Source organism: Labrus bergylta, chromosome 14, assembly GCF_963930695.1.
Source record: "Labrus bergylta chromosome 14, fLabBer1.1, whole genome shotgun sequence".
Classification (NCBI taxonomy): domain Eukaryota; kingdom Metazoa; phylum Chordata; class Actinopteri; order Labriformes; family Labridae; genus Labrus; species Labrus bergylta.
Window position 1 is genome coordinate 14,408,340 of NC_089208.1, and position 136,032 is coordinate 14,544,371.

Consider the following 136,032-nt stretch of genomic DNA (forward strand, 5'->3'; position numbering starts at 1 on the left):
CCCAGAGAGCTGCAGAGACAGAGGAAGAAACCTGAGCCTCAACAACATCTGCATTTGTTGGTTCTTCTGGGGTGGACTTCAGTTGCTTCTCTTCAACAGCTGGCTGTGAGGGAGGTCTCCCCCCCCCCGATGGTCTGAGTGATGTCACCTACAAGCTGAGAGCTGGAGCTGAGGCGGGTTTTAAGCCTCTTGACAAACCGTTACACCGCACCCGCCTTATTGTGAATAACTCTTATTCTTCATCAAATCAAAACTGATGAGTCATCAAAACATTCACCCCCCCCCCCCCCCCCCCCCCCGTACAGTGTGTGTCCATCAAGACATGAACTAATCACACCTATTTGTTTGTTTTGTACCAAGCTGTAAACATGTTAATCTTTGCTGTAAAAACAGACTTTTTTTAATGTTGTTTTTCAGATTAAATAAATATTTCTGTATAAATGCACTCCTTTATGTCTACTTATGAGTATACATTTCAGATTTGAAATGACAAGACTAAAATGTGCATTAATGCTCAACTCAATATCTTAGGGAAGGAAGTCTACTTTTACACAACTTTTTATTCTTTCGACATTTTTTTTTACCAAATACTAATGTAGTTCATTTCTGAAAGTGGGATGGAACAGAGTCATTGCAAAAATATGCCCTTAAACACAGCCCCATTCTTAAATCAAGATACATGGAGAGTAAATAAGATCAATAACTTGTAAGTAAAAACACAGTTAAAAATGATTTAGAAATGTAGTCTTCCCTGATCAATATCACATAATATCAACTTCTCCCATCTAAACTGGACAAAGGGTTTTAAAATGGGAAGAAAATGGTGTGATTGCAAGTTGTTTGGAGGAGATCTATTTTTATTTGAACAGCATGAATACAGTCTTCCAAGGTGCAAACCCTCCTCCTCCTCCTGAAGCCTGTGCAGCTCCTTGATGTACTGCTGTCTTATCTGCTGGCCATCTTCTCTCAGCAAAACTTTGACTGTTGAAAAGTCATTCTGAAGAAGCTTGAGCATGTGACATGGATCCAGGAGAACATGGACTTTTAGTGAGAGGTCTTCAGGATGGAAAAGAAAGAGAGAAAATATCAGTTATTCATTAAATCATTTTTTTTGTTCTCATCTATTTTTCTGTATTCATCTGTGTGTAAGAGCACATTTATAAATTCAACAGTGTACTACCCAGACAACAAAGGTACAGTATTCAGGTAATCAACATCTATTCAAAGTTAATAAGATAAACCTTATTGTAATTATGCTATTTTCAGCTCTCTCACTCACACAATGATATTCCACATCAAATTGTCTCAGATTTTGTGAGGAAAAATTAAGCAATTTATTGTGGATAGTACTTCATCTTAACATGAAACAAATACAACCTGAATTATTTAAATCATTAACAGTCTCTGTGCTTTAGTACAGAACATACAGTAACTCATTTATTATTAACATGAGCTCAGTACATGGCTGTATTCTTCAAACTATTTCTTATACTTTATATCTATGTGCTTTATATCTTATTTTCATTCCATATGTTATTTATATTTCTACTGCTATATTCTGTGTATGAGTTCAGTGAAAATTAATATGGTTATTAATATAGTTCTTAATGGTTACAGATGCTCTTACAAAGTGCATTTTTTTTATTTGTTAACAGTTTGTACAAATCTTAAGACACTACGTCAACCATGTAACTTTAATGTCATCTTCTATAACCTACACAGCACATTAGGTTCAGTTAAATTTATGTTACTGACGGATAATTACTACACAAAGTCTGTTTTTTAATGTCCACATTTACGTGGAGTATAACATTCATCATAACATCAGATAACCATATTTACAGTCTGTGGTTAACCACCGAGATGAACCTTTAGCTTCTAACATCACACAAACTCATTTTCAACATCTTAACAACAAACATTTCTAAACCATTGACAGTAAATAATGTAAATAATGAGCTACACAGTTAGCCGACTGGTTTACAAGCTAATGCTAAACAAGCTAGGTCCGTAAATATAAATACCGACACATGAGTAAGCAGTAAATATAACACTACTATATCACTTCCCGAAAAAAACTGAAGCATCAACTTGTTGAATGGTCTGTTAACCGCACAGCAAGCCATGTATGTTGTCAGATATGTGTTAAACAAACTCTCCAAACGAAGTAAGAAAGAGGAGAAATCAGAGGATCAAGCTGTTAGCCTCCTGACCTGCTGACCTCCTGACCTGACAGACAGATGCAGCGCGCAGAGCTGTCAATCAAATCTGACACAACCAAATATGGGCATAGCCGTTTTCCTTAATAGAATAAAATCCAATGAGTTATAAAAAAATTCACCCCCCTCACAGTGTGAGGAGAAGGGGCCGTCAACTTCTCAGATATATCTCGTTTTTTGAACCAGGCTGTAAACATGTTGATTCCTGTGGTAAAAACGGGCTTTTTTGGCTGTGGGCTTATGGCACTTCCGGCGCTTCTGCAGCCAGCCTCAAGCGGAACCTCGAGGAACTGCAGTTTTTTGTACTTCCGCATAGGCTTCATTTTTCGAGACCGGAGGTTGCCCCTTGGTTGGGAGTTGATGTGGGCCAATTGGTATGGTAACAGGAGGAGTGCCAGTTCACTTCCTGAGCACCAAACACCCAACTGCTCCATCGCTCTTTCATGTACAGCCCCTCACTCATACCTGCTTCATCGGTACATATCCATAGGATCCTGCTTTTGCATATGTGTGTATTTCAGCCTTTGTGCGTAGCATGTCTCAACAACAGAGTGTAAAAGTTCCCCTCGTGAAATTAATAAAGCACATGTTCTTCTTCTGCTTCTTTGGTGGGTACAGTGTCAACGCAACAGGTTGTTTACAGACTATTTATTTGACATTCTTCCATCACATAGCCTGACCTTGAAGCATGCTTGGGCTAATTGTGACTGGACAAGAGGACACCTGCCTGTGTTGCACTTGTTTCTGTGCACTGACTTTCACAGCCTTTGTTGTATTCCAGCTGGTTGAAGGCAGCTCTATCAGAAATAAATCTATGATATCTTGAATAGATTAAGGCAGAGTCTATTTTTAGAGAGCTGAGCATAGGGAGATATTCTCTGTGCGGCATGGTGCATTAGTCTCTAACAAAAGTTGAAAGGAGTAGAATTGCTGGAGCAGAAAGATTGGAACTTCCTTTTGTGGTGGCTTGAATGGAGGCAAAACTGTGACAATGATGTCACGGCAGAGACCGAGGCATTCAAATGGAGATCAGTGTGGGATTGGCCTTGTTAGAATATTTTCCACCTAAAAATGAAGCCCTGTCAACATAAATGCTCACGCCATCGGTTCCTGTCTCTTTAGGGCACAGACCTAATCAGTGAATACATTAAATGTGATTGGCTGGCTTTCGTGCAGATGCATCCAACCTCTAGTAGATCTTATTCCTGTAATGACCGAGCCGATTTAATTGGATGGATGAAAGGGAGAGCTCTGCCACAGTATTCTAATAGTTGGAGTTATTGCGTCTGATTTGTCACCCAGTGGCAGCAAGAAAGCATCTCACATTAGAGGCGCCTGCGGTTGCCGCACTAAAATAAAAAGCTTCCTTCCTTTGCTGCCAGCTTTCTCCAATCACTTGACGGGGAAAAAATCATAATTGGTATGATGACTGAGCTGTGTAGCAATATGGAAGTCCAGTCTAATCTGTCAAAATAGACTGCCATGTTGAATATCAACAGAAATAAGGCTGCATATGGGTCTGAAATCGTCAAAAACAGACGTTGCAATCACACTTTGACTGTTTTATTCCATTTAGGATGAATATTGTAAAACAACTCAACACAATTTCAATTTTCCAACAACAAGCAATTTTCTTTCAAACCAAATCCACCCGTTTTAATTTTCAGTTCCAGTTTTTCTGACTCTGTGTTTCATGGGACGTACAGTCAGATTATTAGTAGTATAATGCCTTTTTGAGGTTCTATTTCTTTGTTAGCTGCATGGTTATCTCAACAAAGTGCTGAATAGATTTGACTGCCATCAACAAGTTATGCTGCCCTCAATCATGTGTCAATATCGGGAACACAGCAGGGTCAACAAATGAAGAGATTTGTTTCTTTGTTGTCATTTAGGTTATTTTACTTTACTATACAGTAATAAAACAAGCTCTTTAATTTATTTATACTAGCAGATCTACCGGGAAACAGCCTTTTTTGCATGGCAATAATGCTCATTCTTCATCAAGCCATGCAAGCTCTGACTGTGTTTCTGTTTATAGATCTATATTATATATTTGTCATTGTAAGACTTAACTTCTCTGTACTCATTTCTGTCCTTGCCCTGCTTTAACACCTGCATTTCTCCTTTGGGGATCAATAAAGTCTTATCTTATCTTATCATTAGAGCCTGGAGCACTGCAAGAGTTCTATTCTGTTTATTGGGTTAATATTGACTTTCAATATAATAAAAATCCGCCCTAAATCAAAAGCAATTCCCAAATCTATCTCCTGTAAGGAGATACAAAAGATCCCTTAACAGCTTGCAGACATATTGATGGTATAAATAGATGCTTGGATGAATGCATGGCTGGCTTAGCTATCCATAGCTCATTTCTTGTGAACATTTAGTATACATTTATTTATATATATTTTTTTCAATGCAGTGTGTGATGTGGTTTGGTAGTTGCTATGCTATGAGGAAAAAAGAAAGCATTTCTATTTTGAAATCAATTAAGAAAGCGGTGCCAGCAGTATAAGCACTCAAACTATTTCAAAAGCATCGCTCTTAAAGCTTTAAAGTAAAAGAGTTTGTGTGTCCACTGTTACGGCCGGCCCTCTTCTCTCTCTCTCCCCCCTGACTCTACTCTCTCTCTCTACCTGCTGCACACCTTCAGTTTGCACACTGAGAGGAGGAAGGGAAGAGTAGAGGAGAACAGGTAGGTGAGTAGCTTTCGGTCCCCATTTTTACTTTTGATACTTTTTCCCCGATTTAGGTTTTTGTCGTCCCATTCATGTCTATATTGCTCGGCATTGTTGTTTTACTTTGAGATACCTGGTAGTCCTATTTTTAATCTTTTTGTTTTCATCAGGTTAGACTATTCTTCTTAGGTAGTTTTGGTTGAAGGTGTCGAGAGCGACGACCCATTATGTGGTTGGTTCAACACCTTCCTGACTTTTGTTCTTTTTCGCCGGGTCTCCAGCCACTTTTGTTTCTTTAGTTTGTATTTATCCTTGATTACTGTGGGTTGGATATTTACATTGAATAAAGCCCAGGTTTTAAAACCTTATACCTGTTTGTCTTCCTTTATGTCCTGGTCTCCATTATTTTGAGCCTTGATTTTATTATATTTGTTAAGGAGGCCCTAACGTCCATGAAGTGAGGCAATAAACATCTGGGGTTCATAGTCCATAAGAGGAGCAATGCAGAAAAAATCTGTTCTGTTTGTCACTCAAAGACTTGGACAATTCTTTGAGTTAAAATCAGCATTTATGTAATTACTGTGAATACAATTTTCAGGAATAAAAATAATAATTAACTGTATTACAGATAATGGAACCATCTTTCCTAATGAGCTCTGAGTGCATGAAGAAGTAAGTCATTTGTTAGCCTGCTCCTGTCGGCCCTGAGCGGCTGACCCTGGGTTGATGCTTTGGGAGTTGGGTGTCCCTTTAATCTCAACAGCATTCACCTTACCAACCTAACACAGAGCCACACTCAGCTTCCAGGCTTCATATAATGATAATTATATGATAATAACTGGACTGCAATATTGGCAGACTGCAGTCTTTTCCACCTTTAAAATCCCAAGATGACTCCTTGGCGGTTGTTAACAGGTGTCCACATAAAGGACGAGCTGTTTCCAGGGCAGTCCAGTCAGCCTTTTACAACTGCTTCTTTGTTGCTTTAACATGGTGGCTGTCAGATTTCACACTTTGTAATCATTGGCCAGGCTTAAATTTAATGTTGCTGTCGCTCTGCCCATTAAAGGGAAGGGTTTATTTTAGAGTTTAAGGGCTTTTTAAGTATTTTCTATAAACAGAAGCTGCAGAATGTGACTTTCCTGGTTATGCAGCATTCTGCAGCTTATCGATCAGGCAATGTTAATCAGGAATAAGGCAAAATATTCATAAAACAGAGCCCAAAAAATTGTGTAGGCTTTTCAAATTACCTGAACTTTGAAATGAAACTCAACAGAATTAATAGTAAGTTGGTTCTTTAGACTTTATAATCACCTGAGCTTCTATTTTTTTAGGTTGTCTGGTCAGATTATTTTCTACTTTATAAATTTAAATTGAAATGGATGTACTCTTTGCTTTGAAACAAACTGAACACCTCCATCTTTAAGCGGAGGCCGAAGTTCTAAAAATAACAAATCTTTTTTTTTCTCCCACGCATAATTAGGGATGTAATGAGTCTCAAGGAGCTGCTTCTTTTGCTTGTTTTTACCATTGTGCATCCTTTTTTTTGATGCATCGAAATATATCCTGTTTTTTCCCCTTATGTGAACTACTTTGTTTTTCCTTCCTGCACTTTCTATATAATTTGTCTTACTGCCCAAAAGTAGCCTGTGTGTGCTTGAACTCAAATCAGTATTTCAGTACATTCCTATCAATCATTGTAATCAATGCTTTTCTATGTGGTCGTTTCATTTTTCCCCTGGTATTTTGAGTCCTTTAATGAAGTTAGTTACTCTTGTGAAATTAAGGATCACAGCTAACACACTGTAACACAACCACAAGGTGTAAGGGCACTGAATAATAAATGAATAATGAATAATAACATATTATATACTCTGACGATACTGGGGAGAGAGACAGAGGCAGCAAGCATTTGATTATGGACTTAAATGTGGAGGCAAAACGAGACATTATCTTCATGATCATCTGCCTTTGTCATATGAACGATCACTAGGTCATTCGTCACAGAGTTCCACATAGTATTTTTTTTGACAAAATGATTTGTGGAGACAAATCAGCAGTAATATGGGTATTAGTCCAGATGTCCACTGTAATGTAATGTCCACTGAAAACCTTTCACTTTTTCTTTTCCTGTCACTTTTGTCCACTTTGGCAGTTTTTGGCACATTTTCTGGTGCAATGGACTGGTTACTATATAGCATTGCCACCACATCAGTGCAATGCTGTAATTGCAGTAAGAAATGACAAATTCAGGAAGTGTTGTCCTTGGAAGACAGTGTTCTTCTTGAAAACACTGACCAGACTTCTGCAGTGTAACAAAGTAAAGACTGGATGAGATGCAGCAAGCAATCAACATAATTAACTTCATATAGCCTTTACAGTTAACTAGCATCAAAATAAACTACAGCAATAAACTAAATCAAATGCACATTCTACCACTTGCCTTCAAGTGGTTACTGGAGGAGATTACGTAGCTAAGTATAGTAAGTAACATGGACAGCACCTGGAAAGCATAGCAGAAAGACTATAATGGCTACAAGGAAAAATATCAGGCCAAAATCTGAGGATTATACAGCAGACAGTAAGATACAAGAATATTATTTTATGGAAAAATTCAAATTAAATGTATTTTAAAGAAAACATACAGCATGGACTAAAGGTGAAATCAAGAAGAGGGTTGACTTTACAAACCCCCATGACAAAAAGGATTTTGCATTTGCAAGACAAGACTTATGCGTCAGTATGCCACTGTATTTGTTTCCCAGCCATGCTATGCATAGTACAGTTAATTACAGTGCTTGTATTAGTGAGCATCCTATAATAATTTGACAAGAGTGTTACATCAATAGTCACAGTCTTGCAGCGTAACTAACAGGGTCTGTTCACTCCGTGTAAAACAGACACTAAATTTACCACACAATAACACACGCACACACACACACACACACACACACACACACACACACACACACACACACACACACACACACACACACACACACACACACACACACACACACACACAGTAATGGTTACACACATAAACAACAGTTTGCACAGACCCTGCTGACTAAAAAGATTTAAAGGTGGTTTTGCACCAAATTGATGAAGCATGTTAGATTCTATCACCAAAGGGCACATTAATTAACACATTAAATAATACAACATGGTGCAATATTAATATCTCACAAAGTGCTACCCCTACCCCCAACCCCATAAGATATGCATGCAGTGTGTGTATTTGCAAGCGTGTACATAAAAGAAGATGCTTTGCATGTGTTTTACAAAATAATTTCTTCTTTCTTCTATTTTGGGGTAATTCAAAACTGCAACCTGACCTCATCTAAACTGGATAAGCTGAACAACATGAGATGGGTACATCAAAGTAGAAGAATAAGGGTCGCTTTGACTATAGGTAAATAATCATATGTAATTATATTCAGGGGAGGTTGTTATCATACTTGTGAAAGTTAGAGAACTTGGGAAAAAAATCTAAGTTTAACTCCCAGCCTGCCCACACCCTTTGACTATAACTACGACTATATTCGTTGCAGAGAAAATAACAGTTATTATGATTTCTTGCATTGCAAAAGATTCCTAGAACAACTTTCAGTGCTCAGGTCGTCACTAATGGGGGTTGAAAACATTTCTGCTGCAGTAACGATCAAGAGCCAACAACACAATGGAAGCTGACAAAAAAAAAAAAAAGATATTTTTTTGGCATTTGTAAAATTTGGCATTCTGTATTGAGTCATTAAAGATGCTTTGAAATCATTTTGTGGAATAACATTAGGGTCCAATATTCAAGGACTTCACACAACACTAATGATTGAGCTGTCTTGAGCGGAATGGCTTCGTTGATCCACAGCAAAGACACACAAGCTGTCAACAGCAGAGCAGCCAAATATTATGAGTCAACTCATCTAAAAATAAACCAGGTCAAAAAAAGACTGTAGATGGAGTGCTAGGGAAGAATCGACTTTTAGAAGCATATCTTTTTGTCTTAGCCTTGTGTCTGAGTTTACAGAGATATAACTCCTCCAAGATCCCACTTGTAAGCTTCAACTTCTTGATCTTGATCTTCATAACTATCAACAGAGCATTCAAACAATACAATAAAGCTAAATGTCAATATTTAATAGATGACAAAGCTTTTCATAGATGCAGAAAAAATAAGTCAGAGAAACGTATGGAGTACTGTTTGTAACACATGTTCTATAATGTTCTCAAAGTATGTAAACTCGTGTCAACTACATACATCACTCATGGCACTCAAATGACTTCACAACAAGCGACAGAGCCAAGGTTTTCATTTTCCATTAGAGTAAATTTATGTACTTACTGGTCCTATTTTTCTATTGATTTCTGAATAAGATTGAATTTCATGTGAGGTCAAGGATGTATAGATTTTTTTTCACTAAATACAATATCACTTCATAGATTGTGAGAAGAATCAAACCTGGAGCACCCTCCAGAAAACATCATCTGTCTCTAAGCAAACTAAAGAGAAACATGTTTAGTTCATTTAAACAACACCCACTTCTCAAGTACATTTAGCATGCATACGTACTGACCCTTTTATTATTCTTCAGTCTGAACAACAGAGGACTTATGGAGTTAATTGTGAGCCCTCTAACTTGAAATGGTGTTTCTTCTAATTTTAACAACACACTCTATAAACAAGTATTAGTTTGATGAATGATCCTGTAATTGTTTTTTGGTTGTGAGGAACACCGGATCTAAAACTTTTAAGCCAATGCAGATCATCCACCAAATCAGAAAGTATGAAACTGGACCATTTCATCCAATGATCAATACATCTTGCAATCTGAAATGTTTGATAAGAATCAATTTATTAATTCATAAAAAAAAGTTTATCAATTTATGAATTGCATAATGTGTTGGAGACTATATGAAGAAATATCTCTGAAAAACTCAGATCTTGTTCAGTTGTAAAGTCCCATGCCGGTCTGTCCCGACAAAAAATGTACATGGCTATTCTGTATTGACTGATTTTCAACATCTCCTTTTCCCCTTTATCAATCTTTAAATGCTAAATTTCCTTTGTGTATAATGTGCAACTCAAATAAATGTGTTTTTTCTATCAAAATAATGAACAGTTTAACAATTTACAGAGAAAATACACAGTCATTTACTCTCATAAATAACTAGAAAGTGAAATATCATCAGCAGTTAGCAGCAGATCCACAGATTTATTCCGGCATCAGGTATTCTGATTTAGAGAATAAACATTGCATCATACAAGACTACAGCACTTCCCTAATATGACATAAAAAAAGCAAGAAATGTATTAAAAATTATGTTTTAAAATGATTTCCCTCTTTTAAAAATGTCCAATATCTGTTTCATCACTGCTCTAAGCTAGTAAGAGATACTGTATGTAAGTAGTCTCAACAAAAAAATATTTTATATGCGAGTCACAAACAGGAGCTCCATTCAGCGTAATATCATATTACACTGCAATTTGTGTTCTGTGATTTGTCCTTATAGGAAAATAAGTCAGAAATTGAAAGGAAACTAAATGTAAAATAGGTACACACAATTAGAAATGTTTCTTTAAATTATCCCTGTCTGCAGTTATAAATGTACACAATCATTTATTTTCACCTGAACTCAAAATATCATGAATAAATATTTATCAAATAAAATTTTCTTTTACTGTTCTTCTTCATTGGGTCTCATGTCAGCAACAAAAAGTGTAGAGGCCATGTGGACTACCAGAGATGATTAATGCACACTCTAACTTCAATCACACATACCGACGGCACATTAAAGGTTCCCTGTGAAGTTTTCTTCTAACAAACACTGCACCATTTACTCTCAGAAAATGAAGTGTGTGAATTATTTAGGACTTACAGAGATTTGCTGCCTAGTCAAAAATATTGCAATGCTGCATTTATTCAGTATTTAGAAACAGTGTTTATTTTTTATTTATATTTTTTTGCATCCACTCCTCACAGCAATAAAGTGTTATGAACTCTAACAAGCAGTAGAGCAAACAGGAGTCATAATGCACATATTACATACTGTAGGTAAAATGCAGAGTCCTTTATCTTAATATTTTTAATGGTCAAAAAGACCAATAGTTTTACAGTTGCTCTTTTTTTGCACTTCAAAATGATATACAGTGATTTTCATGAACAGAAGTATTTTTTGAAGAAAAGCAAATGGGTCTTAAGTAATATATCTATATTTTATATTGTATAAAATAATATTGGGGGTACATTGAGAAGAAGCTTTTGCTGGCTCAATAAGCTAAAAGTTTGTCGCTATTGTATTGGAGTGGTTAGGAGAACAGAAGCCTTGAAGCTGACCGAAATAGTATGTTTTTCAACCCTTCTTATCTGCTGCAGCTAACTTACTAGCCTTGATAGCTATAGCTATTAAGCTATCAAGGCTCGAAGTTGACAGAAGGACACCTTTCTCTAGTGGGTGTTTGGTTCCTACCTCCAAAAAGCAAGGTGAGCAGGGAAGTTAATGTGCTAGTAGGTTGTTTCTCAAAATTCTGCACCTCTTGTGATTTCCAACTTTTGTAAATCTATATATTTTGTTAGGCTACTGTCTGACATTCATTTACTGTGACCTTTAGCTCATGAGTTGATGGGGCATGAATTATCCAATTAGGATTCTGCTTAAAGCAATTTTTTTTTTTCAAATTATTTTGTTTTAGGACAAGCCTCTTGGTTTCGTATATCATAATCTAGTTATAGTTGGACTTTAGTGTTATTAAATTACATAAACAGGCTTGAAGTATTGGCTAACTGAGGAAGCCTGGCAGATGTGATGTTTGGTTTGCTCTGACGTCAAACACAGGGAAGCAAGATTAATAACTCAGCTGCTCTCAAATCTTGCAAAGCTCCCTGATGTCATTGTCTTAGTTAACCCTAAACTGACATGTCTGTTGTATGGCTGTTAACAAGACTCCTGTATTGTGTGACTTTTATTGCACAGCAAGACCTCAAGTGATTTTGGGCTTGCTTCAATTCACAAAGAAAAAGAGATAACACATTAAACGTCCTTTTTACTAATCTTGTCAATGCGATAGTGGCTCCAGGACACTACTGAAGCAGGATCAGCCTTTTGTGCAGGAAGGCTTGTACCATTGTTTGCTCCACAATGCCTGGCTGTGTGCAGCATTCAGCTGTTTTGCTGAGAAAGTCGTCCCCAGCTCGTGGTAACAATGGCGATACACATGGTTGATCTGATTGCGGCGCAGGAGCAGCTCGCTTTCATCTGTGATGCTGGGAAACTGATCATGTAGCTGGAGCTCTTATCTCTGAGATGGATTCTGACGGCTAACATAGGCTCCCTGCAGTTCCTCCCGTTCCTTTTTTTCCATAGCTCTTAATCTTTTATTTCCTTTTCCGGACCTTTCTCCCCTTGTCATTGCTCTGTTGCTCCTTACTTGTCTCCTTCCCTCCTCCACCTGTCTCTGCATCTGCTTCTTGTTTGGTTTATGCTCCATCTCCGCCTACAAAGTGCCTTATTTTATCCACATTTCTGTGACTTATCTTTTTATCCATTCATATTCCCTTCCTCCCTTCAGTCTTTATTTCTTCCATCTACCAAGCCTGCTTTAGAGCCCTAAACCACTCCCTCCTTCTGCTGCAGACAGATGTATTTGCCTCCCCTTTACTGCACCCTCCATCCTATTCCTAACCCCACCTATCCCTTTTTTTCAAACTCTTCATCACCTCCCTTTAACACTTCCATCCACACCCCTCATCCACCCATTTCTTATCAGTCCCTTCATCACTTGGCCAGCTCTGAGAGCCACATGTGGCCTCCATCACCTGATCTTAAGAAGATAGCTGATCCCACTGATGCTATTTTAAGCTTGTCGTGCATCCTCTCCCTCTTCTTTCCTTCCATAGAGAGCTGGCAGCCACAGAAAGGGGACATGGGACATGCATTCTTCCCTCACAATGAGACTTTCTCTTACTGATTGTGACTTTGAAATCAGTATAATTAACTGTATTGTCAGGGGAACAGCCAGTCTGACAGAAATAGCATGTTTCTCTCCATATGCCATTGCTTAAAAAGATGATTTATTGCTTGAAGTCTTGTCAGAGGACATGGAATTGGTAGAGGACCCATTTTAACACTGAAACTGGATTCTTTTAAAGTGTTTATGGCCATATTATTCACTAAGAAGAAATATCACAGCATGATTCTTACTCTGTATTATTGTATGGTGTCTGGTTAGCAGGGGCGTGTCCAGACATTTTGCCTGCGGTTGTCAACAGAGCTGTCACGTTTCAGCACGGTAAGAACTGACTATAATGACACTAACCATGTTTAAGAAAAAGTATAATGACATAGGCCTACAGTATTTTAATTTTCTAGTTTGACCTATATCCCATCTGTTAACATGAATGTTGCAGAGATGTAATGGGGAAAAGAAGCGATCCCCACTCTGAATTAGATGATCTGTAGGAGACAGGCTTTATAACCAATACTGGAGCCAGTCAGTAGGGGGAGCTCCAAATGTTTGTTTTTTTTTTCACTTTTGAGGCGCTGTTCCATTTTCCATCTGTTTATTATACAGTCTATGATATTGACTAATGATGTTTGGTAAGGGGACAATTCTAATGCAAGTGTACCCCATAGGCCAAGCATATACTCCTGGAAGTCTGCCTTATTTTTCAGCTCAATTCCTTGAAGTACATTTAACACTAGAGCTTATTTACTGTGGCAGCTTGTGTTGAAAACCTTACCTGGTCTGTGTAGTCTTTCTGTATGCCTTAGCCTGAGTCATTAGTGTTTTTTAAACATTAGGAAGTTTTGGCTTCCCCAAAAATGGTACAGAGTGGGGATCCCTTCTTCACCCCATAACACCTCCATATTGAGGATGAAATGTATGACATAAATATCATGCCTTGAAACAGCAGCCTGAATATGGCCACAGACGACTGGACTGGCTTCCTCAGCCACAGACTGGAACACCAATATTACACCGGATCTATATGAATGTCTGAAGGCATAATGACAGCAGAGCTTGTTTTTTGGCGCTGTAGCTGAACTGCAGTCTGAAACAGACTTGTGAAGGATTAAACATGCAGTATCACATTTGTAAGGTAATGTAATCTTTCTGGTAATGTGTTGACCACGGACGTTGTTTTTTTTTTACATCCACAACAAAAGCTGATGAGAACTGAGAAAGGAAAAAAAGTCTTAGTCACTATACAGAATGTCTTGTTTATTGGTTGTTGTCATACAATTTCAAAATGACCATATGCTTTGTATCTAAAGACTTTCAGATGAATCGTATTGTCTCTAAAGGCAGACAAAATAACACCTGCAATACAGGGCAGCTCTCACCATGGAGGTTTTGACTGTTCATGAATAATATTCATTTAGTATCTAGAAGTAAATGTGTATTCAATTTCGAGATCAAAAAACTTTAAGACATCTTTTAATACTTTATTATTTATCAAAATAGCAGTTATTATGTTGTGACTAATTCATAGTGAAACAAATATTTCCATAAACTTTAATGTCCCCGGTGAGAGTCGTTCTGTTTTGCAGGAGCTCGGTCACTCTGCAGAGTTGACTTTTTATTTGATAATGTTATACACCTGTGAGGGAACAGCAGACACTATCAACACATTTGTGCTTATCTTTTTTCTTTTTTTTTCTTCTTTTTTTTTTTTTGCAGCTTTTCATTTTTCTGTTAAATATCATTTTTGACATAATCTTTTCCACAAGAACAGACTAAGTTAAAAATCTGTTATAGGTTTCTTATACCAACATGCTCACAATGTTTCTGAACCATTTTTTCTTTTTTACTTTTTAGTGTCAGAACAACAACAATCAAAACAGACGCCCTTTGTTTTTGAACAGCATGTGCCTGATCTACCACTGTGGTGTCAGAATAACGTGATTTCCTTTGTTGATCGCAGGCTTGTCGGGGGGGGGGGGAGAAAAAAAACAGGCCTGCAAACAGTCATTTGAACAGGCTTCACTTGCAGGGCGTGACTATATCTGCAGGAAAGAAAATCACAGTCCGGCACTCCGAAATGATATAAACCAATGAACTCAACATTATTTCACAATCTCTCTTTTTTTCATACATCACAATTGACAAAAAAGCATTATCAATAAAATGTACTTCATCTGCTGTTCTTTTCAGACACAAAGAACTGAATATTGTCTCAAGTGCTCTAAAGGTGAAAACTGGTCAACTTGACATACAATCATTCACGCTCAAGAGTTGTGCATGTAAGGTGATTATTAACATATATATTTTTTTCAAATACTTTCTTGTTTTGTGTTTCTTTATTAACTTTATACATTGTGCAAAAACAGCTGTAGTCTACTCTAGAAGGCCACCGGGTGTCTTGGTATTAATTTTCCCTCTGTGTATGTTCAACGGCACATTTTTTTTTTCTGACTTATCTTTGTTTAAAATTCCACCAGATATTTTTCTGACTGATAAATCTCTAAGTTCAACCATGTCTTAGAAAACAAACCCAACACATTTTTTGAAATTGCAGGCAGAGTCAAGCAAACACGATCCTTCATTTATACTTCTTTTTCCCTTAAATTGGGCTGAATATAAACAGCACACGACTAACGACTGCAGATGTTGAAGAAAACACAAAAAGCTACGCAAAACTTCTCTTTCACCTTTACCATAATTCAAGAATCAACTGTTTACTTTACTTTGATAGTTGAAAGACCATTATTGTACCAGCAACTTGAAACACTTTGATTATGGGTAATATGAGACCAAACTTTTCTATGCTCTTATGCTGAAAGGGAGCTATTTCCTCCTGTTATCCAAAGAAAGAAGCATTTTCTTTGGGTTCAGGCCAGAAAAATCCAGTGGGATGGATATACATTTGGATATATTGCAGTCAGTGTTGGTGTTTGTTGGCTTTAACTCCGGCATATGTCATTTAATCTGAAACAGGCTGTGAATTTTTAGTCCATAATAGCAGCTTTATCTTGAAGGGCGACTGTATGCCTGCAAGATAACTGGTTGGGAAACCAACAATTGCAAAATAAAGATTCTTCATTTAATATTTGTTTGCTAATAGATTGCATTAAATTCATTTTTAAGACGTCTCTATAGTCTTGCCTGTCAGTTCATACTGTCTCTCTTCATTTTTTTTTATAATTGAGGGAAAATGTCTTTGAATCCTGCACTTTTCCCCCAGTGTGGATGTAAACACCCTTAAACAGTGTAAGACGCTGTAAGTCAGCACATTGGCCACAAAGTCGGAGTTTCATTACAAATCCAATGTTCTGGAGAGCACAGCCTGAAGAACAAAAAAAAAAAAAAACATATCACCATCCAAACACTCTCTGTCTGCACTGTAAAGGAACAAAAGTGTCACTGTGTTTGTGTGGAACAGTTTGTACTTTGGGGGCAATAAACTTTTCCTTTTGTTGTTTGGTTGTCTCTAAGGCCTGAACGTAATCCTTCAGATGTATTGATGGCAGTACAGCATCAAATGTGCTTGAGCGGCTGTTTGTGACACTGTTGTCTTGAAAAAAAAGCAACACGCTGATCATTTGCAATAGTGTACATATGTCATATGTTATAGATGTGTTTTGTATTATCCCTCATGCCTGATGTCCCAACACTACATGAAAGAAACAAAACAAGATTGGCTGTATTACATTAGCGTCAGTCTACTGCATCACTAAGAACAGAGAGCAGCCACACCTCATGGATTTGCATGTTATATACAGAGTATAATACGTTATTCTGGTTAGCTATGATTTATGGTGTTTATTTACATACGATGTGTAGTCTGGATTAACATATCTCAACTACAACTGATAAGATAAATGGCTTTAAAATGAAAATGTAATATTCCAGCAGTGTAGAAAAATAAGTCATATTCATTGTATTGACATAAGCAAAACGGTTGGTTTGTACCTAGCACCTATTGCAACCATTTTACTGCTTCCTTGAATAAGCCACAGCTGACATAACTGAATATAATTAGAATTTTCTTATTTCTCACTATGAACCACTTCTCTCAGGGAACACATTTCTTGGGCGACATAAAGGAAATGATTCATTAAAGGGCCTCTAAGTAGAAAAATAACTATCTTAGAACATATTTAAATTGTCTTTTTATATTAACATGAGGGATATTTCCAGATAAAATGATCTTTGAATATACTTCTGCATATTTTATTCTTGTTTTTGTGTGCTATTGAGTCAACGTTGTGCTTTTTAAATGATTGTTTATAAAGCCCACTCCCCTGCCCTTTAAAAGACTGCAAGTACAGATAGCTGACGAGAAATTTCAGTCTAGGTTTTCTGTGAACTTTCCATTGTCTTCTCCCTTTTTATTCTCATATTTATTTATAATCATTATTAACTTTAAGCTATAAACCAATTCAGCGATATTTGAGCCTACTGACACAGATTCTCTTATCACAGCTGTTAATCATCTTTTTCAGATTTTTCCTGATTTGTACCTGATGCTGTGATAACCTAAAGCTTATTTCTTTAATAGAAGCTTTAAGTCTGAATAAATGAGTCTCCATTTAGAACAAAAAGAGGGCGTGAAAGCATCCTTGTGCTTTGATTGGAGAGCATTTGCTTTAATTTGCCCCCTCACAGATGTGTTGTCACAGCTGCTCAATCCTCCTTACAATATGCTCAATCCTTTCATATAATTCTTCATTTTTAAACGCCTCCCCTAAACCAGAAATTGTGATGACAATATCACTGCCTGTTAAAACTAATTATAAATGTTATCTGATAGTGTTTAAGAGCTTTACTCATCTTTCAAGTCTACCATCACAACTAAACAAAAAGGAAGGTTTATGTTTACAACACCACCGATTGACTGTGTGCTTGTGAAATTTACACTTGTTAATAACTGAATCTGCATCCTGGCAAAGTGTCAAAGTCACTCAACAAGAGCTTCAAAAAAACAAAAAAATTCCACCCTACTGTTTAAGTTAAATCATCTTTTAAAATAAATATCTGCTGATTTTTTTAAGCACATCAGAACAATCTGACAGAGTGAGGAGCACTTAATGAATGCATTAATATTATCTCATTTTCACACAATACATGAACAACTTGACTCTGTCATTAACCCATGGGCTTCATTAATATCTGTAAACAAGAGCCACATCGATCAACTCTGTCAGTGGACCCTATCATCAATAACTATTGATTACCATGTCAACAGTCGAGAGTCGAACGCATCCATCTGCATTGACTGGGTTAGCCTGTATTAGCTTGGTTAAAATGGCCACATGACTAACTGCTTTGTGAATCATGTGTTAATGAATGGGTGTTCTGCTGGTTTTGGTGTGAGTGTGGTAAATCAGCACTTTTCTTAATTGACCCTTTGCAAGTCCCTATGGTTTTACAATAAAATTAAAAAAAATTCACTCTTTCACTTATCCTTCACACATTAACCTGGGTGTTGCTCTGCATCTTGCCAACTCAGCTTAAATCAGTGCAATGCAGGGGCAGTTGTATCCATATGGAGTACGTTTGCAATACACGTGATACTACAAGAAGAAAATAAACTGTAGCGCTGATGAAATTGTACCTCCTCCCACGTAAGAAGTCCCCCAAAAGTAATCGACCTAGCAGTTTTTACGCCATCCTGGCAGCAAAGAGCTAGGGGTGTATTTATAGTGAGAGCACTGTCGGGACAGCATGAATTATTAATGGATCCTGATGCAGATTTATCGATGACCTCTAGGCCACCTGAGTGCAAACACACATACGTTAACACACACATTCATGTACTTAATCAGTGTATGTCTTTGTGGTTTTCCAGTAAAATGATGACGGATGACATTGTGCACAGTCCAGTAACCCGTCAGTGTAGCCAATAGCAAGCCTTCGGTTGGTTGATGGGTTCATAGAGGATGTCTTTTGCCAACTTTGATTGGTCCTCAGGGATGAATTATTCAAAGCTCCGAGCATCCAGCAAGGTACAGCACATACTTACAATACATACAGTAGGTCTAAACTACACACACATACATACTACATAAGTCAATAAAGGAACAGTCTGTTTTATTAGCTCATGTGTTTACTTCCAACGCACTTGCACAAAGAGGAAGTTTCCCAAAGAAACTGGATGCAAATAAGTTTGGTGTTAGCTCCCTTTTGTTGCAAAAGTCGTGATCAAAAACATGTAAACTGATCCTTGGCCTCTTGTGTCCATTCCCCTTGCCCTGTTTCCTGATTCAGAGGCGGTACTTTCGCAGCAGGTCAGCCTGCCAGTTGTATTTCCTCTCAGGAAACCTCTCTGGGATCTTGATCTTGCGGAAGTCTTGAATGCACTTTTCCAGCTCCTCCTCCACGGTTAGCTTCTCTTTCGCAGGCCTTTTCTTGCAGGTGCTGGTGTCCCGGGAGCTTGCAGTGAGAGTGCGCAGCAAGTCACTCTTCCTCCTCTGCTCTGACTGTTGGATCATGGTGACGGGGCCTTTTTTCGGGGGCCTGTCCAAGGTTTGGACGTTGGCGCGGGGATGCGACTGGCGGCTGACTGGGCCGCAGATGACTGTTCCCTGGGGAGAGCTGGCTTCCGATTGGCTCTCGGAGCTCGAAGTAGAGAGGTCATTGAAAGAGGTGCCACTCTCGCCCTCACCGTCGCCCTTGTGGTTCTTGCAGCAGCAGTCACAAGGAGGGGATGACCAACGTGATGGACCACCTGGAGTAACGAAAAACAGAGAGGGAGCTCATATTAAAAGTCTATTCAGAAGTCAGTTATTCCACCTTTCCCTTCTTTCAGGGCTTGTCTTCATAAAGAGAAAATAACAGTAACAGAAAAAGAGTAACAAATGAGTCAGACAGCAGGAGAAAGGAAAAATACAATGCAATGAAGGCAGTCAACGATGAATAGTCAGCTTATTGCCAAATGGCAAATCAACTTAAAGCGTTATGGCGTCAGTGACAACTGGCTTGTTTCCAGGCTAATCAGGAAATGGAGCTGGCTGATGGAGTGACAAGTTGGTATTGTTCAGAAAACCAGCCTTGCAGGTCCATGCTGTCATATAAAACAAATGGAAGAGCTTAAAAAATGTTTTGAAGTATTAACATGATCTTATTATACCAGCTGTAAATTAGTCACATGTCATGGCAATGGTCTTCATGTACAATGAAAGAAGACCTTGTGCAGTACAAATGAAAGGGTCCCTAATTTTTCATTTTTCATATTTTCAAAGAAAATAGTAGCAAACTAGAGTCAGTCAATTTCAAGAGGACTATTCAGACAAGACAAATGTGGAGCGTGTGTTCAGGGACTTTATCTTCAGTTTTTGGACTGAACACAGCGCTCTTTAATGGAGTATGTTTGTCTAAGTTCACAACTACTGATGAATATAGGATGAAACGTTACTAACGCTAAGTTTCTGATTGTTGTTATACGCAGCAACCAGCTGATACCGGTACGATAAACGCTGAGAAAAACAGTGAGATGAAACACAGAAAAGTCTAAACAATGTAACTATACACAATGTAATATCACTTTACATCTCGTTTCTGTGCAGCTTTTTCATTTCTGTGAACCTTTCAGACTAGTTCTTGTCACCCTCCAAAACATTTGGAATTCCTCAATAATTATTACATTTAAATTCTCTGAAAGGCAAGAGAAGAGACCTGCTCTAAACAATTGAGACAGTAGACACCAATCCCAGAGCTCACACTCACTATTTTTCAGTATTTTAGTGTGAATGTAGCTACCCAGATGTTGTGGTCTGAACCATATCAAAGGAATCAATGGGCCAGACAAACCTCTGTGTGAGCACATGCACTAAGGCTGACAGACTCAGAGGAACCAGCACAGCACCACACCTCTCACCACAGGAAGCAGTCATTTATTTTTCATGCTAACCTCCTGAATTATTAAATGGATATCTGTTCCTGATGGACTCCTCTCTGTTCCGAGATCAAACCCCTGGAGTCCAACACGCAAATGCAAAAACACCCACCTCTCTTGTTCTGATTTAAGCCCCACCCTTAACATTTAACATTACACACAAAACACTTGCACACAGGCTATTGCATTAAATACGATAAGATTAAAAATATATATATGAAATGGCACTTTCATTTTTTCACATGTAGCATGTCACTTCAAACGATCCTATTAATACCACTGCTTAAAATAAATACCCTCAGCATGTCCTCAGCAGCATGTTTATGTTGAGCAAGGAGAACAGAAATCAATTCATGCGGCCAATCTTCTTTTGAGTCCCACTCATAAACAGCGATCACATATCGTAACTGCATTTATCCGTGCATAAAAAGAGGTCATATTTCTTGCACAGCTTTAACCCTGACTCTGACTATAAAACTGTGTATACAAACACGCAGCCCCACTGCACGTGAAATCAACATGACCCATCAAAAGCAGTGACAGAAATGTAACGCAACAACATTTATATCAGCTCTAGGCCTCACTCAAAGGCAAATACTACGCTATCATCATAATAGTATAATCTTATGGCACACATAAAGATAATTAGAAATGTATTAGGGAAAGATTAAAAAGGCATATTTGATACACACTTTCAGGTTAAAGAAAGTAACCCAATGTAAGTTTTAAGTACACATGAGTTAATTTATGTCACTGGGTGAATAGTAGCTGTCTGATTGATGAGAGGCAGAGTCCTAATTGGTGTGTTGAAAAATGGCCCCAGACTCTGGTGAATTGTTTAATCTGCCAGTGGCCAATCTGCCTGTCCAAATAAAATTAACACGATGAGACAGCTAGAGCTGCTGTAACGAATGTCTTAAACGGTCTTGTCAGGTGTGAGTGTGTGTGTGTAATGTATGTGTGTGTACTGGATGTTATCTGTACTGTTAATGTGACACTTTGATTAAACTTTGGATTTTGGTAATGTAATGCACCTCCATATCATAGCTCTTTTGCAGTATAAGTCTTGACAGTGACTTGCTGCTTTAATTTACAGGTATTGTGAATAGCCTCAGTAACACTAAAGAACCAGGAAGGGATCTGATTTATAATTTGACCAGATGGATTCCCTGTCAAACCTTTAACTTCATGACACATTGGTGGGCAAATATTTCAATTGAGGGCACTTCTTACATGGACAGTAAAATCCAAGCACTGATCACTGAGATTTGTGGAATTAGACATTGGTGTCTCACTACACAGATACACTGTAATTATGTTCCCAAAAGGATACATCAGTGCGCAGTGTTGATGTGTTGTAGCACATGGAGGCATAATACTAATTTCCTCTGCTAATTGAAGTGAAGAAGTGTAAATGTGTTGAGTCACATTTTCTCATTGGTATTTAAACTCCATGGTTTAAATTGTCTTCCTAACTAAGTGAGAAGTTAATACAGTGTTTGTGTTATGTTCATTCAGGCTTTTTATTTCATGTAGTTTGTATTCTGTTTAAACACATGTCTGTATTTCTGTCTTTATTGCTCCTGCCAGCTTAGTCACTTGACTTACTTTGAGGGTGATTCAGGTATTTTTTAAACCTGGGGTTTATTTTCACATTTGGATATACTGGACCTTTTCTACTTTTGTATTTATTAGTCATTTAAAAAGTACTGACACTGTTCATGAATTTATCATTGTCCAGTGCAAGGGCCCCATTGTCCAACGTGTTACATACACTCATTTATTTTAATCGATTAAAAAATGAAATCTTTTGCCCAGCTGGTCACATTTCCAATTAAGGGTCAAAACTTTTTTCTCATACTTGAAGTCCGTGACAGAACCCAAATCCATTTTGCTACATGAATGATGTATTTTGGCAGTGCGCTCCAGAGCTTTCAAATTTACACTGATGGAGGTGCCAAAATTAAAGGTCAGAGTTAGAGAGTCCAAAGGCTAGAGCTGCCACACAAACTGTTTGATTCTAATTATACAGGGGAGGAACGATGCATCCTGTAAAGGATGTAGTCCAAAGGACACCTGCATCCCTCACTGTAGATGGCCATTTAAATTGAAGTTTGCTTTTTCTTCTGCACCTGAGGCCATTTCAAATCCCCTGGAACATGCCTTAGAAATAAATTTTCGTATCACATACTCAGTTGTCACTGATCTTACTTAACTAAATTCTCCATAAAATTCAGTTTACATTTTTCATTTCATTTTCCATATTTCATTTTATAGTACAATTATTGTGTCTGGTCATAGATGAGTAGGTTAGTTGTCTATTAACCAATACTTTCTTACTTTCATACTTCTCTCTATGATAGGTATAGGTGACTTTCATGAATAGTGGAAGCACCCAAAAAAAAAAAAAAAAAAAAACTTGAAATGTATTGTTCAGACCAGTCAGATGCTGTCTTGGAGAGAGGGCGTCCCCACTTACCGTCAATCACGCCCACATGCATGTCAGCTATGTTTGGAAAGGGGTTGAATAAATCAAAGGGTGGTGAGGAGTAGATGTGCTGGAGTATTAATGTCTGTATTTTAACTGCATGCTCAAAATTATTCATTTCTCATGTCACCTTTAACTTTTAAGTGCTTTAAGTTTTGAAAAAACTCATCATCAACTTAGTTATTTGTTTGATGAATCAACAGGAGCTTTAAAATGGAGTAACCGTTTTCATACAAGTCTCTACAGTTAGGACCTGTGAAAAACTCACTCTGCCTACCCTGGCTCTTACAAATATAACCACGATGTAAGGGTTAATAGCAACAAGCCATCAACCTTTCAAACTTGCAACTAAATAGAGTGTTAAAGTTGAAGTGGAGTCCAATTAATCTCGTGAATTTATGAAGCAAAACAACAGCCTATAAAGTAGGTTAAGGGTTGGAAGGCACTTGTTTCACACCTTAACTGTCACAACAAAATTAGGCAAGAAAATGCGGAAGTGCTTGCCTTGAGTCTTCTTGAGAAAGACACTTAATCCCTTAACTCCTTCAGAAATATCTACCCATAACACTTTGAAGCACCTTCTAGGAAAGATTGTGTGTAATTAAGTCCAGATGGGGAAACAGGGCATTTTTGTTTAGCAGACCTATGATGCCTTCGATAATGAATAAATATGTTTTTCATTGCATTGGCAACGACCTCACCATACGTATCATGAAACATGGGTCACAATACCATACATATCGAGACACTTCGAGGACTGTGTCAGTGATTGTGCAGTGTGTGGAGCTCACAGCAAACACTGGTCACGCAGATCGAGCCAAATGCGCCTCACAAACATCGGTATTTGCCGACCTTTGAATTGAACGGTCAGTCTGTGTGTTGTAGCTGTGTAGGTGCAGGTCTGACAGAGGGCAGTGTACAGACACAGCGTGCAAATATAGAACAGCTGTTTGCAAACAGTGCTTATTGGCTGAGCAGCGACATCTACAGGGGGGGAGGTCATTGTGATCACAGGAATCTAAGGGAAATAAAAGGACATTTTTTATCCTTTGAATGTATCAATGTGAGTGGCAGGAAAATCAATGCAGTATCTGAAAACAGATATCGCAATACTTTTTTCTTTTTTTTATGTGAGACTGCCCTAATTTAAATTCAGCTATTGAATTATGTTACTTATATAACGTTCTGTTCTGATGACACATTTTCCTTATTGATACCAATTCGTTAAGATGGTATTTGTTGGTTCTAAAGTGTACCTCTGATACCAGTAGGTTAAAAGGAAATAGTTATTGGAAAACACAGTTGGAAGACATTTTGCTAGTCTTGGCAAACACACTTTCTATGAACGCTACACTGTTGTTGATTGATACAAGTGATAAATAACTACATTGGACAAACAATTTTCTCAACTGTTTTTGCCTTCTTCTTCTACCTTTTACTGTTGTTACACGCAATCAGGACCAGGGACACTGTTAAGTTGATTAGATATTAACTGGGAGATGTATTCTCCTTTTACTCAGAAGAAAAAACAATACATTGTGATTCGATTTGACCTGAAACAATGTTTGTGGCTAAAAGGTTATTGTTTGGGATTGCTGGCTTGGCAATATGTGTAATACAACATTAGAATCTGTATTGGAACAACTGTACTTTAACACCAACAAACATAGATTAAAAAAAATCAATGACTCAAGGAATGCACACATGCACCCCATGAAAGTGGGTGCATGTGGGTGTTTCTGGGTAAATATCGTATGTGTGTAATGTCTTTTACATGTGCAGGTCTGGTATACAGATTGTGGCCCCTTGTGCTCTCATTTGAGAGTTAGGTCATACTTACCTTCAGGCCTGAGTGCATGTTGTGTGTGTATGTGCACATGCGTGTGCGTGTGGGTGTGCGCACGTGTGTGTGCGTGTGTTTGTTAGTGTGTGTGTGTGTGTGTGTGTGTGTGTATTCCATGTGTACACAACGTGTGAGATGCTGCACCTTTAAATAAGAGCCTGATGTAGGTCAGTTTGTGTGCTTCACTGCAGCTTATTTTCTTCCACATATAGCATGCATGTTGAAGTGTGACATGTGTGTGTCTGAAGTGTGTGTGTGTGTGTGTGTGTGTGTGTGTGTGTGTGTGTGCATGCGTGTGTGTGTGTGTGTGTGTGTGTGTGTGTGCGTGTACACAGGCATTTGGTCATCCCTCAGTGTGACATTGGCCTTGGATCTATTATCTGTATGCCGCTGGGCTGCGAAAGGGAGGCTGATGTCAGGTGTGGTTCCCATTCATGTCATCAGAGGTGTCAGACTGTCGGCCATGCCTCTGGCCAGCGTCACTCGGCACACACACTATTTATATGCGTGCATGTGCCTGCTTGTGCGTGTGTTTGTGCCTTTTCTGTGTTATACTGTATGTGCAGCGGTCGATTCATGTGGACTTGTATTGTTTCTCTTTCAGGGGAGGAGGGCAGGAGGTCTGACTGAAGTCTAATGACTGTCACATGGTATTAAAGGGCATACACACACACAAACACAGCTTCCTGACAGGTGCTTGAGGCTCTGATGTATTGATCTCAGCAGGGACCTCCGAAACTTGTGTTAGCTCTGGCCAGTAAAAAAGAGGCGACTGACTCACACTGAACTCACGATGAAAAGAGGAATTAAGGAACACACAGAAACACACATCCTATACAAATCTAATTTTCTATCTGTATCTGTCATCCATCTACAGTTTCATTAATCATTTCAGCTTCTTTACCGAGCTCCATTCATTTTCTAGAAATGTTCCAAAGATATTACACATGGAGACTCTCATACTTTCCTCTCTAGGTTGGATAATTCTACACAAAATAAATAAGTATGTTTGTTGTGTTAAAAAAGAAGGAAACAGTTGCTGGATTTGGATGTCATTGAAAACAGCAAAGGCTGATTGTTAAATGAGCAGATGCACAGTAGTTAGTTTGTGTGTAAGACTTCCCCTCTTTTCTCTCCTCTATCCTGCTTGTCTTTATTTTTATTTATTCTCTGTATACCTTTTTAAGATGTCGTCTGCACTTTCCCCCTTTCTTGCTTCCTCTCCCATGTGCTTCTCTCTCTCTCTCTCTCTCTCTCCCTCTCTCTCTCTTACATTTTCTCCCCTAATGTGTGTATCGATGGGTTGTTGCATCAGTGAAAGAGTATGGACGATTGCCCTCTGATTGATTTCTGTCATACAGCCTCTTCGCAGTGGGAGGCTGTTCACCGGAGATAAATGATGTTGGCACAACAACAGCAAATAAACCTCTTCTATCCATCACACTCTCTGTTCGTTTTTTTTTTTTTTCCCCACCTGAACTCGGCTGTTGGTGCCTCTCTTCCACCATGCCTCTCTCTTTACCTTCTTTCTGCCTTTCTGTCTCTTTATCAGTCTTTACAGTCTTCTTCTGTATTTCCCTTTCGAATTAAATGTTCTTCCTTTTCTCCTTTGGGTATTTTTTTTCTTGTGTCGTTAAAGCTATTCTTCTTTGCTTAATGTCAGAGGTATCCTTGACTTTGGATCAGCTTTCTTTACTTTTATTCTCTGCTTTTACCAAATGTGCAGTGTTTTAGCTGAATTTGCTTAAAACATACAACAATGTCTATCAATCATTTCTGGTAATATTGCTTCTTAGTTTGGAGATCTAACAATTTTACATTATAAGAACACACAAGAATAATCATTATGATAAAATTGGAATCAAGTAATTCTCCCTTTTTGACTTACATCATCTGATTGAAGGAATCGAACAATACTGAAACGTTTCACTTTCAGACATGTTGCATGTATTATAATTATTTTACAATGTTTCAATGAACTTTTTAATGCATATCCCCCTAATACATCACCCTTTCTCTTCTCAACCACTTATATCGAATTATTTAATTCCAGCATTTTGCATATACCCTAAAGAAAGGACCGGAGACTTTGTCTAGACTCATTATATCACATTTTACAGCTGAAAAATTCAGTCAAACTCAAAATGCCTCATGGCTGAATTCATTACTCGTTGGTGATGGATGTCTTCCTGTATGACAGCTGAACACTGATACAAAATTGAAGAGGCAATGAGATGACAAAAAATCCCTGGACTCTAACATCACCGTGCATGAATTTATTCACTTTTCAACCATTTTCCACCCGCAACTTATACCACTTATTACCAGTAGTTCAATCACTTTAAATTACCTGGGTAAATGCATGATTCTTATTGGTTGAGCGGTCAATTAATTACAGAGAAAGGACACCTATAAAGAGGTTTCTTTATAATTATAATCTTTAAGATTAAAGCACAATAGCTACAGACCAGCCTGTAATATTAGTTATAACCATAGCAACAGGGTCTCAATCTAAGTCTTTAAGCAGTTCATTAATAAGCTAATATTTAATCACAACAATGAGGGTTTTCAACATTCTTACTGGCCATTTGGATAATATTATAACTTTGATGAAGTGGATGCAACTTAGGAACAAAACAGTGAAAAGAGTGAGGTCTGTTCCTCTCCCTCCAAACACATTCTCTTCACACTACCCCTTTGAACTCACCAAAACTGAAGAATCACAGAAGGGACCTTCAGTCTGTGGCCATCAGTAAACATCACTCTTGATGTTCAGTCGGGGACAATGACATTTTCTTTCACAACTGGACTACAAGTGATTTCAAGTTTACCTATGTCTGAAGACAATTCATGTATTGACTGGGCCTTGATTGAATAATGAATAACTCTTTATTGTGCATGCACATAAATGACAAGTTTAGTTTCTTGTGTGTTCTTTAGTTTCTGTAGAAAAGCTGCCATAACATCATATCAGTATCACCACACGGATCAGATTCAGAGACGAGCAGCTTTGATGGATTATCACTACATTTCAAAAGTGAGACACCAAAAGAACTCCACCCTTACATACTGCTGCTACAATCCCAAGGAAAGTTGAGATCATACCACTGAGTCTTCATTCAACACCAATAAAAAAACATAGTTAGAGACAGAGAGAGAGCGTTTGTTCCTTCTTTGAGCATCAGACGGATGAGCAGCACCGTAGAGAATCAATCAGAAGAGAAAGAAAAACGAGACGCTGGCTGTACCCTGTGTGATTTTCTGGGCACATGAGTCTATTTTCTGGTTCAGAACTGATATCGTTGCACTGAAATGGATTTTATTTTAGTTCAAAAGCTCACACAAACATTTTTAGGGCCTCACAAAACTGTCTTCTTTTCATTGTTAGTGGAGCAGCTGCCGGTGCTTTAAGGCAAAACCTCTTCTAATCGCAAGTTAAATGGGATAATTTTTTTATCCCTGTAAGGAGATTCTGCAGTTGCTCTTTTTCCATTGAGATGTCAGAAAAGCAATAGCTGAAGTTGGCATTGATTCATTGCCAGGACTCTTCAGAATGAGAGATACAGGTCAAGTCAGCAGTTTGAACCTGGAGGAGGCTGCTTTGCATATCATCCATCTGAGAAGGAGCTTGGTTGGTCAGATATTGATTTAACAGTCCCTTTCCCCAGGAATGAGTTCTGGACAAATATGTCAGCTGTCTTATCAAAAGGAATCAGCGTATTTTGAATGAAAAGAGATGTTTAGTTCCTTGCAGATTGTTTGCTTGAGTTATATTTGCAAGGTTGGCATAATTGGTGCTCTGGTAAGTCTCTAAAGACTCTTCAACTAGTCCAGAACGCTGCAGCTTGTGTACTGACTGGAACTAGGAAAAGGGACCACATTACTCCTGTGTTGGCTTCTCTGCACTGGCTCCCTATAAAATCTAGAATAGAATTCAAGATCCTTCTTCTCACTTACAAAGCTCTAAATGGCCAGGCACCATCTTACCTTAAGGAGCTACTAGTGCCGTACTACCCTTCGAGAACATTACGGTCCCAGAATGCCGGCCTACTAGTGGTACCTACAGTCTCTAAATGTACTATGGGAGGTAAAGCCTTCAGTTATCAGGTTCCTCTCCTCTGGAATCGTCTTCCAGCCGGGGTCCGGGAGGCAGACATAGTCTGTAGTTTTAAGAATAGACTTAAAACTTAACTTAACTTATAGTTAGGGCTGGTGCTGGTGTAGACCAGCTCCTAGTTATGCTGCTATAGGCTTAGACTACCGGGGGAACTGCCACCTTGAGATCCTCTCTCTCTCTCTCTCTGTGCATATACAGTACATCATATTACTGCATGTATCTATCTGTAAATCTCAGTCACTAACCACCTACTTTCCTGGGAGCTCTCAAGCTCTCTTTTCTTCCCCTTCCCCTTTTCACACATATGGAAATCTCCTGAAAAACTCCGGAGATTTCCAGGAGGAGCTGTATGTGTGAACACAACAGCCAATTTTTTTACTCCAATATTACCCGGACATATTCCCCTCTGACAGGGAAATTCCCCCGCTGTGAGGAGCATATGCGAACGGCTAGTTCGGGAGAATCTCCGGAGAAGTCCTCCTGTAAATATCTAGATATTATCCAGAGTGCATATGTGAAAACGGCTTTAGGCTCCTCGAGATCGAGTTGCCAGAACAACCTAACATTTGCTGCTTTGCTAAAGTGCTCATGATGGATAGGCCGGGTCTTTGTAATATAGCAATAAATAAGGTCTTTAACCTGCTTTTTGTAACATAACAATGAGTAAGGTCTTTTTACCTGCTCTTTTGTAATGTTAAAAGACAAAGAGTAAGGTATTTTACCTGCTTTTTGTAAAGTGTCTCGAGATAACACTTGTTATGAGTTGACGCTATACAAATAAAAATTGATTGATTGATTGATAATTAAAGACCAGAACATAGCATTTCTTATCCCTCACTCATTTCCTCTCCCTGTCTTTCTCTTTATACTGTATAATTAGTCCCTCGCATGGCAGACTGAAATGCTGTGTTTGACTGTTCAGTGTCTTCAACCAGCCACTTCTTTATGCCTGTATTTCCTCTTTCCAGAGAGACCATATGCCTTAGTGAGTGTATTTCTGTACTTTGTGTTTTCTCTGAGGGAAAGTGCCTCTCTTCTCTGCAGCCAGGTGTTACATTTAGCCTCAAAGATTGACACCACATGGTGACAGGATTTTCCATTTCTCGAAGCACATTTCCTTTCCTCGCACCATCTTGATTTCCTCCACTCTTCTCTTCTTCCCCTGCAGTCCTTACGGCAAATGTTAATACACTTTTTTTTTTTAAACATGAAAACAGTATGTCTAAATTTATACACGTACACATACGCCAATGCATAAGTAATGAGTTATGTTACAGAAGCACACTGGTAGGCTTCTTTCCCTGAGATTGTAAGAGGTACTCTGGCCAATTGGCAAAACTTCTGAGAAGAATTTCCACTTGTGTTTGCTTTTTGTATGTGTTCATGAAGCCCTTAGTAGTAGCAGGTATGCACAGATTTCTATGGCCGGTTTGTGGGCGCTGCCATCTCGCGGTGGCCGCCATTACTGTGGTGGCACCTAAGGGTCTTTTGCAGCCTGCTTACTGCGACATCATAAGTCATAGTTGGTATAAAAACATTCAACAGCTGCTAATGAAGATACCTTAATCAGGCGACTTTAACATTATTTATATTTTACATATAAGACATATTTTACAACAACATCCTGATTACATAATGGAGAAATAAAGAAGAACTCAACCATCCGTCGCATAATAATGTTATGAAATGCTTTGTAATATAACATTATTCTACAAGCTACCTGCTGCATTTAATTATCACAGACTAGTTACATTGTGAGATACATTTCTATAGATATTAGTTTAGCATGTTTTTAGATTTTTGCTAAGGCAACTCCTCTGTAATGATAACATGCAGCTCTTATATCAAAGAGTAAGATAGTAGATGGTTTTTGGACAATCAAAAAACACCTACAGATCACTCAGAGAGGACAGAAATGACTTATAATCATTATATCCTTGTCTCACTCCTACTCTGAAGAATATCTTAGTCCTCTGCACGGCCAGTTTATGTATATAAAGTGTCAACTCTCATACGGTGTGTGTGTAGTGCCCTCACCATTTTTCTCAAAGTTAAAATTTGTCAGGACTGTTAGAGCAGCTGAGAACTCCACAGGTTCTTCCTCCTTTACATACTTGTAAAAGGTAAAGATATGTAGAAAGTAGCTTTAAAAAGTATGGAAATGTTCAGCTTGCATTGAAATCTGCAGCTGTTGAACGGAGTTGCCATCACGGTTGGTCAACTTCGTCTATAGGTGGGGAACTGTGGAATGTTAAGAGTCAGAAAACCAAATAGAAAGATACAAAGAAATATCCTGAAAATGGCAGAAAGGGTCCAGATAGCCTAATCATAAAGGAAAATTACCATTGAAGTTATGTAAAAACGAACCTCACATGCGCTCACACTGATTGAAACAAAGGGAATCTGTGGAGTAGCTGCGCTGATGCAGGAGAAGCTTTACGCTTCAAGACCAATCCTACTGATTACTAATCAAGCCTCCTCTGCATCACATTTTACAGCTTTTCTTTGCAGGACAAAGCCTCTGCTAACTCTCATTAATAATACTTGTACACATTATCCATTTCAGAATCACCAGATCTAGACGGATTCATCAAGATTTGAATTACAGATGATTCTCTGAGAAAGAAAAAAAACATTCTTTTCAGTTGTCGCTCACAGTTCACTCTGTTGCACTATCAGTGTTCACACTGATACTTTCTACATCTACAACTTTATTTTAATAAGCCCTCTTATATCAGAAAGTATTAAAGAAGAAACATTTAATGGAGAAAAATAGCAGCATTTTGTCAATTAAATGTGGGGATTTGTCATTAACTTTTGCTTTGTGGTCATACTGAATACATCTGTACTTCATTGTTAGTTTTAAGGGGATTTAGATGTCTGTTATATTATCTTTGTCACATTTACTTCAGAGCCATGGATCAATCCACATCTATTATTTATTACTTGTTATTACTTTACCTCTTACCCATCCATTGATTTATCATCAATGTGTTTTCTTTTCTCTGTTGACCTTCTATACATAGACAGTGCAATGGTTTTTCTTGTAAATTTGGACAGCAAACAAGAAAGCAGCATCAAAAAAATTAACAAAGCAATGGTTTAATCTGAGACTGTAAAACATATGAGTGGTATGTCAGTGAAGCCAAAGCTTTTGGAGCTCCCGCCTCCTTGATGTTAACATACGTGACATGGGTCAAACTACAAAATTGAAAACCACATTAAAATTATTTTTTCTCTAACATGGTTTATATCATGTTGATTTATGTCCAGGTATAATTTTTTTCTAAGAAGTGCAATAAGTTGTTTGAGGCAATAAAGTGGGGTAAAATGCCATGATTGACAGCTCTTTTTATCAAATTCTGGTGCTGCTGTGCTTTGTGCACCAGCTTAACAAAGTAGAGGAGGAATGATGATAGAAACCGTAACAAACACTAACAACAGTTATTAGACTTAACATAACAGTGAGTGTCTAATTTAAACGCGCAAGAATCTGTTCTGTTGTGGACTGACCTGAGGGATACTTAATGTTTTATTGGTAACTTAAATGTGTGTTTTACTTGGTAGATGTAGTAGCTCCATCAGATCCTTGCTATACAGAATCTGGCTCTGAATGTGAATTATTTCACTGCCCGTTGTGGGGGGTATAATGGCTTCACTTTTGTCCAATAGGGAGATTGTTGAGATTATTGATAGGCTAAAACTAGTTAATTATTTACACTGAGAAAAACTGAGTGCAATTTCATCCGAAATCAACAGAGCAAGCAGCCTGAAGTAGCAGAAATTGTTGCCATTATGCAGCCAGAAGATGAAGGTATTTCCAACCCAACATACATCAGTGTGGGACAGGAATGATAAATAAAACAGTCGGGCTCTGCAGTCCAGGTGCTGAAGGTGTATAAGTTGTAAGGCCTATTCACAACACATCAGATGAAGTATTTCTATTTTTAAACCTGAAAAAGGCCAAATTATGTTGTTTGTTGTGAACGCAACAGCATATATGTATATATTGTGTTTGAGGTAGTAAAGGGGTACACTGCATTGCTCCTTACAAACAGAAATGCTCTGGCACTGTGTTCATCAGTGACTAATGGATCGTCTGCCGCACCAACAAATGGGCTACAATTGGCAAAAAACAAGAATTGCACAAGAACTATCACTGCTCAACAGAGTTAAATCCAGCCTCTATCTCTTTCCATCGGTCTCACACATTTACTCATAATCCATTTGTTGTCGCCACACAGGCACAGACACGCACACACGCAATATCTGGAAGGTTTATTTCCGATTGTAACTGCTTACCAATTATTGAATGTTTCCTCATGACTACAGTAATCCTGACACTGTGTGGACTCTGTGATGGGCTCACTTTAATCTGCATGACTGTTTGCAAACTCTCCAAATCTGAGGTTAAATGGTGCTTCTTTTCTAATGATACTTTTATCAACATCAGTAAGAAAGATGATCCATTTTACATATTTTAGAAGACAATTATATCAATTTCTTGGGTAATTATATGCAAAATCATGAGGAGATAAGATAGAACTTTATTAATCCCAGTGGAAATTCAAGCATTACTTTCATTTTCTCTTTCTGTTCCCCGCTGGTTACCATCAGTCTAATTTTTGCTCAGTTTCATTCCCCTTGTTACATTCATTCTCATCAATCTCAACTCTTTGTCTTCCCTATCTGTCATCCGACCCCTCTCACCCCTCCTGCCGACATAATGGAGTGGCATTAAAGACTTTCTCTCTCCGTCACTTATTCTGTCTTAGCATCATTCTCACGTTTCAGCTCTTTTTGTAGGCAACCTTCCCTTTTTCCTAAATAGTACCGTTCTTTCTTTCACCAATCTACCCAGGCCTCTCCACTCAATGGAAACTAATGAAGGCTTTTTTTTTTACTGTGATAAGGACACAGCATGTACTGTAAGGATCAGACAGCTGTTTTTGATGTCTAAAATAGTGACTGTCAGCTTTGGACTGCCCCCTAGACCCATGAAAAAGTATCAAATACATAATTAAAATGCAAGACTACACAGTCCTAACCCACCTCAACTTATGAATCATTTAACCCTCCTCCTTTACCCTGTGGCTCAGGTATCAGTTACACTTACTTAGTTATGGATAGAGTCATTTTTTGCCTGCTTGCATTCCAGAGTTTTTTAGAGTAGCAAATGTACAATTTAAAACAAGAACCATGTATCGTATTCCATTTCTGAAATTTCAATATTTTTGACATTTTCATTAACAAGACTGCTTCTGACTGCTGATGTGTTTGTTTATGATTATTCTCAGGAGGTTAAAAACACAATGGTGCAATAAAAAAATCCCCAGATGAAGGCTGTTTCTTACCATTTTCACTTAATTAAGAGAAACTGCCTGTCAAGTACTTTTCATTCATCCCTTAAGGCATTTACTGAGCTGGAGCGCTTACATGATGTGATCAGTTATATAGCCGAAAAGTATGTAGGTGCCAATGACTGTGTAAATGATGGACGCAACCAATGGGGGACGTTACCCATTTGTTTGTCACCCATTGGTTTCTTGAACCCCCCTTGGAAGCCTTGAGTTTTACATTATGCATTTTCCAATTTGGATTTTTAGAGCAAGAAATGACCATGTTCAGATGTGAGGCATGAGCTTGAGAGGAGTGAGGCATTGGCAAAGGCCAATTTATCACAACTATGCAATCTCTGCCTGTTGCTAATTCATTAGCTGGTGAAATAGCTAGTTAGATTAAGACTCTGCTCATTGTCATAGCTTCCTGGAGTTATTTATTCATCAAAGGCCAGGAGGGCTTGTTGAACAAAGCAAACTTGTTGCGCACTCATCCACTAAAGGAGGGCTGATTGAGTTACTTAAAATAACTGGCCCTCTCATCACTATGGACCACCATCATCTTAGTGTGGCAGAGCTAACAACAATACTGATTTATGCACTGCCCCTCAAATAAATCAATGTATGACAAACACTGAACATGCCTACAAGCCAGGTATAGTATGTCTTGGGGCCCGAATTAGCTGAGGTGACACCTTGCAGACATACATTGGTATCCATATGTTACCTTATTTGGCATAACTGTAATGCTATTGTGAGATTTTCAAAAATATATCCCATGTACAATTGTCAGAAATAAAAACATGAGCTTAAAAGACAAAAAAAAAATTGTTATAGACAATGCCTTAGTTAAATTCTGCTATAAAAGTTGCCCTACCTAATATGGGGCATAATAGGGATTGACTCACTTTTGAAGCCAGCCCCAACTGGCCACCAGTGGAATTGCAGTTTTTTTTGGCTCTTTTGAATTGACTTAATTTCTTCACCACAGAAGTTGCTGCTTGGTATCGTATAATTGTTCAAAAGAAATGAGGCATAAGCATGACATGGAGCCTTATGGTGGATATAAATCTATGTACTAACAAGTCTCACAAGACAGTCACAGCCCAACGTGAACTCTTGAATTCAATAATTCTTGGGACTGGTGCTGATTTACCATGAAGATTCTACACGCAGACATATCAAGAGCCTGGGCAATGAATTTTCTGTTCATTTGCTGTCTGGATGTCTGCGTAGGCATGACTGAGGCGTGAGGAGTGGTGGACTGTCAGGGACAATCAAGGCTGACACAGTGAAGAAATCCCTGAAATATTGCAGACACCAAATATAATCAGTTTTGTGGGGAAAGAAACTAAGATACTTTGAGCACACTATTCTGAATCACAAGAGTCAAAGGGTTTCAAATAAACATGAGTAATTTCAGACTGAATCAATGCGGATGTCCGTGGTGGATGTCTGGTGCAATGGAAGGATTGACTGAAAAGTAGAGGATTCAAAAGATTAAGAAAGGCTGCTGTTGGCTCTGAAAGGTATACAGACGGAAGGCATCTGATCAATACAACCTTATCATGGTGTTAAATCCTCTCATGTCCTGGCAGGACTCTCTGTACTTGGTCTATTTTTCCCTGTGATTCCATCACGCTTTCTTTTTTACTCGACCTGTTAAGTATATTTTAGCAGAATAGTTTAATTATTGAAAGTAAGGGCTGAGTAGAGAAATGGATGCAATAAGCTTTAGGGGAGATTTGGTCCAAGGTTAGCAAAGATAATGTTCAATTAAGGTAAGGTTTAACATCTACATTACCTTTTTTATGACATGAAACTCCCCTTTTTTTAAATGTTTTCTCTATGCAGGTGGCTGTGAGAGTGCATGCTTAGCAGCGTTTACCATCTCATTCCATAATGCCTGCAAAAAACAAAACAGTATGGGAACTTGAGAACCACTTTTCTTCTTTTACTCTCCACCTTAAGCATCTACTCTGGTTTAAGTGCCTCACTCTGGAGCATCATGTGTAAATGGCTCATCGCAGCTGTCCCATTTTTACCTGGAGTATTCCCAGCAGGGAAGATTTTAAAGAAAATAGCATAGGACAGGATGTGTATAAGCATGGTCAGTGACCCAAGAGGAATATGAAAATCCCCTGAGGGCCAGTAGCATTCTGTAACTTGACCTACTGTAAATCTCTACATGTTGATGCTCACTCTCTTTCCCTTTCTCTATCTACAGCTAGCACTATTGCTGTACTTTGTTTTCTCATGCATTCTGTAGATTCTACTTTCTGCCTCACTGTTAGTCGTCTATTATGTTGCCCATTTGCAGGCATTTTGTTGAAAATAAGGGACATTATTTTCTCTCTGTGTGGTCGATCAACACTTATCCTCTTGTGCTGCTCATAATGACGGACAAACTGGAGAGAAAAGCGGGGGAAATGAAAAAGAAACAGCATGAGCAAACAAAATCTAAATCATGCAGGTAGCTGAATGTTCATGTGTGTAAGTTTGAGTCCGCCTGTATGGGCAGTCGCTCAGTCGGTATAAATAGTGTACAAATAGATCAGGCTATATAGGCCAAATCTGATGGTTCTAATGTTGATAGGGACATGACAAAGCTGGACTGTCTGTTAGCAAGTGTGGCAGTTCAAACGCTGCACAGCCTTCAAGCCAACAGCTTTGAAATAGAGTTGGACCAGGAGCCAGTTTGGAGATCTGGACAGCTTCCCAGGGGCCTCATTAGGGACTCTGCATGATGGGTAGATGGAGGAAGTGGGGCACAGATTCCAAACACACAGACACAATATGTTCCACACACTTAACTCGCAACTGTTTCTCTCTCTTTTGCCCACACAGACACACATACGTTCAGTACATGCAGACCTATTGCAGAGGGCAAGAGAAATAGGCTCGGAGCATGACAGAGTGCAAAAGTAATTGGCAGTTAAGTGATGTGTCAGGACTGTTGTGTGCACCAACAACCACAAAGACAGCAGAAACAAGTTGAGACAGATGAAAAGTGGGAAAAAAATTATAGTGTCACTTGCAATCTCTGCACTGCAGAAGCCAAAGGAAACTAATTGGAATCGCAGTGTTTGTTTGATGCAATCTTGTTATTTAGTCAGTTTAGTTAATTAATTTCATGTGATTTTGTGAATGTGTTTACATGTGTGTCTGTGTTTTTGTGTGTATGTGCATGTGTGTTTTGGATCATTAGCTTCAACAGCTTTGGCTCATTGTGACTTTTTGAGCGTCTCCAGAGTTGAGCTCACACAAAGTGTCATTAAGTCGCTCGTCTTTTCACGCAGCTGGTGAGAACGATGCGTGTGCCTGCTTGCGTGTGTGTCTGCGTGTGTGCGTTTATTTGAAGCAGGCTGTCTTCCGACACCCTACATTTAGCTCCTCTACAGCTCACTGACGGAGCTCCATATGGCGTCCCTCAGTTTCTACCTCATGCTTCCCACCTCACTGTGTGATTTATACTTTTTTAATCGGCATGCTCCCATACATACACACACACACACACACACACACACTGACAGAATGCACAACGTATTAATGATGCACTAAAAACACCTAACGTTCCTTCTTAAAGCAGCCATTGTCTCAGCAGGTGTGTGGGATTGTGACTCAAAAAAAAAGGGGGTGGGGGGAGATAGAAACGATGCATATCCAAGACTGTCACAACTGGTTAAAGTCAAGTAAACACATACTGTCTTCCCTATAGACTGTGAAAGAAAATGTTTATGTATCTATGTTCTGAGGTTAAGTTATTTTGGCCAAGCATGAATGTACAGGACAGTGCTCACTTTGTTAAAGATCAAATCAAACCCACATGTATTTCTCTCCCTGGCATAATGTATAATCCACATTTAGATAATATTTTTTTTTTCTAAATCCTTATTTTGTCTTTTGTGTATTTTTTTGTTAACTTAACAGTTAACCAAAACCAATCCCCTTGAAAGCGTGTCGGCTTTCGTTTTTGTTTCTTTCTTTTTTTAAGGCGCCACATATGAGATTCGACGCCGGGCCGCCCGCCTGGAGGAACACAGCCTCCATACAGGGGGAGGCACGCACCAACCACTGCGTCACCACCACCCCAAGCGTGTCGGCTTTTGATTCCAGTTTGACACGATGATAGACAATGTGTGCTTGCTCCGTGGGCCTTAAAATAGTTAGGATATCTTCTAGATCGACTTCATGCACCACAGCTCATAGACAATTAACTCTGTGGCCCAAACTCTTTACAATTTTCTTCCTATATGGATCAACCTCTCAAACATTATTTAAGATTAAATCATAAAGTCCACTGATGATCGTCCTACACATCTCGAGTGCTTCTCAAGTTGTATTATTCACTATTATAGTCAGTCAACTATTTTATTTGATAGACTGCTGAGTCTTTAAGAAAGGCAGACATATTTTCCAAATCTCCAAAAGACAATTAAAAAAAAAAAAACATGTACAAATAAACTTCAGGATTCCTCTCAGAACTGCAGCGGAGAAAGATATTTATACACCGTCAATGCAAATGTGTGCTAATTAATAAACACATATATTGTTTATTTCTGGCTTCCAGATACAGTATAAACTCACTTAGAGGCTTGTTTGTCAGTTTCCAACAGGTAAACTCCAACTGTTCGTACAGAAATGGTCCTCTAATGAGCCCAGATGGCACAGCAGGAGAGGTTTTATTCCACCAGGAGTAAAAGCACTCATAGTATATAATTCTACCTCTGGCAGCAAAGCAAACTCTTAGTGAAGCAATTTAGCTGCATTTATCCACCCATGTTACATTGGCTAAATTATAAGCTTCTTCTTTTATTTTTTTAATAGAGAACATTTTGACACATCTCAGTGGGGAAAAATACAGATCTACATAACATTAACAATGGCTGAATTCAATTTAAATTCAAAAACATGCTTTTAAAAAAGTACAGTAGGACAGAAGGTACTGATGTGAAAGGGGCATTTAGGGTGTTTTTATCTTTATTGGTTTTATCTATGTGTCTGATTATTTATTTTTCTTCTACAAGTGGATTTCTGCATGATAAACGGTCACACTATATGCCCTGTTTGAGCTTTCCATACATGTCAGAGAGACAGTTCAAGCTTATGCACATCACAAACTTGCAGCATGAATGTGGTTTGGGTTCGCAGGAAGCAGGAATTGTTTCTGTGTTTGCTCTTTCGCTTGAAGGATTCCATGTGCCAGATGTCAGCACCCCTTTAGTAATACTTGTGACTCAGCAGGACATCACAGGGAAAGAAAATCTCTCTCAATCGCTTTCATTTTTCTCTTCCAACGTAACGCACTGTTAACCATATGTTGCTTTTTCGTGTTGGTTTGGATTGGATTCTGAGGTCTTACCAGGGCCTTTCATACCCCCCCCCCCCTCCCAATACACACACACATGGACCAAATACACACACAGGCTGCCCAGCTGTCCTTGTGAGATATCCCACACCCCTAATCTTCTAATTGGTACGTATTTTCGGCCATTACCTGAGCAATGACGGGTTGGATCAATAAGAAGCACAATGCTAAACGATGTGCCCTGTTGTTTCTCTTTTTATCTATTTCTTTCTGCCGTTTTCTCTCTCTCGCCTATTTTTACTCTAACACCCTCCCTGTTTGAATTCTTGTTTCCAAGGCAACAGCCATTTAATTTCAACACAGCAGTGAAATAAACAGCCCCTTAATTTGTCTTTATTACTGGCCCCATTGTTCTATTCTTCATTTTTTTTTCCTCTCCACATATTTCATACACTCTCCTTATGTCACTGTAAAACGACGATCTATGGTTTCCAAAGCCTCTCTGCATGCTCCGCCAGCTTAAAGGTAATCAATGGAAACTTGGTTCTCAATCCATGCCACTCATTTTCAACCCACACGAGCCCTCGCCGGTTTTAAATGATGCATTATTCAAGGTGTCACTGCACGACATGGAGTGGCTTCTATGATGAACCGTCCTTTTAGTGGACTTTGATTACAGATGTAATTGGAAGGGACATCAGGCAGGAGAAACAGAAGGAAAAACAGGGCTCATAGAACTCGTATGTAAAAACTTGTGTATGTAAAAAAAATGTTTGGGGCACAAGAAATGGAGAGAGAGATAAACTGGCAAAAGCAAAACAAAGATAAGATGGATGTCTATATTTTATCAGAGCCAATCATCATATCCGCTCATATTTTCCAGTTTATTACAAGCAAATTAGTATCATCATCGTCGTCGTTGTTGTGAGACCTCGCCTCGCTGTGGGTAAACATTTGTCTCTCTTTCTTAACCATGCACGCTTCACAAACACCATCTGACTAAAAGCGTCTTCAATTTCAAGATGTGAGAATACGCTGCCCTTTTTGGAACATCGTCACGTCTGCGCTTTTTTTTTTTTTTTTTTCTTTTTCACAAATATATGCACATATATGGAGCAGAAAATGAATAAATTCCCCAGACAGAATTATGGAGGCTTGAGAGTCTTATTTGAAGCCTGCAGCGAACGGTCCCACCAGATTATTCTCCTTCTAAGCGGAGGCAGAAAATGGTGACAATCAGTGATTTCTCGAATGGGACAGAACTTCATGAAGCTCTGTCATGGTTGAACAAATGCCAGTAAGCAAGAGAAAGAAAATAGCTGATGGATGTGAGTGAGAGTGAGGGAGAAAATCATGAAGTTTTTTAATAATGCCTTGAGTTTATGGTCAATATCTGTCAATTTAAACAAATTGTACAACTTCGGGAAAATCTTTGATGCCTGTAACAGAGAGAATATATTGTATTATATCATTTGGATTTACAGCAACAATTAAATAGACAGACAGACCTTGACCGAACATAACCAGGACTGTTAAATAAGCAGATAATTATCCTCTGTCTTGTATCTTGTCCTTTTCCTAACCGCACATTTCCATTTGAACTCTGTGTAACTTCCCGGGGAGCTAAAATTAGAACTTTCCTTATTTGGAAGAGGCTGCTAAAACTGCAGTCTGCGTGTTGTCTTTTAATTAGGACATTTTCTGAATTTCAGCCTCGTAATCTGTGAATATTCCTGAAAAGCTCTTACTGTTCTGCAATTAAAACACAGCATACACGAACGGCCTTGAAGAGCCCCTCAGGTAGTCTGGCCTTGTGCTCGTCACGCTCTCTGTCAAAACTTGTCTGGCAGAGAGGAAGTTATTTACATACTGAGCAGTTATCATTGTCCTGACACTAAGGCAGGACTCCTGTATTAAGGAGGGGATTTCAGGGGGGGTAATCACAGCAGCAAGATCAGCTCAGACTCACTCTGTAAAACTTGTAACCTACAGAAGCCCTTACTCTGTTTTCAAAGCAATGTCACTTTTCGACAGCGGTACATGAGGGATTTCTGCAGCACAAGCCCTCCAGGTTTTATTTTTTTTCAACATCAGAGTTTGAAACATGCTGACAGAATGTGATGTTGAGTCATTAAAGCTCGTGATAATTGAGCTCTAATCGCCTTGTCAAAACTTAGCAGCGGATAAATGTTAAGCCAGTTGATGTTAAATATACACTCAGCATTCTGATTTAAACAATGAAGTTGCAACAAAATGTAATGGTGACAGATATCACGTTTTGCATACATAACTAATCTTAAGAGAAAAATAGTCTTGAATAAATCATTTTTTTTCCAACATGTTCCCAACCCCAAAAAGCAAATATGGCAGCTTGGTATAAGGTTTTTACGTTTCAAATTATGAAGATGTGCGGCCTTGCGGTTATGTTGTGCACTCCATATACAGAGGCTATAGTCCTTATTGACAGTGGGTTCAAATCCAACTTCAGCCCTTAGCTACATGTCATCCCCCACTCTTTCCTCCCAACATATCCCTGTCTCTCTTCAGCTGTCCTATCCTTGAACCTCAGCATGGATAAATATGCAACGTCCAGTTAGATTTAAAAATATACAGGAGTCTAGTAAGACACGGTAAATAAGTCACACTTGGCTTGCCTACAATTGCTAAACATTGTTTGACTTTTGGATATGCAACAATAATTATTAAGGGGTTAACTTTGAAGAACAGTTGTAGAAATGTGAAGGCACCAAATCTACTGATTTGGATTATGGACAATGATTATGGTTTGGGTTTCAATAGTTACTCATGTCTGCCTATACTAGATACTGTATGTAAGGGAAGTAGCTTACATCTATAAAGTTGTGTATGACATGCAGCCTTAGTGACATAACATATACGTCCAAACTATTTGTTTCAGGGGGAATTGAGTCCCTTTTCTCCTGCCTAAACTGGAGGTACTTTGTTTGTTTGACGCATTCATCATCGCTGACTGCCAACTTGATTTGATTTTTCACTCTTCATACTTTGTGGCCTGACTCCCAAAGGACATCAGAACAATAAGCTGGAGGACACATGTCTGATATTACACTACAAGTGGGCCACGCTGGGCTACTGAACAAGCTGCCTTAATTGACCAAAATGGTAGCAAAAGTAGGCTCAAAATATGTCCCCCAAATATAGACAAATGCACTTCTAAACCTCTAAAGTGGCTGGTTTATGTTTTTAAATATTTGTAAAAATTTTTAGTTAAAGGGAAATAACATGTTGTTTGTTTCTGTCATTTCTTGGCAACAGCCAGGGGCTTCTCAAGTCTTGTTGTAAAGGGGATGTTGCCAAGTCTGATGCCAGCACAGAAAACAAACCAACCCCACTATCCCCATCTTAACCTGTGTTATAACTTGATAAGCTGCACAGATATACTGGGTGTATAAATAAACTGTCAGGAAACAGCCTCAAGCTGTTGTCTTCCTACAACAAGCTACATAATAATTTTCAGTGTTACAAAATAAGTTGAATTTGAGGAGTTTATTTCCGATAGTGTGTTTGTAACAGCATCGGCAGCTTCATTCCATAATGCTCTATCATCGAGTATTAGAGGAAAGGATTTGAGCATTAAGATGTAAAATAGGTAAACAAGCTTGGACTACCATCTAGACACAGCCAGACCTTCCAGGCTGAGGGATGAAATGGCTTACAGAGGACATGAGCGCTGTGACATTGATGGACAGACTGATATTGCCTCCCTAACCTTGCCTCCACTCAGTCACACACACACACACACACACACACACACACACACACACACACACACACACAAACAAAAAAAACCTTCACACACTCTTTTCTCTGTGCTCCCCTCACTTCTCCATCTTTCTCTCTTGATTTCTGACTCATACTTTTTGTCTGCACTCTCCCTCACTTCTCTTTTCTTCATTTTATTATCTCTCACTCGCTCATCTCTCGTCAATTCCTGCTGGAGTCTCAGGGTGTCTCGTCTCTTTGTTTTCTGACTGTTCTGCACCGCCATCATATTCTCTTGCTTTTCCTCTCCCCTCGACTCTGCTGCTGCCTTGTTTATAAGCACACCATCATGCCCACAAGAAAAACATCTTCTGAACTAAAAATCAATGCAAACCACGAAAAGTCCAAAGCAGTTTCCTGTTTCTATACATTATCTGTATTATCTGTATTATTATCATTATCTGTATATCTGTATATGTGCATCTGAAAGAACTTGATTGTATTTATGTTTTTATTTTATTATGATGTACCACTGGAACTCAAGGATTATGCTGAGATATTTATTTTGCAATTTTAGAATTTTTACTCAAAAAACAAATGTACTGTACCTTTTTTACATTTTGGCAAAACTGGCTTTATTACCGTAACAATTTCCATTTATAATGATTCACCAATTAGTCCTTATAAGCAAATGATTTCAATAATGGTTTATGGTGCATTTTAGCCAACTCAAAGTCAATATGAAATTCGAAACTATACCAATATTCCAGTAAATTTGTATTTGTGTGCTTCTGCGTGCGCAACAGTGCATCACCAGATGTTAGCGTGGGATTACTTAACTTAAAAGCATCTATCAATGTTTGTTTCATTACTTTTATAGATCATTGTTTGTCAATGGTGATCCTACTCTGTTAACTTTTCATTACTGCTGTCAGTGTCTCTTTGTCTGTTTGGATGGCAGCTGTAGCTATTTTCTGTCTTTACCTTACTTTCAATGAGACACCAACTTCAAGCTACATTACAGTGCAAAAGCTTGTCTTTCTTTTTTTTGGCCTCTTTTTCTATATATTTTTATTCCAGATCTTACATGAAGTTTAGGTTTTTAGGGAGGAGTCTATGAATGGCAAGTGGACTTGAGCTTGTATAGCGCTGACAGATATGAAAATGATTGAAGGCACACATAATTGAGAAGTGGGCAACAACTAATAACAGTGTTTCCCCGACTATTCATTTCATTCAACACGAGTGGGAGATGAGCGTGACTTGTGCAGGGGAGGCATGAAGTTTACATGCATACACAAAAAGGATCATCGTTTATTTACCCTTATGTCCCTACTAATCAAATCTACTTCTAACACTGAATCTAAGATTAATGTTACGTATGTTGTGATGTAATTTTTAACTTTAAAAAGTACATTTACTGTTAAAGTTAATCTGCTCCAGCCTCCAGGCCAACTCACTAAAGAGATTAATTTAGGGGGAAACACTGGGTGTGTTAAGTTTTGTTTTTCAGAGCTGAACAGCAAGAGCCATGTTTGTGAGTCTAACATAAACTTGAAGGTCTGAGGGCTGGTTTCTGCCTTTGCCTGTCCCTGCTGTGAAGCATCTTGCCTGCTCTGAGTTACTACCTGCTGTTTCTCTTTTCGGAAGATCAGCCTGAGCACACTGTCTGAACTGTTTCATCTCTTTCAAAGAATAAAAACCAAAAATGTAACAGGATAAAAAACATATAAACACTGTAGCAAGGTCTAATTGTGTATACAGTTTACTCGTTCTTTCCTCTCTGTGTTATTTTTTTTTCTCCCACCCACATCATTTCTATCACAACGTATCCTGTATGACTCTTCTACAACAGGGTATGATGTACTTTCTGGTGGTGAGGTTTTTGAGTTAGCCTTTTGTTTCCTCTTTTTACCTGTGACCTCATTCACTCTTCGACCTGGTTGTGCAGAAACTGAGAGTTTTCCGCCCAGCATGAAGCTGAAGAAGTGGAAAATAGCATGGCACTCTTGTGTGACCTGGCTACAGCCTGCTGCTTGATTACAGCAATCAATCGAGAGGAAGATAGAGAGAGAGAAAGAAGAGAGCGAGTGTGTATGTGTGTGTGTGTGTGTGTGTGTGTGTGTCCATGGGTACTTGTGGGTTGTGGGTCAGACAAAGCAGAACAGACAATCACAGAGGGCTCTCGAACACTCTCCACATCGCTCTTGTGCTCAGATGAAGAACATGTGGGACGAATATCAAAGAGAACACTGAATTCTCCTGCAGGAGAGATAAAAGAAGAACAGGAACACGTTCTATCCCTCCTGGACCACAGTTTGTTTCCCTCACTTCTCGGTCAGTGTGGGTGGTTCGACGTTGACACACTCCAGTGCTCTTTGTTGACATATCATTGGTTCCCAGTGATGCATTGCTGCCCAGCTCCAATATCAGCTTGAATGTTGAACACAGGTCAGATAAAGCATTCGGGAATTGAAATAGCATCCAGTATTGGTGGGCTGTTCTAGTGTACTTTGTGTTTGTTTGTTTTTTTCTGGAGACATCATGAATAAATGAATGACTGATGTACAATGATGAACGCTTTCGGAATAATAAATTCACAAGTCATAATCAGCCTCTCATATCTCTGCAAAAAGTCTTGCCTAAGTCCAGCTAACAGGCCTGCATATTAAAAGGGAGATTACACAGCGCCTTTCGACAAAGACCATTCTTATATATCTACACAATTAGACTCATTTGAAATGCACCGATCCGACCAAATTACTTTGCGGAGCGTAATGATGCAACGAAAGTTTCAGAGGTGAGATGAGTTACACACGTCTGTTAGCAACAGTCAGTCTGGAGGCAGCAGCAGAATTCAAATGACTGGATAATGATCTCAGGGACAGGAGGATTGATCCACTGTTCCATCACTGTAATGAGAAGCTATAAGACACCCAAAACGCTCTGATTGGGCTCCCTGAAGAACTGGCAGAAAATGTTGGACCACTTCTCCTCCTGACAATAAAAAAAAGAGATTATTAAAGTCCCTCTAGAGACTAAAAACAAACGGAGGGCCTGTCACATTAAATGACAAGGCCTTCCATAATGTCTGCACCGTCTATCAAGAAGGAGCAATCAGCAGCTGATGAGGCAAGTGACAGAGTTCTTACATCAAACAGCTGGATCCACAGGGACACAGATTAGGCCTCTGAGCACAAGTGTTATAACAAGGTGACCATAAATAGACATAGATTTTTTTTTGTATGGCTGGTTATAGAAGGAAGAATTTGGCAAGAATAAATTAGGAATCTTTCATATCAGGACCTTTTTTTGTAACTTGAAAAGCAAACGACTAATAACTAAATAGTTCCAAGCTGGAGAATATTGGAATAAATCAGCAACTATCTTTGTTTTTTTTGTTTTTTTTAACTCTTCTCTAAAGTATAGCTTAATCTCTGGACCCAGAAAAGTTCTGTTTCCCCGTTCATGTTAAATGCCAAGCAATCGTGTTTGGATTGTGTAAAAGTTTCAGCATTCTTTGGGACAAACCCTGGGTAAGGAGTGAATGACAAGGTTGACATTTTGGGAAATATGCTTACAATGCAGAGAGATGATACAATCGATATTGCTCCTCATGTTTGTGAAGTAAATGTAAAAGCTACAACTAACAGCTTTTTAACTTGTCTTTTCACCAAAACTGGAAACAGGAGGAAACGGTTTGCCTGGCTCTATGGTTCAAGATTTGCCGACCAGTGCCCCAAAGGCTCACTATGACTACCATGCTATATCTTCTTTGTTCAGTCAAAAAGCCACGACTAACTGTTCCCGGCCAAGAAAATGCTTTCAACATTTAAAAACAGTCATAAGATCCTGTGTTACAGGAACATGGTGCACTTTAAAAACTAAGTAGTTGTCTTGCAATTATCTTCTGGGACCTGCTAAGTGAAGTAAAGTGAAGATGTCTTTTTAATATGAGCAATGAATAATAAATCAAGCATAAAACTTAAATATCTCCTTCAACATAATCGATTTGGAATTTTGGGTTGTACTTTTCATCTCTTGGAAAAAAACTGAATCATATCTTGTGTCAGAAAAAAAGAAAAGAAAACAAGCATACAGAGGATTGGCACCAAAATAATCTGGCTCAGTCAGTACAGATGTCAACACTACGATTGACCAAAGATATTCTTGATGCAGTCATACTTCTGAAACTGCACTGCAAGCTCTACTTTTCTGTGCCTTGTTTGGTCATGATGATGTGTTTCCTATGCCCTATGTAGCACAATGGTAATCGTATCTGCAATGCAAATTGATGGCAAGTTCAAGGGCTCAATTTGACATCAAAGACTTGTCCAAAGTGCTCACTTCACAGAGAAAGATGAAGGTGCATCTGGCAGCTCTCCATTTTATTCCTTATAATCACTACCCATTCATCAGGTACTTTGTATCAACAACAACAACAAAAAAGGCCTTCATCTCCATCACTGAAAACATCCTGCATTCACTGCTCTAGCTTCTGCCACCCTACCATCACCTCAGCTACCTTTGAACTAGCCAGATGCTCTCCAGGCTTGATTTGCATAAAAGCTTTGCAAACACCATTGGAATATATATTATTGATGCACAAAGCACAAACAACTGTAGCCTACCAATGAAAGTGCAAACACCAGATGTATCTTTTAATGAAATAGCAGACATATACTATTATGTTAAGCATTCCATTTCTGCCCTAAAGTGCTTATTGACATCATTAAGAGTGTCTGTGAGTTGTTTGTGACTTCATCTCTAACATTATTCTGCTAAATACCACCAACTTCTTTTCTATTTAAAAAAAATGTCTTCAGACGGCTACTTTTCTACAGCTCTACAATTCACTTAGCTGACGCTTTTATCCAAAGCGACGTACATCTGAGAGTAAGGACAACACAAGCAAGGATCTAGACAAGAGGAGACAATGTCAGTAAGTGCAGCTTGAAGTCTGATAGGACACATGTGCTGAGAGGCAGTGCACAGAGGCCAAGCACAACATCACAGCTGTTCTTGAGAGTTCCTAACCCTAACCCTAACACTAAGCATCAAAACCATCCTCAGTATTGCCATCGTCATTCAAGAAAACCATCATCATCAAAATCATCCTCAGTCATCAACACCATTAAGCGTGTAGGTGTTCATGAAGACTTGGGTCTTTCAATTTTTCTTAAAGGTGCAAAAGGACTCTGCAGATTGAATTGAATTTTGTAGTTTGTTGCACCTTCGGGGGGGCGACAGAGGAGAAGAGTCTAGCTAGTGAATTAGGGCCCTGTTGTGAAGGTTGGATCAGAAGCCTTTCATTGGAAGAGTGTAGTGGGCGGGAGGGAGTGTAGACCTGGATGATAAAGCTTAGGTAAGTAGGAGCCGTTTTTTGTCGCTGTTTTGTAAGCGAGCAGCAGGGTTTCAAATTTGCTGTGAGCAGTAACTGGGAGCCAGTGGAGGGAGATGAACAGCCGAGTGGCTTTTCTCAACTTTTTCCTGTGTTTTCCTTATTAGCTTTGTGTGATACAGTCAGATTTTGGACCCTCACAACATCCCAGCATTAGTTTAAAAAATTGCAGGAGCTTGGCATTAAATACATTTAAGTAAAAGCTTTTCAATTTAATATTAAAAGCATGTTGAACAGCTTCTTCGGGTGTTTCCCATCATTTGTGCATTTAAACTTAATATTATATGGCTTGTAAAGGAAACACGATATAAATGCCACCATGAGAACAAAAAAAAATGAAGATTTTGTAGATTCACAAGATTGCTAATTTAATAGATTTACAATTTGCTTTTCTCTACAAAACAAACTTGGGAAGACTACCTCTTCTTTTGTCATCTTAACCTTAATCTATCCTTAACTACTCTCCATCATCTTCTACTGTCCCTTCTCCGCTCTCTTCCTTCACTTTGGTAAGCTTATGCATCAAATATTACTGATATCCCCGTGCTGCAAAGGATTATTTATTCAGAGAAAGCTCTATAAATCATGTCAACCTGACCAGCGTGTGCTGCTTACCGTAGGACAGAGAAATATGAAGATGTTTGTGTGTGGCTGTGTGTGGAGAGAAAATCTGCTTCCTTTGGAACTTTGTGACACTCATCTACGAGATAACAACGTACTCCGGAGAAAAACCTGAATGTTGAAATCATAAAGGCCAAAAATTAAAGTTTCATAGATTTCACTGCAGATGCAGCGGATGTACAGAGCCAATGCAGATTTATAACACAGTAATGATTGCAGAGGTGCATAGGAATGTATATGCCAGTGTGAATTATTCAGATCTTGTATTAATAATTACTAAAATGAAGAGGAAGCATGAAAGGATAGGTGAAGAAGGGGGAAAAAGAGTTGAAAACCCATTTTCTCACGGCGGTTAAGACCCTCTACTTCCTGACTGAACATCTTAAATCATGACTATTTATTTTTCCACACAAAAACTGTGAGGTTTTAGGCCAACTCCTGTAAAAGATAGAAAACTTTTCTCAGGATTTATGTGACACTTTTAAAAAAAAAGGTTTACGTCTCCAGAGAGTGCTTTTTAAAAAAAAACGTTTGGCACAAACTCACTTAAGATGTCAAAGACTGTGACTGCATGTTGCTGACGGTTGATGACAGTGCAGCTGTGTCTGATTGGTGTGATGCACTCTGGGATTTGTGTCTTGACTGTGGCTATAGATAGGTTAGAGAAACTGAGATATGACTCTGAACCCTCTCCTCACCTGTCTGCACAATCACACACACACACACACACACACACACACGGTAAAACAGACAAAGAGGGAGAAAGAGAAAAATGCGCAGAGAGGGAGATCTGGTAGCTGTTTTTTCAAATCGAGTCAAAGATAAAGAGAGATAGGCAGGGAGAGAGATGGGACAGGCAGTGACATTGGGAGCCAAATGAGAACACGGCCATATATATAATTGCCGCCATTACCATCATTAGTCTTGTACTCAGATTCTCTTGGCTCACACTGCGCCTGCACCCTTGCCAGCCTGCACAATGCCCCTAAAATAGCCGTGTGTTTTAAATTATGCATGGTGATAGAAATAGACAATTTGCAGCACGACAATTCCCCTCCCTCTCGCTGACACATTGCTGAAGTTGGAAACATTAAAAAGAGCAGTCCTTTTTCTGGGCAGCTATATCGTTTGATCAAAACATGAAGAACAATGTTACTTCATATTTCATGCCATTAGGTTCCTCATTAGAATACATGAAATGTTTGAGTGGATACACTCCACAGTACCTACTCTTGATTTATTACAGGTAGAGGAGGTCAAGGCTTACTTCCTGGTTGAATGAGCGTTGGGAAATGAAGTGAAAAATTAATTTGTGCAGGAGAGTGCTTACATTTGTCAAATAAAATCATAAAACGTAGGCCCCTTTCATAAAACATATCTTACCTATTCATGATTGGGCGTTTCTTGCCGAAAACAATTCTCAAGTGTTGTTATCACGCAAGAATATTCTTTCATATTTCATCTGCTTTATTTTTTTTTTTCCTTTTGTTGCCATTCATTATTTGGCAAGGACATAAAAAAGTCATGTTATAGGCAACATAAAGGAGATGTCTTTAAAACTTTGAATATCTCTGTTATTAAGGCCTGAAAAATATATATTTTTTTCGATTCTATATTCACCAGATGCAAATTCAAGCCCTCCTCCCACTGTTAATGAGAATAGTGTTCTCATCCCATGAATTTGTGGCATTGAATTTAATCTGCATTAAAATTTTCTTGGCCACTGGGGGGCAGAACAATATTGACATATTGTAAAGGCATTTCTGTTAATTCCCAATTTGTTGCTCATCTTGTTTGTATGTTGTGGTGTTGGGTTCTTAATGCATGATGGGTTTTTAATCTTTCTAATTGCGACAGCATCATGCTGCTTCTGAAAACAATGTTGAGGAAAGCTATAAGAATGAAAACAGTCAAACTGAAGGCTGGAAAACTAAAACAAGGACATGAAAGATGATTTTAAATCAATATAGATATATTCTGTATTGAGCTGGATTGAGGTGTCTTAAAACATCTATATAAAATATTGATGAAATAACTTGAATTCTTTATTCTATTTCGAGTAAATCTTTTGAATTTGTTTTGGAAAAAGGTTAAAGCGAGTTTATGATGTTTTGTTTGCCTTTATTTTACCTTAAATCTAATGTCATATATCAAGCGGTTAACATGTGTGAACATTTTCAAATAAACGGCCTCACTGATAAATAATAAACCACACTGTTGCTTAATTTATTTATTAGAATATAGGACTATAGGGTTATACTATAGGCGTCAAACTGGGTCATGCTAGGTGTCATACTTTGACATTTAAAGCATAATGTAAAAATTGACTGTTGTTATAAAATCACTTTGGCATTTAACCCTCTCTTTCACTGCTACATTAATGAAAATCATTACAGAGAATGTAGGGCATCTCTTAAAGTGTTCCAGCTAGAGTTTACCAGAAAATATACATGAATTTCATAAAAAAGACCGGGATTAACATTCAGCATGTCTGGAATAATCCTGTAAAAATAAACTCAGTAGGGAGCTGGCATTACTAAACTGTAATCTTAGAATGTTGTTTACCACACAGTGTGGTGAATGTTGTTTTCTGCTGCAGCTGACTCATACTGTTTCCTTTGCTCGTCTGAAATCGGAGTTTCCCCCGGGATGATGTGAACATTTTGCATCTTGCATCTTGTAGTTGTGTAAATATTTTCAGCCTTTGCAGCTCTGCTTTTGATCGGGATATAGGGAAAGGAAGCTGTAGGTCAGGGACATTATTAAGCAAGATGGACTGAGATTATACTCTATAGATTATCACAATAATAAACTGGAAAAGATTATCATCAACACTTCTCCTCCCCATTTGACTCAACACAGAATCATGTATATTTTTGTTTAGATTGTAATTATGTATTGATCCAGTTTGTGTCGTTAGAGCTGATGGATTTTAAACAACACTCATGATGAATGCATATATTGTTAAGTTCACTCTGTAAAGCAGCTATACACTGTGGTCTGAGAGCAGGAAGGAAAGAGACGTTTTGTGAAGTCTGGAAAAGAGAGACGAAGGGAAAGGGATTGGAAATGAGAACTTGAGTAAACAGAAGTAAAGAAATGCTTAAACAAATGAAAGGAAGTAAAAAAAAGAAGGTAAATGAGTGGGGGGGCTGCACAAACCATTGGAACTGATTATTTGGAGAGGAAGCTGCTTGGAGGGCAAAGCATAGATATTTCGCTTGTGGAGACTCAGCAGCTCTACTGAAAATTGCTCAAGGTTTGTTTCTCTGTTTAGATGTGCTGTATATTCATGTGCTTCCTCCCGACTGTCAGTTCTGTGATTTAAGCCACAGTTGACTCTGTTCTGTGGAGCAGAGCAGAGGGCCCGAACAGTGAACACTTTTTAATAGACACACACACACAAACACACACACAAAAATTTCACACAAACATACTTTTTCTGTCTTTTTAATATTCATCTTCAAACCAAAATGTTTACTATAGTCAATCATCTCCTTTTTGACTTTGTTACAGAATGAACCATGGGAGATACATTTTATCATTCTTAGTCAACAAACATGTACAATAGGATATAACATCTGTTTCATACTTTCATTTTGATAGTTATTTTATATATGATAAGTCGTACAGAAAAAGTGTGGAAAGAAAATGCTAGTCAGACATGTGGGTGCTTGGACATATATTTAATGCCACCCCTGCGTAAACCAGTAGCCCAGTTGGTCACCCTATTCCAAAAAGTCTGGACCCGCCTCTCATGTTAGGGTCTTTAAAGTCTACAAATTCAATAGCCAGTCCTAATTGTGAGAACGGAGCTCCTAATGGAAGTTGAAGCAGGAATGGGATTGTTGTTTTCTCATCTCAATGCTCTCTGCCTCTCATTAACTTAGTGTTATCACTGGGTAATGAGCAGATGAGCATTTTCTGTGTATCTAAAGTTAACCTGGTTATTTGCTTAGGTATCTTGTTAAGCATTTCGACCAAAGAGCAATTTGTATTTCACATCAGCACTTTTAGAGCAGTCAATGTTTCAATTGACTACTTTCTCCAGAAAGTAAGATGGCCCGCGAATATTTGTGAAGTCTAATCTAAAATACCACTCGCAGCGTGTTTTTTCAAACCAGCTGGAACACTTGGGATCATAAATCATCTTTGCCAAAAGTCTAAAGGGTGTTTTTTGTCTTAACTCAAGCCAATCTAACTTTATGTTGCGTCGTCTCTTGTGTTTTTCATGTTTTTTCACAAAAATATTGAGAAAATGTTTCCTTACTAAAAGAAAAGGGCTTTTGATGCATTAATAGAGGGTGAACTGGACCTCAACCTGTGTGAGTGTGTGTATTTGTATGTACACAGCACAGGTTTAGGCCATTCATCAGAAAGTAGACAAGACCAGGATCAATGCTGAGATCATTTAGAAAATGGAATGAGTCATTCCTTCACCTTTCTTTTGGCTGAAAATTGATCCTGGTAAGGAAACAACTGCTTGTAATAATGATGTTTTCTTTAAAGTAAGGAATAACAGAGTAAGTGTGTGCTTGTGTGTGTGCCTGGATAAATCGGTGCAAGAAGGGCCATCGACTGACAGCATAGGACTGAGTAAACCTGTCACTGTGATCCTGTTACCCTTGGGGCACTTCTTGCTCACCTCTCTGTACAACCCCTACCGAAGGCTAGGCCCTGAGCTCATCTCTTGTCTAGAACACCTGGGGTACACCACCACCCCCCCCCCACCCACCCATCCACACCCAATACTGGTACTTCATCCTCCTTGACCCCAATATGTTGCCTTCAAGAGGCTATCATCGGACCTGGGGAGAGGAGGTTGCAGGGATAATGGTAGGTGTTCGGATGTCACACCTGCAGGTTTGCCTCTGGGAACTTAATGAGCCATGCTGCTCTTTTGTATGATTTGTGCCTCCCTCTATCTTCCTGTTTCTCTCACTTTTTGAGTAGTTGTAAGTCAGGTAAAAGCTGGTATCCTTCCCAACGCCCTCTCCTCATTTTGCTTCATAAGTCTCCTTCATTTATCACTCCTTATGTATGAGAGAGGCAGAATCTAAAGGGGTTCTTTTGGAGGAACTTGACCCTATTAATTCAGGGTTTTCTTGGGATGCTGTTAGTGAAGAGAGGACTGAAACAACAGCAAAGCATAACACGAATACAATTCAACCAGCTGCCATTGTAGAGCTTGATAGCAGTGTTTATGTAATTTGAACATGGCTTCTTTGTAATTGCTTTGCCTCTCTCAGAGAATTGTGGGGAAAATGGAAAAACTGACTAAACTACAAAGAGAGAGTAATAGGGCTGTTCAGTGTAATTATGTTTATGCGTGTTAAGAGGCAAACAAAGACTTGCAATCAGATGCTTCTACATGAAGGTTTCTGTGGAGGGAAAATAAAAACAGCACTCCATGATTTAGGTGCTCATTAAAGATGCTCTGATACTGAGAACAGAATTGCTGTTTGCCCGTATTATTGCCTGATATGCAGTAACGAGTATCGCAAGTGTGCTAATCAATGCACTGCATGATACCATAACCATTAAGCCCCTCCAAAAATCAATTGGTTTAGGATAAAGTGTTGTGAGACAATAGCAAGCAATTGTCTAGATGAGCTACATGTGTAAACGCAATATGAGAAAAACTTTTCTCCTGGACTTTATCTGAACTTTTCCTGTCAGCCCCCAAGGCAAGGCAAGGCAAGTTTATTTCTACACTACATTTCAGCAACAAGGCAATTCAAAGGGCTTCACACAAGACATTGAAAGCATCATGAAAGAGACAATCAAAGAAGAATATAATTTAAACCTGTACATAGTAAATGACTAAAACTATAAATATGTGATAATTAAGAACAGTGATGAACAACTGCAGGTACCGCTACACATCTACACACTCACACCTGCACACTTATACACACATACATACACACACACCTGACAGCTTAGGTGGTGTTGAGGGCTTTAATATTTCTTTTCATTTCAAACCGTAATTTATTCTCAAAAGGACACTGAGGTTTCCCTTATTTCCAATGCCGTCGACATTACAAGCACAAAGACATAATAGACAAGGGGACAAAGGAATTTTTAAAACGGTTGTTGCTGCCTGGGGGTGCCCTGTATGGTTTGCCTGAGGGGAGGAGCTGGTACTCAGGGTGGAGAACATGAGATGGGTCTGAAATTATTTTTTTGTGCCTGTCTGAATATGGTTTTAAATAGTGAACAATTACTATAACTAATCAGCTCTGCAGGTACACAAGAATCCAGTTCTCTGAAGTCACTGACGCGAGTCTTACCGTCCCAGCCGGACACAGATTCACAGGCTGGGCCCTAGTAAAAAAATTCCACACTGTTGTGTGAATGCATTATTCACCAATTACAACTTTAGGAATTGAGTCAAGCAAAAGCCCAGAGAGCTCTTCTGCTGTACACACTCCCACCTTGACTGCGGTACTTCTTTTTTTCTTTCTTTTTTTTCAAGATTTATTTTTTAGCTTTCTGTTACCAGGGAGAGAGAGTGGGGAACGACATGCGGGAAAGGAGCCACGGGTCAGATCTGAACCCGGGCCGCCCGCTTTGAGGACTACAGCCTCCATATATGGGTCGCGTGCACTTACCACTGCGCCACCAGCGCCCCAACTGCAGTACTTCTTAACACAGACAATTGTGATAAATTACTTGATACTTAAACAATATTGTTCCACCAATCCTAACTATCAGTAACCTTACAGGCAGAGGGCACTATGCAAATAGTACTCCTTCAGAATTATGAAAGAATAAAGTTTCATGATGCAATAATACAAGTTCTCAATTGCCAAAGAAAAGTAAGATAATCCGTAAATTAAATAGTAAAAAAACCTCATTATAGCAAAATGTCAACTTTCTGTTTTATTTTCAACAAGTGTATGCATGTGTTCTATAACTCCACTGGTATCAAAGGGCCACTCTGTTTCAACAAATATGTAGGTATCAGAACATCTGTGGTGGTCATAGTGATAAAAAATATAGCATACAGTGTACCAACATAAATGAATCGAAGACAGCTGGAAAATGTGTATAAATAAACAAGCAGAGCGTCTTGCCCTGTACTGTACCAGACACTACAGCTCGACTCCTGTGCTTCAGCCTGCTCCTCGGAGATGAAAGGAGCTGCTGACTCCTTTGGCTTGCATTAGCATTCCAACACCCACCTTCCACCTTATCTGCTGTCAAAACAGCCACCTCTAACTTCCACAGAGAAAGTCTTTGACCACACATCAATGACAAGCTGCCTTATCAATGGCCCAAACAAGCTTTGTGCATGTCAAAATCGTGGGCAGCGAAAGAAGCGGGAGCTGGTGGAAAAAAAGAAGGAGTGGGGGATGTGTCTCTGCAGAAGAGCCAGACAAACACACAGCGAAAGAGAGAGCGAGAGAGCAGTGAGTGTGTCTGACATTTCTAGCGCTGGTATTTTGCTATATGAGGAGACCTCGAGGGAATGGAATTGAAGAAGCCTCCTCCGTGCACCCACGCATCCCTCTTTAACATTTGTTTGAGGCATCTTTGCAAAGGCTTGCCTGGACCAATAAAGAGTACAGAGAGTTGAGCACTTGTCATACAGTGGCCCCAAAACAAAGAGCAAGTAAGTGAGACAGAGAAACAGAGCGTGACACAAAGAAGAGAGAGCGGTTGAGACAAAAGGGGAAGCTCAAGTGATGGCAGAACAATTGTGAGGGTCTGAGCGTTTGCCATGATGGTGCTCACATCTTGTGTCGCTGCAGGGGGCAGTACAAAGGCTGTAATATTTGCATGCTTGCTGTTGATAGACACTACATAAGGGAACTTAGAGTAATTTGGACAAAAGTTTAGGAATTTGTCCTTCAGTCACGGATTTAAAACCCTACCACGATGTAGCACAAGAAGGACATCTAGCCTCATATGATATAAATGTGCAGCCAATCCTTAATGCAGCTTTCCAAACTAGAAGCCAACCCAAATAGGAGAGGCGATTCCCTTGCTTTGCAACAGCTCAAATTGCTACCAAAGACCTTGCCTGAATTCTAGATGATTCAAATTTTCACCTTAGACGCTTTTGTAACCAATGACGAAACATCTGTATGCAATGTATGGGATGATAGTGACACATTTTAAGCTGACCTTTACCTCTGCGAGTTTGTGGATGCAAAAGCAACTTTCACTTACAAAGTTGAAGCAACATCTTTCAAAAAGTTTCTATCAATGTTTATGTTTTAAATGTGTAGACTTTAAGCCCAGGCTCAGAAAACACTGGTGTTAGTCGTACCTGACTTTGATACATCTCCCTCCATAGCCACAAATGATATCCTTTAAGAGTGTTCAAACGCTCACTAGCACTTACCATGATGAGAAAGCATTTTTTGTCGTGTAATATTTGTTTGAGTTCTTGATGCATAGACTAGGCAGCACGTTATTAAGAGAAACTGTCCATGACACCATCACAACTGGACATTAATGGTAGAAAATCAGGACTGAGTGGCTTGAGTTGAAGGATCACAGTTCCTAAAATAGTTCAGCTTTTGTTTTAAAATAAATCTCCTGTAGGAGTTTTTTGAATGATTATGAACTCGAACAAAATGTATACTGATATCTCAATGAAACTATCAAAAGCTAACAAAACCATAATAAATAAGAGTATCAATTATTATGTTGAACTGTTGTCACGGGCTAGGTGGCAGTCGAATTGAGTTGCTGCTGAAACAGCCTTTATTTAAATTTTTCATGACATTGAAGGATTTGTTTGACTGTTAAAAGACAGCAGGAGATGTTTTTCTTTTTCTAAAAAAGTACGTTGTCATTTAGTTACTTCAACATGTACAGAGCAAAGTCATTAAAGTCATAAGAGGCACTGCTTTGTCCACAGGGGTTGCCAAAATCAACACAAAGTGAAAGTTCCTCCCAGGAGCTTGACAAAAATGTTATATTGCTTTTGAAGTCAGTCATATGAAGTCATGGTAGTTCCCTGAGATAGATCAATATACAGCAAGCTGATATTTGGTCAACAAAGGATTTTTTTTTTCTATTGCCTGCCTTGTTTTTAATTCACTTGATTCCCAGCTGTCTGATTCTATCATCTCAGCAAGCTTCTGGCAGTGATCAATGGGTATGGCATGAACTTGACCTAGCTTATCAACCTTTGGCTCTTAAGCTACCACCCGCTCTTCTCTTCATCTCTATTCTCCCTCCTTCTCCGCCTATGTTTGTGTTGTATCAGCAGAGTAATATGCCGGCAGTGATTGGAAGTTGAAAGGTCATCCTCAGTCCTTGAACAGTTGTGGTGGGGGGTGGGAGGGCTGAGGGCTAAATGTCATTCACAGTCAGTGCAGCTAGTGCATGGCCAGAGGGGAGGTCACAAGGTCTGATGAAAACAAATCCATCACTTTGCTGCCAGGGTAACAGGCCACAAGGCTGGAGGGATACAGGGGTGCAAAGAGCTTGAAGTGATGGAGACAGAAGGAGGGAGGGAGGGATGGGGGTGAAAGGAAGTTGTGTGTGTATGTTTGTGTTTGTTGGTGGTGGATCCTGCTAAGGAGGACTCAGCTGGCCATAGACAGACGCAAGATGGGGATGCTTTAAGTCAGACCTGAACCATACGTTGAACTTGAGCAGTGTGTGTCTGTGTGTGTGCAGATCTCTTGCTTTCATTCTGACACTAATGTTAAGAAGTATTGTGGTAATCTCATTAAAACTAATGGGAGACTTAAAACAAACCACACCAGACTGGCCTTTCTTGGTTTTATTACAGTTTACACTTGCAAGTGGTCACACCAACCAGGTACAAGAAGTGCTTTGGATTAATATGCACCATAGCTTTCTTGGGTTTGACTTTTATTTACAGTCACCAAACTTACACCGACACCTGTTAAGTTGTTTATCACTTTTACGCTGACATGTTTCCTTCTGACTTGTCAAAAATAGATCTATTTACCCAGCCCAAATAGGAAACTAAGACAAGTGTCTCTGAGACTCAAATTGTAATCAAGAATGTCAAGATTATATATGACATGTACCGGTCAGCATGGCAACGTTGCTGTGAGTTGAGCAGTATGGCTAACATACATCTCAAAAAAAGCATTAGCTAGTGATTCTTAACTGTTCAAGCCTCATGACAGAACATCAACACCTTCATGACAAATCCCGACCTAAATTTCTGATAGTTTTCAACCAATCAAATTTGTTCAATGAAAAATGGTGCAGTTCGGACCTCAGACTGAACAAAACTTGACAGATTTAAGACAATGGGCTAAACAAACATGTTTAAAAGGTGCTTCAAATACTTTTTGACAGGCAAACATCTGGACCTCTTGGGTCCCAACCCACCAGTTGAGAACCACTAATCTATAGAATAGGTTTCTTGCCTTTGTGCACAGTTCTTAGCAAAGCAGACTGTGAAAGCGATACTGTAAGTGGCCAATCAAATTGCATATAAGCAATATTGCACCTTTCACTGCAGCTTCACGATCTACTGTATTTGCTACAGATACATCTATCTATGTTACATTAACAAAATATCATTCTATCCCAACACTTCTATTATCAATTTCAGATTTTTTCTAAACTAAGTATTAATTAATAAAATTGTGATCAAATGGAATTAAATGTCACTAAAAGATTGCTTGTATGGACATGACAGGCATACAAGAGATGTAGGCAGTGTGGCCCATTGTAAGAGCTAAAGAGAACTGGAGATTATCACAGCTGGACCACCGTCTCTGCCTGTGATCAACACTTTTACAATCCACAATCTGAGATTAAAGGGGGAAAATACCATAAATCCTTCATCTCATTATAGAAACACAAATCACACAGTGTCATGGTTTGAATAATGTATGTCACAGATCAAAGAGAATTATGGCACACATTCACACCTACTCTACTTTAACACATCAATGCTTGAAGCCTCGGCTGAACAGTTTGCTACATAGATTCACACTGACAATATGTTTGGCAACATGGGAGACAATGAATCAAGCCCGTGCAGTGACTGTACACATCAGGACTGTTTCAATGTTCTTGTTCACCAAACTGGGTAAGGGTTGACACTAAATGATGACTCCTAATCTCCCACATCTGGCATGTTTCATCCACCAAAAAAGGAGAAAATACACAAGTAGACCAGCATTATTATATAAGCTGCATCCCTGCATCTACATTACTACTACTCAATAGGGACATCAGCTTTTCAGCTTATCATTGTTAAATCAATGTAACTGACTCAGTAAATAATACTGACTGGTCTAGAACCAATTCAGAAACCCAATGCATTAATCCATCAATATTTATCAAGAAAATGAATGTGTATAATTTATTTTTTACTCTTTTTACTCATTTACTTTTTTAACATTGCAACACCCACCATTCAATGCTAAAGCACTCTGGGTAAGGGGCACAGTCTTCTTCTGATATCTGATTGGAGAAGAATGCTGACTCCATCAAGTTCCAAGAAGTTGAGCCAGACAGTGTAATTGCTAATCGTTCAAGCTTGAGACACACCTAACAAGGCGTGCCCGGCCTCTTGCCTCGAGAACATGCCATTCTTTTTTGCTCTCTGGCTTTAGTGAAACTGATAGGCGGGCCCCAGAGACCAGTATAATGCACATCTAGCTGCAGTTTCTAATGGGCTGATGGGGTGAGAGTGGAAAAGATTGGAGCATATCCTCCTCTCGTGCTGGTTAGGACGAAGACAAACCCAGAAAAATGTGAAAAAGTTCAGGGCAATGTATTGTAAAGTCAAAAAAAATGTGACGGTAAAGAAAGACAATTAAAATGAGATGAAGTGACAAGACCAAGACAGTGAAAGATAAAGAAGGAAAAATGATGTGAGATGTGCTGCAGTTTTCCAGGCAGAATAGTAGAAGTAGGGGGTTTAGGGGGTTAAGGAAGGGGAGGAGACAGAAAGGCAGACAGTAATTATAAAGATAGAAGGCAAAAAGAGGGAAAAAAAGGGGGACAGTGAAATGAACTGAGATAAGGTGTTGGGGGAGCGAGAAACTGTAAAAGCGCTAAGAGGTTGAGCGGAAAAAGCCATTTAGTGCTCTAATCAGATTGCTATTGAATGTGCAGGAATTAGACTCTGGCCCCTGAAGCCTTCTTGGCTACTGTACAACCAGACACACTCGGCATCTTACAAGCAAGATGGATCTCTAGACTGACTGACGAAATGATGGCTCAGAAAGAACACCACAGAAACTGTACTTTGTTGTGTATGTGTGTGTGTGTGTGTGTGTGTGTGTGTGTGTGTGTGTGTGTGTGTGTTGTAAAATGAAACCACTCCTGGCAAGATTAAGGGGATTATAAAAATGTGTTTATCATATTTGTGATGCTTGTGTTGTAGAAAAGATAAGGCACAAGTTGTGAAGTGTATTGTTCTCAAATGTCGGAAGAAAAAAAAGCTATTATTAATGTATGAAATGTAGTACTTCTCATTGTCATGACTAATAAAACAGGAATTATGTTAGAGATTCTGTGTTTGTAAAAGACTGAATGAAAGAACTTTCATCTATTAAATGCAAAGCATGCATCAAGTGATTGTGCATTTAAGAAGCAGAAATGTAGATGTGTAATGTAAAAAAAAAAAGAAGACGATGTCATTTTTTTTTTGGTTTTCATTAAGTACATTGTTTTGATTATATTTAGGTGATATACTGGCAGTGTAATTACTTTGCTTTGTCTTCTACCAGCTCTGTGTTTTCCCTGGTCACACAATAGCTAGACTGACAGCCCTTCCCATCACGTCCTATCTGTCTGCATCCTGGCCCAGGACGAGCCGCTCAGCAATAGGGAATTATTTTCCACACAATCCCCTTTCAGGGCAATTTGGTGCAGTGGGCTGAACTTGATCCTCATGGGTGATGGAGAAGGAGGGAGAAAAAGGATAATGAAGAGACAAGACACAGTGGGAAAGACGTGACAGAAAGAGAGAGGATAGACAGAGAGGATGAGGGGGTAATCGAGAGTGGCACCGCTGGGGGTAGATGAGGAAAGAAAACAAACAGACATGATGAGACAAACAGACAAAAGAGGGAGTGGAAGTGGAGCATCAGAAGGATGGATGGATAGGAAGTAAAAAGTGCTAACAGAAGTGGGAAAACAAATGTAGAATAACAAAAAAGTGAGTCTGAAGCTTTTCGTAATCATGTTAGCAGAATCAACTTCTCAGTCCTAAATCATGGAAGACAGTTGGAGATGTTTCCTCTCAGTTTTACTCAACTTACTCCCCGCACTACTGCCAATGGAGTGGGAATCTTTTATCCTATACTGCAATGCACTAAAAAAAAAGTAGTGTGTGTGGTTCGGGGAGGTGTGGATGGTGTGGAATTGAAGAGAAGGTGTGTGGCTCCTCAGCATGTGAGTGGATCTGGAAACAGAAATAAATCCAACTGATGAGATCTGCAGCTCCTATTCTCTCACCCTCTTTTTTTTCTTTCTTTTATTCTTCTTCTTCTATCTCTGTGTAACCTGGCTACTTTGATGTTCGTGAGACTCAGAGGAAAGAAAAAATCAGCTCCTTCCTAAGGCCCCAAACAGAGGAGGAAACGTTTGAAGAGAGAAGGCAAACTTGCCTAATGGTGTGTGGGTGAGTGAGAAGAACAGATCCTGGCTGTAACTGAAATGATTTCTGCTCAATAATACAAACAAAGTGAAATCCATTATATGATTGTTTTGCTCATCGTACTGTATCCTTATCCGGCATTTTGCTGAATGTTTAAATGTAACAATAAATGCCTAATCATATACTGTGTATATGTGCATATGCTTATACACTTCTGCTCTTACTTCTGCTTTTTTTTTTTTTTTTTTTTTTTTTTTAGATAAATCAAGACAAAGATGAGAATGACTAGGTTTGATAGGTTAGACACAGTAAAGGGAATATTTCAGCACCACCGGAGAGAGACATAAAAAATAAAAAAGCTGTGCAGTACAAACTCATTGAAAATGTACATCTTTAGGATATGACATGATGTGCATAGATATTGCACAAGAGTGAAACTGGATGTCAGTGATTTCACAAGTGATACTTACAAACCAATTCAAATAAGACCCATTCTAATAACCAAAATTTTAAAAAGTCAAAATAAAACCACAATTGACAATTTTCAATATTGACACTGCACAACAAATTGCAAATGTAAAAAAAGACATAGTGTCCAGAATCTGTTTACATGGATCTAATTCTATAAGATTCTGTATTATTTCTAATAGGCAACAGGGGGTGACTCTAATAGTTGCAAGAAAGAAGTCCAGTTGAATAAAACTGGATGGCAAGTGACCCCACTTCTCAGTTGTTTATCACCACAGTAAGCCTTTCCCTGGTTAGTGTTTGGTCTAAATTGCTTGTATTTTGTAAATTATGGTCCTGCTAAGTAAAACTATAAGTAGACCAGGGTATTCTTTAGGGCATTACCATCTGTTATACACACTACACTTCCATAGGGACATGATAACCAGGGGAAAAGACATAACCCATGCCCATACTTTAAAAATATGGTATATTGTGGTTCCGAGGGCAGCATGGCATTAACCGAAATACTGAGCTCAGGGCTTCAAAAGGGAACTTCACACCATACTTCACACTGGCTATGTGCATTTATTTTATACAGTTTGTGATCTTCAGGAAACTAAAGATAGACATTGAGTATAATCATAGGGGAGTTGGGTAGCTCAATGGTTACATCATAGGGCAACGTGGCAGCTGCACAGACACTGATTCAACCAAGAAACCTTTGTTGCACGTCATACCCTTATCTGTCTGTTCGAAAGGGAAAAGAAACAATCCCCCAAAATAATCTTTAAACAAGTATACCAATCTCACTTATAAAACAGTAAACTGTAAACAGTTGTTTACTCATCAAGCATTAGAACAACAAAAAACACCTAAAATCCCAGTTTTAATGTTTACTTCCATTCCTGTTCCCACATCCTGCGCTGTCAGTTAGTGTTTGGACTGTGACCCATGGAAAAGGAATGTTACTCTGACACCATGACAGCATGTTTCTTTTATTTAACAAGCAGAACCTCATAGGGATTAAGAATCTCATTTACAAGTGTCCTGGCCAAGAGGGGCAGCAACAAAATAAACACCTCCAATCTTCTTTTTAAAAGATTTACACCCAACCTGTATTACATTTTGTTTATACTACAAAGATAACTCTTGATGCGGTACGTTTTGTTAGAACTATTTACCTACTTAGCCACAATGACTCTGTTCTATGCGCCAATCATGGATGACAGAAATATAGTACAGGATAAACTAATTTACGCTTTATCACATGGAACGTAAAAGGTTTAAACGGACCAATTAAAAGGGCTAGAATATTTAACCATCTTAAATATTTGAAATGTAAAATTGCATTTCTTCAAGAAACTCACGTTCTAGTAAAAGAACAAACCAGACTTAGGGAAAATTGGGTGGGTCATGTGTTCCACTCAAACCTAAACTCCAGAAATCGTGGAACAGCTATTTTGATACTTAAAAAAATCCCATTTAAGGCAACTACAGTAAATTCAGACCCACAGGGGCGCTTTACTATGGTATCTGGACTTCTTCTTCACAAGCCTGTTGTTTTGGTTAATGTTTATGCGGCAAATTGGGATGATAAAAACTTCATCAAAAAAACTACCTCATTAATACCAGATCTGAATTCACACCAGCTAATTTTTGGTGGTGACCTCAACTGCCCAATAAATCCAACACTAGATCAATCCAATGTTAAATCTATAAACCCATCAAAAATGGCCAAATCATCATTATCAGTTAATGATGATTATCCTATTCTTTATTCTCCCCTTCACCATTCATATAGCAGAATAGATTACTTTTTTTATTGATAGAGGTTTTCTTCCACTTGTAACAAAGGCATAATACTCAACTATAATTGAATCAGATCATGCTCCCGTGCGTCTAGATCTCTTACTTCCTCTTAACAATTTGATTCGACCTCCCTGGAAATTAGACAAATCTTCCCTAACTGACAATGACAAAAAAATTGTGATTTTATGGAATTCAATAACAAAGACAATATTTCCCCATCTCTGCTCTGGGAAACACTAAAGGTCGTAATCAGAGGTGAGATTATATCTTACTCTGTTAAAACTAATAAGATGCGACGACTTAAACAAGACCAGCTACTTAAGTAATTAAATGCAACTGATGCTCTGTATTCTAGCTCTCCCTCTCCTGAAATCTATAAGGAAAAGCTTGTTCTCCAAACTCAGTACAACCTGCTATCAATTGAAAAGACAGAACAGCTCTTGCTTAAGATCCAGGGATATATTTATGAGCACGGAGATATTAGCACACCAGTTAAAGAGTAAAACAGTCGCTCAACAAATTCCAGAGATAAAGAAACCCAACAGTGAATTAACTATTGACCCTGAAGCAATCAACAAAGCCTTTACTTAATTTCATTCTAACCTATATACATCTGAAATGTCTAATAGCATTGCCAATATGGAACATTTCTTTAACAATTTAGAACTCCCTTCCACAGATACAAAACACAGGGGTGAGACTGAGCGCCCCTTACAACAAGCAGAGATTGTTAATGCAATAATGGCAATGCAAAGTGGTAAGACACCTGGCCCAGATGGCTATCCTATTGAATACTTCTTGAAAACGTTTTCCAGTCAACTGTCCCCAATTTTACTTGATATGTTTAACAACTCTTCATCACACAGATCACTACCAAAAACACTTTCTGAAGCATTAATTATCCTCCTACTCAAGCCAGGTAAAGATAACACAGACTGTAGTTCATATCGACCTATCTCTCTCTTAAATAGCGATGTAAAGATCCTAGCCAAAGTTCTTGCATTGCATTTGGAAACCACAATGTGCGATGTTATATCTGTCGATCAGACACTCGTTTACAAATATCCGAAAGCTTTTAGATGTTATCTACTCTCCTGCATCCAGTGGGGTACCAGAGGTGGTTGTCTCACTGGATGCAGAGAAAGCTTTTGATAGGGTAGAGTGGGCATATTTACTTACATGCTTAGAAAGACTTGGTTATGGTCCCAACCTTATATTGTTGATCAAACTCTTGTATGCCTCTCCTAAAGCTTCTGTCATTACAAATGGCAAGCAATCACAGTATTTCAAGTTATCAAGAGGGACCCGTCAAGGTTGTCCTATCAGCCCGCTACTATTTGCCCTCGCTATAGAACCCTTATCTATTGCACTCAAATCATTGACGTCAGTAAGTGGAATTCATAGAGGAGGTGTAGAGTACCATTTGTCCCTATATGCAGATGATTTACTTCTATATGTATCCAACCCAATTCAAGGCATACCACATATTATTCAGGAGTTGAGGAGCTTTGGTGCTTTTTCAGGGTATAAACTGAACTTCTGCAAAAGTGAATGTTTCCCTGTGAATGACTTGGCCCTTCAAATACAGGATAGTGCCTTACCCTTTCGAATCTCTAGCAATAGTTTTAAATACTTAGGCATAAATATTACACGGGATATGCAAAAACTATATCAAGATTTTTTTTTGCCTCTGTTGGAGAAAGTTAAACAAGATCTCAAGAAATGGAAAATTCTTAACCTGTCCATTTAGTTTTCTAAAATGCCCCTGACACAGACTGGTGTACTATGGAAATCAAATCTTGTATTTCTTCATCCCTTGCAGCCTTAATCACTTCCAATTTACCTCTTCCTGTCTCACATTTTACTAGTAACCCAGTGGTTATTAATACCCTTAAAATATGGTTCCAATTCAAACTTTGGGTTCAAACATTTTCTCAGCCAAAGCCCTATATATGCAACAATCACCTCTTTCCCCCAGCTAGTTTGGACTCTGCATTTCATTTGTGGCAAAGGTTGGGTATTTCTCATTTCAAAGACATGTACATAAATGGTTTATTAGCAGTCTTCGAAGATTTGTCACAAAAATTTGATCTCACCCGATCCAGTCTATTCCGTTACTTCCAGATTCGACATTTCCTCCAACATCATGATCCCGATTTTCCAAAGACCTTTAGCTCTGGGCTTAGATGACATGCTTGTGATCCCTCTTGCGTCGAAAGGTCTGATTTCTAAGATATATAACTGTATATCCTCTCTAAAAAACACATCTATTGCAAAGATTAAGGCGGATTGGGAAAATGATCTGGGGGAGATCATGGAAGAGGGCAGCTGGAACTTTGCTCTACAAAGAATAAATGAAAGTACTTCCTGTGCAAAGTTGAATATTATACAATTCAAAGTTCTGCATCGGGCTCATTTCTCCAAAGCAAAACTTTCAAAAATATATCCATGTGTAGATGCTAGCTGTGACAGATGTCATAATATTCCCATTAATTTAACTCACATGTTTTGGTCATGTCCTGCTCTTTCATCTTACTAGGGTGTGATCTTCAGTACTATATCAAGGGCTCTTGATATTGTACTTCGACCAAGTGCAGCTGCAGCTATATTTGGTATTACAGATAAAAATAAATGCACATTGAGGAGAAGACATAAAGACGTTATTGCTTTTACTACTTCCAGTGTTGTAAAAGCAATAACGTCTAAGTCCAATTCAGTACTGTTTTATTTTATGTGTATTTTTGTGTTTAAAAAAAAAATTGTATGCTTTAATACCTGCTTGTCATTATCGGATGAGAATAAAAAAATATAAATATAATATTAAAAAAAAAGATTTATACCATCTCCCCCAGACATAGATCATCCTGCAGGAGTGTCCAGGCCAGCAGGAGCAGCGTACCTGAAACTCCTTTTCCCCATTTCAAGATGCACTTTAAGAACAAATAACAACAATAATTGATGTGACCGGGTGGCAGAGCGAAGACTGTGTCAATGAATACAATTACACAAGTATGAGGGAAGCAGATTAAGTATAGCCTTATAAATTAGGACATGCCAATGATTTTGTCTACACTCAGGCCTGCAAACTGGATCATAGATTTAAGGCAATGAGATGCATGCATATGATATCAATCAGGGGCATGTCAGTAGCTACAACAAGTCGTTTTTACTTAGTTGTATTTTTCTTGTTTACATTTAAATGGCCTGGAATAAAACCCCAACGAAATGGAAAATGTATCTCTATCCACACAACAATTTTAAGAATTTTTAAAGACTTGAACTACAACATCATGATATGTTACCATTCATTCATCTGATGCAATGAAGCATTGGGATCTTTGTGGAATCATGTGGCTCATTGTTTTCTACTATGACTCAGAAATAAATAATCCAGAAACTATATTGATTTCTCTCTTTGCATGCGACCACTCCACTTGGCTGACTGTTAATTTTTTTCTTTTCATGAAAATATTGCGTTCTACAGAGCTCTGAAGTCCTCAGCAGCAAGTCATAGCTTGAACGTTTCATGTTATGCCACGAAGCATTTTGTCAAAAATCATAATGTTTTCATCCTGCATGGGGAACAGGTTGAGGTATGTGACGCTCTGGGGACTTAAGTGCATACTCCCTTTCTGTGGATCAGTTTACTGTTTTCTATGGCATCTAACTGTCTCCTTTGCCTTACTGGATTTCTGCAGGGAGGCAGTATCCAGATAGCACTGAACCATCACTGAGAAATGCGCCGCGTGATTTGCATCTCTGTCAATCAAAAATAGGAATCTGGGCCCTTAAACCCATTCTGAACCTACTCACCTTGGAAAATCACCATGGCAACCCAAGCAAAAAAAACAAGTCTGGCATTAAAAAAGGTCAAAATCTAATGGCAAAATAGTCACCTCAGTTGATATACATAATGAGATTAAGATAAAAGTTGGATGGTGATTTGTATGTTTATTTACACCCAAAACACATGAAAAATAGACATTCTAATGGTAAGTGTAATAATTTGACAGCAGGAATGGAAAGCGAGAGGTTGAGCTGCTTTGCCAAGCAACTTTTTAAATCATTTTTGACATGGGATGTGTCCAAAATTACCTATTAATCACTTTGTAGTACACTACAAAGGTAATCCACCATTTTTGTGGCGCTTTCAGAATTACTGGTGAACATTAAGTTACCCTTTATAGTTGACACATAGTATCCCACAATGAATTGATAAAAGAAGTGTACAACTGATGGTCACTAACCAAGCAGTATATACCATCATGCACTGAAGTGCAAAGGAAATTCATGCCATCATTTAATATTGATCACCACCCAGTGTTGAGATATGAGCGACAGCAGACGTAATTATCAGCTTCCAGCGAGATGGTGAATATGTGCCCAACAAGTTTTTATTTTTTTATTGTGCTGATAAGCTCATTTGAGATCTAGAGAACTCTATATGGAGTATCAGTATGGGATTTTGTACCCACTTATTTGTTGTAGGGGTACACACTTTGAGCTAACTTTGTCATTATGTATTTGTGAATGTGAGTCATTTGTAGATTAAAGACAATGAGTGCAATTTTAAGGTAGTATCTGTTTTTACTTTTTGTGAGGCTTTTAATGCCTATTTTACAACATGTCAGATATCTAATATTCTACATTTTATGCAGCTCCATTTATCTACCAGCCTCCAGGTCTCACTTTTGCAAGCCACATAAACCTGCTATAAAAACCCAATGTAGTCTTCTGACAACAATTTTGGTTGGTGATTTATTTCCTTTAACTTCTTTGTAACTGTATGGCATCATTGCAATATGTCTGCAAACTGAAGCAAATAGTTGCAAAGCACAGCAAGGAAAATGTTTATAAGCTCCTTCATCTGCAGTGAAAAATGGCAAACAAAAGTCCTCTCTGTGAATAATGAGCAAAGCAAACCAATTTTCAAGTCATGCATTACATCAAATTAAGCTTCAAAGCCTCCGTCTTTCAAGTCAAAGTCTTTGAAGTCTCATAATTTCATAAATAGGAGTTAAAACAAAAACAGCTTTTCTGTTTTCTCACTGAAAGTGGAGGTGACTGTTCCCAGACTGAGGTTTGATTACTCCCTCAGTCCCACTGATTTGCTGCTGTTTTCATTGTTCTATTTCACCTTTTCCATCACAATCAAACCTACCCGCTTGGTACAAAACAGTTTGTATTAACCTGAGGTCCACCCTATGGGTTAAAACGGATGGTTTAACTCAAGGTGCCCTTGGGCAAGGCACATTGCGTCAAATAGCTCCAGTGAATCCGCTCTAAAACGAGTTGTTGTTCTGTTAAACTCCCTGAGGTGTCACTATGAATATAAAGTGTATTACTGTAAAGAGCATGCTCGAGGAGGAATATTAAGATTAATTTCCTGGATAAATGAAGGTTGACGATAATAAAGGGACGATGGCTCTGCTCGCTCTTCACTGTTCTAAAGAGAAGATTCACCCTCCAGACACAAAGGCTATCACTTAATATACATTTAAACTCTCTTTCTCTCTCTCCTTCTCTGTCTTTTTGTGTCTCTCCTCCTTGTCGAGAGCAGTGTAATTAATTAATAGCAAGCGGCTGTAAAATTGCCTCTATCAAGAGTTCTCTATTATGTGTAACGCCAAGTCTCTGTGGCAATTATATTTTCTGCAGTATTGTCAGAGAAATGATTGAACATTAGCTACCTGGTTATTACATTTACTACTTTCCATTGTGTATTCAAATTCATGTTCAAATTAATTTTCAGTGGTGTCGGATTGTATTTTAATAAATGCTTATGACTGTGTGTGTGTGTGTGTGTGTGTGTGTGTGTGTGTGTGTGTGTGTGTGTGTGTGTGTGTGTGTGTGTGTGTGTGTGTGTGTGTGTCTGTGTGTGTGTGTGTGTGTGCGTGCTTATGTGAATGTGAATATCTTAGTTTGCAACAAAACACCAATAATTGATTTTTGGGTATATGGGCTAAGATCACCAAACATGACTGATTCTTTATCTCCTTGACATTAATAACATGTTGCCTGTATCAGACAGCTCAGTAAAATCTTCTTTAATCATTAGCTAATTGTTGCTTAATTTTTTTGACTATTGTTGCGGAGCAGATTGTGTACAACAAGTTTATAATCGCAGCTTCTTTGCTGGAAACGGCGGCCTCCTGCTGATAGAAGACAGTGATCAGAGTCATGGGAGTAAAAGGCCATTTAAAAAATAAAGGAGACGGATGACACAAGATGCTTTATTTAACTAAGGGCATCTGCAGAGTGCGATGATTACCCTTTTTTGAGTGACCTCTCTTTTGACATGTTAAAGTGGCATAATCAGTATGAAAATTAAGTTCTAAGCACCGTGTAAAATCATTGTGACTTCTTAGCCTTCATTTAATCTGCCTTTCATTTACAGTAGTCATCACTTCCCCTTTTACCAATCCTGATGAAACTCAACATTTAATTGTCTTTCTCCTTTTGTTTGAAATGACCGGCATCAGACTCTGATTATCTGCTTGATGATATCTCATTCTGTTAGATGTATGAAACAGTTATAGTGAAATTTAATGCTGAACCTACTTCCCATCTAATTGGCAATGATTTGTGTCATGTATGGTTTGATAATGTTCTTTAAGTGCAACTCAAACTTTGAAGGAAACGTAAAGATATTAGGTTTGAAGGTTTCACATTGAGATGTATATTTGGAAAATATACATCTAAACTTGTGCTGCAAATGTACATTCAGTCACATTTTCTCGTATGTTATACCTATGCAAGTAATAACTGTTGCCAAATATATGCTGTATATCTTTAGATCTTGAAGCACAATTAGTTCTTGTGTTTAACCTGAACATTTTTATCAGTTTAGCCCCTGCCTTTGAGCAGCATGCCTAATCCCCTTCACAAAGGAAGATGACATTTAAAAAAAAAATGTATGTTGGCCTTTGCTAAGGATAAATGTATCCCTAGATACCTGATCAAAAAACTCTAACAAGGTGATAGAAATCATATTCCCTTCAAGAGCTAAAAGTACATGACTTCAGATCAAAATGTTTAAGAGCACTGATTCATGTCACAGGCCTGACAGCCAAAATGGGCCACATTCTGCAGACTTATTCAACTGTCAATGACAATCTAGTAACGTTTTGCAAGATCATAAAAGCCAAAGAAAAGAGACAATTTTGTACATAGGGTGTATTTTGAGCTTCAATTTACAGCATGCAGCATACAAGTCCATGGATGCAGATGACAAGAATCACATAATTGGGATTTCCCTGCAAAGCCAAACAGAATGCTCCTTTGACAGAGCTTGAGCTGCATTTTCAAAATTTTCTTTCAACAACAGTCACAGCATGGTTAGACTGTCCTTTAAGAAACAACTTCATGTGCTCTCTAAATACCCAACATTTGTTGCTCAAAGACATTCTCAGAGGAAAGCACTCTGGACAAGATGACCAGGCAATTGCACAAAATTGTACATCATGTCTTTTCTTTTCCCTCTACATGTACACTGTCGGCTAACTTCCACCAAATGTTGTCATCCATCAAGTAAATCATTGATTTTAAGCAGACAGCCATTTTGCAATCATGTACTTACATGCAAATTAGTTTGTCCACTGGGGGCAGTTGCTTATGTAATTGTTTGCTTTTATGCAAATCAAGTTTCACATGAAATTCAGAGGTTGAACCAACTCTTTTCAGTTCGACAGACATCAAGCAATCCACAAACAAAGAGGTGAGGACACACAGTAATAACAGCCTGCATTTTTGATGACATTGATTGACACTAACAGCATAAAGTACAACATGTTCACTGATGGACCAACTTTTTTTTCATGAGTCAAGCAGTTAATTTACCAATATTAAAAATACATTGGAGATATATCTTTGAAAATTTGAAAAAATAAAGGAAGAATCAGCCAGTCAGGCTTGAGTAAAAGCTTCTCATCTCACAGTCAAATGTACTCATTACATCTGTGTGTTTTAGGATGAAGTACGGCGCTTTATTTCCATGCCTATCCAGTCCAATCTCCACTCTAAAGTCCCGCATGCTTCTCTCCCTGGCTTCCCTCTCTTCTCACTGAGCATTTTTCAATCGATTATGCGAAACCAGCAGGTCAAAGCAGTTCACTGAATTAATGAGCTCTGAACAGGCTTTCGTATTCAGATAAATAATGAATGCTACCATTGGGATAGCGTTTATATAATCTTTGTTGAGATGTGTTTCTATTGCATGGGACCATTTTTGCATTAAGAGGCTAGTGAAATACGGTCTAATTTAGTACACTACCTAATTATGCCATATACACTTTGAAAATGTCTTTCCTTCTTTAGTTAACTATTGAAGCATTGTTTGTCTGAGAAGCAGAAAAATAATAAGTTTTTAAATATAACTGCTATGAGTTGACCAAATGTAACTGCTGCTTACACTTGGGTTAATTTTTATACTTAATGTTTGCAGGTATGTAAAGTCATCATAATTAACATAGGTGGTGGTGAAAAAAAAAAAAAAAAAAAAACTTTTTTAATGGTGTGCTTAGTTACACACCAGGTAAAATCCTTTCTTCTCGTTGGGATATGGGCTCAACGCTTGATGCTACAAAATCAGGATGAAATACCCATAGTTTATTCCTCTTTCACTGTATGATGTGCAGCTAGAGGTCCGTCTGAGCACACACAGACACTCGTAAATCCATTTCAACAGGGAATTCTGTTTGGTACCAGACATTTCCTGCAGCCATCAGCATTGAAATCATAATGTACAAAAGGCCCCCGGTTTGTTTCGGCTTTGAACAATCACAACTTCAAAGGCCCACACCCAGAAAGATTCTGTGTAAAATCATTTTCAGGCAAAGACCTCAAGGTCACATCTCTCTGAGAGGTTCTACACTGAAGAGTATATTTATGATGCTTTCAGGCTGCCATAAAATGAACACTGGTAGAAACAAGAGCCATCATTTGCTCTTTTCATCTTCTCTTTTCACAATGTTCTACTGGATCCCTGATAATGTGTTGAAGCCTCTGACAAAAGAATAAAAGTAGAGAGAGATTTGAAATCTCCCATGGGTGCTTGAGGGCACTGCATCGATGAAGTTGTACTTTTTAAACTCGATGGCTTTCTCAACTGTGAATCCAGGAGTTTCAAATGAGAAGTCACAGTTGTAAAGGTCATGTCTCTCTGGTTACCTGACAGTTGCTATTTGCAAACAGCTCTCTGGGCGTACACAATGCCATGCTGGTAGACAGTGAGTTTTTATTTATATGTGAAATGTTTGCGGTAGCCAATAAATAGAATAAAATCATTATGAAACATTTGACAAAACAGTGTGTACCTTAACTGAGAAAAGGCTTCGAAAGATGCATCATATTCACAAATTCACACATTCACACTGACGACTGCCAACAACCACGCATGGTGTTGATTTAACCATAGAGCAAGCAACTTGGGGTTCCATTCCTCCTGAAGAACAGTTTGACATACTAAAGGGAGGACAAAAATCATAGATCCACAAACTATGTTACAAACATCAAACAGTACCCGACATGTGAAATACAGCAGCTTAGTATGCAGCCCTTTAAGCTTCAAAATGTGAGCTCTAGCTTTGACACCCGAGTGGATTTAGTCCCGTGTTGGTTTGACACAATCGTCCCACCTGACCCCCCCACTTTAAGCAGACTTTCTCAAACTTCATAATGTTTCATCAGAATTAATTGCCATGGCAAAACAATGAGCATCCAGAAGTTTTTCTAAAGGGGTTACCTACAGCGTCTTATTTTAATGTGTTGGGCCACTGACCAAGCTGATTAACCGGGGAGTGAAAATGAACTGAAAATCTTCAAACGAGCCTCACACAGCCAACTTAAATGTAAACAGATGGAGGAACAAAATTGATCACAATGCGCGTCAGGGCATAACATGCAAGTTCTGATGGATCCGTTTATGTATTTGTGTCACTTTGCCTGCATACTGTGTGCCTTTTTCTTCCTGTGTGAGGAGTGTAGGAGTCTCTGGAGACTCTGCCAGCCAATAGCCTCCCTGTCAGAGTGCTGCCTTGTCTAGTGAGCCATGAGCGTGTGAAGCAGCTATGAAAGCCGGTCCATGGAGTGGAAATATCACTTGATAATACCAGATCAGTTCCCATCTCTCATCACACTTGACCTTGCAATTTATGATTCATATATTGCTGGTTATTCATGGGGGTTAGACAGAGATTATAAAGGTCAGTTTGGACAGATGTGTAAGTGAACTGGAAAATAAAACTAAGGGTTGGACGTGAACGAGTAATTATGTCTCAACTGCTGATGTGCCTATGAAAAATGCTTCTAACTTATTTCTGTCACAGTGGAGAGTCTAAAAATTGCTGAAGACTATTTGCAATCAGCAGCTCTAAAGGCAATTAAGAGAAATTACTCAGGCTAAAGCTTTTTGCAAAGTGCACGAAAAACCATACACACGATAGCCTGTTCTTAAGACTTAATCATTTGGCACTTACATATTGCCAGTTTGAGGTGCGGACATTTTTGCCACGGCCTCCTCTGCAATGTGTAACTCATGGAGGTGAAGCGGTGGGGTGAAGTCGTTCTGCCCCTGATCTGCCATCAGAGGTAGTGACAGAGGTGTGATGGGAGACAAACGACAGCATTATGCAAAGTCTCTGCCGGCAAGGCGGAACAGCGATGTATCTGCGTGCATGCCTGAGTAATTGAAGCAACCCCTGTGTGTTTACATACCTTGCCTCTTGCACCTTTGCAACGCTTTGACAAAACGTGTTATCACATCCTGGTTGACCAATATTATGTCATTGCAGATGCAATGTGTAAGGGCAAAGGCGTAATGAGGAGTTACAGCACTGCTGCAGTGTTGCGGTATGTAAAGGGCTATTGATCTGCTGTACTGTTAGATTTCAGACAACTGTGAAAGACTTTCTATCTTATAGCCACTTATTGCTATCTTTAAGAAAACAGCAGCATTCCATTATGCATTTCATCAGTGTTGCTTGGTGACCATATTAAAACATTAGTGTCCAAGTTGCTGACTAAAATCCAGTCAAGAATCGAGTAAAGACTTAATTCAAAGTATTACATCCGGCCACACTGACATGGACTATACAGCCTAGATATAAATATAGAAATAAATATATGCTTCCAAATATTTTAAAACATCTTAATAATAATTTGGAAATCTACCATGACCTGACATTTTATTTAGACAATAATTTGGGATGTAGTTTTTGTTTTTAATTTTGTGAGCTGTGTCTCTGTTTCTCTGGTAACACTTGAGGGACGGTCTAATACAAAAAAATAATTTACTATGAACCAGAAAGCTAATGCTATGGTAGCAGGATTTCAAGTCAACAACATGGCTGACATAAAGTGAGTATATAATAGAGATAGTATGATAAACAACAACAAGAGTACCTAGCCAGTTAGCATCAGCATGGACCCCGAATCCACATCACCATTTACACAAACAAATGACAGGTCATGTTTTTCTATTGGTCACAGGATGACGTAGCTGCTTAAGTTTTGAATCAGGTGTAATATGGTCGATAATGTGATTAATGCATTGATTTAAAAAGTGAACAGGCAGAATACCATAAACTAATTCATGGATGTCCAAGTCTCAGTGCTTCATTGACACCTTTACCCAAAAGCTGAGTTTGCACCCAGGCGAGAAATAACCGGAGGACCAGTTGCCACAGGCTACAGTAAGAGTGTTGCATGCTCTACATGCTTAAAGGAATCTAACATTTTAAAAGCTTAAACTCCATTTCCCTGATAATGCCTGAGGCTTTGACTAATATCTGGAGAAATCATGACCACCTCCTAAAGTTTTAATGTCGTGGACACAATGCTCAACAGGGGTTATTTCCAGTTTACTCTGCTTAGAGATCACTTTAAGAACTAAAGTGAGAAACCTAAAATTTGCCAAGTCAGTAACATTGTGTAAGGTTGACATAGTGTTAATATGGTGTGACAGTATGCTTAAATAGCAAGATAGCATTAGATATAGCGTCTCTTTACTTTTCCAGACATTACATAATTATGTATCAACAAAAGTGAAACCAAAAGTAGAATCTGCAGCCAGTCTGTCTGTCTCAGAGTCTTTCTGAACTAAATTCAAAGTCATCACAACCTGCCACAGAGGCCTCCAGTCCTGCGCCGCCCCAAAATGGAGTCATACTGACTGCATCCATCACACCGTAACCAAGTTGATCACAGGAAGTCCTTTGCTCAGCGTGAATGCACAAAGTCATCACTTCAGCTGGCTGGTAGCTGCATGCTGTATATGAGAGGCATCCATCCACATTAGCACCCCACCCACTCATACCACATCACTCTAACTCTCCCTGGACTCCGTTCTGATAATGGATTCCTGTATTACTGTAAGCATTAGGGTGTGTGTGTGTGTGTGTGTGGGGGTGTGGGTGTGTGTGTGGGTGTGTGTGTGTGTGTGTGTGTGTGTGTGTGTGTGTGTGTGTGTGTGTGTGTGTGTGTGTGTGTGTGTGTGTGTGTGCGTGTGTGTGTGCGTGTGTGTGTGTGTGTATGTGTGCCCGGTAAAGAAATGCCTTCTGAAATGTCCTTCTTTCCAGGATGTTTGGATCAGCAGTGTTAAATGTTGTTTGATTTCAATATGTGGATGTTGCTCTTCCTGAGGTCATTCAGGGTCTGACTCACTTGAAGACACACATTAATGCATGCTAGCACAGAGGGAAACAGAAACACAAACTAGAGATGTAGTAAATTCAAACAGACAGACCTGGAGGAAGACTGACACAATCTCCAGTCAGTTATTTAGTCTGTGCTACAGACAGACACATGCAAATACACAGGCTGACAATCTCATCCGGAGGCTGAAGGTTACAGTAGGAGGCATTTTCAACTGTGTCGGTGGGAAGAGAGGAATAAAGTCCTGCCTCAGAGACATCTTAACAAACAGCTACAAATTCCGACTCATTTCCTAGCAAGAGCAGAATATAAATGGCAATAAAAGTCTACTTTATAACCACAAGGAAAGAGAAAAACATGACATGATATCAAACGATAACCTTGCACCAGGGCCATTACTCTAACACATACTGTCTAATCCAGGTTTAGATTTGTTGGCATTCTTACTGAAAGTGTTATCCCAGTAGCTCATGGAGTCCACCAAGGCTATTGCAGTATGAAACAGCAAAAAAGGAAGATCTTGATTAAACTTTTAAAAAAATTCCTTTTTTTTTTCCATCCTGTACCCTGGTCAAAAACATCACCCATATTTGAACTAGACCTCCAGCAGTCTGGTTGGACAGATTTAGGTGTTCTGCAAGTAGCGGCATGTGTAGCCTTGAGCCACTAGCCTCAGGCAAAGATGAGCAACTCCAGAGAGCACAGATTTATTTCATTTTCAAGTCTTCAGCACAATCCATGTTTTCCCGAGACACTCTCAGAGCTTCATGTGTATAGGATTTGCAGATGGCACAGCTAAACTGTTACTTGCACAAATGGAACTATACAGTATTGTGTTTTGTCTGATGAGGTTAAAAAGAGGAGTAATCTTCTGAATCAGGTGGAATCTAGAGGGAGCTTGCCAGATAGCCAGATGTTTCTAGAGTATATTTGCTACCAGGATGTCAAGAATGTACTTTCTGTTGGGTATATTGTATGTCGTTTCCAATAAAGAACATTCTGCATGTCCCAATAAAAGTTCTGCTTGCTGTTTAAAGTACAAAAATGGGATGACAGCAAGCTCATCAAACTTTCTGTAAGTGAGTTTAATCTGGACTGCAGAGTGGAGTATTATTTCCTCTGCTTATTCATGTTCAACAGAATCACAGGTTATCACAATACCAAACCAGAATTTCAAACTTTGACAGTGTATTTGAATAAAAAATCACTTTCAATACCTTATCCGGTGCCAAATAAAATTTAGTCATAAGCACACAAAGTAAGATAATTAGTGTTTGTGTTAACAGGCATACCATATTGAGATTGCAAGTACTGTGATTGGCAACCTTGGGTTTTCTGTGCATTCTCTTTCATCCTTCCATCCACTTTTTTCAGTACACAACACAATAATAATGTCTGGCTACAAACTTGCTCTCTAGTAATGCAATCTGTTATTTTGGGTTGTATGAAAGCAAGATGCAACTTGATAAAAGAAACACATTGCGTCAGTGTTCCAGAGCATCAGTTTCTACAACAAATGTTTGAAACACCAGTTTGATATAATTTACTCACAATGGTCTGAGGTTAGCCTGTCAGAAAATGGTAATGATCTCCGTTGCTCAAAGACACCTGTAGAGCCACGACTATAAATTTAGAGAAGCCGCAGTTACAGCTGTTGGGCATCTCATTGGGATGACTGGAGGGCACCTCCCTGTGGAGATATTCTGGGCACGTCAAACATATACAGTAGGAGACCTCAGGGCAGACCCAGAACACGCTGCAGGGATTACATATCTGGCCCGGAAGCACCTCAGAATTCTCCATGAAGAGCTGGACAAAGTGGGTGAGGAAAAGGGCATCTGGGCTTCATGCATTATTTGCTTCAATTACACTTGATGGATAGATGGATGGATAGATCAGTTTAGATGTGCGCGGGTTCTTCTTTCCCTTTATCAATTCTGCAAGACATGGCTGGTAATGAAAACACATAAGCCAGTCAGAATATGAATGTTCATACTTTCATGTGGAAGGGGGAAACTCAGCTCCACAGGGAATCAGCAAGCCTTAGGTCAGCGTAACCCCTCTTATGTCAAAGGTTGAAGGTTAAAGGTAGCCAGGAGTCTCTTGGAGATCACGTTTGGGTCATTAAATTATGAAGTCAGACTTTCATGCACTAAAAGAACAGATTCTTATTGTATAAAAACAAAGCTGATGAAGACCTTTTGCAGTTGTATTTAACTTAGGGCGCAAATAAGCTTAAATAGAATAAGATACACTTGAAAAATGTACGTGTGAGACGAGAAGCACATGAGCACTGAGAGTACATCTAACAAGCACCCAGCCTCACTGACAAATGATCCTCAGACCCACTCATCCTTCTTGTGCTGACCTTTAGAGGTTTATTTTACGGCCGTGTGGACAACCGAATTGTTCCTTCTGTTAGGCCAAATATTGATGTTATATAGGTCTAATATAAAGTCTAGCAAACGGCAGAGACGTACATCTCCCTTTGTTGCGTGCAGTTCTATTTCCACTCTGCTAGTCCTTTCTTCTCCATCCTTTCTAGTCATGAAGACGATTTAAGAGAATAGCCAAGAAAAAGACAACATTTTGAGCCAAGATGGTGGTGTGAGAGAAATTCAGTAAAATCCAACAGTAGACAAGACTTAGTTATGTTCTACTCCTCAGGCGTTTGTAGGGACAAAGAGATACAAACACCAACCAGATAAAGAGAAGCAGGGAGATAAAGACAGAGCAATGAAAGTACTTTAATGGTGATAATAGATTCAGAAAATGGGAACCAAATACAATCAGAGAAGTAGGGAGGCAGCAACAAAAAAGGATATATAGGCAGAAAGAGACAAAGGCCCGCAAAAGAAACAGCACTGACTTAACACTCTCAGCCAGCTGTCAGAGGGTTATATTCCAGGGAACACAGAGACGTATAGATGAGGGTAAACAGGAGTAAAGGTTATAGAATGCCGCAAAACTTAGAGCAGTAAGAGTAGCAAAAGAAGAGCATTCAAAAGAATCTGCTGGCAGCCTTAGATTTGGCATCTGTACCACTGTGTGCACTCCATGAGGGATGTTTGAAATCAGCAAAACATCGGACAGAGATTGTTTGCAGAAGACAGAAGGCTGAGCTCTCAGCACAACACCTTGATGCTTTAAATGCTCCAGAGAAATCTGAAAAAATATCTGATCTGCACAAGTTGGCATAGAGTCAAATTCTCAAAGCGGCAACAGATACACAGCAAGAAGGTGAAACCTAAGAGGAAAAACAAAAAGACTGAAAAAAAACATGCTCCTGGCATACATACTGGACGCCCACATCTAGGGTTCAATCCAGAAAAAATTTATATGTTGCCAGTGAGCCAAATCTAAGCATGTATTTGTATTTTTACAAACCTGTTTGTTACTCAAGATGGATTTTGTACACACAGCCTTAAAAACAGAAAAACTTCCACAACATCAACAGGCACAAAGATGAACTGACACTTTCACTGGAGGTTAAGCTCTGCCCCATATCGTGTGTGTGTGTGTGTGTGTGTGTGTGTGTGTGTGTGTGTGTGTTTACATGTGTGGATGTGTGTGTTCCCCTCTGCCCTTCTTGCTCTACTCTCTCTCCCTTCCTTCATCATCATTTCATGCTGTCCTCTCTGCTCTTTTAAATCATTACTCTCTAATTGCACATCATGTTCTACTCAGTGACATTTATTTAATATATTACATGCAATATCCTGAATACTTCATTAATACCAAAAAGGTCTTGGTGTTTTACAGCCAAAATGCTTTATGCTAAAGTGCGAACCCAAACCACCTGACCAGTAAAACAAGCTAAGGATCATTAAAGAAAACAAGGCATTGCTCTCTAAGGCCCTTGAGGAATAAGGTATTAACACATGAGCCAAAATAACTTTGAAAAGGCTCTCACTTCCAGAGCAAACTCTCTTCAACAAACAAACTCTGAATATTTACTCTGAATCATCAGCTTTGGCTCATTGATTGACATACTCAATATGCATATTTCCCTTTGACTTTGTCTGTTGTTGAGCCTATTTTTGGTTTGTTTGCCTGCTCTCTCTGGTGCATACCTCATAATGTTTAGTGTGCTCTGAATTAAAAAAAAAAAAAGAAAAGAAGAAAAAACACAAACACAGCAAACAGTTTATTTACAAAGGGAAGTGGGATAGGAAATGAGATGGGACATGCAAAAAAAAGAGAAAAGGGAAGAAGGCGAGAGGAGAAGAGAACAGCATCTCCAAAGGGTGAGTGATGTCTTAAGGATGGATGGCAAAGTGACATTGGTTATTGAGTGTTGCATGAAAACAACAGAGTGCGATCTTAAAGAGACAGTGTCCTCAAATCTACCTCACCCTCGTTTGACAAGTAATACATAGACGCAAAACAAAAGACGATTCCAAATAAAGATGAATGAGGTTTGCTGTTCAACAAGAATAAGCATTGCTGTGTTACTGCTTTGGTCTAAGGTTAAAACAGCTTCTTGTGAAGATGTGTGTGTATATGTGTGTGTATGCTTAAAGAGAAATCCGTAATGATTAAAGGGGATTGTGCTCCTAAATGTCAAACTGTAATTGGCTAAATGAGTTTCTGAGTTGATGGATGTTTAAATTGCTTTGCTCCATTTTTTTGTTTTTCCTTTAACACACCAGTGTGTTCATGTACAAATTACACATTCATGCACCAGAGATCTGATTCAGACTTTTAGTGGATGGTTTAGCTTGAGCATGCACACAGACACAAACATGTGTCGGTTAAAGATTGGAAAACTGTTGGTTTGTTCTGGTATATAGAGGTACTAATCCCTCTAAAGCTTCATCCAGGTTAATCTTGCTGTAAACACTGTGTCTCCAGGCTGGACTTTGCTGTCTGATCGTATCTGTAAAACGTGTGTTAGTGCATACATGTGTGTGTGTATATACTGCTGAGTGCTTGCACCCTGATACTTTTCCTGTTGTCCTGAAAAACCAATTTACCAACAGTCCTACTGTCTGCAGACCATAATCACACAGGTTCACAGCAAGTAAATCACTATCTACACACAACTAATACAGGCCTTTGTGGTTTGAAGACCATTATACAGGTGTATGTGTACATAGGACCCCAGGTAGCAACCCATTACTTTTGCAAACAAACAGCTAAGGCCTCTGTGCTGCTGCGACAGACTGTGGAGTCCTCTGTGAACAGATCTAAATTATTCATTATACAGCGAATAGCAAAACAGGAGTGCGAGCTAGAAAGGATGATAGCAAACATGCTCATTTTCTATAAATCATCATCGCTTTGAGACAAAAAAAACCAGCTATTTCTGCAAGCTCTTCAAATCCACTTGATGTTTGATTATCACAGGGAGATGACGCCAAAGCATCCTGATGCTAGAGTTTCCTGATAGTTCAAAATCCAAATTCATATCTTTAACAAACACTCATTTTACAGTATTTTACACTTTTATTTATACTTTTACACCACATGTCACACCTATCCATTCACACTATGATGGCAGAGGCCGCTATGTAAAATACCCATCACTATTAACTAATCCATTCATACACATTTACACACCGCCAACGAAGCAGCAGGATCAACTTCGGGTTACATGACTTGCCCAAGGACACATCCGTTATGTGGTTGCAGGAGCTGGGGATTGAACTAATGTTACTTTGTGAGCCGTAAAGTAAAACATCCAATCCCTAATATTTTCTGTTTCATCAGTAGGCATGTCCTGGTGCCAATCTCTATAAAACTATTGTAGTCTCCTTTACATGCACCGAACAATGGAATCTGGTGATTCATGCAGAATGACAAAAAAAAAACACTAAAAAAATGAATCTACGAATTGAAAAGTCTCAGATTTGGCTGTTTAATTTCTTTTTAAAATACAGTAGAGGTGAAGGTGGAGTGAGGCAGCTGAGGCACCATGAATGAATGAAGGTCAACTTCACAAGTCTAGGACTGCTATTATCACTTTGCAAGGAGTTTAAACCCATCTGACTACGAGGTTTGTGTTCGCTTTGGTTTTGAAGAATTATTTGTTAGTTACTTATTATTTTTTGTTGTAACCGACTGAATGTATTCCTCTACTTGGTGTGGTAAGATTATGGACACTTCTATTTTGTAGAAATGAATCCATCTAAATGAAATACCATAATACATGCTCGCTAAGACATCCTGCACATTTTGGCCAACCAGGGCACACTTTTTGTCACCTTTTTTGGTGTGTAAAGCATTTGTGGCTCCCAAGGGTACTGCAGGAAATCTCAAATTGTAATTTGTCACTTGAAGCAATCTCAGTTTGTGCTCAAGAACGCATATTTGAAATGGAAAGATGTTTGAGGGCATGGAATTGATCACTGCCAGTTGGACCCATGACCAAGGTAGTAAAGAATCTGTATGTGAGATTTAGCAGTGTCTGCACTATCTAGAGAAAGTAGAGGCTTGATCTAATGGGGTCAGGTGAAAACTCTGATCTCACTCTGATATACAGGTATTTGCTGAATAAATCCCTGCCAGTCTTAAGGGCAGCTACAGATGAAAGTAAAGGAAACAGATAAAAGAAGAAAGTTGGGCCAGAACTTGAGATACAGCGCATTCATTAAGATTTGTGCTCTTGGTGTGTATTGCTTTGCCATTACTCAAGTAGAATCCATCTCATTCATCAACATAGAAATATGTCAATAGAGTTAAAGCCTTCACTTACAGCTAAAGGGAATTAAACCCAAGTGATAGATATTGCCAAAATCTACACTATATACACATTACAGTTGTTCAGGCCAATGGTTAAATCCATTATATTTAATCTAATTAGAATAGTTTTCATTGGTTAGCTGTTTATACCAATACAAGCTCATTTGTCTGTCTGCTTTGCATCACTATTCCTATTCTATAAGTAATTGTTTAAATGGACACTGAGCTCCACAGCCACTTAGGAGTGAAATGGGGATGCCAGTGTCAGGGCTCGACATTATAACTGGCCCAGATGAATGATTGACAGAGTCCGGGCCAGCTGATTACACGTTCAGCTGGCCCGCTCGGGCCAGTTAAAATACTGCCTGAAAAAAAATAGACTGTAACACATTCTCAATTTCCAATGCTATCCTGTCATACCGGTGTTTTGTCAGTAATTATTTAAAAAACGTCACGCTAATAACAGCTACCGCATCAACGTATCACAGTGTGTCACAGTTGAAAGGCAGCCGACGGCTTCACTGCTGTCCCTCCTGCAAGCGCTCGCTACTCTCGAATTGTACACTCACACACAGATTTTAGCGCAGGTTTTCTCTAATAAAAAACACATTTGGTAAAACGGTCCAAGAAAGAAGGAGAGAAAGGTGATCATAACAATTCCAGCTCTATCAAAGCCTCATATTAATATCAGTCAGATTAAGTAGACTCTTGCAGTTACCAGCATGGTGAATAAACATGAGTACATAGATATAAGAAAAATACAAAATATTTGATATAATTAAAGCTCAATTAATTAAATAAAAGTTGTAATTTAATCTTGCATCAGAATGGTTCAAGAGTAAATTGGTGACTGTTATTTTTCGAATCAAAAGTAACGTTCCTGGGCCAGCGGTTGCAATGGTTGGGCCAGTGATCTTTGAAAACTAGTGGCCCAGAGGGTCACTGGCAAATTTAACTTAATGTCCACCCCTGCCAGTATACTCTAACTAGAAGTGTAGTATGAACATTCTGATATGACACTACACCAAAGGATTACTAATGAGACACACTGTTGTTTGTTTAATCCTCTGCAGGTACATAAACTCAGGTACTGTCATGGTAAAGACTATTTAACTATTTTAACACACAGTGCAGTCTTTTGGATATTTCAAATTCTGGTAGTCTTAAAAGAACTCTGATGATTAAGGATACATCTCAGGTCACTGGTTAGGATGTATGTATATTTATGTATTTTTATCTGCAACAGGCCTAGATCAGTTTTTGACCTTCTTCTGAATTTAGCATTCTACGTTTCTATTCTCTTTTCTTCTGGTTATACTGGTGAAAAAGGTAGTTTAACTTTTTTCAAAAATGACACCATACAAAACAAGTTCAAATACTTTTGAAACACACTGCCCCATCCTTAAATTTAAATTAGAAAATAGAACAATAATATAAAATATTGAATCTATTATGTAATATATTTTTACAAAACATCAAGAAACCTTATTGGCTTAGGTCACAAATTGCCATTGGTGGTTGCAGTAATTTCCTCTGGGGTTAATTTCCTTTGGAGTTGCCACATAAGTGCCTGTAGCTTTCTTAATGGACATAAAGACTTCATTGCCACTTACAAATGAAATGCCTATGACATTGTGCCCTAGGAAGCTATAAAGCTACATGGAGTGAAATTACAGCGGTATGACCATATGCTCGATCATGCTGTGGGCCACTGCTGTGTGACTGACGCGTGATTCTAATGAGGCACCGAGGAATAGGCAATGATCAGAAACTCCATCAAACTGAGAAGTTTCATCATGAAGTTTAAGTGCTAATAGTCTGAATATTGACCGACCGTTTCATCAGTCACACTTGTCTGCAGACTGAAGAAGATGAATGAAGTGGCAGGCAGAGGTAAATGAGCAGCAGCGCAAGCTGAGAAGAGAACAAGAAAAAAGTCAGAAAACAATTAAGATATGCCAAAAAGACCAGCATAGACACTTATTAGACACAACCCCAGAGTTTGATTAGCCCTCTTAATCCATTGGCAGAGCTAGCTGCCACTGTTGTCTCCCCCTCCTCAGCTGATGGTAGTGAACGGTATCTCAAATGTTTTGGTATCTAACATTATTATTTTTTTAAATATATAAAAAAGAGCAGCTGACCTTTCCCAAAAGATATAGCACAGATACAACTATGATAAGGGCTACCAATGATACTACTAATGCAACCTAACAGAGGAGAACACTCAATCCTGGTTGATTTTAGCACAGCATTTGACACTATTGATCACGGTATAATTATTTTTTTATGGTTGGTATCACAGGGAAATGAATGGTTTAAATCATATCAAACTGACTGTTTTTAAAGATTTATTTTTAGGCTTTTTATGCCTTCATTGAGAGACAGGACAGTGGATAGAGTAAAAATCAGGGGGAAAAGAGAGAGGGGAATGACATGCGGCAAAGGAGCAACAGGTCTGATTTGTACCCTGGCTGCCTGCGTCGAAGGGGAACAGCCTCTGTACATGGGGCGTGCAAACTAACAGCTAGGCCAACCGGCACCCGGACAAGATGATTTACAGCACGCTGCAAAAAAAAACAGCTTTCCTTTTTTCATTTTTCACACCAAATTTTCACACTTGAGCGACACAGTCAATTGTTAAAAGCATGCCCCATGAGATTTTTTTTTGTTGTTGTAAAATCTCACCTACACCTACGCAAAGATATAAAAGGTAGGCTACTGCTTCGTCCAAAGAGGTGCCAAGATCAACACACCCAAAAAAGTCCCTTACAGGAGCTTTAAGAGCAGAACTGAAGTCAGGCAATTAGTATTTAGAAGGTGGAAATTTGTTATCCTCTGAATATCTCAAACAGATATTAGATGTTAGATGATCTGTTTTGGAAAGTTAAACAAATGGCAGCAGCCATCAATCTAAACTGTGACATGCACTCCCCCAGTGGAAACAGGCAGTGGTATGATAAGGAGATGCAATTACTGATGTGATGGGAATTCTGTGCATGCTTTGCATTGTTTTTTCCAGCCAATATGGACTGGCACATAGCGGGGCTATTAAGGCAGTGATGCATTGCAGCAGCCAGCCGGTCGGTTGAGGGAGTGAAGAGGCTCTCCAGCGGCAGTTTCTTGTCATTATAGCAACGCTACACACCTCACACTGCAGAGCACTTATTCTAACACAACAGGGGAAGAGCATCAGCATTATATCAACTGTGCATCCCACCGCCGTGAGAATAGTGTCTAGCGTCACGGAGGAGAAAATGGGCTGATAGATGGCGAGAAGAGTAGGGGATTGTAGAGTGCTTATAGGGAACTTGCTGTGGATGCCCAGGAGTGCATTCTCATTTCTTTCTACCGCTCTGTCTTTCCTTCTGTTTTTCTTCCACAGCTCTTTTGTCCCCCCCACCATCCTCCAGAGGCTGGGGATTATGGGTATCTAGGCTACGTTGCTACACTAAGCTTCCAGGGGAGAAGGTCAAGGGGAGGCTACACAAACAAGAAAGTCTATCTTCTCTCCATATGACCCATTTGCCCTTAATCCATTACTATTCTTCTACACTGTCATCGCCTTATTTTCATACAACTCTACCTGCACCTCCCCCTGTGAGCGCCAACACAAAATCAAACAAACGCCAGCAAACAGATATATTGTTTCAGGGTAAGGTTACTGTGTATATTTAATTTTACTCGCTTCCCTTAACATATACTACAGCTTGTTTTCTCCGGTCTTGACAGGGTGAGTAAACTCTATTTCAAGTTAAAATTGAATTCATTTTCTGTTAAACCTCAACTACATTCAGAGTTCCACTTTCAATCACTCACTCCATCGATCGCACTTACCCAGAGATCATATTTCTTGGCGCTCATTCCCTTGATTCTATCTATTGCTGCTTTAAATTGGCTGTTGATTTTGGTTTGTATAACGGTTGACTACTTAAACTGGTTTGTCATTATGAAGAACATTCCTACAGGGCTAAGCAGTTCTTTAAGGACCAGAAATGTTAATCTGTGCTCTCATGTCTGAAGAACTCCCCGTATTGTTGACTCTGTCAAAAACTCTATCCATCACCGACAGCTTATAGAAAAGGCTGCAACACCAATTCCTACTGGAAGGCTCATGCCAGTTTTATCAACCTGTACAACATGTATTTATTAAAAGCAGCAATGAATAGTAAAACAGGTTCATAAAGTAAAAACTTTTCTGTATGCAAATCCTTCTTCTCAAATCATTTTTAAATACAGCTTATAGCTACTTACTCAATAACTTTATATTTCTAGCCTTGCTTTTATACTTAAGCAAGAAAAAGAAGACGATATGTACATGCTTGAATGCTGAAAAAGAGTTCATAAAAGGGTTCAAGAACCAATGTAGGTGCAGGGATAATAAAACAGCAGCAAGAAAAAGAAACTTGCTCCAATGCCATTAAAAATGTTCTGGCACAGAATCACAACATTTGGACCAGAGATCTTCTTTAGGTGATCATTTTTGAAATTTTAGTTTTTTGTCTGTTTTTACCCCTAATAACTATAAATGCTTAATATTTTTGGATTTGTTTTTTTTTTGTTTCAGAAGATGGTTTGGGTGGCCTATTAATAGGGTTAAATAATTTTATGGCCATACTTTTCCCTGTGTATGCTTACTTTGCAGATTTCCTGTTGTCATATCTGTTAGATGATTCTTATACGTGTGTTGCACCTTGGGGCAGTTTGAATGTTTGACCACACCTGCCATCATTGTACCTTTCAGGCTATTGGTGAAGAAATCTATACTCATGGTGTGGCCTCCAATTTCCAGAAATGATTCAATAAAATCACAATCAATAGAGTTATAGTAACAGAAGCATTAGCTTTCTTTTATACATCATGATTATCTTCATCGTCATCATACAGTTTTCTCTGCCTGGTTCCTCTTCTTTTGTCTCTGAATGATAGCCTATATGCAGAGTTGAGGTGTGTGGCTGCAGAGACTCCCTGTGGATCTGCAGCCAGGGTAGCAGCTGTCCCCATCAGGACCCTCCTCAGAGCTGTCATGGCCTGTCTGCTCCTCGCCTAATCACTTCCTACAGGCCTGCAGCATGGGACTGCTGCGGCTAATGTCATCGCAGACTGGGCTGAGAGAGACCAACTGGATGAGTGTGATGTCATTTCATATCATACACTTTTGTGTTTCAGCAAGTTGATGTATGTGTGAGTGGTTGGTGGAGTGCAGGTGTGTTTAGCCAGTGGCTCAATGCCAGTGCACATGCCTCAGGTATCGCAACATGAGATACATATTAACACACACAAACACCATCAGCACAACCCCTTTTCTTCTCACCTGCCAGAGCACATTTGCCACACGAGGACATTGGCCAACTGTGTGTAACAAGCTTATGGCCCAGTGTGTCACATACTTGCACACATTGTCAGAAACGGCCATTTGTGTTGACACACTCACTCTCGTATGTTTATAGCTGAAGATGAAAAAAGGGCCTGAGGAAATGCATCCTGAGCATACGATTTTCATATCCTCTCAAAAAAGAAGAAAGAGAAATGTTTCCTTTTTGTTATGTCTTGCGGAGGATGTTGTGTTGTTCGATGGTTCTGTTGTTCTACACTCTGTCAGGCCCTGCGGTGAATATCACACAATCAACTGTCAACAAAGAGATGATTAATTATCAGTCAATCCAGCCAAGCATCAAACTGGTAAATACATGTGCCTTCTGGGATTGAAGAGGCCTTACAGAATTTCAATATACAAAAAACAAAAAAAAAAGAGATTGATAGGTACAAATAGGGCCGTGTAGAATCCAGATAACAAGCAAAAGGAGGATTGTAAGAGATAAAGGAGGTTCAGGCTTTTGGCAGGCGAAACGAAAGCCTGTGAATGGAAGTCGGCAAAGTTGTGTCAGACAAATTGGGACGAGAAAGTGAACGACTATTGCAGTGCCCTTTGGCAAAGAATCGTGTGACAAATACATATGTACGCTTAACCTTTACGAACAAGATTCCAAAGAAATAAAGAGTTGAACGTCAGATTTATTGATGCTACATTTTTGGGAGAACTCACTAACACAGAAATGTTTGTTAAACTTAAAAAAGTCTCAAATTTAATCTAGACTCTTAAAAGAAGCATATGCTCAGTTGACCTAAACAAACATCAAAGGGTCTGGTTTTATAAGGTAGCTAACAGTCCAGCAGGATACTATAGCAGAGCTTGCAACAAATCAAAGGGTAATCCTCATTCTTACTATCCATATATTTTGTTCCACTTATCCAGGGTATTCATAATGGCAATCAGCAGGCTAATCAAGCAAGGCCAGATGTCCTTCTCTCAATTTCTTTCCAGCTCCTCTGGGTGCTCCCGAGGCATTCACTGGCTACATGAGTCACATACTCCATCCAGCGTGTTCTGGATCTACCTTGGAGTCTCTTACTTGTGGGACATGCCGGGAATACCTTCAAAGGGAATACGCCCAGGAGGTATTCTAATAAGACGTGACGATCTCAATCTTCTGGTCACTACCCAGTTATCATGATCATAGGTCAGGGAGACAACTTAAATCAAGTAGTAAATAGAAAGCTTCACCTTCCAATTCCATTTTTTCTTCACCGTGACATTCAGGGAAAATTCCTTTCTTAAGCTCCTTTTTAACTTCATTTGTAAATGAAAACCCTTGAAGATACTTGAAGTCCTTCAAATGAGGCAGTAATTCGAGTACTATCTTGAGAATGCATTTTACCTATTTCAACCGGGGACTATGGCCTCAAATTTAGATTTGCTGATGTTAACCCTGTCCGCTTCATATTTGGAAACCACCCGTGTGTGCCAACAGAGCGACATAATCTGCAAAAAGCAGAAAAAAGCAATCCTGAGGCCTCCAAATAAGACACTCTCCTACCAACCACTGTCCATAAATATCGCAAATGATGTCATTGGCATTAATATAATGTTTTCAAAAATTCTCCAGAAAGACTCTCTACAGAATTTGGTATTCTATACGGCAGGAATTTGCCCCAATTTTGCAAAAAGATCTTCAGCCAGGTTGGCCACTGATGTCTGAATAAGGCCTGGCCTGCAGTAGACGTTACAATGAATCTTGAAGGGGGGGTTGCCGTTCGATATTTTCAGACATGCATATATAGTTAAATATTTGGAGGTTAATACTTAACCTTTAAAGTTTCAAATAATAGGTAAATGGAAAAGGCAGTAACTCAGTCTGTAGAAACCTGGGCTAGGAACCGAAGAGTAAATGATTTAGTCCTGGTTCGAACCAAATATGGAAATTAGGGCTGAACAGAAAAAAACTTTTCTATTCTGTAAGTAAAATTGTAGTTACAATTAAGTACATCATTGTTTATAAACATGCCCAGATGATATTAACAGCCCCATACTAAAAATAAAAAAAATAATTTGGACAGACAAACACAAAAGACACAGTCACTGGCATCTGATAATAAGGAGAGGCATAAACAAAAAGAGGGAGACAAAGTGCCCAAGCTGTAGAATAAGACAGCAGATAATATTAAAGTGAATACACAAAGATGGAGATGGACAGGTAGAAACTGAGATATGATGAAGAATAGAGACAGGAGGCGTGACGGTGCAATGAGGCACGAAAAAAGCAAGTGGTGCCGCGGCGTTGCTTCTTGCCACTGTGGCGCCAGTGCAAAAATGAAGCTAGGAAGACGGAGGGCGGGAACAGGGATGAAAGAAAAGCAGAGTGTGATTGACTTGAACAATACGAGAGGACATGAAAGGAGAAGAGGGAGAAAAGACACAGGAGGCGACAAAGAGGGACGATGTTGAAAAGGGAAAAGATGAGGGTGCCAAAAATATGTCAGGCAGATAAACAAGAGAGTCTTGCTGACTACATTTAAGGCCCTTGGTGACTGCATCATTTAACAAAATCCCAGCTTGATTATGTGCATGTATGAACACTATCCTGCCTCTGCCTGGTTAGCTGTGTTTGTACGCACACAGTCTTGCCTCTTAGTGAGTGAGTGCTGCACTGAGGCTTTTGTGTGACTGTGTGTGTTGAGGTAGAGCTCCAACTCATCTGCCAGCGTTTGTGCCCTTACCTTTGAGGGCGTGCCCTCTTACAAGCTCAACAAATTTCTCAAGCCAGGAAGCAGTTGTTTGAAAGCAAGTGGAGGTCTGCAGAGGCAGCCCACAGACAGACTAGTTATTGTAAGCAAGGTGTGTGCGTGTGTTTGTGTGTGTGTGTGTGTGTGTGTGTGTGTGTGTGTGTGTGTGTGTGTGTGTATCTGTAGTGCGTGTGTCATCATCCCCCACCACTACTTGATTTGGCTTGTTAGCGCTACTTCTGGGGGTTGTGAGAGCCAAGAGCCATCACGCAGCTTCATGCAGCTTCATGCAGTTTCATGCAGGGCATTAATGCAGAGCTCATTTAGCCTGGATCCAATCCAGCAAACTGATCTCATGAGGGTTTTTTTTTTTTTTTTACCCCTGTTAGCTCTGTGACTATTGGATCTTTAGACTTTTGTGATTTATTGGGCTCACACTGGTTTTCCCAAAGGTGCGGGAGAATGCACAGCTCAGTGGAGTCTAACCAGCAGCTCTGGCCCCCATCCCAGTCGTGTCAAAGAGATCTGGAAGCACGATGAATAAACATACTTTTTTCGTGATGCAGACAAATTTAAAGGTAATGCTTGAATGTCATACGTTTCAGAAATTTCACCCGTAGCTATCTTTGAGTCACATTAAAAACTAAAAATGTGCCTGTTAAGGCTGTTTCAATGTTGGCCTGAAGCGGTTTGTGCTTGCCAAACATCTGGGAGATTGGGCACTCATATTAGACAGCTAAGCCAGGAATAAGAAAAAAACTAGGTTAGAAGTCCCTTCCCCAGAACTAAAAAATATATCCTATGAGTATACAAAAGTGACAACCACTATAAAAAATTACAAACCGTAACGACATTGATGGATTTCTAATCAGCAATTTCCTAAAATGTGTATTGAGTACTTGTGATTCAAGGCTGGATTTGTGGTGGGATCGTAATGGATGTTGCAGTCTATATTAGTGTCTAAATATAACCGGAATATTTAAAATTTATATTTTGTAATGTTTAAGTGTTACCAGAATAGTAGCTTCAGATCCCCTTTTTGAAATGTAAAATTTGTAAATGTAAAAAATGCAAATAAAACACATTTTTAAAAACACCATGTATATAAAAGTAAGACATTTTCCTCACTGATACTAATAAATATGGTGATGTCTGCCTTCAAGCTCAGTACTGTTGGCAGCTTTTTCCAGTTTTGTTTGCAACAGCATTCAGCCCATTCTGAACTCTTGTACTGCATTTCGGTTATGTAACAAGACTTCATTCAATATAGGAAACCTCTAAAAGGTTTCTGTATATATGTTAAAAGGTAGAGCCATGATGTGCTTGCTGCCAAAAAAGAACATTTACAACTTGTGTGGGCATAAGGACATGAATACAGAAAGAAAGCCAATGGCCTGCAATGTTATGAGCAGAGTTTATTCTGATTTTTATGATTTGAAATACACAATATCTCTGACACTGATTCAAATCCTGGTCAGATGTGAGTCTTTAAGGTTCATGTTGTTGTATTTAAGAGGCCTTTGGGGTTTCTTCTCCTCCACAGGTGATTCAGGATTATCAAGGCAATACTTTAGTTTATAGCATTCAAGGGATTATTATGGTACTAAGTTCCAAAAGCACACTCACCGTGACACTTAAACCCTCACTCTTATATGGAAGTTACATTGTAGAAGCTTGTGATAAATTATAAATGGCAGCAGGGAATATGAAATGTTTTGTTGGCTCATAAAAGCTAGTGTAAAATCAGTGATGATCTCTTCTTCATAACTACTCCTGCCAGAGTCCTGCCAGCCAGTGAGTGGCAAAGATGGAGAAACGGAAGGAAAGGGATAGGGAAGGCCAGGAGCAAACGTAAGAAGTTGAAAGGATGGGGATGGATGAAAGCAGAGAGGAGGTGGAGTAGAAAATTGCACCAAGATGAGAAATGGCAAGCATTGACAAATCATTGCTCTGACGATAGCAGTGGCCCAGATGGAAGGGAATTTATTCAAATCAGGTTCAATCTTGCGAAATATAAACTAGCCTGCAAGAGTGTACTGAATGCTGCAACATGGTGAAAGAGGTCTGAACACACTGAAGGAGTTTGAAACATGAAGTCGACTATCTGTTTTGTGTTTTCTGTGAAGGATTAATTGCTTTAAGGGAGAGGAAAAATGGCACCTTGGATTAACCTTAATTAACAGGCGTGATCTGAAATTGGTTGTACCCCAGGCACAGGCAAAACTTTAGACACTTTGTTACGTGCCGTAGTTTTGTGTGTTTGTTCGCTCTCTCCTGTGTGTGTGTGTGTGTGTGTGTGTGTGTGCTCCCCAGGTGTTGCTCCTCAGCCTCAGAGTGCCCAGCATCACCTGTGGCTAATTACTAATCAGGGGCAAACTATAAAGAGCAGGAGAGGAGGCTGCCAGTTGCCAGAGGGTCGTTGGACTGTGTGTGTCTGTGACGTCGACAAATTTAGTGTGCCCCTTCTGTGGAAGCAGTGTGTTCTGATTAAGGCCTTATTGTTTGTATCTTGTTAGTTTCAAATTTTGTTGAAGATTGATTGGCTTCTCTTTTGTTTTGTGTTTTATAGAAGAAGCTTGTTCTGTGTTTCACATTTTTGCTTTAGTTTGTTAATAAATCCATTTTAACTGCTTACATTAGTTCCTGTTTTCTTTTCCCTGGGTTTTAATTTATCGTTACTCCCCTCATCCCCTAGCCATCTTAGGGAACGTAACACACTTCCAGAACATGTAAGTTTGACTCTATGTAAAACAGATTGTTTTGTATTTTATAGGCCTACAACTTGCTGATCATGAGAGGTCCATTTATTTGAATTTACAGTCTATAGGACGCCCTCTCTTAGTGGAAAACCTTTATTGGTTTAGTCCTTCAGGTCATGGCAAAGAAGTCCTCATATAAGGCCGTATTATCCTCCTTTTGACCCTTTCATAGTAAATAAAACAGTCAAGGAATATCAGGACGATTATGTTATTGTTATAGGTTGAAGCAAAAACTGCCCATTCAGTAATTCCACATCAACGCAAAAAGAGTTTTGAGTTTTTGCTTAAAAAAAGGCCCAACCATCTCAATAACCATGACTTTCACATACAGTACAGTACGTGTAAACCAAGTGCGCCTCCTAGCGGTGACTTCAGCTTTGTGTTTGTGTGTGTGTGTGTGTGTGTGTGTGTGTGTGTGTGTGTGTGTGTGTGTGTGTGTGTGTGTGTGTGTGTGTGTGTGTGTGTGTGTGTGTGTGTGTGTGTGTGTGTGTGTGTGTGTGTGTGTGTGTGTGTGTGTGTGTGTGTGTGTGTGTTAGGTGGAGTTGTCTTGCCACAAAAATAAAAAAGGTGACACTCACGGTAGAAGACGTATTCTGTGTAGCTGGACCACACTTTGTCCTCTGTGAGCTGGTTGACCATCGAGGCCGTGACTGACGAGTTGCAGGCCACCATTTGGAAACAACACTCCGACAGCATGTCAAAAGCTCTCTCCAGGTGCTTGAACTTGAGGTAATACCGGGACGTGTACCGATCCGGGGTCCTGTCTGGGTCCCGGCTCTCGTTCAGGGTCTCCCCGAAAACTTCTTTGGCGAGGGCCACGCGCCCGCATATCAGTATCCGAGGTACCCTCCTGAATTTAGCGTCGCTCTGACTCTCCCGGGCCATGGTGCACGAGCCTCGGTACCCCACCGTGATGAAGCCGCTCTTCCGGTCCGCGGGGACGAGAGAGGGGGGCGGGCACTGACGGTGGTCGCTGCCCTGGGACCCGTCCTCATAATCGCTGTGGAAGTAGTCGTCAGGGCTACATTTGATCTCCTCCGGGGTCAGGAGCTTTACTAAGTCGGGCAGTTGGAAGTACTCCGCCTCCTTCCTGAGCCTCCCTCTCTCCGGAAAGTGATCCGGCAGTACGACCTGCTTGTCTCTGAGGTAGTCCAACACATATCGGAATAGGAACCCGTCCCTGTCGATGAAATACCGTCCTTTGGGGTCTCTAGCCAAGTCGTTAGAGGCGTCTTTTTTAGAGGAGAATAACTTACCGAGTAAAGAGCTCGGGCTGTTCACCAAAGTTGAGTGGCGCGTGTAATAAACTTGCCCCCCAACGTTGAGTTCAACAACATCTGGGAAACTGTTCTGAACCGATGCTTGCTCTTTGGGGTTAGTCCTACAGTTCCCACTCAGCGCCATTGTTTCCGTCATGAACAGCTACAAACAGGCTACACACTGTTTTCTTATAACCAGTCACAAAACGAAGAAAAAGAAAACCAAGTAGCCTATCTGTCAAAAGTTGCTAAACTGGTTTACGGTTATTCAACTTAATCTCAGAGTTGTCTTTTTTTTTTATCGATCCATGATCATTTTATCTACCAGTTTCTAGTAGTTGTTCAAATGTGGGGCTTCCCCTCTGCTATTTCCAAATGTTGAAAAATACAGAGATGGGGGACTTGAACGAATCAGTGCTGCAAACTAGGAGAGATGTATCCGGGCGCATCAAAGCCTTGCACCACTGGCACTGGCTGAAGGAAAAAACATCACGGTGGGTTGGGTGCTGAAAGGAGCCTTTATAACACCAAGTAAAAGCGATCTTTACTTGCCCATATTAGTCTCGGAAGTATCCAATGAATAAAAAAACAGTTCTGCTTACTTTCACAAAATTACGCAGCGGAGTAGAGATATCGAAAGAAAAAAAAGAACAGCAACTTATATGAGGCTGTAGTCCAGGATGAAGAAGGTGCTGAGGCGGTGTTGTCACTTTTATTTTCTCCTCAACTTCTACCCGAACATCAGCAGCCTTTTCGGGCTTTGTGGGGGGGGGGGGAGGCAGAGCCCCTTTCAGTGGCGAGATACTTCGCAGAGATTACACTCAAACCTCGGGACTCCCGTGATGGTTTCTCTGTAGCCTGTCACTCCAAACGTGTCGCTTGCTCCAGGCTGATTAAAAATAAGCCCATCCCACCAAGAACATTTAGAATTTTCTGCCTTGCAGAGGTGTAGGCTACAAAGGAAGAAAAAAAAAAATCTCAGCTTCAGTCTTTTCGCTTTTTATCCCCAGCAGCGGAGAGGACCGACCCGCTGCTGCGAGGAGCTGTCCGCGGTGCTGAAACGAGCATCTCACCCACCCCTCTTCTCCTCACCCTCCCTTCTCTCACTCTCTCAACGCCTCCCCTCCCCTACAGAGCTGGGTGGTGTCTTGACGGCTGCTCCCCCTGCTCCCACACACAAACACACACACACACACACACACACACACACACACACACACACACACACACACACACACACACACACACACACAGATGTTACTAAAGGCTTATGGGGCGATTCCAGTCAAGCGGTGCTCTGTGGGGAGAAAAAAAAACACAAGTCACTAAATGCTCAGTTTCTAGCTGCAGTTATCCTTTCGCCAACAGAAATCAGTGCCATGTGACTAAAAACTTGTATATATATATATTTATATATGTACAACACTTGAGTTTGGTATATTTATAAGCTCTATAATTTGGAAACTTAGTGCAGTCAGTCAAAGGCTAAAGAACTGCACCTCCCATTTTACATATCCTGAGTCATTAGAGGGCACAGTATGGAACAGCAGTACTCATCATTGTGCCAATATTGTAATAAGCTAAACACTCACATTGCCACAATTTGACCCCAGCTTGAATCCATTTGCATGGCATTTAGTTTGGACATACAAATACAGGTACCCTTTAAGTTCTGTACAAGTACTAGGGATACATTTTGGCTCCAAAGTGGGTTTTTCTTCTTACTATAGCAAATTAAAATGTAAAGAAAATACCTACCTTAATACCTAGTAAAGTGGCATTAATTGCTAGTGAGTTGTAACACAATACATTATATATCCGAGGCTTTGTGAGATGAGCAACAGTGCCTCCCTCTGTTTGAATTACATATCCACAATTCTTTCAGCACCATGGACAGATCCTCACCCAGCTGTTCAGTTTACCTGATTTGCTTTGAATGTCCGTTTACATGACTTTACACACTTGTCTGTGCGTATTCAGTGTGACCATTGCTGTCTTTGTCTGCATTTAAGGAGAAACTGTTACAAAGAAAAAATAAACTACTATTTTGTGGGTTGAACTTTATAAAATAGATTAAGCCCGCTGCTACTTCGAATGAATACAAATTACCTAACAGCATTTTTATGACAGCCTTCTGTCTCTATGTCTCTTTTATTTTCCTCTGGCTTTAATCCGTCCACTTTTAGCCTGCACTGCCTTGAGCCAAACTGCATTTTTCAGCATTGATTCACTGTGTATGTTTACCTCTAAAGGATATTACTCCTCTGCTTATTCCTCTGTAGGATTTAAAATTAGATTCACAGAAGCTGAGGCATGGGGACAAATATTGCATCATATTGTCAACCAATCTAGGAGGAAAATCTTTGTCTTTCTCCCAAGAATTTAAGAAATGCATGCCTCCATTTGTGCATCTGCAGGCAAAACCTCAACTCCTGTCTAGCCTTTTAATACCCTCACCTGTTTGTAGCTCGAGTTATGGAGGAAAAAAATCGATCCCATTTAGTCAATATCCTAACTGTAAGATTAATGCTAACCATGTTTTCGAATGGTTATTGTGCCACTGAATAAATAAAAGTAGAAATAAAGGAAATATCTAAATCTTAACATGCCTCTGAGTATGGTGTGACTTTTTTAATTTAACATTGATGGAAAATATGAATCCCAAATGTACAGTAATAGTTATTGATATGTGCTGAGCTATTAATGCCGTTTTCTGTCCCGTGTTAAAAAAATATATATAAAAAGATGTGCCTCTCACATCTCTCACTAAAAATATTTTTGACTCATTTGTGATTATTGTAGCTGCAAGTTGCAGCTCAAATTACACCTAAAGCACACATATTGCATCATATATTGCACAAAATAGAGAAACACATTATAATATAACAGATGAAGAGTACATCATTAAAAATAAATCTATAGTTTATAGGATTAGTAATATAAAGCCTTGGTCAACCAACTTAGTTATTGTGTCTTTTCAATAAAATAACACTGCATTGCTCAAACCATCCTCAACTCCTTATAAATGTAACTTTTCATTCAGGCAGCGTTTATACTAAAGGAGAGAAGTGGATATGAAACAAAGTGAATAAAAGAAGACAGCGAGGAGGGTTGATCCTGGCTGGGACCCGAGCAGTCAGCCAGAAGTAGGCCATGCTTGTAGCTTCATCATAAATACATGTAGCCACGACAGGCCTCCCTGCTGGGCTGCTATTTAAAGAACACATGATCGACCACCTGTAAGGAGTTAAACCTCTTTAGGCTGAAACAATTCATTTTAACTCTACTTATTCTTCCCCTCAAAGAGCACTCAATTCAATGGTTTAAAATCTTTTAAAGCACACAGCAGGACCATCACTTAAGCAGAGGACATATTACTTCATATTTTCCCTTTAAAGTGTATCAGCATAGACTGAAACACATATCAGTTAATGTTTATTTAATGGTGTAATCAATCAAAGCCATTTCAAATGAAGTTTTCAGGTTTTTGTTTATTTATTTAATGAAACAAAGATGATCCTATGCAGTATAATCATCACACAGGATGTAATATTTGACATTTTCTTGGTTTATTCACTGTTTAAACTGAGTGTTTTAACCCTTGAAAACTAATTTCGATTTCACATTAGTCAATACAAACTATATGATGGAATATTTACTCCACAAGCACAGATTCATAATTCATAATTTTTCCAAGAGATACGCTGTATCAGAGGGATTTTTAATTTCTCACTCCTTTCACTCCAAGTAAAATCATGAGCATGCAGCTTCTCTGACACAGATCAAATTGCAGTGCACTCATTTTCTTCCTATTCTGTGCAGGGAAAAAATAAAAACTATTAAAGGGGATTTTTCCAGCCAGTCACAGATGGTTGAAATAAACAGCACACTACTTCCTCTTCCATCTCTCATTACAGCCACACCGAAGGATGCCAGGCCTAAGATGGGAAATCTGCAAGTACAGCAGGCAGACCTTTAATGAATAAATTCAGTTGACTCAGGGTGTGTACAAAAATGAGTTTCAATGGATGCATCGCCTATTCCTCGAACTTGGACGTTTATTATTGCTTTGATTTCAGCTTGGTCAGCAATATATTATTTTCAGAAGCCTTACCAGACAAACGTTTTATATATATATATATATATATATATATATATATATATATATATAAATATATAAGAGGAACCAAAAAAGAAAACAAAAACTAATCATGGAAAAGAATGATTTCAAATAAGGCGTTTGTCAGGTGCAATTTGACATTTGGGTAGAGGGTTGACAAGAAAAACACACTGCTGATGGCATTTCAAATATTTGTTTCGAGCTCATCATTGCTGCCAATAAGGAGCCATCAAGTGCAGTGAGTCATCGTGAGTAGATGGTTTGAAGGCAAGCTGGAAGGGGTTCAGTGCGTGGTTTGCATCGAGAGGAGCGCAGGAAGGGAGTTTCAGCTTATAATGAGGTCAGAGACGTCAGGCATTAGAGTCATCAGTTAGATCTGTGTGCTGTTTATTTTATATTTTCTACACATTCAGCTCTGGTTGATGTCTGTATATGACTTAAAACTTGATACATACTGTAGCACATGTTTTGTAGTTAGTAAAGTATAGTATAGTACTTACAATATGTGTTACAGGGAACATATCAACCACCTCTTTGTTGCGAATGTCACATTGAACCCATCATGTACGATATGTATTCACATCCAAGACTAAACTGAAATGCTTATTTGCTCAACTGAGAAACCAACACACAATTAAATAACAGCTCTTTTAACATATATAGCTCACACATATTTATCTTTTGGTCCTTTTTGTTAAACACTCTTTTTGGGATTTTAACAAAGCAAAATAAAAAACTGTTAATATGGAAAAAAATTGGTGCCCATAAGTTTGAAAAGTTTTGGTCTGTGAATATGATGTTGCTGGATCACAACCTGTTTTTTAATTATTTATTCACCATGAGACGGAAATAGTCTGCTAACGCTTGGTCCCCATGAGATCACCTCAGCAGGCTGTTGGCTAGACTGTGCTGAGCAGGTACACAGTCCAACACCTTCCAGCATGAAATGAGTCATCAGTGTCAAATATATCCTCAAAGCCTCCTTAGCAAGTTATTCCCGCTTATTATAAAAGCCTGCTGATGAACTTTTAATCATTAAAAAAAAAAAACCTTCTTGCGTCTGTAATATTGATCTTCAAACGTAAACTACAGGAAACCCTTTTGGGAATCAGCAACAAGTCCCAATGCCCCAGATTTGGTTTCAAAGCAAGATATTTTTAGCTAATTCCAGGAAACACAGAGCTTCTCACCACTTTAACTCAGATCTGCTTAAGGGGTCTGTTATCATCAGATCTCAAATATTGGCATCAATATCCTGATTTACAAACAGTTTGCACTAAAAAGTAGTTCCTTGGTGTTTCAAATCAGATACTTAATGCCAGCAGACTGACAAGTTGGGGGAACATTTGTTTTGTATTTTAATGGGTGATATTCTCTTGGCCACTGAGCGATGAAATTACAATCGCTCTGGATTTCTGACAGGTCCAACAGGTCAAAAAATGAGTTCCTTCTTGCCTCGTGTCGTTCTGTTGTTCTGCTGCTCTACCTCTCAATCCCCTCCACATCCACTCTCCTGCACAGGCTGAGACAGCTTTGCCTGCTAACCCAGGTCCAATGCGCTCCCTAGAGACAGGGCTTTTTAACAGGAGGCCCACTGAACATTAAGGACTTTGGCAGGCGGAACAGAGGAGGCTGGTGGTGAGCGACTCCTGGAGCGGGGATAAGCACAGGCCTGCAAGATGCCACAGAGGAGCTGGAGAGTTGAACATCTCAGCTTGTCTTCTGGCCAGTAACACGGCAACAGAGCTGTCATCCCACTCACTAACACTGACTCTGCAGGTGTTTGTGTGAGTGTTATTCTGTGCACTGGAAGAGGAAACAAGGTAGAGTGTGTATCCTTGGAGCCGAATCCAAACACAGCAGAGAACGTGTATCTAAAGCCATTTTCGAAGCATCCAGCTGAGCCAGAAGTCACTCTTGCATTTGAACATTACTTTTATCTTTGGCTGCTTTATGATGCTAACTTAAAGCTATGATCAATAGTCACATATATATTTGTATTTTATTTGCTTGATCCTGTCAAGGGTTACAGGAGGCTGAAGCAAATCCAAGCATGCATGGGGTCAGAGGCAGGGTCCCTTCAGATCAGCACTCAGTCATTTAAAAAAGGTGATAAATGACTGTTAGAACTGTGCTACCATGCTTAGTCATAAACAAGCAAAATTATTATCTTACAAATCATTCTATAATAGTAAGCATGCATGTTTTTGCATATGGTTACAATTGGTTAAAAAGTATTGTTGTTTCTGACAGGGTAATAGCATGGATTTTGAATGTTTAGATTACTACAAGGACCATGGCAGATGGAATGGAATTACTTTTGCAGTCAAGGCACGGATCTTCTCACATCAAGGGCTTAACATATTAGCAATGAGCCAAAGTCTTTGATACTGGATTGTAGATTTATGGATTTTAGTGTCCCTGATTCAACTGTTTAAACAAAAGAGAGCATTTTAATTTGAAGAAATAAAGCAAAACTGATAACCAGTCAAAATAATTCTTTATTTCCACACAGTGACAAACTGTTATATTACTGGAAGGACATCATAACAGCCAGACCTCTCACTTAATGTTCTTCTCCACTTTGTTACAAAGGGAATCAGCCCATTTGTGCACACAGATATAATCAAACTTGTACTTAGTGTTAAAACCAGGAGGTTTAGTGTGTATCTTACAGTAGCTGGCGTGTGATTCCATTTGCACCATGTGGGACTCTGAAAGCAGTTGGCCTGGATCAAGTTGTGGGTGTAGTGAAAGGATGGGAGGGGGCGGAGGATCTGACAGCTCCACAGCAAAGGGAAAAAAAAAACCGCTCTATTCATTTGTGAAAATGAAAAAAAGCATCCATTGAATCAGTGTGTGAAAGCGTGCTCTTACTCATCTTTTATCTGGATTGCATCAGACAAAGATTGAGCTGTGATGAGCATGTACAGAGTAACCAGACAGTTAGGTCCATGTCACATCATATATACCTACTCACCAGACATTACACGCTTGAGAAGAGATGAAATCATGTCTGAAGCTTGGTGTGTTCTCCAGTTCACAAACATGTTAAATAAGCCAGCTAAAACAGCACACAGCCCTCTCATTTGGATGTTTGTTTTTTCTCACAAATCCCTTTAACACCATGAAAACACATGTTTAGCGTGAGCTTTAGTTGAATTTGAACTTCCCTTTTTTATTAGATCGTATGTTTTATCTGCATTATGTTTTTTGAGGTGTTAGATTTTTTTTAAACTGGAGGAACAAAAAGTGTTGTGCAAATGGGATGATGACGATAGCCTTTAAAAAAATTGTTGTGTGCTTTTTCCAAGCACTGACTGATAACTGTTGCAGCGATTTATGTATTGAAGGCATTTATGCATGAGTAACATTTCTTTACCATTTTTGTCTCCGCAGATAACATCAACTTTGACAACTAATATTAAGTTAACAAACCACATTTCACAAATTTCACATCAGAAGGACAAGTATTTGTTGTTGAATTCTGTTGGCAATTTGAATTTAAAATATCACATCAGTAGTCATTGTACTGATACTGTCAGCTACCTCTCTTATCTATATTTTGACCACAAAGAAAATCTAAAACAAGGGAAACTACACTTGAAACGCATGTAAAGATCATTTCACGTTGGCAGCCTTTTTCCTGTATTAAGAAGAATACATTCTGGAGGCTTAACTTTTAGTCTTTTCCTCTTATGAAGGGATTCGTGCCAAGAAAGAATAAGCCAATATCAGACTGATACTTTTCATCTGTGGGGCCACTCGATGTTGCACAGCACAGTGTAGTCCTCGGAGCCTAAAGGGAACTTGACCCTGATGATTTGGGCTACCATGCAGATGAGATGTTGCTAAGCAGCCGCTCTCCCTGTGCCAACATAGAGGCCATGTGGGAACACTGTGGAGGGGTTGATATCTGTGCTAGTTTATACTGCCACAGTCAGCTCCTCGGTGGTGTGAGCATGTGAGAGAGTGTGAGTGTGTGTCAAAACGTAAAATGTTTTGCTCTGTCTGTCTCTCTCTCTCCCTCCCTCCCTTCAGAACTTTTCCTGATTTAAACCGTCTCTCAAGGGATTAGAGGGTGCCTTCCACAGGTCCTCAGTGTGTGACAAATCTCCTGATAGGGCCAAATCTCCACAAATCCTCAGAAGTGAGAAACCCATTTAAAGGTGTAGTATCCAATTTTACTCTTCGGCTAAATACCATCAGCATGTTGCAATGAATTATTTCAGAAATGTTTACTATGCTGCAGAAGTAATTCTTCAAATGTGTTGCTGAAATACAGGAACATTTTACACTAATCAACTCAAATGTCAAGCAAGTTTTCTGTTTTTCCACAGTGCAGAAAGTGAAGGCAACAAGATGTATAATTGAATGTTTGGTGGGTGTCGTTTCTCTCCTGCCATGAGTGATTTCATCCAGAAACCAGAAGGTCCAGTGAGCAGTCACCCACATGAAGTACAAGTGTCTACAGGAATCACAAGTCTTGGTTTACTTTGCTGCCATATTTGCAGTTTGAAATAACCCTCACTCTGAGTGTGTGTGCGTGTGTGTGTGTGTGTGTGTGTGTGTGTGTGTGTGTGTGTGTGTGTGTGTGTGTGTGTCTTTCTTCTTTACCTAGAAATACAGCACTGCCGAAATCTCGGGATAATCAGGAATTTCAGGGCTCATTTTCTTCTGATAACTTACTATCATTCACAGTTTGAAATCCAAGTCTTTTTAGCCAAACAAACAAAATACCAGATTTTGTGTCGGTCTCAGAAGTCGGAGTAAGGACTCCTGTCCAGACTCGTCTTTTAGCCGTTTATTTCAACAGTGTTATAGGAAGAAGACGGACAGGTAGTCTTCTCTTTACTGACAGTTACTTAATAATGAAACAACACAATGGTGCCTACAGACCTACTGTACAGAGCATCCGTGGGAAAAGACACATGCCTGTTTTTCTCTCAACTGTTGTCAAGTCAAGAAAGGACACACCAGTGAAAGCAACAACAAAATACCCTTCTCTTTAGGGTTTGTCAACATGCATTTTTGCTAATATGCTATCAAGTAGACAGAGATGGCAGTTTAAGGAAAAGTGAGAAGGCCTTACAGACACAAGAAGAAATTGCAACACATCATAACTTCAGAAACTTCTGAACTGCATTAAAAACCCTAAACTAATGATATAAAACCCTGAGAGAGCATCTGAGGGAGGATTTTCTGGCATTGAGTGTCCAGACTGATGATCAGATAATGTGAGTTGGCAATTTCACAGAAGTCCCAAAAGGAATCTCTACTTCTCAGCCTCAGGCCCACTCTTACTTCTGTCACATCATTAGATTTAGTTAAAAGGAGAAGTACACAAAGAAGATAGGAAAGTTATTGGCCAATTTTTAACCTGCTCAGATTTACTGAATATGTTCTTAAAATACAATCTTCATATCATCATATCATTACCAATAGTGTCACATAAACTTTTCTGAAAAAAATACTACTTTGTAATTTATCTGAGAAAACGTTGCTTATACAGTAGCTGTTCTCTATATAAACAAATTGATCCTGGCAGCAACCTTGATGCTTAAATCAATCTCAATTGATCCCTATGTCAACAACTTAAGAACATGAATGATATGGGGTTTTAATTTTAAGATGTTGATTCTGCAATCTGGAAATGCAATAAACAGCAACTCCCAGGATGCTGTCATGTAGACACAATATTGACTTTTTTCGTCATTTGATCTGCAATAACAAAATTCTGCTGTGTTAGCCCACAGGACCAAAACTAATTTATGTCCAGCTTGATTTTGTTCATCTTGCAGTGAATAGAATTAGAATGGCCAAATCCTGTTAAAAGGAAAAAGTTAAAAGGGGGGTGGGGGGTAGTGAAACTACTTGACAGAATGGCTGCCAGGGTAAGAGTCGATGTAAATAGGAAGAGTCAAGGATGTGGTCATTTTTTCAACAGTAAACTTATTTTAAAAGTTTATTAATATATTTTGAGGGTTCCCTTGTGGGTTTGTTCTGTCTCGTGTGACCCCTTATGGGCAGATAGGACAGGGAAAGCAGCTATTTCATAAAGCACACTATTAGACACTATTGCACACTATTTCATAAAGCATCAGTCATAGAATGCAAATAAAAAAGAAGTCGCCATCCTAATCTCCATGTGTATACGTGAAGACAAGATGTAAATGAAAATAACAGAAGAATTGCAATGGGGAAAAAAAGGAGCACCAATTTTATAGACATCAGATTAAAAATGTCTCTCAAGGTTAGCAATATTGTCCGATATTTGTTTTTAAAACTCTGTTCAAAGGTTGAATTTAGTTTCTAGATTAGCTGCAGTAACATCTGCTAACAGCTCACAGAATCCAGCTGTGAATACAGTAGGCTATACATTACTTTAAGCCTTAATATAATATAAACATCTGATTTGTACATTAAATCACCTGTTTAATAAAAGATCAAAGTCAGTTTTTTTTTACTTGGCTGTAAACGTGTTACAGCTGCAATGTTAGGCATCTTCAGAAGGCTTTCCATGTATATACTGTAGTGCACCTACTGTCTTTGTGTCTTTGCACACACCATTTTCCACTGTTAGGTTTTCATTGCATTGACAGACAAATAAATCCTGTAAAATGCTAGGCCATTCCATTTAAAGAAGAATTATCTCAAGATTTCAAAAACTGTTTTTGGTAATCAATCGATCTTTGTTTCTATAGCACCAATTACAATTGCTTGTAACATAACAACTATTGCTGCTTTATGCAGTGTTTTTTTTATAAATGCTCTGGTATAATCAGCCTTACCTCTGATTTCCAGAATTGGGTGCATTCTCATGATGACCATCATTTTGTCAGAAGCTGTTAAATATTGAGTGGGTGGAAATCTCATTTTGGAAGAAACAAACTTCACAAACCCTTCAGCTGCCGATTTTTAATTTAGTGCTCTTGTAGCTCGCTCGTAGAATGAAGAAGGCTGCTTCAGAGAAATGGACCCTGCAAGTACCAGATGCCGACTAATTTATGAGCTGTGTGACAGTCATATCAAAGAATGGCAGGAAATTGAATTAGATAAATTCAAGGAATTTAATCATGTAAATGTTCTGAGGAAATGTGCACATCCAGTTCTGCTAAATATAACTGCATGGGTGTTTTGTGGTCATTCACATGTTACATTTGAGGAAAACTTATCTTCCATATGCAAACAAGTAAGACCTTAGAAACCTTGATTCCTCACCTTTATTTAACCTAGACAGGTGAAGAAAGAAAGCTTTATTAAGGGGGCGGACAGTTGGCGATTGCACAAAATTCTGGCATTGAGAGGTGGATTACAGCAGAGACTTTATAAAAGAAGGTAATTATGACAGCATATGGCAAATACAATGCCCTAAATTCAAAGAGCCTCCCTGACACTTTTCAATTTTTATTCATTAAGTGGATTAAGAGGAAAGACATGTTCTTCAAGTTAAGAAATTATTAAAAGTCTTTAGGAGGATGAGAGGCAGTGGAGTGGAGGCGACTCATTTTCTTCTCATGATTAGTCATGGGTGTTTGCTGCAGGAATCCGTGTACTGTACATCAAATTCATTGTGTTCATCTTGAAGCAGAGACACAATCCATGTCACGCCTGCTCAGCTCTACGGGTTTCTTGATAGTCTTTTGATAAATTGCACTTTCATGTCTTACTAAACGCAACTTTTAAAAGCGTTATATGAGTGGCATTTGCCTTTTGCATCTTTCAGAACCAAATGACACCTCAGAGTTATGTTTGAACAAGTCATTCAACATGACTTAAGGCTGGAATCAAGTTGCCATAATTTTCTTCTAAAGGAAAAAAAAAGTGGCACATGGTCCCCAAAGATTCCAGGTAGGAAAATGTCTATTTAATACCCAACCATGCTGAGGGCAACTGCTTTGTGAACTGTTTGTCTTTGTATTTATGCCTTTAGACACATAACTCAATCAGAGTTTCTCTTTCAAATATGGAGGAGGCTGTATAATGCCAAGGTTTCCCTACATGCCTTTTTCCACTACATTTTTTTTTTTTCAATTTCTCGCACTGTAAAGAATTATGTGACTCATAGCTTTAGGAGAAAGCCAAACATCAAGGAGCCAAGTTTGTAAAATTAAGTTCCTTTCCATGCTGCACCTAACCTATGGCCAGGAGTGTTTTTTTTTTTGTCAACACTGAGGTATAATTAGACTCATTTTAATAAGCTTTAGGAGGCAAAGATGTTAGTTTTTGTTTGTTTCTGCTGTGTGTGTGGTTTTTCTTTTTGGTTTAAATTTGACAAAGGGACATCAGATTTTTTGTTTTATTCACATAGCATAAACATAACATAAACTATGTTTGTTTTATTTATGTTGGCATTCTGCCTTTAATGCTCTTTTATAATATATAGATTAAAGAATAGGTTACAGGGATTCTCATTTGTACTCTTTCAATCATGATCTACGGGCCAAACTTCCATCTGTGATGCTCTCTGTCTCTATATCCTCTCATCAGAGGTCATCAGCTTAGTATTGCACATGATCTGTCATCATCAAAGAGCACAGCTCCACCTACAGTATTAAGCTGTGGTGCAGTTCTGCTGCATGGGCAAAGTGATTGATCTGCTCCTTAGTCACCTAATGACAGAACCCTCTCTTGCCCGTATAGCGTAGAGCAGGGGTCTCCAACAGGTAGCTCGCCTATAGGTTGACCGACTGTGTCAAAAATAAAAATAAAAATCTGACGACGGTAAATGCACCTCTTCCCACTATTCATATATTTGGCCCATAAAAACAAGTGTGAAGTACTAATATCTTCTGGGACATTCATGTGAATTTAACTCAGCTGATGTGTGCTATGTAAATAAATGCAAGCGATTTGATGCAAGTAGCCCTTGGCCACTTCCATTTTTTTGAAAGTAGCTCTCAGATGAAGAGCTTGTCCCCTTCAAAGATATTTTACATTCTCTCTTTATCCCTTTGGACCCCGGTTTTTACCGAACTGTGGGTTGGACTCAGTAGGGTTTTATTCCTACCTGTGCTGGATAAAAAATATTGCAATGTCTAACCAAATGTCTTTATTTATTCGATGTTTTCTCCTGATTGGTTGATTTGTTGTGCAATCTGCACATTGCATATTGACATCCTGGACACTTTACACACTGACACTTTACACTGTTTACATGATTCTATATTTAATATTTTGTACATTCAAATATATATTTTTTTTTGTTTTTTACATTATATTCTATTTTACTGGACCCTGGACACTTTACACACTGACACTTTACACTGTTTACATTACTCTATATTTTATATTTTGTACATTCAAATAATTATTTTTTTATTTTTTACATTATATTCTATTTTACTGTATATATGTGTATTAGTAATTTGAGTGTTTATTGCATGGCCTTGCGGAACAGTCCTTACATTTCTCTGCACATCTGTATGAGCATGTGGGAAATAAAAATCTTGAATCTTGAATCTAAAGTGAATTTTTAGCGCATTAGTGTTCCTTTTACTATTCCTTAACAATAAAATTATTTGATAATATATACCTTTGCTTTATAAACGCAGTCTTAAAACTCATTTATTCAGTCTGGCTTTTATATAGTGTTTTATATCAATTCAAATCTTAACATTACTGTATTGTCTTTTTATCCTACTACAATTTTAAATATTTTCCTCTTATATATTTATTTTAATATCTTGTTGCTATTATGTGTCGTATTTTATTGTATTTTATTTTTATACATATATTTTATTTTAATTATTATTGGTGTGCATTAGTCTCTCAATGATTTTATAAACTACTTTCTGTCAATAACTTTTCTGCACTCTTATAAAGCACTTTGAACTGCAATTTAATTTGTCTGAAAGGTGCTATATAAATAAAGTTTGATTGATTGATTGATTGATTGATTGATTGATTGATTGATTGATTGATAATCCATGTAAAATATTTGCCTAAAAAAAACGATAGTGGTAGGCTATTGACTACTTTCACATATAAGCAGCAGCCCAGTTTATAAAATCATGCGGTTGTTGACTATCTGTAATACCACCAGTGGCCTGTAGAGGGCGCGACATTATTTTCAAAGCGCATTTTGTCTCTCCACAGTTTCCGTCAGCTACGTTTCATCCCGGAACATTTACCTTTTCTCCTGACACGTAGCAGCCGCAATCAAGTTGGCAGGGCTCTGGTGGGTAAACTTGCCAGACATCACAGGTAGGCTTTCACTTTTTTTGGGATGCAGTGAAGATATCTGAATAACTGTGAGTTAGGAAAGTTAAATGTAATACCCAAAGCATTACTGTTCTCATGATAGTGTAGCCAGGTCTCTACAAACAGAAACAGCTTAGCATTTAGCTAAACAGCTAGCTGCAGAGTTAACGGTGTCCACAACAAGACGCGTAGCTTTATCTTTTCACTATTAACGCTTTCATTTGGCGTGTCAGGTGGTTGTCGACTCTTTTACAGTTGTATATGAGCATACACTCTTTGTATTTTATCAACATATTGTTTTATCTAGTCTTTGTTTGAAGCTGAAGACAATAGCTGTACTCTTTATTTTACACATGTAGTCGGTTACCGTCAACATTATCTATTATAGCGTGACGTCATTATCGTGATTTAAATATATTGCGATGTTCAATCAAATGTTTTAGGACACAAACACTTTTGCCACGTAGTTAACTTTAACGTAGGCCTAAAAGCTATTTTGTGTGGTCGTTCAACATGACTTCACTTTAATATTCAATTCAATTTTAAAAAAAACTTTATTTGTCCCCGGGGGGCACACAGAGCAGTAAATTAACAACAGTGCAAGTAGACGAAACATTTTAACCTAAATATTAAGTGTCAATTTAAATACAACTTAAAGCTTAAGCTTAACTTAAAAATATAAAATATAAAAGAGTAGATATGAGTGGACAGTGATCGGACTAACAGATGTAAACAGAACTATGTGCAGTAAACGAGAAATAAATATATATATATATATATATATATATATACACACAGAGCTATGTGCGAGTAGGCAAATACTAAATGATAAGTTAACAAGGTGCATGGTGAATAATGGAACAACAGAACTGATGTATACAATATAACTGTAAGTATATCTAGACAGCCACTGTGTCTCCTTACCGAGGCTGATAAATGTCCTTCTTCTTTCTGCCCCTGTGCTGTATCAGAGTGAGAGATGTCAAGTTTTGACAATTTCAACACTGACTTTTACCAGTCCAGCTACAGTGTAGATGACCAAAACCAAGCCGGCTATGCCTACGGCAACGCCGAGGAGCCCTACAACAAGTAAGTGATGTAAACCCTCCTTTACCTGATGCTCCCCTGGGTGTCAACACATCCTTTTTTTTTCAGCTTTATTTATTTAACCCAAATACAATTTTGTTTCCTGACTGAGCATGTTATTTGACCCATTTGTAAGTGCATTTAAAGTGTGTTGAAAAATTACATTCAATGTACTACTCTAGATGAGTAAGAGGTAATTTTTTTATGTTTCAAAGAGAAGATTAATTAATTCAGTAATGTAAAACGGTGGAAATGCTTGTGAGAAGTTATTTAATCACCTCCATTCAAAGATCACATTTGAGCTGTGTTGTTTTGTTTTTACCAGGCCATATGGCCAGTATGACTACTCTCAGCCCATGGGATACACTGCCCCCGGGATGATGCAGCCCCAGCAGCCATACACAGGACAAATCTTCCAGCCTGCACAGACCTACAGCCCATCCCCATCACAATCCATGTACAGTAGCAGCTTTGATGATGAGCCTCCACTGCTAGAAGGTAAGTCAACTACCTTCTAGCAGATTGTACAGATTGTTTGACTTCTTCCTCCATCTTTTGCTTTTGTAGAGGGTCTACTACTTTTCATTATACATATTTTTCTCTTATGAGTGAAAGTATATCTATAGTACTGTGAAGTCATATATACACATGAATACATAGATACACTTTTTCGATTAAGTCTCAGCTGATCCCAGCTTTTAAAGTGCCGATTTACCTCTCTGTTATATATAACTGAAGGTAATAGCGTTCCTAAATTGTCAATCCAATAATGAAAATAATAATTTGTGACTGTTTACGGACTTTTGGCAGCAGTTACATTCAATTAAGTAATGGAATAAGGTGTCCCTGTTGAAATCCATCTGAAGTACCTCCTGTTATGTTGAAACTTACAATTAGATTTGCTTGCTGCAGTCACGAGCAGTGTTAGAGGAATTTTTAAAAGCAAGAAAGTTCAGGGATGAAGAAAGACCTGTCTGATCAAAGACCAGCCTCCTGACTGTGACTTCCTGAGACTCTTTCCCTCCCACTTTCTGTCTACTTACACTAAATACGTCAAGACAAACACAAACCATTACTGAGGAAGGGGTACATATTTGAAAATTAAGGATGTAAGTTAATCACATGAACCCGTTTTACATTTGTACTGTATTTGTCTGTTGTGTTTCAGGAAGTTTGTCATTTTAAACGTCGAGACTCACTGACTAAAAAAAAATCCTGCTTCAGAGGAAATGATGGGATCCATTTAATCCTAACTACTTATGATATATTGATCTCAGTGTCCGTACTTAATTCACTTGTTCTCTTTTACCAGTGGTTTTATTTTTAAAAAAGCAGTTGAAGTAGATTAATTGGAATGATACTTGACGTACAAAGTGTCTGTTGGAGCACACTTTACGTTGAGCTTCATCTGTGGGTGACGTTGATGGACAAAGTCGTTGAGTTTTTGTTTTTCTGTTCCCCTCTATTATATGTAAAGTGTTAACTACATACTCATTTTGAAGTAAGAGAGAAGTGGGATTTTGTTGAGCCAGAGTGATTTAAGAGTGACTACTGGCAACTGCGACTCTAAAATGAAACATGTAAGCAGCCACAAGTGGAGGGGAAAAATACATCAACAGCTTTAAATGGTACTTTTTCCCTCCTCTAACTATGAAGCATCCACAATCAAGTTGCATAAAATGTATGCTGATATTATTAGTTGTTTAATTCATTATTTGAATGACTGAAAATTAGTCATCAATAATCTTAGAGAATGATCTAACCTTTTTTTTTTTTAAAGAATAATATACAAAGTGTTACTGTATATGTTTCTGGCTCATTACATGTTTGTGGTATATTATTACTCCTTCATGATTATGAATCCTTTGAGTGTAAAATTATTTCTGTCATGACAAGCAATTTAAAAAAAAAAAAAAAAAAAAAAAAAAAAAAAAGTCATAGTCCCTTGACTGTTGTGGTGTGACATTCAGCAAACAAAGCAATGGGTTGATTAATTCTAGCAAAAGTAAAGTGAACAACCTGAATGAACATTTTAAATACATGTATAAGACAGTAAAGACTTAATTATTTACATATTCTTTGCACAACCTTTTATCCTTCAAACAAAGCTTGTGCCAATCCACCATCAAATCAACATGCAACAAAAAGTTAGTTTTAGGGCGGGAGGACAGAGGATGGGGGGGATTGCTGCTACCATTTTTATTGCTGCTGCTATTTCAGTTTAAATCTGTACCGGAATATTTTATTTAGACATGTCTATTGCTGCTAGTGTGTACAGTATATTATTTGTATATCACTTCATGTATAGTGACATGCTGCTTTTATTATTCTCCCAAACATGTTTGTTTATAACTTTAAATATTTATAAAGGAAACCAGTCTTGTCCATGTGTATTTTACATCAATATCCATCTTAAAGATCCAGTAAAACTCCTCTTTACTTATCTTGTGTCCTATCTCTGTACCTAAATATGTTTGACTTTAGTCCAAGTGTTCAACATGTGTGATGTCTGTTTTAGAATTAGGAATCAACTTTGACCACATCTGGCAGAAGACTCTGACGGTGCTCCATCCAATGAAGGTAGCAGACGGCAGCATCATGAATGAGACAGACCTGGCTGGCCCCATGGTCTTCTGTTTGGCCTTTGGAGCAACACTTCTCCTGGTAAATAATGTTTAAGATTGTCTTAAAAACATCAGAGTGTAAATGAGTTGGAAAGAGTCAGAAATACCTGGCTGCATCTACACTTGGAAATGCTGAGACATTTGGATCTGTACACAAGCCTTTATAACTCTACTTTTCTCCGTCTTCTTTTCACAGTCAGGTAAGATCCAGTTTGGCTATGTGTACGGTATCAGCGCGATTGGTTGCCTGGGCATGTACTGCCTACTCAACCTAATGAGTATGACGGGGGTCTCCTTTGGCTGTGTGGCCAGCGTGCTGGGATACTGCCTCCTTCCCATGATCCTCCTCTCCAGCTTTGGGGTCATCTTCTCTTTACAGTGAGTACACAGAAAAACAGAAACGTTTATGAATGTCAGTATAACTCAGAAATATTCAGTTTAAGCCTTTCTTTGCAAGTTAGGGTCTTACCGTTTTCACAGATATGGATTTGTTGAATTAGTTTGGAACCACTTTCGAATGATGGTTAATTTAGCTTCAGTGTTGTATGAAGTAAGAAATGGGTAACTTCTGTTTGATGTTTGGTGGTAATTTCTCAAATGGCTAAATACTGCTTTAATATTTGGTAAAGGTTTGAAACAATCATAGCTAACTTTCTGCCTCCTCTTTGTCCTCTTTAGGGGCATGATGGGAATTATAATAACAGCAGCAATCATAGGCTGGTGCAGTTTCTCAGCTTCAAAGATCTTCATCTCTGCGTTGGCCATGGATGGGCAGCAGCTATTGGTCGCCTACCCCTGTGCTCTTCTATACGGGGTCTTTGCTCTCATCTCTGTCTTCTAATAAAATCACTCAGTAACACTCTAAAAGATCTGCTCCCAGGTCTCTGTAATTTCAGTCTAATTAGCGTCTAATTAGCGTAATTTTGCCTAATTACACTGTTATTACAGAAAAATGGGAGTTCCTGTCTAAAAGTGGCATCAAGGTTTTCTTTTTCCTTTTATAAGCCGCCACAACACTCTGACTCGACCACCTCCTGACTGGAGTGTATTATTTCACTCATGTCTTTTCTCCACCTTGCTCCCACCGTACATGTTGAATGGAGCAGACAGTCAAATAAAACTGCTGAAAACCATCTCTCCTGTGGACCATTTTAAGTCTTAGACGACCAAGTGCAGTTTAAAGAGTTTAAGGACATGAAGGGGGGGAAGAAATGAGCAATCAGTTCACACAATGGAAACCCGAGGAGACATTAGATTTGACTGGCAAGGGTTCTCAAATTTTCCATACAGGACCAATAAGCAACCCTCAGCAAACCCTGCAGACCAATTTTGAGCCTGTGGAAACGCTTCCTAATATGATATTTTGAGGCTCTTCTGGCAAACACCTATCGTTTTCTAAAGCTGCAAGACTAAGGGAAACTTCCACTTCACTTCTGCACATGGATATGGATGCTAAGTCTACTTCTACAACAAGAAAGGACGGAGGAAACTGGGGGAACTCCTCCTCTATATCCTATTTTCCTGCAGGACTTAAGGAGCTTTTAATCTCTACTTTTCCCTTGATCTCCGATGTAAACAGAGCAGCCGAGCGTCATCTTCTCATGTATAGTTTTATTATATTCCCTTGAATTTCATTTGAGTTGTGATGCCTTTTCCAGAAAAGACAACAATCCAGTTTGCACAGAAGCATGGTTCTTATTTCTGACACCAAACACAATTGATCAAATATGGAGCATTAAACGCCTGAGAGATGCTGTATGTTTCTAGTTACAGACATGTCTGTCTTAAGTTGTTGCCATAGTTTGCATTTTCTAAATCTTTGTTTTAGAGTTGACTCACTTTGTACGCTTCAATGTGTCATTTGTTGTTCATGTCTTCTTACACATTAAAGTTGTCTTTGAAGGTTACACACTGCTTTGTGCAATTGCATTGTAAGGTCCAAGAATTAAAGGTATACATGATCCATGAAGACAATTATCAACTACTAAGTTTTATTTAGATCAAATCAATAATGAGCATTCTCTGAGTCACACCTTTGTAATTTGTTTTGCTCCTTAGTCCATTAAGACCTTGAAGGTTTCAAACAAGGTGTGTAATTATAGGAAAGGTGAGAGCGTACATCTCAGTGTACTTTACATGTTAGCGCCTCAATCACAAGAGTATGACCTATGTCCTCCTGCTTTAGAATCAGCTGAGAGTACCCGTGAATGGCAGATTACTGATCATGTGCTCCAGATAGTTTTGTTAATTTGATTCAGACATTCCTAATCTTTCCGCTGAGCAAATCTTAGTTACGGTTAATAAAACATTTACCTTGAACAACCAAGGACTTCTGATCAAAGCTTGCTGCATGATTGCCTGCAAACACTTTTCTTTTTTTTATACCCTAGCACATAACACAAGAGCTGTACGTTTACACCAAACAATCTTTTGACGTCGTATGGATGATTGCATGTTTTTCATTTAACACCTCTTCAAAAGTTCTGCTTCATTGATTATTGTGTGGGTTTTGATTTTTGACTGTAGTATTGGCTTTTCAGTGCTTTACAAAACTTGCTGATGCAATTAAAAATCATGGATCAGATTTTGTTTTTAAGCTTTTTTTTTTTACATATTGACACGCATCAAAAGAACCACAGTCCTTTGTGTGTGGAGGAGATTGGTCAGCCAAATGTGGAACCACGACAACTGACATTCTTATTCTAAGAAAAAGGAGGACAAATGCAAAACCTACTTAATGTAATCAGAAGACTGGAAAGAGGATATATAAGAAGTTTATTGTTGGATCACAATCCTCTATTTTGATCTTCTCTGGGGGTTCTTTGAACTAACATACACAAAATGCATACACAAGGGGGCTCTTTAAATGCACATTAACCCACTTTTAAGAATGAATAATTCAAAAATGAAGTTCCTTTTCTGTTGCAACAAACTAGACATCAAGGATATACTTTTGCATTTCTAGCAGACCTGACAGGAGCGTCCTGCTCTCAAATAGCAGAGCAAAAGTATACACATCCTCTATGTACAATCTGTTTTGTATTTTAAAAAAGGGGTCTAATGAACCCATTTTTTGTTTTTATTCTTTTACTTTGTATGAAAGTGTTCAGTGCACTTTTGTGGCTTCTATCTAAATAAAAATGTCTATTTATGTTGTAATTGCTTTTAAAGACTCATTTCAGGCACACATACACACAAATACTGGCATGTGTCACTTGTTTCAAAATGCAGTAAGTCTACTGTCATTTTTAGTACAATAGAAACAAGCTTGTGTTTGCACTGTATCTGGTTTAGCCAGTTTACCTTTTGGATTTAAGTGTCTTGGTTCGTTCAGGTGTATCTCACTTTCTTCATCTCAGAGAATGAATTCACTTCTAAATGATTTTCTCTTTAAATAAGTCACTTTTTTAAAAACCTTCCTCAGCATCTGGTTTCTTAACCCTGGGGTTACAGAATGTTTCTGATGGTTTTGAAAAGAGGACGCTCTTGTTGCTTCAACACTAGAAATACATGTATCGACAACTTTTAAATCTGCTCTGCTGGTAACCTCTTCTCAGAGAGTTTCTAATACCAACAAGACCATGTCCTAGATTCAACAACTTCACATCTCAACAGGATGTTACCTTTTGACAAACAAATGCTGGTCTCAATCAGAGGCTCTTTTGCATTAAGTGTTGAAATAAGTTTGCACGTAACAAATAAGGAGAAAAAACCCGCAGCAAGACACAAAAGAATGATGCATTTTAATACGTGTCCAGCAAAAACAGAATAATGCTAATATGCGTCCCGTCCCCTGCATGATGATGTGGAAAAAGACTAAAGCAATTTAAACCGCTGTGAGTGACAGGGAGGACTCTGCTGCATATAAAAATAATAGTTGAAATCTTGTTCAGTGTAGCAGGCTGGCATAGAAGTGTTGCCTTACAAAGCAACATCACATTCATGATTGTAATCTGAAATGTTTATTGATATCCTCATTTTGTAAAGTCCTATCTTGTATTGACACGTGCCAAATAAAGGCAGTGTAATTTCATAAACAGAAACAGTCATCTTTTTTTCAAGCAAAAAACTCAACTCAAATGGCTGTTTGTGATGTTCTTTCCTATTCCCACAAAGAATGATTACCCTCGTTTGGAAATCTGTGAACCAGAGATTACCCAGTTGGGAAATCAGCCTCAATGTAACTACAACGAGCTGTTTCTTCTTATTTTTTTTATGAAAAATGTACCTAACCTCCTGCAGATGTCAGTGTTGAGTCACGTATAGTGTCCCCTCGTAGCTGACTGAAGATTATTTTTCACTGTGCTCATTGGCTGCAGCCTGACATTTCCCCTGGAGTAATGACTACATCCTCTCTTCTTCTTTGAACCTCTCACAATCATCTGGAGATTCATGGCTCTTTCATGACTCCATCAGCATTCCTTGTGTGTGGGTCAGCCTGACCTGCATCGCTCATGACTCGCCCTGTTTAACTGGTTATGTTGTTTACTGTTTATGTGTATGGCTCTTTTCTCTGTTACCTTACATAACATAGTGGAAGACGGTTCCTAGTGGATTTATTTAGATGTTCCATGTATCCTGAATACACATACTGAACTTTTACCTTTGGTGGATCTTGAAACAGAACATTGGCAAATATCAATTTAAGAAATAAATATTGCTGAGTGGTATAAAACACCATTACTTTTGCTGGACATAAAGTTATATTGATCAATGGAAAAGAAAAATATATAAAATCTTCTCAAGCAGCATATTTACTCTCCTTTATTTTGAAAAGCTGTTTTAGGGATATCTCCCCAGCTGACCCGTCGGATTGTTTCTGGGTAATGAGGACCACTGTACCACTCTGTTATCTAAGGGAGGATAATCTCACCTCCATCTGGCCGCTCTGAGTCACAGTCTGTTCTGCCCAGCGAGCCGGCCAGGCTGACTGGTGGTGTAGCAGCCAGCGCTGAAACCCTCTCTGCCCTTGTAAATACACACAGCGAGAGCAGCTGTAGAGACATAAACAGAGAAGAAAAGAGTGAGAGACGTGACTTGAAGGTTTGACTGTAAAAAAAAAAGGAATCAACACAGCCAAATGTTCTACTGAAAGAACTTCCTCATCAATCTTTTTAAATTATACATCAGAATTTTAAGCTTTACATCACACATTATATTTCTCAGCAACATTTGCAAACTTAATTGTAATCTGCGAGCTCTGGTTTATTTCACTTACACATAAAATTCTTTAATCTAGTGTGTAGATTAGCTATGTGTTTTAATCAGGGCTTTATCTGCATGAATCCACTGGAGATTAACAATTTAAAAATGTATGTATTGTGCTTCCAAACGAAATGACTGGCGAGGGCTTTATTATTTTTGTTTCCCTCGTTTAATGTCAGGTAATGTTTTATAATGAAAATGAATAAACGTGAGTAAACATGAGTATTGTAAGAGTTGCACTATTATCAAGCCAGCAGAGAATTCTCACCCACTTAAACATTTTCCCTTTGGTATGCAGCCTATGAGGTCTCACCCAGATGATCTTGTTAATCTTTTTTTTTTTCAACCAGATGTTTTCAAACTTATTGCATTGCCAAGAAAATAATGAATGCATCTTTAAAAAGAAAAAAAAGCTGCAGGGCAGTAGTCGTCATTCCTCCGGATACTAACCCTATGCAACTATTTGAGTTTGAGAGGTTGATGGATTGTTTATGCCTCACACTATTAAACAGTGTCAAAGATCAATATTTAGTTTCTGAGGAAATACAATGTTATATTTGTTGTACTTCTTAAAACATCAGCACTTGGATTGTAATAAACAGCTGGTTGGTTAGCATGAAATAGTCTCTTAAGATAAAAAAAAAAAAATATATATATATATATATATATATGTTCACATTAAAGACAGCTCCTGACAGTTGATTTCAGAGAATGAAAAGTTCTCTTGACAAATGTTGTACGCTTAATATTTGTGACATTTCTAACTCCCATTGCTGCTATAAAGAAATAGTGTCTAAACGTTTTAACTCTACACAATTGGAATTTAAAATAATTTTAGAGCAGATGTTATAACATGAGTAAGAGTGGAAGTCATCTTATCAAGTGTTCTGTTTACATTATTAATACACACTCATTCTGTGATTTGCATTAATTGTTTTGTCAAAGCTGAGAGTGTGTTTCTGTGTTTAGACAGACAGCAGCAGGTGTAGCCTGATGGGATAATAGATGTGGCCCGTGTGTCGGATGCGTTCCAAAAAGCCTCGCAGCACTGAGTCTCATTAGGGTGTTATCTCCACTGAGGGAGCAGACGAGCGACAGGTGGAAATGTAACGATTGGTATTCTGCAACGCAGCGTTGCCTTCTAATGCATCTGCAAAGCCAACAGCACATGAATATTCACTAAGCAACTGTTAGCACATCACTGAGTGTGATTTGCTCTTGCGATTCATTAGGCTAATTGTCTCCTCTCATTGCACTGCGGACTCTTCTAACAGTTGATTCAGAACTCAATGAACTAACCCAAACACTGCAAGGCACGATCAGAAGGGTCCAGCTGAGGGAACCTGTGTTTTTGCCCCCCGTGTGTGTGTGTGTGTGTGTGTGTGTGTGTGTGTGTGTGTGTGTGTGTGTGTGTGTGTGTGTGTGTGTGTGTGTGCAAACATTGGTGATGTTCAAAAAAGTAACGACGAAATCTACACTATTTGTTAATGTTTTGGGGGTTTTTTTATATCATTTTGTTTTCAACTGATTTTAAGACAGGCAGTCTAAAATCACTTCCTGAGAGAAATCTGTAATAAATTAAAATATGCTTTTGCAACTACACAAAAAACCCACTGAAAAAAATAATTACAAAGATTTAATGCTACTGAGCAATTCACATGGTCAGCTTGAAAGGAGCACGTTTTCTAAAGGAGAAATGAAAGTGGTTTGAGAACTGACTCTTGATAAGCTATTCCTCTTCTTGATTGAAAAAAAACAACCCTTCTCTTTGAACTTTCTGAGACGCCTGGGAGCGTCTTCTTCAGTCGAGGAGAAGAGTTACTTCACTCCTACAGTCAACGTCTCCACTGCCTTCTCTTGATTCTTCACCAAATGCTTCTTGGTGGTATAAAGTGTGTTTCTCTTCTTTTTTTGTGCGGCAAAGAGCTCTTGTCTAACCCTCAGGACTTTTTATTTACTGCTAAAAGTAAAGAACAGCAAGACGATGAGCAGATGTGAATGGTGGATGATGAAGGAATATTTAAAACCCATTATTACGTCACACTTATTATAGCTGTGTCATGTTTAATATTTTGACTGATTTCACTTGAATATACATATTTCTTAGAATTGAGAATAAATTACAATAAATCTCTCTTCATTACAGACCATTTGTTATCCTCATTTTAAACTGTCATTAGTCTGACTGAACGCGGATAAAAGCATGGAAAAGGCACTTTAATTCTTTCACTTGAACAGCTCTGGCTGGAAACCGATCTGGTCTCATGCTGTGGCCGTTCTTATTGGAAATGGATACATGAAATAAGCCTAACAATTCAGAACATCAGCTAACCGCTGCAAACTGCTACTCATCTGACACCAATCCATATTTTTGCTTTTATTAGTGGAAATGGAAGTCAACCTTCAGGTCATACATAAGTATTTATCTATAAACTGTTGTCCTCATGCCATTGACTCAAACACCAATGACACCCTAATGTCAATGACGGAAAAATAAATGATGACTTGCAGCTTATGCATTCTTAGCTTTGCGGTGACAATGAGAAAAAGTCCTGCACATAGAAATGTACGTGACCTCCATAAAAAAAAAGAAAAAGAAAACATAGGTCATCCATATTTTAATTTTATAAGCCCTAAATCTGACATTATGTATGCCTCTGTGTATTTTCTAGCAGACCTGGACTTAATAAAATATAAATTTATTCAATCATCTTGCCTATTTATTTATTGATGAACACCATTGCAGCCTATTTATAGACAGGGTTGTGTTTCTCTGTAAATTATGTAACAAGCCCATACTATAAGAGCTGAAAGATCCAAACCTCAGATTCAGTTTGCACAAAGAGAAGAATGAAAAGTGAATAATGCACTAGTGACTCACCACTAGTGCATAATCACAACTCAGTTTTTAAAGCAATCCAGAAATGCAATTATATATTTAGAACATTCAATGCATTATAACAAATATATTGCTCATTATCTGTTCAATGTGTATTTGTACTCATTGTACTCATTGCATCATCACTGTATAGTAGCATACCAAAATGAGCTTATCTCTGCAACAAATGCAGCAATGGACAGTATGTATTGTTGTCAATGGCTTATGAATGCAGTAAAGCACAGCGGACACTTGTGGTGCATTGTGAACATCATCTTCAGAGAGCATATATCACACCAAGTATGGAAGCATGCACATTTCATGAGAGTCTGCAGTAGAAAAAAAGAGCACAGAGGGTTTTTTTTATTCTCTGCATTTATTTATTTTGCATCAAGGGGTGAATAAAACAGGACTTAGTGTAATGTCCTATCCTTTTCTTATCACTATTTTGGTCACTGCCTGCCAATCGTATGCAAATATGTTTTTTCTACTTCTCAGTGGGGTACGGCTAACATCATGATTATTTAAGGACTATATGAGGTCAGTAGTTAAAAGTAGCACATGCAATTGCAGCAGCAGTCTCAACCAGTCCCTCTTCCCTCCAGGAACTTGAATGTAATTTACAGCCTGTCAGAGAGCTACAGAGGGATCTGTGAACCATATAGCTATTCAAAAGGAAAGAGCTCAGGCTGCAGAAATACATCCAGACAGGGCCTTGTATAAACTTGAATAACATTTTAATGTTTATGAAATTGCAAAAATTTAATTTAAATTAATTTAACTAAACACACAAGAGAAGCCAGAGAGAAAAAGACAAAATGAGTGAGATTGACAGAGAGAAAATCACCCCATCCCATTGCATTGTCAATAGCCAACAGAAATAGCTCCAAAAGTTGAACATCTGCCACTTCTGTGGTTTGTCACATCAGTTGCAGTTTGAACATTTCCTGCACATTACTTTTGATGCCTTTTATTAGGGGCATCAAGGGGAAAGGATAAGGGGCCTCTTTAAAGGCTTTAGCCTATATGCGATTTTCACACTTAAATATAATATAAATCAAGTATATCTTCTGAAAATAACTGTGAGTAATGACTGTCTACAATCGGTGTAACACCCGAGTCCCACTGTCTGTGATGTTTTCCGAGTTTTCCGAGTCATATTTTCAGTTTGTTGACATTGCCGGGATGGCGGCTGACTCCTCCCCTCGTGAATAAAAGTTGTTTAATTGAGGGACTAGAGAAAAGAAGAATAACATACTGTACTCACTGCTTAATTGCGTTTCTAGATCACGCTCATTTCAGGTAAATTTACATGCAGTGTGAAGATACGAGCATAATAAAGATCGCTAGCATTAGCATGCCAACACAGCAATGCATCGCAAGTTGTTTTGGTTTCATGCTGGTGCTCAAGGGCGACATCTGCTGGATCCAAAAATCGCATATAAAGCCTTTAAGAGAGCTGGCACAATCCATGCCATTTTGTTTAATAGCCTGATTATACCATTTGTATTGATTTTCTTGTTATTAGTCATTGCACTGAATCGGTTCTGCATCTGCATATCATGTCAATTATTTACACCTTAGACTTTTGTAGATGTAATAACCTCAATAAACTACCTACACAGGTTCCATATCCTTGAAAGAAAAAATCACAGTTCAACTTTTTAAGTACTGCAAGGGATGCTAGGCATTCAAGCTTAACAACCATTGAATGTTTTTGGTCTCTTGCTCCACAGATTTTGAGTTTTTGTATAGAAAAAAGCCCAATGAGCCAAGCAGATGGATTTTTATATCTGGATAAAAATGTTGAAGTCTATCAGGTTCAATGTTTCTTAATATTTATCCCATGATATACCTAAAAAATAAATTACCATTTTGTATGTGTGTTTTGAAAAATTCTAAACACCCTGTAACTAACTGAATGAAATAGATAATGACACTCTGTTAAGGCAGACTACAGGGCTTTCAGCCCAGCTTCACCCTGCATCCCATTCATTGTGTGCAAGGTCACTAGCTAAGTTGGATAGAAAATACTGACTAAATCCTTGATTTACTGTGAGTCATATACTGTATAAAATACTAACTAACTCCTTACGTTCAGGTGGTGCCTGTGAGGGTCCTTGCAACCATGTAGAAAACTGGATAGCTATTAGCTATATGAGGACTATCGATCATACCATATTTAGATTTTAGTGAATCTTGAAAAGGAGACCATTTGAAACTATAAACATACTGAAAAGAGCATTCACCCAAGACTTTATAAAAGAAGTATACATAACAACCGTTAAAATTACCCATTTGTTTGTTCAACCACCTCGATATGGCATTAGCAAACCTGTATGCTACTCCTTGATATAAGCCTCATCTTTCAAGTCTACTGGTGAGAGGTGGCCTCCTCCCCTGGGAAGACAACTTTCCTCTTCAGGCCTATTATCTCTCAGTCGAAAGTTCCATGCAAAATGGAGGGCATGTTCTGCTGTCTCATGCACCCTCTGTTACTCCCTCCTTGGTTGACTGACAGTAAGGTACAGTAGAGACAGCATTTCCAATATGTCGTCTGCCATGGGCCTCAAAATGCCTCTTCACAATCATTAAACATATCCATGTTTTATACAGTCTATGGACCAGCATAAAGAGGCTATTGATGTCTGCACATATTGTTTAGGGGTTATTTTAGTCATTCTCAGACTTTCAAAGTTATGAACCTCCAGGCTATAACAAACATCCAAAATACTTCTCAAATGTTAATGAGATGACAAACTGAAATCTAAATGCCAAAAGTTGAACTCAAATTTATATTAAAAAATTACTACCAGTAAGTGTAGAAGTTGGCATTTATATTCAGCATAATGCAGAGATGTAATTAGAGTGTTACAGTTCCTCACTGTTATCTGTTTCTTTCTCTCTCTCTCTCTCTCTCTCTCTCTCTCTCTCTCTCTCTCTCGTCATAGTACTGTACACATAGTGCCTGTTTCTGTCTTCAGCCATGCATACATGATGCACAGCATAATAGCAAATTAGATCATTGTGCTCTGATTGTTAGTGCACTGATCACCCACACCAGAAAACTACTGTTTCTTGAATAGCAAAGTAGGCTATCACATGTGACATGTGACAGTAGACCACATGATGCGCTATCAACAGCACTAGTGTACATAGTTCTGAATCTTGATCTAGTGATACACTTTTATTGTGCTTTTTAAACTAATTTTCATATTGACACAGATGGGGGAGTCCTGGGGGGAATTCAGCGTGATGCTCCCACACATGATGTTCTCTACTTGTTTCAAATATGCAACATGCCTTTTACCAAAGGCTGACAATTTAAAATGTTAAGATCCTTTCTTCCTCTTTGAGTAGCCACTCCTCAAGGCTAGTTTGTCTTTCATTGTGTGTTTATCGTGATACTGTGTCTCAGCTCTTTTGTGTTTATGTGCCTGGCAGTTGCTGTCAAAAATAATCTTCAATTGCTGCTGACTATCATTATTTTTATTTATTTGTATTTAACCTTTATTTAACCAGGAAAGAAAACTCATTGAGATAAAAAAAAAAAATCTCTTTTTCAAGAGTGTCCTGGCCAAGACGGGCAGCTGCACAATTAAAAGAGTTTCACTAAAACAACGAGCAGCCACACATACAAATCCAAAAAAACATAATTAGGCATTAAAAGACACAAACAACAAATCTGAACAGCAAACGTTTGTCAAGATCATCCACAAACACATCAGGTAGAAAGAACATCTATAACCAGATGTGTCTGCCTCCAAGTCATATAAGTTCCTCTTAAAAGTATCCAACGAGAGAAGTTTGTTAAGTTGTGTGAACCAGAACCAGGCTCCGGCCACAGACCAAAACGACCACCAAGCCATGCCCATGTAGCAAAGCAGTTGTGTCCAGCACCCAGACTAACAAATTATGAATCCATTGTTTTGAATAGTCTTGGGTCCTCCTGATTTTGCCAAGAGGTCAGGTGTGTTTAAACACTGGGTCTTCCATATTTGTACCCAAAGTTAGGCAGTCAATTAAAAGTCTTCTTTATCCTTGGTCTATTAAAGCAATTCTTCCATCTGCTTTCTACCACTGTACATTGGTATTAATCTAATTTATCCATTTCTTAAGAGCTTTTTCATTTGACTGTTGTGGTGAAATATGAATTGTAGATACTGTGTTTTATGTCAAATTGCTGATTTATTATTAGCCCATTTATCCCCTGTGTTCTTGATGCCTTTGTGTTGTACTAAATGTAAAGTCCCCACAGTGTAACAATTATCACACAAGCAGCCACGGTGTCCTCTTCAAAACTCTCATTAAAGACTAACAATGAAGACTAAAGAAAGAGTTCAAATGAACCTTTAATATATTTTTCAGTCTTAATCTCTTCTTTTTTATTTGTGTTGTCATATTGGATTAATTGAGAGTATTGTTTATATTATTTTTTTGTTAAAGAAGACTTTCTGTTTAATCAAGCATGTAACTCTAATGCTTTATTTTTGTCTTAAAGTTGTGTTCCACACAGCAACAAAGACCTATATGCATCCTTACATTAGTTGTTTTTCTATGTTCCCATGATTACAGGTCATTCTGGTTCTTTTCTAAAGATTCACCTTGTTCATCTCATTTATCTTGAGGCAGCAATGTTGGTTTAACTGTGATATTGACTGGGTTACTGTTGTTTTTTCAAGGTCTCAACTTATTTTTCTCATTATCTAAAGGTAAAAAAGCTTGTTTTCTCGTTTTTTTTTAATATTGTTTATTAACCCCTGAGGGAAATTCGGTTTACACTCTGTTATTTTATAGGGACATGCTTCTCACACACACAGGCCCGAATCACATGCATGCACAAACAGGACCTGTGGACATGCATTGGTGGAGAGATGTCAGAGTGGGGCTGCTACAAGTTGCTAAGCAGAGAGTGCACCAGAGCAGTTGGGGGTTCGGTGCCTTGCTCAAGGGCACCTCGGCAGTGCTCGGAAAGTGCCCTGGCACCTCTCCAGCTACCAGACCAACTTCCAGATTTGGTTCGCACCGGGACTTGAACCAGCAACCCTCCAGTTCCAGACCGGACTGAGCTACTGCCGCCCCCAAATGTGATAACTGGATAATTTTCTTCTGATCTAGAAAACTGATAGGCCAGACCATGACATGCTATGCTGCTATTGCACACACTACCACACTAACAATGTAATTACAACTATTTCTATGATTGTTTTGTTCTTTTGCAATTCTGGGGACTCGAGAAAACAAGTGGAAATGACTCATTGTCATGGGGAAAATTAAGAAAATAATTCAAATGGACGGATGCCAGCTTTGGGCTTCCATACATACTCCAATTTACAGTCTCACTATAATTATTCCGCTGAACTTTGCCTTCACAGGATATTAGCATGTACCTTTGTCACTCACAGAGGGCTTAATCACATTCACACACCATGTGATAACAAATATACAAAATATGATTAGAGACTGTCTGCTGTATATGAACTTCTTGTAATAATTGGTGCATTCAAATGTTTACTGTGCTCAAGAGAAGAGACCATATGAACGCCGCCCTCTTATGGTCTTCATGCTATCCTAAATCCAATTATTGTGAAAGTTCACCTGTTGTGACGTTTGATGAAATTTTCAGAAATGGCGGAGCCCGTGGTCTTTAATTTTTTAAGGGGAGGGTAAGCTATGACGAGTGTTAATCTAAATTGTCACCTTTGTTTGCTTGTCTCTTTTTCCTCTGCATGGCATTTTAACACAAAGTAATAATGTAAACAACAGTGTTCCCATACATTTACCACTTTAACACCAAGCCTTTCCTGTACACGACTTCACGACATGGATTCACAACTTTACATGTTCCATTTGAAGGCTGCATAATTTAGGGAGCCATAATGTTACATAGCAAAATGTTGCCCAATTAATTTTTTTGCTGTAGATGCTTTGCTGGAGACTGACCGCACTGCAGCTCGTGTTATAAGAATTGTGCATGCAGTAATTTTCACATAATAACATGAGTGATGCTCTGTATTATGTTTTTCCAGACGGAAGCATTTTCAAATGAGAGAAGTGAAGGTGAGCGACCAAACGGAAAAATACCAACTCTATTCACATTTTAATCTGTGATAACGAAACAGTGCCAAAAACCTACGTTAATATTTGAACTATTACATCCTCTCTGTCCACTTAACACTCTGTATAAGAGCACTCATCCTTTTATCTTGGGGCAAATTGTGCAACACATCTTTCATAATAGCTGTGTCCAACCTGGAGTAGAACTAGGAACATTCTCTCTGGCTGCATCCTAATGGCAGATTAAAACACCACAGCTCTAATTGTTACTAATTGACACGTCCAATTACTCCTTCTAGATAAACAAGCTCCTCATTAGTACGATAATTAGCCAGATAATGAAATCCTTGGTTTTGGATGACTTCTTAGTGTCATAAATGATCAAAGGAAAGGGACAGATGAAGATAAAATACAATAATAAAACAAATAGGAAACAGGGACATCTCTGAACAAAGGGCGCTTGAGGAAAATGTCTTGCCTCTGTTATTCTCAGGCATTTTCAATTCACAGTCTACCATTTTAGATCATATAATCCACCCATGCAAGAGTTCCACCTCCATAAAATACAATGCAGTCCACAGTCATGTTAGAAAGAATTGATTTTGTTGTGAATAGTTTTCAGCTTCATCTGAGTGATTTGATGCACTCAGAGCAGGCAAGCAGCAATCTTCGGTATTGAACAAAGAAACCAATGTGAAAAAGTGCAAACATATACAGTTCCCCAAGTGTCCACTTGAGGCTGTCTCCAAAAGCCAAACATCCCCCATTAGGTCTCATATTAATTGTCCTTTTTTGTCTAAGAAATAAACATGTTTACAGCCTGATATCAAATAACACATTTGGCCTCTAGCTTATTTCTTGATTAGTAAAAATCTGTTCAGGGGTGAAATTCTTTACAACTCTGTTTTTATTGAGTGTTTGTTTATTTGTTTGTTTGTTTGTTTGTTTTGGGGTAGGGGCATGTTTGCCTTTATTGGATATGACAGCTAAAGAAAGACATGAAATGTTGGGTAAAAAATAGAGGGGGATGACATGCAACAAAGGGGCTGGGTTCAGATTCAAAACCAACGGCCACTGCCATGAGGATTACAGCCTCCGCACATCGGCCACACAACATTAACGTGTTAATTATTTTAAAAAGTTAATTATTTATATTACTTTTTGCTTCATATTCAAATAGACTTTTCACATAGCCCATATTCATCTAATAACAATTATGATAACAAACTGTGAATCAGACTCAAAAGAGAAAGGGAGACCTGGGCCCTACTTCAGAAAGGGGGATAAGTGAAAATTCGGAATATGTTAAGCCTGAAATGAGGGAAACTCAGAATTGCATGTTTCAGTAAGTTAGCTCACTCAAACCTGAGAAAGAGGTGTAACTCAAGCCCATTCCAGAAAGAGAGCTCTGAGTTTATTACAATGGAAACTGAGTCTGTGACGGTCAGAAGCAGGTTTCCTCAATGAACCCTAATCTCCCTGTCCTCCCTCTTACAGAGCAGGAAACACAGTTTCATTTCCTCATTCATTCACACGGTCCTTATCACATGCTTGTTATCGGAGTTTCACTGTTCACCTCTTTATGAAGGGGCTGCATTATTGCTCCGCAGGGAGTTACATTAACGCCAGGAGATGTGAATTTAATTAGGCCAAATTAGTGAACTGCTGTAAATAGGTGAGAGGACATATGTGTGTTCAACCAGCATTACGGAAATTGAAATAGCCCCTTTAATGATATTAAAGCTAGGCCTACTTTATGACAATATGGTAATATATGGTTAATATATATGATTAAAGTAAGATGCTACCACAATAAGTCTTTTATGCCTCAGCCTTTTGTTTGAATTATATTATTCAATTTCATTTTGAGCTGCTTCCAAGTCCTCTCCTTCCCGCTGGATTGTGAGAATATTTTGTTTCACCTATAAATTTCCATCTGTTATATTGGCCTATAAGATATAATATTAAAATAATAGAAAACATGTAAACTTACACATTGGCTTGATCAGCAGTTTTCTCCCACGCGCCGTATGTCCGCATGAAGATGTGTAGTACGTGAGGAATAAAGTGGTTGGACCTCTTTTTGTCACCTGTTGCCATGGTGAATCATAGTATCGGGGCTCCATTAATGTTAGCCTTTTCATAGCATTAGTGCATGCGCTGGACTCTCAGTGAACCTACTTAGAGTTGATTGAACTCAAATCAGCTGTTCTGAATCCGGATACTCAGAGTTTCCCAGCTCAGGCTCGATCAGCTCGGTGGTCGGATTCAGCTCAAAATATGTTGAGCTTTCTTTCTGAAATTGGGCTTTGAGCTCTTGTTATCAAGAGGAAGAAAGAGATCATGCAGGTCATAACAAATTGAAGTGATGACATACTATAAAACTTTATTTGAACATGAGCCTCATGTTGGGCTATTGTTCTGTGGATTATCATTGAAATATAAGAACTGTGATGCAGACTCAAGTGTCCCTATAACACAAATAAATATAATGTATTAATATATTAATACATAATATATTGAATCTGATGAACTGCTCGCCTGTCTTTTGTTATCAAGATGGTCACTTGCTGAGATAGTGAACATCAATGCGAGTAAGAAAACAAAAAGGATCCTTCTGTTGCACTCGGTAAGCCATTCATTGTCTGTAATCTCCAGACAGTAATGGTATGATAAACATATGCTCTTGTGCTCAAGTTGGGGTGTGTGGTTACATCTGAATAAAATTAGGTGTCCTTGAAAGAGCTGGGTCTTTAGCTTTTTCTTAAAGGTGCAAAGGGACTCTACAGATTGAATGGAGTTTTGTAGTTTCATCCACCAGTGGGGGTCGACAGAGCAGAAGAGTCTAGCTAGAGACACCTTTTTTTGGCTGTGCATATTTGACGAGACGGAGTGTAGACCTGGATGAGAGTGTTTAGGTCAGGTGGTGTCATTTTTGTAGCTGTGTTGTAAGCAAGCAGCATGGTTTTAAATTTGATGCAAGCAGTAACTGGGATCCAGTGGAGGGAGATGAACAGTGGAGGGGCATGTGCTGTTTTGGGTATGTGAAGACCAGTTGTGCTGCAGTGTTTTGATCATCTGCAGGGGTTTGATAGTGAATGCAGGAAAGGATGCTAGTAAGGAGTGTTTAGGATTTTAACAAACATACAGTACATATACAAGCCTGTGTCCATCCTAACCTGTTTCCATCCAGAACACACTGAACAAGGCTATAATGCAAAATATGATGTCATGGACCATAAGGATATAAAATACATCTGAGCAGTAGATGGTTATCACATTTGATCAACATCACATTAACAGAATTTGTGAAGATGTGGAAACTGACACTTTCGAGTAGGAGTAGCAGATTGATCAATAATGGGAATTATTTTGTAAAGTCTCAGCTGTTGTGAGCTTTTATGCTGTGTGACTTATCCAATCACATCAAATTCACACCACACAGTTTTCACATTGAGCTTGTGTGGGTTGGCCTATTTGTGTAGGCACGTCCACTTCCCCACCATAGATCCAGCCCTCCAGTCTGAATCTTATTCACTCTTTGATGACTAATGAACTTGTTTGCGTTTCCACAGCCAACCGTACCCTTATTTGGTAAAGCAGAGTAAGTCAGATGGAGATAGCTATAATCAGTAATAGTGTGACATCATAGCAGCCCAACACGGTGTAGCCCGCTATTAAGAAGAACAGGAACACAGTAAACGAGGGAACCTTTAGGGTCGGATCAGTACCCTTGGCGCCACAACAGATGGGTTCCAAGAAAGTAGGAGGGTACGGAGCCCATATTTTGGTTCCATCCCCAACTTTTGACGGTGGAAACGCCAATAAATGGGTACCGAACCGAACTGGACCGCTTGGTAGAAACTGGGTTTATGAGATCTCCACTTTTATAATGCAGCGTAGTGGATAGACAGAGAAAGGAAGAAAAATCAGAACATAGATAATGCATTAAGAAATAATAAAAGAAAGAAAGGGAAGAGATGTAAGTGTCTTGTTTCATGACTGTTTTGAGATTTGAAATAAAATGACAGAAATGTAAGGGGGGGGTATTCATCGAGAAAAAGATATGACAACTTTTGAATCCACAGCTGAGATTAAAGCTTACACAAAACACAAATCAAGGTTGATTTTTTAAATATTTTTAGGCAGCATGACAACCTTCATTCACTTCATTTTTGTCAGTGGGTCTTTAGTTGCACTTCAACATACTCTGGTCCTCCAAGCATTTGGCAGGGACATTAGGGGAGATAAGTTTTAAATGTGAAACTAAGAAATCAAAAAACAAGAACAACATAGTACTTCAGAAAAAAAAATTACAACAACACACATGCTGGAAATATATTAACAATGTAAAGATTGCATAAGGTATAAAGTAACGCAATGACTATGTAAAAAAAAAGTAAAGTTGGCTGACTAACAGTACCAACATATTATCATCTTACCATAAAGAAATCACAATATATGTTTTTACAACTCAGTGCAGAAACCAGCTAGTCTCACCTTTATGGGCACAATCATATTGCTGATAGAGGGCAATTGTAAACTAATTATTAAATGAGTTGGTAAGTTGGAGATTTTTCTATTTAAAAATCTATGTAAAGTAAAAAATGTTATTTTCATTATAAGCTTGACAGACATCTGTATAATATAGATAACTGTAAAAATTTACAAATATATGTGTGGTGCTTTGCTACATTAGCGTGGTCTGAAAGTGTAACAGCTCGCAACATGCCACCAGGAGGACGTCCCTTCGATCACGTCTTCTACAATGTTGACATGCATTCAGTCAGTTTCAGCCATTTTTGCATGTGCTGTAGTTAACTTTATTTGATTTAGGTTCATCTACAGGTCGTAGGGAATTTGCACACTCCATAATAGTGCTCTGCCAGCTTTGGTGATGAGGTTGCCCGCTGACATCAGTCTAATGACTTGCAACTTTGTGCAAAGCTCCAATCATCGTGATGTTTCAGACCAGTCTAACTGGAATCATTTAGGTAAACATGGATGACGGTTAAAAGCTACAAGGCTGCTGAAGTTTCATCATTTAAATATGCACTGCTAAAATTTCAGCATGGTTCAAGCCTGGCCTTCTGTGCTCTGTATGTGTGTCACTTTGTGTGCATATGGCTCCACACTAAGCTGCGTCCTCGGCACTTTACGTTTACCAAACACTTAGCACATGATAGTTTGACCCCGAAAGGTCACAGCACAACGTGTAACCATGGTGACAGCTTTGCCAGTAGAAAATGAGCTGGGATTAGAGCTGCAAACTGAACTAAATCACTACACAATTCTCTGTGTGCCACCAAATAAACAGAAATACACACACAGACACACACACAGTGGGGTTTAGGAGGGATATCGGAAAGAAGGAGGAGATGACTTAGAGAAAGAAATTATGAGGGAAAGGTGTTGAGGACCCAGCTGGGATCTTTGATTCAATCATCACTTTGACCTTAATGCACGAAGAAAAAGGACCAAAACACCTGCACTTCTCGTAGATGTTTTTTATACACTTGGGTATTTAAGAGATGGGCCAATTGTTCCTAAAATGCATTCATTCTGCTCTTCTTCCTCCTATTCACTATTTGATGTCAAATATGAAAAAAGGTTTTTGAGACACAGAGACAAAGACAGAGAGTCATTTTTCAAGCTCGCTTTTGCAATGGACATGCATTAGGTTGCCATGGTAACAATTAACTCCTTTCCTTTTAAGGATCCAATTCTTTATCAAAACATGCATTAAAGCTAGTCCCACTGCAGGACAAACGATAAGGAAGTGCTTATGAAATGTTTAGAATCATTTTGAACCCTTTCTATGTATCCTCATTCAAATGTATTTATTCTAAAAGTGATGGCCACACTCCGAATGAGTTTTTCTCCAGTGTATTTTCTCTGTAAGAATTGACAGAGGTTTCTAACAACACCCTAACACAAGCGTCTGCTCTCCTTCCTGATTCTGACTCATACTTAATCTGTTCCTATTTCCCTTGAGGTGATTTCTTTTGTTCATGATGTTTAAAAGACAAAAAGTGTTGCATCAATATTCAGGTTCAAGCCAATATCTAACGGCAACTTTCTCATCCTCAAGGGCAAAACATTAGGGACAATGTGACTCTGAAGGATGGCAACAGCATTTGATTTGACTTGTTCTTGATTCTTAAAATAATCACATTTGAATCACACACTTGCTCTCCTTCCTGTTAAATTTGTAAAATGGCCCCCGAAGGCTAAGCGTTCTTACAAACGTCCTTTTTTATATGCAGTGGCTGTGAAACCTCAATAATCCATTTACATCAAACTGAGGATTTGTTGCCTGATCCTGTTTCACTCTTGCTCTCTTGCATAAAAGAACGAGAGAGTGGGATCTGTCCCTCCCTCCATCCCTCCTCCGTCTGTGTCTGTGATTGCCAGGTGAGTGAGTCATCCTGTTAAATCCAACATCTGTGTGCCACATATCAGCTGTGAAAACAACAGCTGGCTAATCGCTGAAAACAAAATAAGCAAATAACCTAACGTCGGCCGCACGAATCAGACCCAGCTTTAGACTTATTTATAAAACAATAGAAAACGTTCTGAACATTATTTCAATCATCGAAAAAAGATGGCTTCTTTTCTGTGCTCCTGTGAAAACTAAACATCCATTACTAATATATTTTGTTTATTTTAAGTTACACAATCCCAGCTTGTTTAAATCCAAACCAGAGAATCTGATTATTCCACACAGCCTTCTTATCTAATGACTGATGACAAATTAGTTTGTTCCACTGTTCAGTTTGCATTACATCAGACAGAATGCTTTGTCCCCATTGTGTTGTGTGGCGTGTTTTTGTTCCCTTGTAACGCCACTACCTGAATAATAATATGTGCTTCCATATTGAAAAGAAAAATGACTCAAATTCAGTTTCCCTTAATAAATTCTATCCAAGTCACATTTCAACAGTCACTAATCATGACATTTTAATTTAATTTTGTGGTACTCATTTGTCCTGTAAAAACAGCCTTGTTTCAATTATATTTAATAATAT

At 38.7% G+C, this 136,032-nt stretch overlaps 2 protein-coding genes across 2 annotated transcripts; one reads left to right on the forward strand and one right to left on the reverse strand.

Annotated features, from left to right (window-relative positions):
• Positions 1 to 14,096: 14,096 nt before the first annotated feature.
• kctd16b (potassium channel tetramerization domain containing 16b) lies at positions 14,097 to 97,914 on the reverse strand. Its single transcript, XM_020649433.2, has 2 exons — positions 96,151 to 97,914; positions 14,097 to 19,566 (listed from the first exon to the last, which is right to left on the reverse strand). The coding sequence occupies exons 1-2, from the start codon at positions 96,986 to 96,988 to the stop codon at positions 19,103 to 19,105; spliced, it is 1,302 nt and encodes a 433-aa protein (XP_020505089.2). The 5' UTR covers positions 96,989 to 97,914; the 3' UTR covers positions 14,097 to 19,102.
• Positions 97,915 to 111,019: 13,105 nt separating this feature from the next.
• Positions 111,020 to 117,448, forward strand: yipf5 (Yip1 domain family, member 5). The gene is made up of 6 exons (XM_020649443.3): positions 111,020 to 111,157; positions 112,126 to 112,243; positions 112,566 to 112,738; positions 114,759 to 114,904; positions 115,061 to 115,242; positions 115,543 to 117,448. The coding sequence occupies exons 2-6, from the start codon at positions 112,134 to 112,136 to the stop codon at positions 115,703 to 115,705; spliced, it is 774 nt and encodes a 257-aa protein (XP_020505099.1). The 5' UTR covers positions 111,020 to 111,157; positions 112,126 to 112,133; the 3' UTR covers positions 115,706 to 117,448.
• The last annotated feature ends 18,584 nt before the right edge of the window (positions 117,449 to 136,032 follow it).

Excerpts from the sequence above, each read along its gene's own strand:
- yipf5 (XM_020649443.3), top strand. The coding sequence starts at position 112,134 with ATGTCAAGTTTTGACAATTTCAACACTGACTTTTACCAGTCCAGCTAC. Across the intron at positions 112,244-112,565 it reads GCCGAGGAGCCCTACAACAA|GCCATATGGCCAGTATGACT; the intron begins GTAAGTGATGTA and ends TGTTTTTACCAG. Across the intron at positions 115,243-115,542 it reads GGGGTCATCTTCTCTTTACA|GGGCATGATGGGAATTATAA; the intron begins GTGAGTACACAG and ends TGTCCTCTTTAG.
- kctd16b (XM_020649433.2), bottom strand. The coding sequence starts at position 96,988 with ATGACGGAAACAATGGCGCTGAGTGGGAACTGTAGGACTAACCCCAAA. Across the intron at positions 19,567-96,150 it reads CACAGAATACGTCTTCTACC|GTGGTCCATCACGTTGGTCA; the intron begins GTGAGTGTCACC and ends TCGTTACTCCAG.